At 40.6% G+C, this 119,488-nt stretch overlaps 6 protein-coding genes across 6 annotated transcripts; 3 read left to right on the top strand and 3 right to left on the bottom strand.

Moving 5' to 3' along the window:
* Positions 1 to 2,839: 2,839 nt before the first annotated feature.
* On the bottom strand, positions 2,840 to 36,613 carry LOC139469924 (sodium-coupled monocarboxylate transporter 1-like). Its single transcript, XM_071252282.1, has 15 exons — positions 36,142 to 36,613; positions 34,862 to 34,927; positions 34,110 to 34,161; positions 33,767 to 33,834; positions 32,955 to 33,109; positions 32,711 to 32,851; positions 23,456 to 23,588; positions 15,581 to 15,669; positions 13,620 to 13,732; positions 12,934 to 13,001; positions 12,089 to 12,175; positions 10,915 to 11,132; positions 4,977 to 5,077; positions 4,133 to 4,251; positions 2,840 to 3,368 (listed from the first exon to the last, which is right to left on the bottom strand). Exons 1-15 carry the CDS (start codon positions 36,505 to 36,507, stop codon positions 3,174 to 3,176), a joined length of 1,971 nt encoding a protein of 656 aa, XP_071108383.1. The 5' UTR covers positions 36,508 to 36,613; the 3' UTR covers positions 2,840 to 3,173.
* Positions 24,392 to 25,267, top strand: LOC139468864 (uncharacterized). The gene has a single exon (XM_071250999.1). The coding sequence runs from the start codon at positions 24,410 to 24,412 to the stop codon at positions 25,265 to 25,267; it is 858 nt and encodes a 285-aa protein (XP_071107100.1). The 5' UTR covers positions 24,392 to 24,409.
* Positions 25,184 to 26,918, top strand: LOC139468856 (uncharacterized). Its single transcript, XM_071250990.1, has 2 exons — positions 25,184 to 25,528; positions 26,374 to 26,918. Exons 1-2 carry the CDS (start codon positions 25,462 to 25,464, stop codon positions 26,916 to 26,918), a joined length of 612 nt encoding a protein of 203 aa, XP_071107091.1. The 5' UTR covers positions 25,184 to 25,461.
* A 6,492-nt stretch (positions 36,614 to 43,105) lies between the features above and the next one.
* On the bottom strand, positions 43,106 to 52,405 carry LOC139469920 (sodium-dependent multivitamin transporter-like). Its single transcript, XM_071252278.1, has 14 exons — positions 52,027 to 52,405; positions 51,358 to 51,423; positions 51,059 to 51,110; positions 49,589 to 49,656; positions 48,926 to 49,080; positions 48,537 to 48,677; positions 48,075 to 48,207; positions 46,933 to 47,021; positions 46,465 to 46,580; positions 46,259 to 46,326; positions 45,704 to 45,790; positions 44,323 to 44,522; positions 43,872 to 43,972; positions 43,106 to 43,185 (listed from the first exon to the last, which is right to left on the bottom strand). Exons 1-14 carry the CDS (start codon positions 52,390 to 52,392, stop codon positions 43,106 to 43,108), a joined length of 1,722 nt encoding a protein of 573 aa, XP_071108379.1. The 5' UTR covers positions 52,393 to 52,405.
* Positions 52,406 to 57,151: 4,746 nt separating this feature from the next.
* LOC139469922 (sodium-coupled monocarboxylate transporter 2-like) lies at positions 57,152 to 83,753 on the top strand. Its single transcript, XM_071252280.1, has 16 exons — positions 57,152 to 57,517; positions 60,037 to 60,102; positions 60,556 to 60,607; positions 60,954 to 61,021; positions 63,007 to 63,161; positions 63,252 to 63,392; positions 64,265 to 64,397; positions 66,474 to 66,562; positions 68,030 to 68,145; positions 73,408 to 73,475; positions 74,408 to 74,494; positions 77,632 to 77,840; positions 78,882 to 78,982; positions 79,287 to 79,405; positions 82,362 to 82,425; positions 83,709 to 83,753. The coding sequence occupies exons 1-16, from the start codon at positions 57,152 to 57,154 to the stop codon at positions 83,735 to 83,737; spliced, it is 1,863 nt and encodes a 620-aa protein (XP_071108381.1). The 3' UTR covers positions 83,738 to 83,753.
* Positions 83,754 to 87,592: 3,839 nt separating this feature from the next.
* Positions 87,593 to 118,270, bottom strand: LOC139469921 (sodium-coupled monocarboxylate transporter 1-like). Its single transcript, XM_071252279.1, has 16 exons — positions 117,905 to 118,270; positions 114,412 to 114,477; positions 112,146 to 112,197; positions 111,789 to 111,856; positions 110,224 to 110,378; positions 109,985 to 110,125; positions 109,184 to 109,316; positions 107,840 to 107,928; positions 105,543 to 105,658; positions 103,864 to 103,931; positions 99,177 to 99,263; positions 98,480 to 98,694; positions 97,061 to 97,076; positions 89,181 to 89,268; positions 88,712 to 88,830; positions 87,593 to 87,778 (listed from the first exon to the last, which is right to left on the bottom strand). The coding sequence occupies exons 1-16, from the start codon at positions 118,268 to 118,270 to the stop codon at positions 87,593 to 87,595; spliced, it is 1,965 nt and encodes a 654-aa protein (XP_071108380.1).
* Between the last annotated feature and the right edge of the window lie 1,218 nt (positions 118,271 to 119,488).

The following is a 119,488-nucleotide window of genomic DNA, read 5'->3' as shown; positions in this document are numbered from 1 at the left end:
ATAACCGACTATCGGTAGTAGTTGACTCTGGCAGGTGAGAACGGACGATAACCCTGCCTTCACGTAACGACATTGCACTTGGACATCCGCTTCTTATGTGATCCTGCGCAGTGTATGTCTGTGTATTAGGTGCAATAAGACTGTAGGTCGTAGTTTAGTGAACCTGTAGAATCACTCACCACTCGGGTTGTCGTTCTATCATTTTAAATCATGACATATGGTCGACTCAAATAACTGACGGACGTTTATTGCCACGTTATGCTACCGTGGATACCTTCATCACGCAACAGTCCATGTTTCACATTACAAGCGTCCATGTTCTTAACACGTGTTCAGAAAGACACGTTTCGCCAATTTGTTCCAATCCAAGTTCGAATCCAATAATGATGCATGGAATGTTCTGTAATCACTGTGCGTCATTCTTGTTCAAATACATCAGTTTCATTGGATAACGGTCCCGTGAAGATCCGGGGTAGAATAGGTCTTCAGCAACCCATGCTTGCCGTTAAAGGCGACGATGCTTGTCGTAAGAGGCGACTAACGGGATCGGGTGGTCGGGCTCGCTGACTTGGTTGATGCATGTCATCGTATCCCAATTGCGTGGATCGATGCTCATGTTATCAATCACTGGGATGTCTGGTCCAGACTCGATTATTTACACAGACCGCCGTCATACAGCTGGAATATTGCTGAGTGCGGCGTTATACAGCAAACAAAACAAACATTGGATAACAATGGAGATCGGAAGGTGCAACATGAGATGTGCTGTTGTGGAGCACACTATTGAGATCAGTTGTTTGTATGGTAGAAGGCCGACAGCATGTGTGTTTCTTGTTTAAAGCCGTACTCAGCAATAGTCCAATGGCTGCGGCCTGCAAATAATCGAGTCTGGACCATACAATCCAGTCATTGATATTATGAGCCACGATCTTCGCCGCCGGACACTTTGACACGCCAATTACTAGGTCCCCGGACCTTATTTCCTGATCGAATAAGCCGCCACTTACGACGAGCAAAGCTTGCCATTCCTAACCTGGAATCCCCACGAATGACTATATGAGATATGAGTACATACATTGTTCTCTGTATTGTAATGTGACCTGTTAAATTTGTTTGTCTGTTTAACGCCACGCTCAGAAATATTCCAGCTATATGATTTCAACCTTTAAATAATGGGGCCTTTACACAGGATGGCGACCTTCGTGCCTCCCGTGTGCGACCATAAAAATGGCCAGGCCGTCGTTGGAGGCTCAAAGGAGGCAGAATGTTTGCCTAGGTCGATCCAAGGTGGTTCACAGAAGGTTCAGTCATCGTGACTGGTCGCCGTGAATTTTTGAACAGTCAAAACAGTCGCACAAAGGTCGCCGAGGAGTTTGGTTGCTCAAAGGTGGCTCAAAGGTGGCAGAAGGGAGGCACAAGCATTGCCGTTGTTGCAGAATGAAGGCATAGTGGTCGCCAGGTAATAGATGCGTTCTGCTGCAATATTTTTCTGTCAATCTGGGCGATGCTTCTGCCTCCCTTGTGCCTCCTTTGGGCGACCAACAGCGTGCATTGAACGGTCACTGTGGCGACAGCCGTGCCTCAATTCGGCGACCACGGCAACGCTTGAGACACCATGGCAATGCCTCTGCCTCTTTTCCGCCTTCTTTGAGCTACCTGTAGTGCCCCCTCAGTCTGCCTATGAATGGAAGGCTTGTTCCTGCAGTGTTTCATTGTGATTGCAGACGCTGAACAACTCGAGCAGTTACTGCTGGAGCAGTTACATAGAAACATGATTTTCTAGGTTTGGGCGACCATCGAGCGTCCTGGCCAGTTTTTGATCGCTCAAATGTGGCACAAAGGTCGCAGCCCTGTGTAAAGGGGGCTTAATCGAGTTTGGGCCCGAAAAAAACAGTGATTCATATGATGAGTATCCCATCACAACGTCCCATGTTGGTGTCGTACGATGACACAACTTCAACCAAGTCACTGAGTCTGACAACACGAACTATCTGGTCGCCTCTTACGACAAATACAGCTTGCATCGGGACCTACTCTAACCCGGGACCCCACCGGTATGTGATACATATTATGAGCGTCCCATTAAAACGTCCCATCGAACGACAGGTAGGCTGCTTGGAACCTTCTCTAACCGGGATCCCACTGGTATGTGCTCGGGGGAAACACATGAATCAATCTTATTATTATGCATACTGTTTTAGCAACTGACATTACATTTTTTGACATAACGAAACCTAAGCTGGGGAATCTAATTATTAGACAAGGCGATATATATGCATTTTGAGAATAGTCTTACATTTTATAAGACTTTATCAATTGACAACACAAGTTTAATTCTTCAGTGCCTTTACTTTTGTAAGTAGCCATTATATAGAAAATCCAAAAGCGAGTAACATGCACAATATATAAAATGTATTACCCAAATAAAAGAAAACGATAAAATAAACTTTACATGTGTTACGGGAGTACAAAAATATTACTTAAAACAAACTGAGTACATGATAAAATAAGATAAAACATACTTTTGAGCAAGTGACCATATTCCAAGAGCTTTAAAAATAATCTAAAAGAAACTACATGCAGAACATGACTCAACAATAACTTATGATGGCAATGCGCTAATATCTCAGCAAAGAGAGTACAGCATTTAAGAAGTGCGTTTTAAATGTGATTGTCTAATAGGGTTCTACTTCATTGTCATGACTGTAGATATGTTTTAACATTATATATAAATTAAAATCACATAATAAAAGCAACAAAGACATTTCCACAATCTCCATTGTTCGATTCCGACTAAATCATTAGCATGTGTTCATGATTCACTATCACACATCATAAATGTGCAAATGTAACAATCCGGCAGTTTGTAGTAAGCCTATCGAAATTAGCTTTGTTCAGTTTTGTACCAAGTAATTGTAAAGATGGTCCTTCTACAAGCAATGTAGTTTAAGTGACTGATGCATGTACAATACGTTTATATGATCAGCTCGACAATAAGGCTGTTTAGTTTCAGTATGTACAGACGTTTGTCACTGCCAAGCTGAGTTCAAGCTGCCATAGCAAATAAAAACATTCACAAATGAATTCATTTGGTAAATCGCTTTACAAGGACCATAATATTATGTTTTACAATAAAGATGAAATTGGGATTTAAAAACAATTCAAGACAACTCCTACAAATGTGTAACAAATACTTCCGGATCCGATGTTTTCTCGCTTATCGGGACAAATCCTTGATTGATGGCGCCACCGTTCACCTCAACTGCTTCCACGTCAGTGGGCGACTTCGTCTCAACGTCGTATTCATTAACGGGTTGAATCTTCTCTGGTAATTTGTCAGCTTCTTTATAAACCTCTTTCCTGTACTTCTGAAAGTTGAATGAAAGGGTTAACTTTGATAGCCAATGTAAAGCTTGCTGTACAAGGGAAAGCGTACAGGAAGACCACTCGTCTGTGAAGAGAAGCGTCCCTTTGATTGGCCAGATTCACCCTGATAATCATTCTACGATGGGGGTAACTTAGGACGGCTCTATTACCACGGAAAAGATCATGGCAGAAGGCTCTGATCAAGTGAGATGGGATTATTAGCTGAGACAAAATAGTTTATTCAGCCAAACGGGAAGCAAAACATCTTTTTAAGAACACAAGGCATGTCAAGTGAACGAATGTTTCTGTAAATACATTTTGAGGACAACTTAAATTTTTCCAGGATTTTTGTAACGGCCATGATCTGCAGCATACTTCGTATAATGTTGACTTTGGCATATAAGTATGGACGACAAGTAAATCCAGCCACTCCCTGGTATTGTCAGTAGGGTTAATGTGGGATGATACTCCACCTACAGCCGTATAGAATCTATACCACGGTCTCTTGAACACATGTAAAACTATCAAAGGGTATCTCTCGTCAAGGGAGGACGTCAAACACTGCACTTTTCTCCTACCACTCACCACGCGTAGACTTGTAAGGGCGAGACCTGTTCTACAACGAGAAGTGTGTCAGTGTCAGTGTTTGTCACTGGGTGAAAGGTGTTATTAACTCCTCACGTCCACGAAATTGACCTGCTCATACACACCTGAATAAATGACTGACTGCAGGGTGGCATTAGGTTACACGTATGCTGTGACCTACCCCTTTATGGTTGACCCCGCATCTGAGAGGTCTGAGTATCTTTTCTGGCATACAAGGGAAGAGGCGGTCAAACAGAGGGCAGAGTAGACGAGGGTCAATACTCCCCGGACGTCTCGGACCTTAAACATGACAAAAATGACAATAAGTTTGATGAATTCTATTTACTAAATTCTCGTATGCATCATGAAAAAAACAGAAGGAAATCACCGAGAGATTTTATATAGGTTCTTTAAATTCATCTAATTTTAGTTAAGATATAGACGTCTCTTGAAATCATTAATCACAGCAAATATCGACATTGGTTATTTTAACAAAAATATACTGAATTGTTTTTTTATGAAATTGAAAATTAAAAGAATCTTTGTTGAAATATGATTTTGTCTATTAAATAATCACTCATTACTGCAACAGTTTGTAAAAGGTAATCTGTGACTGGGTAATTGTGTGTAACAATAAAATTGGTTCAATGAAGATTGGAGTAAGAAATGAATATGAAACCAATTGACCCCTATCATGTTTTAAATGTTGTAAATTGCGCCAAAGAAAAGCAAATGTATTGTTTTTCAATGATAAGGTTATAAGATACCCATCAGCAGTTGTGTATTATGCATGTTTAGGATTCATTTTTTTTTTTAGAAATCAGATAATATTTATAAATATAAACATGTCGAAGTATTCTTTGAGAGCTGACTAAGCGCCAGTAAAGTATTTTTACATATAAAATACCGGTAACTTAAGATATTTTCAACTGAAAATCAAACACATTATAGAATTAACTAGGTATAACTAGATTCTTTGGCTCCTCAGTAAATCTTATGGATGATTTATAGCATTAGTAGCAGACCAGTGATGAGGCTGACGACCATTCCCACGATGACGAGCACTGCCATCGCCGTCGGCGTGTAGTAGAGATAGGATAGCTTGTACATAGGTATGAACGGGTCGCTGAAATGTAGGAGTACATGTACATCGGTATGAAGACAGATCGCTTGAAAGTAGAAATACATAGGCATTAACGGATTGCTGGAAAATAAGAATACATCGGTATGAACAGATCGCTAGAAAGTAGGTGAGTGAGTGAGTATGATTTTACGCCGCTTTTAACAATATTCCAGCAATATCACGGCGGGGGACACCAGAAATGGGCTTAACACATTGTACCCAAGTCGGGAATCGAACCCGGGTCTTCGGCGTGACGAGCGAACGCATTAACCACTAGGCTACCCGACCGCACCAGAAAGTAGGATTACATGTCCTGATATATGGTGTAGACTACATGGTATCATCAACTACCTCGTTTACAATTATGTAGCCATTTTGAGGTCATTTCTAGGTCAGAATCGAAGCACATGCCACTCATCTGTAGATTTCAGTATCGTGATCAGCCACCGCCGGATGAGTGTATGTGTGAAGCACGTGCAAATTGTGACAGCTACCGTTATGTTTGGGATGATAACAAAGAGTCGATTGTTAGTGATAATCTTCTCACGGCAAGCTTGCTAGCTATCTTTGACCAATGTATAGATCTTATCAATTCTAGTCAAATTGTGTCATACACGAATCTCTTGTGTAATGCAGCACAATGCATTAAAGGAATATTAGCAAAGATGTTTGTTTTAAAAGTTATGCAGTTATTAACGTTCAACGTTTATATTTCCATTCTCAATACAAGATTACATTTTTGGAGTGAGGCATATGATAAACTAGTGGAATCACAGGCAGGTTTTCTTAGAGGCTACTCTACAAAAGATGACATGTTCATTATTCAATCAGTGATTCAGCGTTATATATACAAGAAAAATATATACTCTCTTTGTGGACATCTCTGAAGCGTTTGATTCTATAGAAGGACTAAGTTATGGATGGTTTTAAATGATAATGGGATTCCTTCAAAGATGTATAACACCGTTAAATCTATCTATAAATGTTTGTATTCTCGTATTGAATATGACCAACACTTTTCCGACAGTTTTGAATGTTACCATGGTGCTCGGCAGGGATACATCTTGAGTCCGATTTTATTTAATATGTTCATAAATGATTTAGCAAAGGAAATCGCATCTTTTCTCAAGGAATCCAATTCCACCCATACCTGATAAACCTTTTTCTGTTGTTTGCGGACAACATTACTCTTATTGCTGACACTGGTCTCCAAAAGCGTATTAACTTTCTTAGGTGAGGTGAGGTGAGGTGAGGTGAGGTGAGGTGAGGTGAGGTGAGGTGAGGTGAGGTGAGGTTGGGTTTACCGTCGCCTCCATGATTATTGCACTTATATAGCGACGTACATGCACGCGTGTGTGTGTGTGTGTGTGTGTGTGTGTGTGTGTGTGTGTGTGTGTGTGTGTGTTTGGCTGCTTGTGCTTGTCCGGACTGATACCAATTTATAGTGCTAGTTCACTGAGATACTGTCGCAATTTCACATGCATATGAACACCTCACTCAGACACAGTATACTGACTCCGAGCCGACCAGTCCTTGTTTTAGCCTCTCAATGCCGAGCGTCAGACAGGATGACAACAAGTACCATTTTTTAACATCTTTTGGTATGACGCGACCGGCGATCGTATTCCGGACCTTCCGCTCCCCGGGCGGACGCTCTACCACAAGACCACGGAGGCGGTCAACTTTCCTAGGAGTGATTGTAGTACGTATTCACTCAATTATTGTTGGCTCAAAGAAGCAGCATTATGTTCTTTTAAAATCAACCTTCACTGTGGAATATTATTTATCAGTTGTACAATCGACTCAGCTTTGTGCAGAGATTTCTATTGGATATGGAAAGGATTTTGTCGCTCAGAGACCAGCGGTTTTGTAAGGCATGTATAATGGGCTATGTGGAGGAAGAATATATTTACTTGTTAATTTGTAACGCATATATGGGCGGTCGGGTAGCCTTGTGGTTAAAGCGTTCGCTCGTCACCCCGAAGATCCGAGTTCGACTCCCGACATGGGTAAAATGTGTTAAGCCCATTTCTGGAGTCCCCTGCCGTGATATTGCTGGAAAATTGCTAAATGCGGCGTAAAACCATACTCACTCAATTATGCAACGCAAATGCTAGCCTTCGCCTGCAGTATATTCAAGGAAGGTTTGATGTCTATCCCGCCTTATCTAAATTTTAACATTTTAATGTCAAACCGAGAATACTCTTTAATTAGAGATACAGCCATGTTGTTACACCCTGTGATGAATCGCTGTTTGGTCATGCTGTCTTCTGTCGACCCTAAATTGTTGGCCTACACAACTACTAAATAAAAATTAGAATAGATATATACCATATTTCGTATGAACGGACCGCTGGAAAGTAAGACTTAACACATCGGTATGAATGGATCGCCGGAAAGGAGGAATTAGTTGAATATACGGACCGCTGGAAAGTAGGAATACATCGGTATAGACGGGTCGCTGAGAGGTAGAGATAGATCGGTAGGAACCGATCATTGGAGAGTAGGAATACATCGATACGAACAGGTCGCTAGAAAGAAGCAATACATGTACATCGGTATGAACGGATAGCTGAAAAGTAGGAATACATCGGTATAGACGGGTCGCTGAGAGGTAGAGATAGATCGGTAGGAACCGATCATTGGAGAGTAGGAATACCTCGATACGAACAGGTCGCTAGAAAGAAGCAATACATGTACATAGGTATGAACGGATTGCTGAAAAGTAGGTATACATCGGTAGGATTACATGGATTACATGGACATCAGTATGAACGAATCGCTAGAAAGTAGAAATACATGTATATCGGTATGAGTGGATCGCTAGAAAGTAGAAATACATGTATATCGTTATGAGTGGATCGCTAGAAAGTAGAAACACATGTATATCGTTATGAGTGGATTGCTGGAAAGTAAAAACACATGTATATCGTTATGAATGGATCGCTAGAAAGTAGAAACACATGTATATCGTTATGAGTGGATCGCTAGAAAGTAGAAAAACATGTATATCGTTATGAGTGGATCGCTAGAAAGTAGAAACACATGTATATCGTTATGAGTGGATCGCTAGAAAGTAGAAACACATGTATATCGTTATGAGTGGATCGCTAGAAAGTAGAAACACATGTATATCGTTATGAGTGGATCGCTGGAAAGTAGAAACACATGTATATCGTTATGAGTGGATTGCTAGAAAGTAGAAACACATGTATATCGTTATGAGTGGATTGCTGGAAAGTAGAAACACATGTATATCGTTATGAGTGGATCGCTAGAAAGTAGAAACACATGTATATCGTTATGAGTGGATTGCTAGAAAGTAGAAACACATGTATATCGTTATGAACGGATTGCTAGAAAGTAGAAACACGTGTATATCGTTATGAGTGGATCGCTAGAAAGTAGAAACACATGTATATCGTTATGCACGGATTGCTGGAAAGTAGAAACACATGTATATCGTTATGAACGGATTGCTGGAAAGTAGAATCACATGTATATCGTTATGAACGGATTGCTGGAAAGTGGAAACACATGTACATCGTTATGAACGGATTGCTGGAAAGTGGAAACACATGTATATCGTTATGAACGGATTGCTGGAAAGTAGGGCCATCTAGGTTATAACGGGTCGCCAGAAAGTAGAAATATATATATATATATATATATATATATATACACTGGTATGAACAGTGAGTGGGTGAGTATGGTTTTAAGCCATTTTAACAATTTCTAGCAATATCACGGCGAAGGACACCAGAAATGGGCTTCACACATTGTACCCATGTCGGGAATCGCATATATCGGTTTGAACGGATCGCTGCAAAGTAGGAATACACCAATATGAACGGATCGCTGCAAAGTAGGAATACATCAATATGAACGGATCGCTGCAAAGTAGGAATACATCAATATGAACGGATCGCTGGAAAGTAGGAATACATCAATATGAACGAATCGCTAGAAAGTAGGAATACATCAATATGAACGAATCGCTGCAAAGTAGGAATACATCAATATGAACGAATCGCTGCAAAGTAGGAATACATCAATATGAACGGATCGCTGGAAAGTAGAAACACATGTATATCGTTATGAGTGGATTGCTGGAAAGTAGAAACACATGTATATCGTTATGAGTGGATTGCTAGAAAGTAGAAACACATGTATATCGGTATGAGTGGATTGCTGGAAAGTAGAAACACATGTATATCGTTATGAGTGGATTGCTGGAAAGTAGAAACACATGTATATCGTTATGAGTGGATCGCTAGAAAGTAGAAACACATGTATATCGTTATGAGTGGATCGCTAGAAAGTAGAAACACATGTATATCGTTATGAGTGGATTGCTGGAAAGTAGAAACACATGTATATCGTTATGAGTGGATCGCTAGAAAGTAGAAACACATGTATATCGTTATGAGTGGATTGCTGGAAAGTAGAAACACATGTATATCGTTATGAGTGGATCGCTAGAAAGTAGAAACACATGTATATCGTTATGAGTGGATTACTGGAAAGTAGAAACACATGTATATCGTTATGAGTGGATCGCTAGAAAGTAGAAACACATGTATATCGTTATGAGTGGATTGCTAGAAAGTAGAAACACATGTATATCGTTATGAGTGGATTGCTAGAAAGTAGAAACACATGTATATCGTTATGAGTGGATTGCTGGAAAGTAGAAACACATGTATATCGTTATGAACGGATTGCTGGAAAGTAGAAACACATGTATATCGTTATGAACGGATTGCTGGAAAGTAGAAACACATGTATATCGTTATGAACGAATTGCTGGAAAGTAGAATCACATGTATATCGTTATGAACGAATTGCTGGAAAGTAGAAACACATGTATATCGTTATGAACGGATTGCTGGAAAGTGGAAACACATGTACATCGTTATGAACGGATTGCTGGAAAGTAGGGCCATCTCGGTTATAACGGGTCGCCAGAAAGTAGAAATATATATATATCTATACACTGGTATGAACAGTGAGTGGGTGAGTATGGTTTTAAGCCATTTTAACAATTTCTAGCAATATAACGGCGAAGGACACCAGAAATGGGCTTCACACATTGTACCCACGTCGGGAATCGCATATATCGGTTTGAACGGATCGCTGCAAAGTAGGAATACACCAATATGAACGGATCGCTGCAAAGTAGGAATACATCAATATGAACGGATCGCTGCAAAGTAGGAATACACCAATATGAACGGATCGCTGCAAAGTAGGAATACATCAATATGAACGGATCGCGGCAAAGTAGGAATACATCAATATGAACGGATCGCTGCAAAGTAGGAATACATCAATATGAACGGATCGCTGCAAAGTAGGAATACATCAATATGAACGGATCGCGGCAAAGTAGGAATACATCAATATGAACGGATCGCTGGAAAGTAGAATACATCAATATGAACGGATCGCTGGAAAGTAGGAATATATCAATATGAACTGATCGCTGGAAAGTGGGAATACATCTGTAATATGAACGGATCGCTGGAAAGTAGCCAAGGAATAAATCGGTGTGAACGACGTTGGAATACATGTACATCGACATGAACGGATCGCTGGAAAGTAAGAATGTATGTACATTGGTATGAACAGACAGCTGGAAGGAATACATAGGTAGGAAGGTTCCATTCCCTTCTGTTCTATGTACATGTGAAATTGTGAGTTTCGGTGTTGGCTTCCATGAGTACATTTACTAGTGTATCATCGTTTTCGACATTTATACATGCTTCAGCGAATCCGTGCACAATAAGGGGCGCAACTGTGTCAAACGAATTTCAGAGCCTCGCGGAAACTTTTTATACCTTGACGCTGCAACCGTTGTCATTTCGGTGGAGCCGGTAGAAGGTGTGGTTGTAGTCCCTAGCGTTGTTGTGATAGTCATCGCCGTCGTTGTGACGGACCAGTTGCAGCCGTGTGTGAAGACAGGGGAAAGTATGGCAGTGGAAACCTTGTTGGCGAACGCACCGAATCCGATCCAGCACATGAAGGTCAAGGAGGTCAGAGCGCCAACAAACGCTCCCTACAATGTGTGAATATACAATAATTTCATACATTAGTTTTCATTTGCATATATATTTACATGCCCAGATTTGATACTTTCTGTACTAACTTTGGATACACTTTGTATTCCTATCAAACTTTAAATTGCATATATGAAATGAGAAACCTGTTACAACACTACTAAGATATTATCATTACCCCAACCCTTTACAATAGATAATGCTTAACACATACTCCTAGGAAAACTGTAAAATGGGAACGTTTTTATATGTCATAAACTGATATAAAAATACAATTTATAACGATAATTGTGTTACAAATGAATAAGAAGTCATAAATACAAATTTTACACCATTCAGCATGTAAATGTAAATCGTCAACGCCAGAAAATAAGCTCTCTAATATTTCTATTTCTAAATGCACTATCCTATTATACCTTTACATAAGGCCAGACACTCTGTACAAGTCTTTACATCTTTACTCTTTGTACTCCGCGCAATCGCCCCCCCACCCCCCTTTCTGTGTGGGTCTGACGTCTTCCTTTTGTGCTCAGTTGCTTTCAAAGTCGACAGGTTTCGGTCGATATTATTTCATAGCAATAACTAGAGGTGTCATGTATTGTGATCGGTAGCATAATCACCCCAGGCAATGAAGATATGAAGTTTTTGTGCCTGAGTTGCGATTTCACTTTAGAAACAGCGATACAAGTCGAGCGGTGCTGTACGGAATGTCTGGCCTTATGTAAAGGTATAATAGGATAGTGCATTTCTGACACTCGTGATAGCAATAGAAATATTTAATCAACGACACCGTTGTACAAAATGTATATCAGAGATCTTTGTTTCGTGTGGATCGATGCTCATGATGTCAATCACTGGATTGTCTGATCCAGACACGATTATTTACGGACCGCCGTCATATAGCTGAAATATTGCTGAGTGCGGCGATAAACAACAAACAAACAAACAAACTTACCCATGCGTTTGCCCAGGGGAAGAACATGCCGAGAATAAACAACCCAAACAACGGACCATTGATGATGCTGTACACAGTGTAAGATGCCTGTCGAAAGACAAGTATTTGGTGAGCAGTTGGGTTTGTGTATATAATATGCTTCAACGATTATTTCGTTACCACCTGATATTCATTTCAAAACTGTTTGGACCTGCATGAGTGCCTAGCGACACATCAACAATCGTGCAGCCATTTGAGACAATCTGATAACACATCCAAACCGCTTTAACGTAAATGTATGTTACAGATTATGTATGCGAACAGTTTACTTTAAGTACGTTCAGCTTCTATGTTTCCAAGTTGATGGTTTCGTCTCCACGAGCTACGTTCGTAACCATCGTTACCAGTTCCAGAAGAGTTTTGTTTGGACATTAATACAGAATAAAGGAATGGACGTTTTACACCTCAGTTAGCAATAAAACACAGTCAGATGTATCATGATGGCCGATGATTGGTCATAGACGAAGTCGGCGAACAGTGCCACACGTTAGAACCACCTTGTACTATGATCCCCGTAGGTACCGGGTAGAATAGTACCTCATGGCTGTCAATCAGTCAGTCTCGATTATCTACAGCCCGCTTTGATAAAGATAGATTATTTATGTCGACGGCCTTAAACAACAGTTCATATCAGTTATAAAGACAACATTGTACTGCAGATCTGCCTTTGATCAGCTGTGCCCCTGAATCGCTCGGGATCTTTCAGGGCATATTTAGCAGAGGCATCTGGGTTATAACAAATACTTCCTTAAACTAACACACTCTGCATGCAGTTAAAAATGGCAGTCTGTAATTCGTGAACATACCTGCAGCACAGACCCAAGTTGAGAGACGAGGGCGGCGAGGCCAATAGCAACACCCCCGAATATGACAACTGTAAAAATAAATAAGTAAATATTAGACACTGTACATGAGAAACCACGTGTTACTTCACACACTTTCCTAAATCACAAGCATAATAGTACTAGCCGAATCTGAATATTTTTGGTAAAAGATCAGTGACTGTGTAATGTGACTGAATAATGTCTTACACCACTATTAAAACTATTTCAACCACGTCATCACGGGGGACACCAGAAATGGACATCGAACAGTGTACCAGAGTCTTTGGTGTGACGTACTAACGCTAACGATGATTCCGTCAGATATACTTTTAATTCCTCAAATAGTTGTTTCTGAAACGTAGGTGGAAGGGCGTGTTGTCCTTTTGTAGCCGTCGTCCGCCAATTGTCCATCCATCGATCGTTGTGTTTTTCTATACATGTACCTATTACTTTCATCAAGGAGGGCACCTCCGAAGTGTCCCAATGTTGCTCCTGTCCGGATTCTTCATGAGGAGCTTTCTAAGCACTGATTGTGAAACCGGCTCGCCATGTGTACATACGATATGAGTATTGCTCAGATACATTTTGATGTTCATATGCATGAATATGATCAGATGACCTTTACGCCATACGTCAAACAACCAAAAATATGGATTTTTCCTACTTACCTGTAACCTTCGAAAGAATGGTCATGGACCTATCAGAAAGGTAGGGAAAGCATGGCTTGATGAAGTCGCAGGGAATGATGGCTCCCAGGGCGTTCAAGGAGGAGGATATGGTGCTGAGGAGGGAGAGAGGAAGATTTGACGGCACGTGTAGGAAATGTAGTGATTGAACGAGGATAATTGAGTGTAGTGAAATTTCAAATCACATCTGATGAATCGTGTTCATTGAGAGATTAAAATGCCGATGTGACACTACTCAACCATTCAGAGAATATCACTGATAAACAAAGAGATGGAAATGCTATTTTTGAATAATAAGTAATCGATGGTAAACACAAGTTAGTTGTGCCAGTCACAAACAGCAATACACTAGCCTACACAAATAGCTCTAGTGACGCCCCCCCCCCCCCCCCCCCCCCCACACACACACACAGACACCTTCTCTTCGCTCGATACATATAAGTTATTTAAGTTATTTAGGGTAGCAATTTAGGGAAAGTCTTGAGCGGACATTTTGGATGTTCAGACTGACCAATTTTACCAAAAAACATATTTCAAAATGTCTAATGAAACAGATACTTTATATCAAACAATCTAAACGCAGGAACAAATAACTGTTAATATCAAGTAACACTTCACTACTGATTGGTAACGGTGATTATCTTGCTAAACAATTGTTTGTGAGTTTGGTAAAAGGCCGATTTGAACCGTACGGTATTCATACCAGGGCCACCTGACGTGATGCCTTAATTGATGCTGATCTTAGACGTTTTTCGTATAATGGGTAGGTTTCTCGGCAGGATAAAGCCAACGGATGAAAACGATATCCGTTTGGGTCATATGCGGATAGAGATGCAAATATCAAAGGTCAAGTAGGGACTACTTTCAGTGTTTATAAACAAACATGGCGTCGCCCTTGTCATTCGGCGATCGAGTCAGTATTAACCATCGGGAATCTGGAGAAACTACAGGGATAGTTGCTATCATTATCAAAAGAACAGTCTAATATACTGAAAATCAGTGTCTTGCTGTGACGTTGCTAAGGCATTTTATAAGTTATGGCAACTTTGAAGATATAAATTTCGAACCAATTTTGCGAGGGCACTAGGCCTAGCCAAGCGGGATCAGTAGCCATATCTGAGCTTGTAGAACTCTGTGGCTTGAAACCTTTTCCACAAATTTAAATAGTTGGATTTGGCCGAAATATGTTTGAATTGTTACCTTGTTTCGTTTCGTCGCTGTGTGTACATCTGACTGCACTTCTTAACGTTATGACAGGGCAGGCCGACTGTCAACAACGTCTGACCGTGGCCGTGACGTCTCATAGACTAGGGTTAGAGTAGCTTCCCTTTGACAAAGTGCAGTTACTCAAGCGGAAAGAACGATGGATTACCGCGAAAGGCAACTAAAAACAATTGTTGTTTTGCGTATATGTTGCTTCGCCACTGTATAAGAAACAGATTTCAGTTGAAACTGTATTGGCTACTGTCACTGTCCGACTGACACATCACTTACCCTGTGACGTAATAAATATTAATGCGCGCATTCCAGGAAAACGATTTTCAAGCACAGAATAAAAGGATGACATTATAGGATAAAGAGGTTATCACGCTTGTCTGTTTGGGAATGGTAAATATCCTGTATTAGGAATAACCATTATGTATTTAGCACGCCAAGGCTCGCTAAATACAATGTTTATTCCTGATGCAGGATATTTACCATCCACAAACACACTCGCGTGATAACCTCTATTTACCTGTTTGGTGAAATCCACTAGCGCGCTATTGTGCTAACTTAACTTGTGCGAATCTGATTCCACGATCATGGGTTTCTGGCAGGCCTGAGGGACGCACGACAGTGATTGGACCACCCATGATTATATCCCATGAATACTTCGGTGTAGCCTATACAGGCGAAAATGACATTAATTATGAATTGTGAAATGTCAGAATACGATAAATTACCTCAAACTTCCGCTGAAGATGCACGACACAAACACTCCAGGTATTCCGGGAATATGGCCCAAGATGTCCATTACATACAAGGGCAGGAGCTGAATATACAAATTATACAATTAAGCAGGAAATGTTATTTTAGCAATTATCAATTTAATTTTAACATTTTACTATTTAATGTTCCTGTGACACTGCTGATTTCAATGATACATACCCTGTGTGTATTGCACATAATACACACACATCCTTCCAATTCAGGACATATCAATAGAAAGTGTTGTGTTGTGAACATACAAGCGGAACATTGAACATTCTATTTTGGTCTGTCTTGACGATAAAAGCTGCTTCAAAGTATTGCTGTTCGTACGAATAAGCCCATTGACGTGACTGAATAAACAGCCTTAACTGAATGACCAGCTAGCGTTATATGCTGAATCATAATCGTCGTAAAAACCAATAAGCCAAGCCTCACATCTAAATGTGTATATGACCGTGGCGTAAACTTGACTCTCACTAGGTTCTTGATATTTTATTACTAGTTTAACCTATGCTGTACAGCGCGATTGGAAGTATCCAAAAGAACACGGTTACGCCTCAAACATAAAGCATAGAATAATTTTATCGTTGAAGTTTTCAATGCTGGAACTATTTCCTAAACTGTCTTCGTATGTTTCGACTGAGGACGTTTGAACCCGTGAAGATCTGGGGCAGAACGAGTCTTCCACAACCCATGCTTGTCGTTAAAGGCGACTATGCTTGTCGTAACAGGCGTCTAACGGGATCGGGTGGTCGGGCTCGCTGACTTGGTTAATGCATGTCATCGTATCCCAATTGCGTGGATCAATGCTCACGATATCTATCACTTGATTGTCTGGTCCAGAGTCGATTATTTACAGAACGCTGTCATATAGCTGGAATGCGGCGTTAAACAACAAACAAACAAACGTTTGCTCTATTTGCTCTACACAATAAAAGGACGGAGGTGACATATATAGGTTTTAAATGTAACTGAATCTCGTTTAACCCGAGTTGTTGATACTGTAATGTAATATGGAAGTAGCCATTCTTACGCCGTTGAGGATCTTCATCGTTATTTACCACATGAACACGAAAGTGTATGTGACGTCACTATGTTTATCCCTGTGACAAGTCATGCATGTCGGCCATGTTTTGCGACTTCATTATTCAACTGTGACGGTCTCCGCATCGCAGGATATGTAACGAGACTCCATATACTACTCTCTGGTGATGTTGAGACCAACCCAGGGCCTGTTACTATGGAAGATTTGAACAATGTAAAGACTGAGATCAAATCAGATATCCTCGCAGAACTACGGGATTTCCGACAGTCTCTGTTTACCGAGATGAGTGTAATTAAATCACAACTAACCGACCTTAGCAGCAAGTGTTCATCACTTGAGAACTCACTTTCAGAAGTGCGCTCAGAGGTAGAAAGGGTTGGACTTGAACAGGAGACTATCTACAGTGATATAGATGCACTCTATCAGAAAGTTGAACAACTTGAAGAAAAGGTATCTAGTCAAGACTCTGATATCGACAGGTTAGAGGCCTTCAGTCGTCGGGACAACGTAGTATTTTATGGCGTGCCTGAAGAAGCTGATGAGACCTTCGAAATGTGCAAGGATAAAGTTATTACTATGCTCAATGAGCATGTGAAGACAAAGGATTGGCAACGCCCCGATATTATACGGGCGCATCGGATAGGGGTCAAACAGCCGCAACCCAATAAACCCCGCCCTCTCATTGCTAAGTTTTCTCTGACGGAGGAGAAGATTATAGTACTGAAGCACAGACATACCTTGAGGGGCGTTGCTATAGGCGTTGCTAACGACCTAACCAAGCACCAGAGACAGACTGTAGCTGATCTGAGGGACAAAGGCCTAGATGCCTACTACAAAAATGGTAGACTGGTCACAAAACCTGGTACCCAGGACAACACATCCAGACACGAATCGACACGGAAATATGTACATGCTAAACCAACCACTACTGTTCCTGCTTCCCGGAATGCCCAACCTCTAAGAGCTGTCCACTCCGCCCCCAACAGCAATTCCGAGCACAGTGCTACCGTGGACAGTAGCTAGGGATACGGCCCGGCCCCTACCATCACTTCTGAATTATCATGTGCAGAACATTCCATTTCCATATCAAACCTCAAAATAGTTACATGGAATATTGAATGTTTTCTTTCCAAAATAGACGATCTAGACTTTTTAGATTACATAAAAGGCTTCGAAATTATATGTCTAGTTGAAACATTTATTGACTATGCATTATCCATACCTCAGCTGTCAGCTTATGACACATATATTGCAAAAGCTCATAGGCTAGCTAAGGCTGGTAGACTGTCAGGCGGTGTAACGTTGTTGGTTAAGACCCGTATAGACCTGCACTGCCAACAGATTGAATTAGATATACACAATGTCGTATGCATTAAATTTGATAATTTCTCAACTCTTGGCAAAAACCTGTTATTATTCGGAATGTATGTTCCACCCATCGGCTCAACATTCTACGTTGCAGCTGAAAAGGCAACCGCCATTGAATTGGTTGACCAGTGGTTGATTGAGCATAGTGACTTAGACTGTGAGGTCATCATCTGTGGGGACCTGAATGCCCGTGTAGGCGGGGGAAACAACCCACCAGAGACACTAATTAAACCTGGCCTCAACAATGCAGCATTCCCCGATGAACCACCCGTTCCAGTAGAAAAGAGACAGTCATGTGATAGTTTTGTAAACGCTTTTGGTCGTAAGCTACTGGAACTGTGTTTCACTCATGATTTATATATCTTCAACCGCAGGACAACTGGAGACAAAGAGGGTAGTTTCACTTACATAGCAGATCAAGGATGTAGTGTAATTGATTATTTTATAGGTTCAGTTAATGTTCACAATTGTTGTCAATCCATGTTTGTGGATACAAGAGTTGAGTCAAAACATATGCCTGTATGTCTACATTTGGACATATTTCTCCCTAAAGTATCTACAAGTGATGATTATCTTTCCACCAAAACACACAAATATAAATGGAACCCTCGTAAGCGTGATGTGTTTATAGGAAGTATAACAAATCTATGTCCATCCTTCAACGAGCTCATCGATCTTTTAACTTTTGATTTCAATCTTGCCCTCGAAAAATTTGTTAATGTTGTTCTTTGTGCCGCTGACTGTATGAAGGTACCTTGTGTTAAAAGTTCACCCCGAAATACGGGTTTTTATAATAGTGAATGCAGACGAGCAAAACTGGAAGCAAGGCGATACATGAGGAAATTCAAAGAGAAGAAATCTAACGAAAATAAGTTAATCTTTTGTAAAATGAGAAACAAGTATAAACATGTTTGCAGAACAGCAAAATCAAACTATCAATTTATGACACGAACAAAACTAAAGCTATCTCTATCTGATTCAACCACATTTTGGAAAGAGTTACGGAGTATATCAGGTCTTAGGGCAACAAAGAATAACATAAGTAAAGAGTGCTGGTTTGATCATTTTACAAACGTTTTTCAGTGTACAGATGTATTACATGCTGAAGTCGAATGTCAATGTGATGAAGATTTTATACTTGATGAGATTGACCAGTGTATTTTGGAGTCGCCGATTACCGACTCAGAAATCCACAAGGCTATAAATCGTTTAAAGAATGGCAAATCCCCTGGTGTTGATGACGTGGCCATTGAAATGTTAAAATGTTGTGAAAATGTAATAACTCCTTTCCTACGAAATTTGTTCAATAAGTTATTTGATTCTGGATTATTCCCTCAGAACTGGACGAAAGCTATTATCCTTCCACTACATAAGAAAGGTAACAAAAATAATCCGGATAACTTTAGAGGGATATCTCTATTGTGTACAATTAGTAAGGTTTACACAAGTGTCTTAAACTCTAGACTTACAAACTGGGCTAATATAAGAAGTAAATTACCTGAGACACAAGCAGGCTTTAGACAGGGATATTCTCCTGCTGACCACATATTCACGTTGAATGCAATTGTTAACAAATGTTTATCGAAAAGAAAAGGGAAATTATACGTTGCTTTTGTGGATTTTAAAAAAGCCTTTGATTCAGTAAATCATCTTAAACTATGGGAGTGTCTGCACGATGCAGGCTTGGGTGGAAAGATGATGAGAGCACTTAAGGGAATCTATGCCTCCGTGAAAGCGTGTGTGAGATGTAATGATAACATTTATACAGAATATTTTGATTGTCCTAACGGAGTTAAACAAGGCTGTATATTAAGCCCTCTATTATTTTCCTTTTTCATCAATGAACTGTCAAATGATGTTTCATCACATGGGAAACACGGCGTACAATTATTTCCTGACTTGTTTGAAATATTATTATTATTGTTTGCCGACGATGTTATTCTTGTCTCTGACACAGTAACTGGTTTACAGAACCAACTTAATATTCTTGATAACTTTGCAGATTCACATGGATTAACGGTTAATTTAGATAAAACGAGTGTTGTTGTATTTAGACGAGGAGGGCGGTTATCTGTTCATGAGAAATGGTTCTATAAAGGCAAACGTATTTCAACCGCCAACTCCTATAGATATCTTGGGTTTGTATTCTCATATACATCAAAGATGAACCAATGTGTTTCAGATCTAGCATCAAGGGGTAAACGAGCTTTAATGGAAATATTTCGCAATTTACGGAAGATTGGTTTTGTTGACACTTCAGTTTTCTTTAAAATATTTGATACTCAGATTCAACCTATTCTTTTATATGGTGCGGAAATATGGGGTGTAGACAGATTTGAAAAAATAGAACAAGTGCATATTATTGCTTGTAAGAAGTTTCTTAACGTTGGTTTGCAAACCCCAAATGCTATTGTGTATGGGGAATGCGGTCGGTACCCACTACATGTAAATGCTATGTGTCGTTCTGTAAAGTATTGGCTAAAACTGATTGAAATGGACGAAGATAGGATACCAAGAAAATCTTATAATATGCTTGTATATAACGACAAGTGTGGTCGTCATAACTATGCTTCTTCTATTCGTTCCATATTATTTTCTCACGGATTCGGAGTAGTTTGGCTCAGTCAAGCTGTTGGCGACAAACCATCATTCATGAATAGTTTTAAAAACGTTTTGATAAATATGTTTTACCAATCATGGAATAGTACTATCAAGGCTAGTTCTAGGTACATTCTGTATAAAGAATTTAAAAGTCTCCTGGAACCAGAAAAATACCTTTCCATTATTACTGAAATAAAATATCGAAATGTTTTGATAAGGCTTAGAGCCGGGCTACTAAGACTTAAGGTAAACGAAGGTAGATGGGCTGATATTGACTTACGTTTACGACTCTGCCCCATATGTGAAACAAGTATAGAGAATGAATATCATTTTACTTTAGAATGTGAATATTACAACGATATTAGACATCTGTATTTACCAACAACATTTTGCAATAATCCAAATATGCATAAATTTAAAACGCTACTGTCATCTTCGTGTAAACAATTACTTGGAAAACTATGTAAATACCTGTATTACAGCTATGAAAGAAGACGTAATTATGAAAAGCCTGTAAACCTGTAAATTTGTACCTGACATTACCTTTTTTCATGTACCACACTATTTCAAATGTATGTATTGTATATGGGCCAGTGGCCTTGGTACAAATAAAGACTTCTTCTTCAGATGCAAATAAGGATTTGACACATTACTAGTATGTCGAGGTTAAGAGATGAAATATTACCACTGAGTAAAGAACTGACCCATCACTAGTGTGTCGACAAATAGAGTTGATATATTACCAATCTATGGAGACATAAAGTTGACATATTATCAGAGACAAAGATTTAACACATTACTGGTGTGTCGTTGTAAAGAGCTGACATATCACATGTGTAACGAGACAAAGAGATGATATATTATCAGTGTGTCGAGATAAAGAGTTGACATATTACCAGTGTGTCGAAATAAAAAGTTGACATATTATCAGTGTGTCGAGATAAAGAGTTGACATATTATCAGTGTGTCGAGATAAAGAGTTGACATATTACCAGTGTGTCGAGATAAAGAGTTGACATATTATCAGTGTGTCGAGATAAAGAGTTGACATATTATCAGTGTGTCGAGATAAAGAGTTGACATATTATCAGTGTGTCGAGATAAAGAGTTGACATATTACCAGTGTGTCGAGATAAATAGTTGACATATTACCAGTGTGTCGAGATAAATAGTTGACATATTACCAGTGTGTCGAGGTAAATAGTTGACATATTACCAGTAGGCCGAGATAAACAGTTGACATTATTATCAGAGGCAAAGAATGTACACATTACTAGTGTGTGGATGTGTCGAGTTGACACATTACTAGTGCGTCGAGAACTAAAGCTGACATATCACTACTGTGCCGAGGTAAAGAGCTGACATATCAAATGTGTAACGAGATAAAGAGTTGACATATTACCAGTGCGTCGAGATAAAGAGTTGACATATTACCAGTGTGTCGAGAACTTTAGTTGACATATCACTACTGTGCCGAGGTAAAGAGCTGACATATCAAATGTGTAACGAGATAAAGAGTTGACATATTACTAGTGTGTCGAGAACTTTAGTTGACATATCACTACTGTGCCGAGATAAAGAGTTGACATATTATCAGTGTGTCGAGATAAAGAGTTGACATATTATCAGTGTGTCGAGATAAAGAGTTGACATATTATCAGTGTGTCGAGATAAAGAGTTGACATATTACCAGTGTGTCGAGATAAATAGTTGACATATTACCAGTGTGTCGAGGTAAATAGTTGACATATTACCAGTGTGTCGAGAACTTTAGTTGACATATCACTACTGTGCCGAGTTAAAGAGCTGACATATCAAATGTGTAACGAGATAAAGAGTGGACATATTACCAGTGTGTTGAGATAAAGAGGTGACATATTATCAGTGTGTCGAGATAAAGAGTTAACATATTACCAGTAGGCCGAGATAAACAGTTGACATTATTATCAGAGGCAAAGAATGTACACATTACTAGTGTGTGGATGTGTCGAGTTGACACATTACTAGTGCGTCGAGAACTAAAGCTGACATATCACTACTGTGCCGAGTTAAAGAGCTGACATATCAAATGTGTAACGAGATAAAGAGTTGACATATTACCAGTGGGTCGAGATAAAGAGTTGACATATTACCAGTGTGTCGAGAACTTTAGTTGACATATCACTACTGTGCCGAGGTAAAGAGCTGACATATCAAATGTGTAACGAGATAAAGAGTTGACATATTACTAGTGTGTCGATAACTTTAGTTGACATATCACTACTGTGCCGAGATAAAGAGTTGACATATTACCAGTGTGTCGAGATAAAGAGTTGACATATCACTACTGTGCCGAAATAAAAAGTTGACCTGCTACCAGTGTGTCGAGAGAAAAAGTTGACATGTTACTGGTGTGTTACAAGGAGCTGACATACCACCAGTGTGTGGAGATAGAAAGCTGACCTATCACTGGCGTGTCAAGATATAGCGTTCACAAAGTACCAGTGTGTCGAGGTAAAGAGCAGACATATTGCCAGTGTGTATAGATAAAGCGTTTACATATTATCATTGAGTTGCGATAAAGAGTTGATTTGCTACCAGTATGTCGAGATAAAAAATGGACATATTACCAGAGTGTGAAGATACAATGCTGAAACTTTACCAGTGTGTCGAGATAAAGAGTTGACAAATTAACACTGAACTAAAATAGGCACTAAATGATGACATGTTACCAGTGTGTCTGGGTAACGTTTTTCTGGTTGAGCTTAGAAGTAAACCTAAAACAGGACGTATGAACCGCGAAGTTGGAAAAAAAGTACATATATTCCTTATTGTTTGATTCCATTAACCCTACCTGATCTGTTCTGCTGATTAGGTTGTTGAACTTGATGGGGTGGCAGTCGGCATAGAAGGCGTACATGACGATGCCGATCATACAGCAAAGGCTGACTATGAATATGAGTCCAGGCAGGTTTACAAGGAGTGTCCTTAAAAATCAAGAAACATTATTATAAACACGGAGGCCCATAAACGGAAAGGGGGCAGGGGTTGCCCAGTCGTCTAAGGTGCCCCGATTTGCTGTGCAGAGTTGCGTCCCTTGGTACGCCAGAAACCTACGATTGTGGCTTCGAATTCCGGTTCACCTGTGCTCGTGGGTTCAGCGAAGTGGTAAACGTCTGAGGCCTGCATCCCTTCGGGCTTTCCTCCCACATAAAGCTGACACGCCTCGATATAAAAGGAATACTGCGGCATTAAACCCAACAAACTCATAAACGGAAAACGAAAAATGTCGATTTTCTTTAAGTAAGTAAATAAATAGATAAAACAACTAAATATTAACTTTATAGCAATACATTATTATTAAATTATTATAATACGATTGCATTTTATCATCCCAAACTGGCTCCCACAGGAGATATCGCTTGGGTGAGATCAAGCGATATCTACAATGTAGATATTGCTGCAATGAAATTGCATCACAATGCTTTGCAGACCTGTGTGACGTCATTCACTAATGGCGCTGTGAGCAGTACTCTTTACACTTAAGACATTGCTTATTACTGTCTACAAACTGAAAAAAGTTGGAAGAATGGTGGATAATAAATAAAATCTCACCCTCGTGTCTTTTGATATCAAATATATCAACACTCGTTGAAAAGTGGAAAAAAAGCCTCGGTATTTTTCCACTTTTATCAACTCGTGCTGATATAAACTCACACGCAAAAGAAACGCAAGACGAGTATGAAGTATTTACATTTAGTACTAACTACTAAATGACTTTAACGCCAGATTTGATGAAGCTACCCAGATGGTGCAACAACTGGGAAAGGGAGCATTACTAGCAAAATTCGACATTCAGTCGGCCTTTAGAATTATACCAGTCCACCCATCCGATTTCGAGCTGCTAGGCATCAGATTCGAAGGTGAGTTCTATTTCGATAAATGCTTACCATTTGGCTGCTCCATATCTTGCGCCATATTTGAAACGTTTAGTACCTTCTTGCAATGGTGCATGCAATCGCATCTTCCAACGTGTCCGGTCATGCATTACCTGGATGACTTCCTAACGGGGGGCACAGCAGGCACCAGCCACTGCTCAGACAACCTCAACGGATGCGTGAATACACTTGAACAGCTTGGGGTTCCTATTGCGCACGACAAGACGGTGGGCCCCACAACCAAACTGACATTCCTAGGGCTGGAAATCGACACCATTGCAATGCAGATCAGAATCCCAGAGCCCAAGATCAAGGAGGCAACAAGGGAAATCCAAGACATCCTGTCAACAGGTAACATCAAGGTCACAAAAAGGGCCCTTCAGTCCCTCATAGGCAAGCTTAACTTTATGTGCAGGGCTATACCAATGGCAAGGGCATTCAGCCGCAGGCTAATCGATCTGCTTAGCAAAGGTAAGCAACCATTTCACCACATTAGGATTACCAGCTGGGTCAAGGAAGACCTACAAATGTGGTTAACATTTCTTACGAGTTATAACGGCATTTCAGTGTTTCAGGACCAACTATGGGTGGACAGCGATTTCCTCCAGCTGTTTTCAGACGCAGCGGGTGGCGCCGGCCGTCGTAACAATAATCAACAAGCAGTCAACCAAGGCCCCCAGAGTGATGAGCCTACTCCGTCGCCTAATCCTGCAGTGTCTCCGATATAATATTATGTTTAAGGCAAAGTATGTATGTTCCACTGCTAACACTATTGCCGATGCTCTCTCGAGGTTTCAGCTCAAACGCTTCCGAGAGGCAGCACCAGCCGCGGACCAGAACCCCACACCTATCCCGTGCAACATATGGCTGATCTGAGGCAGGAAGCCGGCAGACTCCTACAACAATCTCTGTCTACTAATACATGGGCCACTTACCAAACAGGCATCAATGCCTTGCACCAGTTCCGGTCCGCACACCAGCTACAAGAGGTGTGGCCAGTCCCGCTGGATCAGGTCGTAAACTTTATTGCTTATCTGTCAGTCACTCACCACTCCCCTAACACAGTCAAGACTTACATTGCAGCGCTGTCTTCACACCACAAATTCCACGGGCTCACCGACTATACAAACCATTTCCTGGTAGGCAAGATTGTAACCGGCTTACACAAATCAGCGGGCCGACCAGACACCAGAAAACCGATCACTGCAGATCTGCTGCAGGTAGTAACCAACAATCTGCCTCACGTATGCTCATCAGCATATGAAGCCAGGCTGTTCAAGGCAGTCTACTGCACAGCCTTCTTCGGTTTCTTTAGGGTTAGCGAACTCGTCCAAACTGGACCCTCAAAAACAGGTTGCGCCATCCAGAATTTAAGCTTCTCGGGCAACCCCCAGCAGCTTTCAATCCATTTACCACACTCAAAGTCTGATCAGTACAGGATGGGGACAACAGTTACAATGTCACCTATACCAGGTAATCCGCTATGTCCGGTAGTCGCCATCAAGCACTACCTGGAGGCGCGCCCCTCCGGCCCACAACAAGCATTCGTCCACTTTGACCATTCCCCCGTTACAAGGTACCAATTCCAGGCACTCCTAAAAAAGGCCTTAGCACACAGCAACATAAACACGGCCTGCTATTCTGCGCACTCCTTCCGCATTGGGGCAGCCACATCAGCAGCCATGAACGGGGTGCCTGAACACCTCATACAACAATACGGCAGGTGGAAATCAGATTGCTACAATGCTTACATACGCCTACCAACAAATTCAATGTTTCACAAATAAATCAAATAGTCTTTCATGGTACTTACTACACTTCTTATTGTTTACAGTTTGGATGGTGGGATCCAGCTACATGGCCAGGACACGGCAGTACTTGCTCCTGAAGGGCACCAGCCCGAACCAACCGAGGATGCTATGGCTGGCACGAGGGGGGATGAGGTGGAAGGAGCTGGACACCATTCTGGATGCACAGGTCAAGGCGACACGGCGCAGCCCCAGAGCCCTCATCATTCACCTGGGCTCCAACGACCTGTGCTCGGTCAAAGGCAGCCAACTCTACCTTGACATGGTGGCATCAATCCTTCGGATACAACTCCAGCTTCCTGACACCAAGATCATCGTATCCTCAATGCTGCCCAGGCGCTACTGGCACGATGCCAGGGATCCACGAAAGATCGAGGGGATGCGGAAGAATATCAACCGCCGACTGACCAACCGAGTCAAAGAGCTCGGCGGTACAACAGTGCCACATCCCCAGATCCTGGCATCTGACAAGACATGGTACGCCTGGGAGGGCGTCCACCTCAGTGACAAAGGACTGTGTGTGTTTACGGACAATTTATTGCATGCCCTGGCGCTCGTTTTGCGCCCGTAAGGATATTATCTCCACAGGTTAGTGTTTCCTTTCAGTGCATAAGCAAGCCGGGCAACAATGCTATCTCCGCGTATCGCGTGGCCGTGGGTGTGGGGTAGCACTCTGGTGCTTTGTGGCGGGGTTCTTGTGGGCTACACTGCTAGTAACAAATTAACTTGCTTCCAAATTAATACTCGTGCTTAAGGCTACCTGCTTTTCAGCGGGAACCTTTCCGGGGTTACCTGCTTCTCAGTGGGAACCTTGTCTTTCCCGACTTTTCAGCCGGGGAATCGTAGAATAACATACGTTGGGGCAAACAGTTGCCACGTATATGGGCCCGGCGGCGGAAGTCGTCTTGTCAAGCGGTAGCTGACAGTTGGGTCCGCGGCGGGAGCCGCACAATGGTTTTGCTAATGGGGCCGGGCAGTGTGATCTGCTTTGGCCGGCTACCTGGGGCCGGGCAGCGGCAGTCTGACTTAGGCCAGCAGCGTGGAGCTGCTTTTGGCAACGTGGGAGTTGCCAAGCAATGGTAGCGTTTAAATATGCTACCGTGGGGGCCGGACAGCGGTAGCAGTCTCAGGCCAGCAGCGCTAGCTGCAATTGCCGTCGGCCACGCGCGTGGCCATGGCAACGGTAGCATTTTTGGTATATACAATTAGCAGCTAAGTAGCCCACTAGTACCTGCACACCCTCGGCCATTTAACCCAATCTCATCTTCTGTTTTATTACAGGCACGGGCACCAACGGCTCGGTGGCCCGTGCCTCTCCTTGGCATATCGCGGGATAATTACATTTAGTACTAACTACTAAATGACTTTATCGCGCGTATCCAAACCATGGGCTAATTACGTCTGTAACCCAATCACCCCTCGTAACTCAATCACCCCGGGCCACCACTCGGCACCGTGCCCGGGGAATAATCCCGCGCAAGCATCATCCCGCCCTTTGTTAGTCCGTCATTCGCGAGCAGCCCTTCCCCAAGTACACACGTGTGTCACTATATCTAATCGCTTTCCCACCCACCCACCCACCCACACACCCACCCACCCAGCTTGCCACTCCTTTCTCTTTCCTTTTCAGCCTGACGTGTCCTCTTCACCTGGAATGCTAATCACTTCTTTTCTTCAGCGTTTATTCTATTACAGGTACCAGCAGAGCGGATTGTATATATGTAAATAAACCTGTACATATGTAAAATAGGTTTTCAGAGCGCTTGTATATATGTACATACTTCTAAACGATTCTGATATATGTAAATAAACATGACTTCTTAATAGCTGTATATCTGTACATATGCAATACCTGTCTCAACAATAAACTATGTCGAGGTGTGCGGGGTTCTTGTGGGCTACACTGCTAGTAACAAATTAACTTGCTTCCAAATTAATACTCGTGCTTAAGGCTACCTGCTTTTCAGCGGGAACCTTTCCGGGGTTACCTGCTTCTCAGTGGGAACCTTGTCTTTCCCGACTTTTCAGCCGGGGAATCGTAGAATAACATACGTTGGGGCAAACAGTTGCCACGTATATGGGCCCGGCGGCGGAAGTCGTCTTGTCAAGCGGTAGCTGACAGTTGGGTCCGCGGCGGGAGCCGCACAATGGTTTTGCTAATGGGGCCGGGCAGTGTGATCTGCTTTGGCCGGCTACCTGGGGCCGGGCAGCGGCAGTCTGACTTAGGCCAGCAGCGTGGAGCTGCTTTTGGCAACGTGGGAGTTGCCAAGCAATGGTAGCGTTTAAATATGCTACCGTGGGGGCCGGACAGCGGTAGCAGTCTCAGGCAAGCAGCGCTAGCTGCAATCGCCGTCGGCCACGCGCGTGGCCATGGCAACGGTAGCATTTTTGGTATATACAATTAGCAGCTAAGTAGCCCACTAGTACCTGCACACCCTCGGCCATTTAACCCAATCTCATCTTCTGTTTTATTACAGGCACGGGCACCAACGGCTCGGTGGCCCGTGCCTCTCCTTGGCATATCGCGGGATAAACATGTTATTTTTTTCAACAGTAAAGACAAGAAATACTAATTGGGAAAGATTGACAAAAATTTGACTGAAGACAGTTTAATGGATTAAAAGGCAGATGGCATAATTGTTTTTTTTTCAAATATTAAGGGCTTACACAGTTTCGGGTCAATACCTAAAATGTCAGTCAATACCTGGTGTGACCACCATTAGCATTGATCACTGCCACACATCTCCTGTTCATTGAGTGGATCAGATGATTTGTGAAAGCCCTAGGGATCCCTCTGCACACACCCAGTGCAGCTGTGCGTAGTTCATCGGCAGTTGTAGGGACTGGGCGCACATTGTGCAGACGCCTTTGAACCTCATCCCACAAGTGTTCGATGGGGGTCAGATCAGGGCTGAGGGCTGGCCACGGTAGAACACGGATAATGTGTTGTTGCAGAAAGGCCATGGTAGGCTAAGCTCTGGCAACATGGGGACGAGCGTTGTCCTGCTGGAAAATGTGTTGTTGATGTTGTGCAAAAAATGGAACAACGTGGGGTCTGATCACTTGGTCGATATATCGCTGAGCAGTGACGCCGTGTCCCCGACCTTGACCAACAATCAGAAAGCACATGGGTCCAAGTCTTGCATTTAGTCCAATCCCTGCCCATATCATGACGCTAGGTCCACCCCATGGATCCCTTTCCACAACGTTTCTGTCGGCGAAACGATCATCTCGGCCAAATTCTGATTCTTCCGTCTGCATGGGAGACAAAAAAGCGACTTTCATCAGAGAAGATGACACGCATCCACTCACGATGACGCCAATTGTGATGACCCTGTGCCTACTGAAGTCGTGCTTGTCGATGCCGTGGTTGGAGAACAGGACGAAGTGCTGGTCGGCGACATCTGAGGTTGTTGGAATGGAGACGTCGGATCACAGTGTCCCGGCTAATGTGTCGATTATATGTTCCTATGGTCTGTCGAGCACTTTCACTTGCAGTTAGGAACAAATGTCGCTGGTGTTGACGGGTAATCTGCCGATCTTGTCGAGGTGTGGTGACCCTAGGACGACCGCTCCGAGGAAGGTCATCTGTGGTCTGTGTAGCATTGTATCGATGCAGGAGACGGTAAATTGTGGTTATGTTAACGTTGAAATGACGGGCAACATCTTGGACAGACCCTAAAGCTACCAAACGTCCGATAGCCTGGTTTCTCTGAATTTGAGTTAGGCGTGGCATTGTTGACAAGGAGTGTTAGGTCCAAGATTTAGGCCACAGTTTTATACCCACTACAGTTCGTGACAGCTCGTGCATTTTCGATTTCGCGAGAAATGGGTGCATGATACCCACATATTCATTGAAATGGTGCGTTTTGGCGATTCATTTTTTATGTTGCGTTTTTACTCGGGGCTTCCAAAATGCAATCAAAAATATTGATAACAACATCAGGCTTCCCTACATGCTAAAACTCGTATCAATTTATGGTTCCGTGTTTGCTTTCTATTTGCTTAAAACCACTTGCGTTTCTTTTGTGGGTGAGTATATTTGATATCAAAAGACACTCAGTTGAGATTCTCTATTCAACAGGGAATAATTTTTTGATTTGAAGTTTACACGATATACGGCTTTTCCATTGGACGAGAGGTCGGTCACATGACCGCGAAATTGACGTTCATAAGTGTATGAACGACACAATTTGACGTTCATACGTTTTTCACGAGATCTTCTTCTTGAAATTACGTAAACACTGAGGGACTTCTTCCACATTCCTGGGGAAACCCCTGGGAATACCCTAGCACGAACACATACATAAGTGTTCTTTCTGATCATTTAGAACCTTTATTCTTGGTCTCAGCGTTTCAGTATACATTGAGAAATGTCAGAGAGCGTGACTGTATGATTGTTCACGAATATCCTTGCTACGGCCTCTCCTAATGAACAAACGAAGAAATGCACATCTAAACTATCGTGGTATCGACTCGATCCGTGTCTTTGGCTGACACTGACCGTCTCCAGCAATCTGTGAATTTACCTTAGTGTCTGTTTGACGCATCTTTATTCACCTTTCAATTATCGGCCAGTTGATCAATGATGAGTAACACATGTAACCGCCACAGGTTCATTAACAACTTTGGAAATCTCTCCCGTCACGTTTATCGTGTCGGCCATTTTGACGTCTTGTACTTGATGTAAATGTATTACGACGCGCTGTCATTGTGACTGACTTACTGAGGTAGTTCTTTACAGAACTTTCTCATCTAATGAGGATATGATTTGAACACATGTGCTGCGTAAAATGTTTCTGAAGAGCAAGTTGTGCATCCATACGCTCATGTCACCTCTCTTTTTAAGGAACTATTTTACTCCGCGAAATAGCTGGTTGTTGTATGTCTGTCAGTGTAAACATGAAGTCACACGTAATAAATAAAATTGTCTTTAGACCTTGGCCTACATCCTTTGAGGTAAGAAATTGTGATAGAAAAATTATAAGAATTGACTTTCACTTTGTGTGAATTCATTGTAGTATGAACCTTCATAGAGTGAAGGCCAACATTGTATGCAAGCTCCGACGTTCATACAGTTTGGCCCTCATTCTATGAAGGTTCATACTCCAATGAACTCACACAAAGTGAAAGTCAATTCTTAATTAAATTAGTTATCTGATTGTAGTTGATATATTTTATGGTTTGGGAAAGGGGCTTGTCTCTTTTACACACATCCACAGGTCGTTTTAACACAATGCATACATTGCATTTCTGAAGCGCAATCCATCGATATAAATTGCTCAGTATTCATGTATACATTTTCAAAAAGTTATGCAGATAATATAACTTTATCAACCTCGTAAAATGAAAATTAAGTCAATGTTTACTCACTAAAAATAATACATCTATTATTGTCAAGCCTATAATTTGTTCATTGGAACAATGTTCATATCATTACGTGGGTATTATTGTTACTTGATCTTTCGTAGTGAAGCCCAGAGTGAAAAACAACTATCCACAGTACTCTTTGACAAGAGGGATGACTTCAGCTGTACAACAGTCAACGTTCCCTTTATGTCGAACATATTCTAGCAGCTGAAGCCCTTAGGAATAACATTACACAACTTTTGAAGTGTGTTTTGTTTGTTGTTTAACGCCGCACTCAGCAGTATTCCAGCTATATGACGTCAGACTGTAAATAATCAAGTCTAGGCCAGAAAATCCAGTGACTGACATCGTGAGCATCGATCTACGCAATTGGGATACTATGTCATGCATCAACAAAGTCAGCGAGCCTGACTACCCGATCCCGTTAGTCGCCTCTTACGACAAGCGTAGTCGCCTTTTACGGCAAGCATGGGTTGCTGAAGACCCCGGATGTTCTTGAAGTACAGTCGCTCATGATCTTTCTACAAAACATTCAAAGAATGTCATACGACTATAGCTTAAGTCGTTTGATCAGGGTTACAACAATCAAAGCCTTGTGATTAGTAAAGCTGTAAAAACCTTTCATGGTAGACATGTGGAGGACATTTTCAAATTTGACGCATCAGTGATAAAAATTATGTCCGATGCAAGTCGCTATTTTGACCCGACTTCACATTTGTTTTCGGTCATCAATTGCCTTGCCTTTGCATGTGTAACGGATGCCACTGGTGGGTCAGGATGCGCCAATCTTTTCGCGAAAACCGGGTATCATCACTATTTGATAGTGATTCTTAAAAACACTCTTATGATATAGTCGGAATGATACTCTGATTTTGTCGAGATTGCTTATGGTTATAGAATGCCAGATGCCTTCTTTGTTATCTTTTCAATTTCGACAGAATATATACACGTAGGAACATTGAACTAGTACTTTGTACGTTGCGTCATACTCACAGTCTGGCTTTAAACATAGATGGACAGGATAGGGCTCTCTGGACCTGAGCCTGGTTAACTCCATACAGTGACATCCAGAAGAAGGACCCGCCCACAACAACCGACCAGAAAGAGTGGCGGGTAGTGGGGTCAAAGCTGAAGCTACAACAAAGTAAATACATGGGATGTTGTGGATCGGGGTATAATTATCTACACAGTCAGTTATGATAATTTGATGACTGATCGTCCAATCAATCATACGTACTCGTGGAAGTAAATCCTTGATCTATTCGCGGCGATGTCCCAGGCGTTCTGGAAGCCACCCATGACGATGGAACCCTGGATCAGAACAGCCAACAACCCCGCTAATATGACAAAAGCCTGGAAAGTGTCTGTCCACAACACAGCCTTCATTCCCCCCTGAAACACAGAGATGAATGATGAAATACATGTCACAGAGACACAGCAGGCATTAAGGAATGTCGTTTTGTCGTTACCATACCGGAGCTTGTGGTAAACGTCACGGACATTGTCTTTCCTCCCACAAGAACAACTGTGTGAATGAGCATATGTTTACACCGCTTCAAGCAATCTGTTGATGGTTCTGTACTGCTTGACAGAAATGAGTGTCAACCTAGCGAAGTGCCATATCAAATCGGCTCATGCTCCGTTTTTCTAGGGAAGACTCTGAACAACAGGCATCGTGGCCTCACTTCGCCTGATTTGTGGCCCGTTTGCTGCACACATGCCATCACAATGTCACGGGATACCAAAAATGAGCTTCACAATTCGTCCCCAAGTGGTCCCAATCAGGGCTTTCAGCATTGTAAGTAAACGCTTTGACCAAAAGACTACCCTACCGAGATCTATATTAAGCTAAAATGATGTGATACAAATTGCCCAACTATACAGACCCATTTCATTCATGGGAATTCTAACGGTGTATTATATAGGGTCCTGCGGGCTGCCTAAGGATCGCTGGTCATAGTGATAGGCAGACTGACTACATGTTATAGACCACACTAATATAGAGCTGTCAATAGCTTCACAGTACAACGCAAACAAAACACGACTTACCAGAGCGGTATACAGCGTCACAATGATTCCAACAGCCACCAGAGATCCCCATAGATCAAGTCCAGTCACTTAAAGAAAATCAACATCTACATGTATGCTGAAACGGATCAATGTGTGATTATATTCAGCCACAAGGAGAGGTAAATAATTCGTATATTATTAGTAAATGTTGTTCTGTAGGTATGTTTTAATTAGTTTATTTAATTTTATTTTTTTATTTCCACAATAAAAAAATGATCAGAAATTAACCAAGAAATTATAAATACATTTTTCATTTTTCAAATTTACATATTAATCTAAAATAACGTTACTAGACCTTTTGTAGTCAAATGGTAAAACATACCCGCATTCAGAGCCAGCGATGGAGCATAAAGGACGAACGACATATACGCACTCTGTAAATAGTCACATTGAAATAATATTGCACTGAATCTTGAAGTAAAACGGAAATAGCAATACAGTGTGTACTCCGAACTACACTTACATATTACATATTATTATGAATTCCAACACTCATCTAAACTCATAACTTGCAGTGTTTCTGCTGGTGCAGTACCGCAAGAATTGTAGACATCAGAATTATTTGCTGCATTGCCTCTACAATAGCTCCATAATTCCTGCATCGATCCACACAAATGAGACATCTTCACAGACATCTTTTATTATCCAGTGTGTTGTATTTGTACGAGGCGACTAACGGGATCAGGCGTTCAGGCTCGCTGACTTGGTTGATGCATGTCATCGTATCCCAATTGCTTGGATCGATGATCATGATGTCAATCACTGGAATGTCTGGTTCAGACTCTATTATTTACAGACCGCCGTCATATAGCTGGAACATTGCTGAGTGCAGCGTTAAACAACAAACAGCCAATCAACTATCCTAGTCTGCTATCTACCGAAGACCCAATCGACAACATGCGAGACGAACATGCTTAGTTAATGATAATAGAGATGAGCTGGTGGCGTCACTTCTGAAACGAAGGTATTCGGGCGAAAGGGTTAAGGGTATATATCAGAACAGAATGGAGGTACGATGCACTGGGTAATCGTGGAACCTTGTTGTAGTGTGTGTTGAATTGTCTGTGGACTTACAGTTTGCAAAATGTAGAGCAGGGAGGCGAGAACACGGACAGGCATGCTGAAACGCAGCTGTAGATACTGAAAACACAATAATAATAATTCGTCAATTCCTCAACCAGCGTATAGTTTTGCCGACGACGTCAGCAAATAACGAGTCCTTTTAATGATTTTATACGATTTTGATCATGGTATTCAACGTATCATCTATTAGGTATTGACAAATTTGATATAAATCTACAATTATAGCTAAAATGGATAGAATTATCATAAAAACGCCCGCATGTTATCAGAAATGAGCGGGCCACTGTAACTTGATAATGCCCTCATATTACTTGACGACGGGCCATTATCACGCCCGTTGTTAGGTGACGTCATAGGATAGGGATAGGTGACGTAACGTTCAATAGTGACGTCATCTGGTTTATTCTATGACGTTTCCATATTTGTAAAAGTGGGTCAGTGACATTCGTGTTGATTGCAGTAAATGTTGCAAAATCGACATTGTTGTTTCTTTTTATTTGATAACAAATTCCATCCATTTTAGCTATAATAACGGTAACGCTATTTTTCAGGGCATTATCATTTGCAGAAGCCCTCGGTCTTTTCAACTGCCCTCCTTCGTTGGGCTGTTAATGGAAGACCTCGGGCTTCTGCAAATGATAATGCCCTGAAAAATAGCGTTACCCTTATATTAACGTCAAAAATTAGGTATCACTGAAAACGTCTCAGCGACAAGTTTATAAGAAACGAAAAACCGCTTGTAAATATATGAGTCAAGTAAGATGATAGCGCAAAACAGGTTTCCTGTCATGGCAAGCAAATAATGCATTCGGTAATGTAACACGGGTATCTGACTATGTTAACTGAATACGATTTTGTAAGGACGCCATGGTCTGGTATTTCAATACAATGCGATCTGTAATCATATCTGGGCGCAGCTTAAAGTTAGGACTTCTAATAATAGATAACGTGTTTCACATTTCAACCAAATGTTTACATAAGCTAGTATGAATAATCAGGAGCATGTCTTTGTTGCACAGATATAAAAATGTATATGCAGGTTTGTTTATAAAGCCTTCTTCAAGGTCTGATAGTTTCTATATTTATCTGCCCAAAAATCAACGGGCACATAAAATACTGACACACAGGACGCTTCTGTGTACCTTTCTCGTCGTCAGTTACGGGCATAACATTGCCTATGCCTGATGGAGAAAACAAGATTCTCCTTTAGCTGACATAAAAAAACCATAAATAGCCTATGCCTGTAATGGATTATTGGACAGTAAACTCACCTGAAATACGCTTGTCACATTCAGATTATAGAAGAATGGAATGAATACAACCGAAGCAATGACCATTGCAAAAACAAATGCAAGGCATAACCACCAAAACATTGTCGTGAAGTTGTACATCTCAGCCGGCGTCCCCAGCAACGTTAATGCAGAGAGAAATGTCACCAGCAGCGACATCGCCACGGGGAGGACGTACATATCTTTACCGCCCAAAAGGTACTCCTTAGAATTGACTTTGTTTCTATCTTTGATGGCATAGAAAAGTCCGATCCCGGCCGATATTGCCAATGTGAGACTGAAAAGGACATAGTCGGGGATAGTAAAGGTCTTCTTCTGTCCAGTGTTGATGCTGTAGTCCTCGGACATGATGGAAGGTCAGTATCCTCAAGTGACACAACACTCACTGAGAAACAGTTTATGCTTCGTAGCGCGCTATCTCTGTCACCCTCGCGCACAGAAATACCGGCCTGTGTGAACCCTTCCCGGTCACGGCGATTGCTTGTGTATAGGAAATATACTTGTGTGAGTGACAGTGTACACAGTAGAAGGCTGTAGCCGTTCTCGTTGAGGTAAAAGTGTTTGATGTATTCAAACACACGTTTTATTGGATGTGGTGGAGAGTATGGTTTCTTACTTCTGATTACATGACCATTTATAGAACGTCCACGAGGGGGCAATGTACAAAGCTGTAGGAAATTCCAGTCATGGAGTTTTGTTAAGGACAGACACGAGATATCGCCCAACGGTATCTAGGTTCCGATTCAAAAATGCAAAATTGTCCTGTTCCGAATGACATTTACAGATATGGAATCCACCCTCCTTTGAAACATCTCAACTGAGACATTCTTAATTCAACAAAGGTGACTAGCCATAGCTTGGAGTTAACACGCTTCAGGTAACTTGTCACTCAAAACTTGCCATCAAAGGGAATACATCTCAGGTTCCATATCTAATAATACCGGCGACCAAAGTGTGTAGGCAGGTGTCAACACGAACGAGAACTATGCTTCAACCGTTCAAATTAAACTTCTGATTAATATGATAATAAACTGCAGCGTGGTGAGATGGCAAAACATGTATCAATGGCAAAATGCATCCAATAACACCCAATACACCAACACATAAAACTGACAACTTTGAGCTGATTGTTTTCTTTAAATACGATGTACCGTGACATCATAAAGTGGTATGTGGGTAGATTTAATACTAATCTATAGATGTAAACACATTTGAAGATACATATGTGTGTTTATAGAAGATTTTGACCGCCCGGACCCATTCGGACCCAACACAAGCCAAACACTTCTGATAGAGAGAATGTAGAGGGAAAAGGGCTTCACTTTTGAGCACCGTGTTTGCTACTGCAATGAGACACTAAAGTGTTATATAGGTAGATATAATACTAGTCTATAGATGTAAAGTATGTGTTGTAATTTTAGAAGCGCTTTGACAGTTATTAGCACGTGTCAGCCCTATGACATTCGCGAATATCCACTTGCAGAAAACATCATGTGTTGGTTTAACATGAATTAGTAAAGGTTAATTAGGGATGCCAATCACGTTAATTAATGAAAGAAGAGTAGTCAAAACACTGACATTTCGAATTCCTGCCCAAGACATCACACCCCTGCACGCTAAGGTCGGTGAGAAACCTTCTCATCAAAGAAAAGACAGTCAAGACACTGACTTTTCGGTATGGACTCTCGGTATGTATACGTAGCTATAATTATCAGTTTATTACATTGCTGAAATACGCTACAGTCGGAAAGCGCACGTTAAATCTCCTATATCAGTCAGTCAGTCATTGCTGTAGATGCATTATGATTCAAACTCAATTAAATGAGCAAAACTATACGTTTCTGGACAATTGAGATCTGCCTAGATATGCACGTTTCGTTTTATTATTCTGCAATCCATTTTAAGTATTACCCGCTGGCCCGGCCCGGCCCGACATTTCTTGGCCCGACTTTTAGGCAATATGGTGCCTGAATACAAACTGCACTCATCATTTTCTCACCTTTATGCACAGGCCAACAGGCTTTCGTAGTCATTATGACATCACAGACACACACCCGCACACCTTAACGTCAGCTCACTCATCCACATATACTCAAAATGACTGAACACGAATGAACACATGCATGTCTTCATACATACAAATATCTTTAAAAATACACACATACAAAGTATCAAAACATTGATATCTTGTTCAGATCCCTCCCCCTTCTTCCCCTCCTTCCCCTACCCTTTGGTTATTGGAGAACAAAATTAAATATACCCAATAAAGGATGTGGGCTTCACACATTGTATGGTTAAGACGCCGTGCAGAGTTGTGTCCCCTAGGTGTACCCGCCACGTTTGATCGTAGTTTGGGTATGTTTCAAAAGTATGCCAGCACAAAAGCTGTGAACGTCGAAAGGTCCGCATCCCTTTGGTCAGGAAATACATAAACATTAATTCTTTCAGAAAAGTGATCTCCAAACGAGAAATCTGTATATATGTTGATATAACCAGCCAATATGCCTTTATTCTCCTTACAACTTGGTCATGTTGTGCCAAACGTGTCACCAATAATAAATGAAAAAACACCCAATGAAATGTCAATAACATCAAAATATCATACATATACACATACACCACCATAGCAATGAAAATGTTAACAAAATATTGAAAAGCACATAAAAATGTATGTATAATTCAAATATCCAACGCCATCCTGCATGACATACTTCGTTCGGGACCAATTAGGATGTACATGCATTCCGTTTTCACGCGTACCTCCATTATTTCCACAGAATGTCAGAGCAGATATGTTGACCATTTGCAATATTTGTACAACGAAAGGGGTACATGGAGCACAAACATGAATTATAACTTAATAACGATAATAACGACAGGTAAAAAACATTTTACCGATGAATCCGTAACATTTTATATACCCAAGAACAAACCGGATAAGTCTAAAATATTAATTATATGTAATATTACAAAAATGTTCCTGATCCATGCTGTTTGTCGAAGTCAACATAATTGTGCGATGGACAAAATGTCAGATTGGTATAAATTTCGTTCAGGCACGGACCACTCATTTGAACACAATTTATGGTTCAAGAAAATATGGTTTGTGAATATTATAGGTCCGTTTTAGTTACTTTTAACTTTAGCCATGGATTGGATATGTTTTACCTTCTCCGGGGTATCGACCAGTAGACCAACTATTTGGTTCGTGAGGGTTTTCTGTAAGTGAACTGTCCGAAAGATCTCGAAATGTATGGCTACATTGTACTCGTACCTACATGTACCATGGGAAGTATCTATTTATTCGCACATTATGCAATATTTAGGAAAACATGCATGTTTTTAAATAATCTCAGGGAGGACATTTTACATCACAATACAAATGCAGGATGAACATATGGTTTCTTTTATATAGGGCATCTGCTGCTGATGGGAGTCAATGTCAATGTTTGTAAGGTATCATCTCAAACCTTGAGAGAAACGTCACATGCATGTGAATGGTCAATAAGAAAAGGATAATAGCTTTTCTGCTGAAGTAAACTGTGATACAAAAACGATCATGTATGACATCCATCTTTTCTGTGACAAGTTTGCTAGTTTGATAACGTGAACATACACGACGCTGTGGTGAACGAAAAACAAACAAATACACCAAAATTTAAAAAAGCCCATTCACCAATACAACAAACGTAGTTTTGTTTTTTACTGTAAAATGAAAATCATGTGAAATAAATGAAAAAAAAGAAGTGAAATCATCTTGTTGATATGAAACTATGTTTCTTGTCTTACAAATCTCGAATCAGTGATATTGTAGCCTGTAAAACATCTGAATGAATGGCGTGGATTTGTGAATGAATGAGATGAGAAAAAATAGTCCCGTTGTCCAATGAAAGTGGATCTTGGTTCAACTGGCCAATCAGCTTCGAGGATCACTAATTGGACACTATGCAAATATAAAAAAGATTTTACACTGCATATTTGATCCCATATGGGTAATAAACAAAATAGTAAATAACTCATAATAGCCATCAACATGCAAATACTCACTTTTTTTTAAAACAAGCCATGTAATACAAGTCAGGTAACTAAGCGTATCGATATATCTACTTAATGGAGTCAATGGTAATACACTAAAGTACGGTTATAACGAACTCAAAGGGACTACTAATTTTAGTTCGTTATAACCGTAGTTCCTTATAAGAATATATACAGCATAACCACAGCAAATAGTCGGGACTAAAACAGTTAGTTCGTTATAAGCGTGTTCGTTATAACCGTAGTTTACTGTATTATATAGCGAGAGTTGGGGAATCAGCTGCTTAGCGGTGGTACCACTGTATTTTCAGTATACACAAAAACACACACAACAACACATGACCTGGCTGAATAAACAATCAGTTTATTAGACAGCCACAGAATCATATATATAATCAGTCAAAAATAGAAATGTTTACAATCTGTTATAGAAGCGCATTTATGGGAAGAACAAGATAATTAAACAAGATCAATACTACAGTAGTCACGATACATATTCCAAGGTACACAACGTAATACAATAGTTTACAAATAATAGGATATAGTACATCCGACCCCTCAACTAATACCAGTACATTGCCCGAGTGGGCATTCACACAAGATACACACTAGTTCAGCCACTGTACATATTCCCAAGGTAAACAACGTAATAATGTTGTCCATATTTATCCTACTACAGAAAATTCTCATTTACTGATTAAACTCACGATAAAATTGTTATTGTGAACCTTAGTGGCGCTATCTCGATGGAATGTAAAAAAATGACAGAAGCATTGATGATAAAGGTGTTTATGAGTGAAGTTTGGTAAGAAAAATAGCTTCCCAGTTGCTAGTGTGCCACGAATGTATACGAATTACGTGTGATTAATGGTAGATAATAAACAGCTGTAGAAACAAATAAAGGTAATGACGCCTTACATTTATTTGCCAAACTCTTTTCCGACCAGCACGTCGAGAAAAACTGGTATGTCCGATGTGCGTTATCGATATTACCCTTGACAGGTTGATTATTTTTTAACATGGTCCGTTAGTTTGTAATATTCCATTAGTTCACAATTTCTCACTATACCCAATCCTTAATACATCTATGTCGCATATAACGTGTTAAAATATTTATCGATTTTTGTCCATTGTCCTCATGTTAATAGTAGTTTATCATTAGGAATATGAAGTTCAATTGATTTTCACCTGCATTTTTATCATAAGTTCGTGTCCGTTTCCAATTGTTTTGTAGGTTCCGTTTCTGTTTCAAAGCCGAGGTTTATAAAAGCAGTGGCCCTGGGAGTCCTGATGTCAGTATTCCCCTTCACCAGTATGTGCCCCGAGGGTGGGGAGTACTCGAGGGTGTGAGGGGTGCTGACTATGGGCGTCCTGTGTGGTGGTTGTTTCTGTAGGATAACACATAATAGTACATTACTTTTATGGTAAGGTTTTCGATACAATTAGTTTCAGTAATGCTCAGTCAGCATATTAGTTTTTGTTCATGCAAACTAACAGGTTTATGCCAGTGGTTCCATTGTTTTCAATTGTCTGCGAAGTGGCAACGTGTCGTCATAGCTACACATTGTCGCAACTGAGAAAAGATGACATCATTCATTGTTCGTGACTTCGTTTCAGCAATAGATTGACTGAGCTGAAGTCTCCACTAGTGATCGGGAGACACACATTTTTCAAAACCAATTCAAATAAGTGTCGAAACTTACAACATTAATTCACTCGGACACAGATACTCCGTAATTCACCACAGCCCGTATGTTATAGGGCATTTTGATTTTCTTTGTATTTCAAAACTGGAAGGATTACGCATTTGCTGAATATGAATCAGGGTGAGAGTTCTTAATAAAAAGGTTTTCCGAGTTTTGTTTTGAATTGAAGTTTTTTGAAAGAATCATAATGCTCGGTATCTGCATATACATGAAAGGCAAATACTACCACGAACCAGACAAGGCGACAAGGGCGCAAGTGACAATGCCACACTCTCGGTAGCGATAAAGAAATCACTATTCGAGTCTTTGGGCAATATGCTTGCATACAAACCCATAACGTTAGGGTTGTGACGAGTGAAGATTGACGTAGTTAGCGTTATATGAAAGACAAGCTTTCGGAAACAATATTAAAACGTAATAATGAGTAAACGCATTATTAAAAAAAAACGCTTTCACAGTCACATAGGTGGATATCATTATGTTTGTGTACTGTTTAAAAATGTAGCAATATTCCAGCTACATGACGGCGGCCTCCAAATAATCGAGTCACATCCAGACAAACCAGTGATTGGTATTATGAACAACATGTCACGCCTTCAGGGTACGGTGACACGCAATCGACCACGTCACTGAGCCTGGCCACCGTTGCATCTTACAACATCTTAATGGGGTCTCCCCAGTCCCGGAATCTCTACTGACAAGTCATAATGTAGTTATGCTAATTGGAAATCTAATGACAAACAGAGACATTAGTTTAAATACAGACTTTACCACAGCACAATAAACTTACACGTCTATGGTTGACTCCACACCTGAGAGGTCGGAGTATCATCTCTGGCATGCAGAAGAAGAGCCGGTCAAACAGAGGACAGACTAGACGAGGGTCCATGGTCTGAGGATCTCTGCGGCCTATAACATGTCAATCAGTATCTTACACAGAAGAAGAGCCGGTCAAACAGAGGACAGACTAGACGAGGGTCCATGGTCTGAGGATCTCTGCGGCCTATAACATGTCAATCAGTATCTTACACAGAAGAAGAGCCGGTCAAACAGAGGACAGACTAGACGAGGGTCCATGGTCTGAGGATCTCTGCGGCCTATAACATGTCAATCAGTATCTTACACAGAAGAAGAGCCGGTCAAACAGAGGACAGACTAGACGAGGGTCCATGGTCTGAGGATCTCTGCGGCCAATAACATGTCAATCAGTATCTTACACAGAAGAAGAGCCGGTCAAACAGAGGACAGACTAGACGAGGGTCCATGGTCTGAGGATCTCTGCGGCCTATAACATGTCAATCAGTATCTTACAAATGTTAAACATTTCTTTATATATTATACACCATTACAATGTGATGGTTTTAACACTGTTCTCCAAATAATGCGTTTAGTTTTTATATCATTACCATCCGAGTATCATAATTTATTTTACGACGTATTCCGGCTTACCATAGCGTGAGAAAACGGCAATACCAGACGTGGTACCCGTTTGGGAATCATTTGACTGAGTGAGTGATAGTTTTAGCAATATAATCATGGCGGGGGACACCAGAAATGATCTTCGCACATTGTACTCATGTGAGTAATCGAACCTCTGGTTTGGGTGTGATGAGTGAACACGTTAACCACCGAGCTAATCATAAATCTTCATAATTGTTTTTACGCCGTATTTTAGCTGTATTGTGTCGGGGGAAGACAGAAATAGGCTTCATACATTGAACCCATTTAGGAACCATACCAGTGAGTAAGTGGGTCGGTGAGTGAGTGAATGAGGGTTCATCACTGAAGTGGGGCGGTCGGGTAGCCTGGTGGTTAAAGCGATCGCTCGTCATGCCGAAGACCCGGGCTCGATTCCCGACATGGGTACAATGTGTGAAGCCTAGTTCTGGTGTCCCCCAACGTGAAATTGCGGGAATATTGCTAAAAGCGGCGTAAAACCATACTCACTCATCATTGAAGAACACAACTCACCCGTGATGAGACTGACGATCATACCGACGATGATCACCACGGCCATTGCTGCCGGAGTATAGTACAGGTAGGACAATTTGTACATCGGGAGAAATGGGTCCCTGGAAATACATAATCGATATTGTTGGTGCTAGAGTTTGATGTACAGATATTTGCGGATTTGTGTCTTGTGATAAAGGCTCAACAGAAGTATGATTGGGGATGTGTTTTTTTGTGGAAATATCAGAAAAAAAAGAAATTGTTCGTTTGACATTTTGGGTGTCCTGCGAAAAATGAGGTGTTTGTGTGTGTGAATCTGATGTTACTGTTTCCGTGACCCTATGTACTTCTTAAATTGCCAGCATAGTTTTTTTCAAGGTTTCCTTAAATGAAGTGAGTGAATGACATGTGCAAGAAAAGTGGAAGAAACAATGAAGCCACTCATAGGCTGTTTGACCCCTTGACATCTCACCTGGATCCCTTTGGTTCAACGGAACTGGTAAAAGGCGTAACAGTACTTGGCGTTAACGACGTCATTGTCGTAGTGACGTTCCAGTTGCATCCGTCAGTTGACGTAGGAAGCGATGTACTTGTACGCACAGCGTTGACAAAGGCACCAAAGCCAATCCAGCACATGAATGCTAAAGAGGTGAGGCAACCGACGACAGCTCCCTTAAATAAACACATCCAGGTATGCTTTAATTGCGATAACATGTGTTTGTTGTTAAACGTTGCACTGAGTCATATGATGACGATGGCTTATAATTATTCGAGTTTGGACCATAAACACAGTGAGTCATATAATGAGCGTCCCATTACAATATCCCATGTCGTAAGATGACATATCTTAACCAAGTCACTGAGTCTGACAACCCGATATACATGTACCTAGTTGCCTCCAACGACAAGCATAGGCTGCTGGATACCTACTCCAACACGGAACACCACCGGTATGTGTTCGGGGGATACACATGGATCCATCCTATTATTATGCATACTGTTTTAGAAAGTTGCATTGTAATTTTGACATAACAAAAACTAAACTGAAAGAACTAATTTGTTAGACCAGGCGTTAAATATGCATTTTGAAAATAGTAAACATTTTATAATGGCTTTATCACATGAACAATTCTAATTCTTCCTTGCCTTTTCCTATTTAAATAACTATTATTATTAATAACCATCGCTTAACGAAGGCACTAACGCTATTCAAACACGTGAATGCTAACGAGTTAGGGCATCCAGGTATGCTTGAAGTACGATAACACGTGTTTGTTGTTTAACGTTGCACAGTGTCATATTCAAGCTTTATGACGGTGGCTTATAAATATTCGAGTCTCGGTCAGACAATCCAGTGAGTGATATTATGAGCAGCCACGCTGATGACACGTCATAAACCGAGTCACCGAGCCTGACCACTCGATCCATTAAGTCGTCTTTGACGACCAGCATGCATGTTCGTACCTGTGGATCTACTCAAACCCGAAAAAATTAGATAAGAAATACGATCAATCTTTCAAAAAATTAAGATCAATCATCAACTCGATAATAAGCAAGCTGTTTTGCTAATATAGCATAAGGGGCGGTCGGGTAGCCTAGTGGTTAAAGCGGTCGCTCGTCACGCAGAAGACCCGGGCTCGATCCCCGACATGGGTACAATGTGTGAAGCCCATTTGTGGTATCCCCCGCCGTGATATTGCTGGAATATTGCTAAAAGCGGCGTAAAACCAAACTCACTCATTCACTAATATAGCATAAACAGTAATAACGAGCTGTTAAAAAGTGACACCCCTAGGCCTCTTCAAGTTTTATATTAATGCTATGTAGAAGAAAATACAAAAATAATTTCCTACCCGAGCGTTCGCCCATGGAAAGAACATTCCCAGCACAAACAGCCCGAACGTTGGGCCGTTTAGAATACTGTACACAGTGTACGATGCCTGAAAACAAGAGGCATTCTATGGTTAATTTTTTTTATGTTTTTATATAATGCTTATAAAAAATCCTTTTCCTGCCAAGTTAATTTTACAACTAAGTGGATAGAAATGAAATAGAACATACGTGTATAAAGCGTCAACAAGTCTCGATTACACGCCGAAACAGATTCCATTCCGAAAAAGGCAAAATAGGGATGAAAATTACATGAATGGCTCACACCAATGAAGACATCTACAGAGTTCTGCTTCATAAATACTGACATACATGACGCCTGTAACATAATGAGGTCTGGTCCACACAAACCACTTGTAGTTGTATAGACAAGAGCTCCTATCAGGGTTGGTCTCAGCTTTATGTAAACCGTCTAAAATGACCGCGCCGAGCAGTCATCGTCACCGCTCAATGTACAACGTGATTCATACTATCTATCTCCTATGTATATATACATTTGACGACGAAGGCATATTTACCTGCAGTACACTGCCAAGCTGAGACACCACGAAAGCAAGGGCAATTGCCAAACAACCGCAAATAATAACTGAAAATATAAATAAATTTCCTTTCTTCAATCGTACTACACATATCATTGTGAAGAATTAATGTGTGTAATGTACATTTTATTTGTAATTTCTATGACGCCGTTTTCATTTGTGAAATCTTGGAGATACCTACTTACCTATAACCCTGGAGAGAATGGCCATGCCTTTATCTGGGAGGTTCTTACAACAGAATGGCTTGATGAGATCGTGAGGGATCACTGCACCGAGTGCGTTCAGACCGGAAGACAGGGAACTGGATTAAAGCAGAGACGATGAATAAGATTAAAGGTAAATAATTAATTGTTAACTCATGTAAAAGGGTGATACAAAATTATCTGCGACGTTGGATGGGAGTCAGGTGTTTGGCTCGAACTCAAGCATTCAATATATCAATCGAGTAAGTGAGTGTCCGTTGAAGGAATAAAACTGTACCCAATAATAGAAAGTATACGAATTTTGATGCAATGATCGGAAGAAATTGTATCTGAATTTTTTTTTTTTAGCATTTTAGGATGTGGTACTAGTTTTTTTTAAATCTGTAAATCATTGAGTATAAGTTATGTTTGAGTGGCTAAATGAGAAGGGTCATAGAACGGGATACCCACCTGAGACTTCCACTGAAAATACAAGACATGAATATTCCAGGAATTCCATGGAGGTGACCCAGGATGTCCATCACAAAGAGAGGCACCAACTGTAAGAGATGGAAACAATATTAGAAGAACACAATATGTATTGTCATCGTGGACGAATCTAAATGAACTAACATTTGCATAAAGTTATGAATGTGATGTGATGCCAGTCATAAATATATGAATGTACCAGTACTTTTCCTTATACTGTTAATATACATAGTTTGAAGCTCAAGAAAGCTGCTTTTTTAGTGGCTAATGTCGACTTCCTGTTAGTCATTTCATTGGTCGGTCAAAGTTCGCGAAAGGTCGTTCTGATGACGTGACCTGCAATGGGATAGTCTCAGCAGTAGTGTGAACTTGTATCTGATTTTAATGAGATTGAGGTACCGGTAATATAAGCATGTGATTAATTCTGTTTTATTCATTTAAAAGCAATGACTGTTAATTGTTGAGCAAGTTTATCTCTGCAGCCATAATATATCGGGACAGAAAAACGAGAAGCCTAAGAAATAATCTACATACAGTATGTAGATTATTTCTTAGGCATCTCGTTTCTCTGTCCCGACATATTATGGCTGCAGATTATTTCTTAGGCTTCTCGTTTCTCTGTCCCGATATATTATGGCTGCAGATTATTTCTTAGGCTTCTCGTTTCTCTGTCCCGATATATTATGGCTGCAGAGATATACTTGCTCAACAATAAACAATATATATTGCATATATATGTGTATGTATGTATGTACTGTATGTAGATTATTTCTTAGGCTTCTCGTTTCTCTGTCCCGATATATTATGGCTGCAGAGATAAACTTGGTCAACAATAAACAATATATATTGCATATATATGTGTATGTATGTATGTACTGTATGTAGATTATTTCTTAGGCTTCTCGTTTCTCTGTCCCGATATATTATGGCTGCAGAGATAAACTTGGTCAACAATAAACAATATATATTGCATATATATGTGTATGTATGTATGTATGTACTGTATGTAGATTATTTCTTAGGCTTCTCGTTTCTCTGTCCCGATGCCCATCCCCATTCCGATATCTTTTTAATTGTGTCCTTGAATCCTATCTATAATTTAATATCATACATGTAGAGCCTACCTGATCTGTCTTGGTAACTAGCTTTTCAAAGTTGATAGGGTGGCAGTCGCTGTAGAAGGCAAACATGACGATGCCGATCATGCAACAAAGGCTGATAATAGCGATGAAACCAAACAGATTCAGGATCATTGCACTGCGTGGCAGAATAGGGTACACTTTAGGTACTGTATAATAATAATGTCATGGAAATTCATCTATGAACAGAAAACTACACTGACTGTCAAACCATTCATTGCCTGTGTGCGCTAGTTGATGTATTGTGCAAAAATAGTTGAATAGTTGACAATAACCAGCACTGCATAAATTCCCAGAATATGTTCATGTGTGGTGCCTCCATAGAAATACATGATATATGGACAAATGGTCTCTTGTTCGAAGGACTTAATTATGCCTCTGTTATGCTCAAAAGAAGTAAAACGACAACTTTATGACTCCCCCATGGTCGCCCTGCATTTTCCGTACATTTGTGACTTGGAAACACTTGGACATGATATGGCTCTCTGGACTTGGGCTTGATTACATCCATACAGCGACATCCAGAAGAAAGCTCCGCCTATCACAACCGACCAGAACGAGTGTCGAGTAGTCGGATCGAAGCTGAAACTAGAATGTGAAATAGAACATGAATTGCCATGCAATGTTATAACTATCCCAGTTTATCTGAGCTTAGCCTATTTCGTTATTATGACGCTTGGTGTCGAAGCATCACGTCCGTGCTCATGGGTTAAACAGGTGTCACACGTCTACGACCTTTGCAATTTGGGCTTCATGTCCACACTGAAGAAGGGTCTTTATTTGGGTGAAATACATCTATAGCTCACACTCAATCACTCAAAACTAAAGAAACCAACTCATGAAAGTTAATCCTGGCGCGGCTACCGGCGATGTTCCAGGCGTTCTGGAAGCCGCCCATGACGATGGAACCCTGGATGAGCACTGCCAACAGCCCGGCTAACATGACCAGTGCCTGGATGGTGTCTGTCCACAGCACGGCTTTCATACCACCCTGAATAATGGAGGGAACGTTTATTTAATGAATGTATTGTTTACAGTTGCTATTTGTTGTATTAATATTAAGTACAGTGTACGTATAGCTATTCTTATGTTGATACCTGGTTGATACATGCATTGTATAAGGACTTTATTTGCACTTCCAGACAGATAAAAAAGGGCCGTATTATTGTCACTTTAATAATAAACCAATGCTCCTTAAACGCCAATAAACCTAGGTGTTCATCTATCTAGTCTAGTATACAGATGCGTTGTTTACGTGTTTTTGTACCAGTATAGTGCATGGTTACACGCCACAGTATGATACAAATACGTGTTTACAGAGTAGTATACAGAGACATCGTTTACTTACCAGTGTAATATACATAGGCGTTGTTTACATGTTTACCTATCCAGTGCAGTATGCAGGTGCGTTGTCTACCTACCAGTGTAGAATGCAGAGACGATGTTTACGTGTTTATTACCAGTGCAGTATACAGGACGTTGTTTACGTGTTTACTTACCAATGTAGTATACAGAGTAACAACCCCACCAACTGCGCCAACCGATCCCCACAAAGAAAACCCAGTTACTGAAAATAGAGACGTTAAATATTAGGTATAACCCAGTCAGTTAGCATTCCTTTTGAAAAAAAACTAAGCTACAAAACAACAAATTCTGATAGTAATTCCTTTACTGATAACTAATAGGGATTAGAGTAGGAAAAGACCTCAAATACCTAGGGATAAACGTCTCAACAGGGGATGATCACCTGATAGATGACTAGTCTGGTTATTCAAATGTACGTTAAACTGGTCCCCGCCTCTTTATTGGTAGTTCCCCCGCAATTTTATGGAATACCCTTGGGCTCCGTACAATGGTAGAATGGTTCCAAAGCCATAGAAATGTAAAAGGAAAATGATTCTGTTGACTGTAGAAAAAAACAAACTGTAAACGTTTACAAAGTGATAACGAATAAAAACACACCAAACACTCGGGATTCCTTTGACATATAAGACAGAGGCTTGCTCAGACATGTATATACGAATGTGAGGATTGAGTATTTATCCCAGAAGTGGTAACCACTATCGAATGAGCATCACGTCATCACATGATTGTCAGTTTCTAATACTAAGGACGTGACTGTGTGTTTAGCAAACGCGTTGTCAAATGCCACAGCCGGCATATTGTAGCTGTGTCCCTGTAATGCTTATAGTCTTGCCCAGCTGCAAGGCCAATCGGATTTGAATGCACCAGCTACAACCCACGCCTTCGAGATACAATGACACGAAATGTGCAAGCAAGCAAACAAACAAAAGTTTTTGAGTCGGCTCTTGCGACAGGTACGAGGAACAGGGGAACTATTTTGACCCGGAATCCCACAGAGGTAGAACATTCAAAACAGTCAAATAGGATGTACAAGTACTATTGAACATTCTTAAAAGTCCCCTGGAGTTTCCTAAGAAGTCATTGCTTGGAGGTTACAGTTTGGTTTATAATTAAAATCTCTAGTGACCTATGTTCACCGACTTGTTTACATCGCATAATGTGTTTGCATAGATTCATCGGTATATGTGTCAACTTCAAAGCTTTACTAACCTTCCCTAAACAAATCGCAACAAACATACCAGTGACCAGGTACGTTGTTACAACCCCCTAACCCAATATAATTATAACATTAACAATAACATTTACTTAACATTAACCTTCATTAACGGTTCTTAAAAAAATATACCGTTACTTGGATTCGAACCTTCACACACCGCTGGACATGGCATGACAGTCGTGTTCCAACATATTGATACTACCGACATATAACTTCGCCCTGCGCACTGTCGACCAGTGCACACAGCTCGAGATCGCATTCAATTATATAACTTTATACCGTAGTCAGGGGACTGTTTCGGTTCAGTAGTTAGAAAGAAAACACTTTTAACTCCTTTGATGCCGGTTTGTATACTGTTACATCAACTGTGTGTATGCTGCAAACGTACCTTGATTCAGTGCGAGAGAAGGTGCATACAAAACAAAGGACATGTATACAATCTGAAACGAAACGCAACCGTTATAATGCGTATTTCATTAACACTGTGTTCCTAATTACAGTTAAAATATGTATTGCACATCTTGATAAGCATAAATGACATGTTAATTCAGTTTATGACCATTTCATGAAATGTTGAATAAACTATAAAAAGACGGTTTATTAACGTTTACTGGTCCATTGAAATTATGTATCAATCTATTTTTCTTTAATGATGTCAGACAATAATATTTTACGCAGTTTACATACTGTCTGAACGATGAAAGTGATGGAGGCGATAACGCGGACTGGTTTGCTGAATCGCAGCTCTAAATACTACAATTGAAGAAAACATACATGTGAGTGCACAATGAAATAAATATGATGGAAAGTAGCATTTGAGGCAAGAAAGAAACTATTCTGTCAACATATATGTTATCTTCCAAATGACGAATTATGCTTGCGATTATTAAAAATGGTTGTCATGTGTCTAAACGTGAACCATTAAACACATAGTTACCATTGTATAAATGTGTTTAGAAATCTATGATATTGACCATTGAGGCAAGGCATTTGGTGAGCATGTGAGTTGACGGAATACAATATCACGCAATATTATGCCAAAAGACGAATCTCTTTGCACCTGAACATCAAAAGTAAAAACGATACCTGGGAACATGGCGAATAATACAGATTGATATATGAAAACAGGTTATTTATAACTACCACCAGTTTGTTAAAAGTCGTTTGTGTAATCTAACATAGTATTGAATAAATGTTTGCGTTTTACAATAACGAATTTCACAGAGACTTCATGCCTTTCAGCGCACAGACTTGCATTCAAACAGATTATGTATATATGACTGTGGTACAAAAAACATTCATGCATTCACGATGTTTAATACGTGTCATACAGCAGATTCTTTCATTGAGACTTACCTCAAACATGCTTGTCAGGTTAAGCTTGTAAAAGAATGGAATGAAAATCTGGGACGAAATTGCGATGGCAATAATGAAAGCCAAACATATCCACCAAAACATAGTAGCATAGATGTACATCTCAGCCGGTGCCCCCAACAACGTCAACGCAGACATAAACGTTGCCGTTAAAGACATCGCTACAGGTAGTATGTACATTTTTCTGCCTCCCATGAGGTATTCATCGGAGGAAGATCTGTTTCTGTCCCTGATGGCGTAGAAGAGTCCAATCCCTGCCGATGTGACCAAAGTAAGTCCGAAGACGACAAAGTCAGGGACTGAAAATGTCTTTTTCTTCCCAGTGTAGATACTGTAGTCTCCAGACATTGCGAGCAACTGTTTCTCAGTCTATTTGTCGCGAATGATATATGAAGTAAAAATATATACAATATAGAGACTGTATTAGTAAGATCTACTTGACTGAATGTGTCACAATACACTGTATTTGTAAGAACTAGACGTGTACGAGTGGCTGAATGCTCATCCTACAAAAGGCGGTAGTCGCCGTCAGTAGGCTTAGGGCTTGAATACTCTAAGAAAAAGTTAGACCCATCTTGTGTTGTATATGAATTGACACAAGCAAGTAGTGTATTTAAAGTCGTGGCCATACACCGTATTCTGTACACGATTTTCTATCCACTAGACTGTATGACAAGTAAGGATGACTTCAAATTTAACCTTTCCTTTATGATGACCAATATTTCAACAGCTCAGTAAAGGTTTAATGGTACGTAGACATGTAGAGGACTTTCACAAACTTGACGCACATTTGAAATAATACTGATACAAAGGCTCATTGACTCTGCTGTCGACCTGACGAAACAAAACGTACCGGCGCATAAGGATATTGAGTTGTTTCCATAATTAGGAAACATGATTGTTGAAAGACCTTTCGTTGATTTGCTTTATATTGTTCTGTTAAAACGGTTTGTGGTCTCTGTGTGTTACCACAGCATTCTTTTTGTAATATTTTGTTTCATTTGACTTGTCTATGATCTTGAAGATGGACACTTTAGGTCACCTGCCCTGAAAGACAATGTGAGCTTCTGTCGTCACAAGACGTGCATAGTCATCGTCCATATAGATGGCTTTGTGTGTGGATGTATGCTACTATGAGGGGCTTTGTTCAAGGCATGAACAATGGAAATTATATATGGCCACCAAACAGCCATCTTTGATTTGGAAAACAATATTCATTTAAAAGTGTTCTCCAAGATCTAAAAGTTGGTGGGTGTTTGTTATAGACATCTTGATCGGAAATCACGCATGGCTGCCTTTTGTCAGCTTAGATTTATAAAGACTCATTCACAATCTATTTAAAACATTTTTTGTAACAACAAAATATAACTAAAACCATTTATAGATACATGAAACCCAAAATTTATTATTTGGGGCATAATTACAAACAATAAAATGCATCAATTATATCAGAAATATACAACGAACAAGTTGATGTGTTACACACAGGCATTAAACAGGTAAATAGATATAGACATTCTTCGTTTAGCTTTCGTAACAAAACTTGAAACAATTGAATGCTCAGTGAAAGATATAGCTAATGGTTCAAGGATACATTGCATGTAGCTCATAACCTATCTACTTATTCCTATTCTTTGCCATGGAGAAGATGGGGCTTCAATAGAAGGCAAAAGCCTCAATAGATACATGGGCAGTAGGTTTTCTATTTAGTTACGAAGGTTGGTTGGTTGGTTTGTTGTTTAACGCCGCACTCAACAATATTCAAGCCATGTGACGGCGGTCTGTAAATAATCGACTCTGGACCAGACAATCCTGTGATTGACATCATGATCATCGTTCCACGCAATTGGGATACCATGACATGCATCAACCAAGTCAGCGAGCCTGACCACCCGATCCCGTAAGTCGCCTTTTACGACAAGCATAAACGCCTTTAACGACAAGCATGGGTTGCTGAAGACCTTTTCTAACCCGGATCTTCACTGGTCTCCGTTCAGTAAATATGCATGTTCATTGATTGATCTTCGTATATTATTATTGGCTGACAATAAAAATAACAACATCGGTTTTATTATGGATGTATACTAACAGTGTCTTGAATGCATGACTTGTAATTATGATATGAAGTATTTTGGTGTTAGTTGTAAACAGTTATTTTCTATATTGTGCATACTTTGTTAGTGACCGTTTAAATTCTTGTTGTATTTGTATGAATATATAGGAAACGTGTGAAAAAAACTAAACCCATCTGTGACAAGATGACAAACATGTGACAGTCGTTCATATTTGATCACGAGAAGGTCATGTATGTTAACGCTGTCAACGCAGCCAAACCTGTCACAGGAAAAGGGATATCATATACCTATTTTTTTTTTCATTTTTATCAAATCATAATATACATCGGTACAAAAAATATAGTCATTACTTTATTACCTACTGAAAACATGCATCTGGCGTATTCCTCAAGGAACGTCTTAAGATTACCGAAGGTTTAAGATGATACGTTACAAACGTTGTCATGCCTCACTCCGATCAACTGCGGAAATCCTCTACAAAATTGTAAAGAAACCATGTGTTCACCCTACGTGTGTATTTAAAGCAAAATGAATGTGTATGTCTGTACTCACTGAGATCATTCAAACACGTGCGTGTTGTTATACTGAATACTGTGAAAATCAAATAATGCTTCCCTATTTGTCGAGATGTATCGGACAGTTCACCGACACAGAACTCCGAGGGGTCTCAAGAACGATACAGTTGGTCTACTGGTGGATACACTGGTGATGGTATAACCATAAACTATCGTATACCCTCGGCCGAGTAAACACGTATTTACCACTTTCGTTCATACATTCACGTCTGATATAGGTGATTGAAACGGACATATAATATTCACAAAACATATTCACTTGAGCCATAAATAGTTTACAAATGCACAGGGGAAAAGAGACGGCGTTGCCTTAACGAAATCTTTTAGAAATCAATTACATTTTGTCCACCGGACTGTGATAATGAATTTCAAAAAGAGGGTGGATTAGGAACATTATGATATTACATTTAGTTATTATTTTGTTCTTGGATCTATAAAACGTCACGGGTACCTCGGTAATATGTTCTACATGTCATGAGTTATTAAGAGAGAATTAATAGTTATACGTAAAAGCCTTATATCGCGTGGAGGTTAAGTTAGATTTATTTGTAGCCGGTGTTGTCTTCCTCAACTGAAACAAGTCTTATACCAAAGTATGCATATGACGTTTGACGTTTCATATTTCAGTATTTTCGCCCGATTTGAATGTGGCTGACAATATACTGTGCAGATGGTTGATCAGTTTCGTTTTGATACTGTCTGTGTTGAACACGATATGTAATACTCAAGTCTATCACATAAGGGATCTACATAACAGTTTGATCCGTTATGCCTTGTGATCAGTTTCAGGCAAGTAAAAAGCTGTCTAGTGAAACAGTGCATGTCATCGAACCGCAGTGGTCAGGGATATTTCCTTTCTGGTCCTATGTAGTCTGATGTTGATAATAGAGTAAAATCCATCTGGCCAGAAGGGGTACACTGGCCGCTGGAGATGATGACCGATAGTCTCGAAATCTCCCATTCGATGTCGCTAAGTGTACAGGCCGCGGTATATTAACCAACTGATTTTGTATAGGGCATCGATACTTGGGGTTGACTGCCTACCCGTTGGTTAGTGTTCCCACAAAAGTTATCTAAGTGCAGCTAGCTCCATGTTACTATTCACGGTGTAATTTGGAACTTAGGGGCAACAACGAAGTAAACCGAATCATGGAAATTTCCTTCAGTTGGTATGACTCTCTTATGCCTGAGGTTAGGGTAAAATTGCAGATTTCAAGGAACATAAAACAAGTGAGAGAACAGAATCAGAGTATAATATTTCGAACCGAACTCGTTCAGTTAGAATCTGTGATTCAGTTTTAGTACGCGTACGAGTTTGGTGAAACTTTACACCAGGTACGACAGTGAAGGTGAATCGTACCCACTGTCGTAGGATTCTGGCACTCCTAGTCGACGCAATTTCTAAATAAGGCAAGGCTATAATACCAATGTATTATTACGTCGTACAAATATCGCAAATAGTCAACAGGTCTGCTCCGACATTCTACACCAACAATGGGAATAAAGGGATGTAAGACTGAAAGAAAAATGTATGTACTTCATCAATATTGATTCCGATAGAAGTAATTGGTGGAGTATATTATGGGAGATTTTTATGATGTTACTGACATTTACCATCTTTTGTTCGCATTTTCAAATGTTTTGGGGTGTATTTTTAAATCTATTATATTTTGATGTTACTGACAGTTCATGAGGTGCTTTTTCCTCGAATATTGAAATTAATTGTTTTGAAGGTGTGTTTTTTTATATCTATGGTATATCTGGTATTGGGAACACATGTGACACAGCTCGAAACTCCTGTGAGGAGATTATGTATGTAGGTTTTGCGAGTTACTGTATCGGTGTTTACTTCGAGCGCACCTTTTGAGTGGTACTATTCCTGAAGTGAATTTACTTTGTGCGTAGGTTTACCGTGGAATGGTAAGTATGTTCGATTTGTGCACAGGTTGTGAGTGGCAAGGAACTGAAGTGTGTTCACTTTGTGCGTAGGGTAAACTCTCCTCAGAGGTTTTAAAGGAACATGGACGTGTTAACTGTAAATGCCATTCGGAACAGGATAATGTGTAGTTTCTAATCGGAATCTGAATAATTGTTGGGTGATATCTCACAAAGCTTCTCAACAAATATCCATGTTTGAAATTGCCTACAGCTTTGTGCATTGAACCCACATTCATGTTCTTTAAATAGTCATGTGATATACATGTGTAGTAGAAAACCAAAGGCTCTCCCACTTCCACTGAAATGTGCACCTTCACCTCAATGAGAACGGTGACCGTCTTCGACTGTGTACTCATAGAAATATATCTCCTATTCACAAGAACTCATCGTGACCGGGAAAGACTCACAAAGGTAGAGTTCACAACCGACTGTACTATACGGGAGAGGGTGAGCGTAAACTGTTTCTCCGTGCGTATTTTGTCACTCCAGGACCAGCGTGGACAACACTGACCTTCAATCATGTCTGAGGACTACAGCATCAACACTGGACAGAAGAAGACATTTGCTATCCTCGACTATGTGCTTTTGAGTCTCACCTTGGGAGTATCGGCTGGAATCGGACTTTTCTATGCCATCAAAGATAAAAACAATGTTAATTCTAAAAATTACCTTTTGGGCGGTAAAGATATGTACGTGTTTCCCGTGGCGATGTCGATGCTGGTGACATTTCTCTCTGCATTGACGTTGCTGGGGACGCCGGCTGAGATGTACAACTTCACGACGATGTATTGGTGGTCATGCCTTGCATTTGTTTTTGCAATGGTCATTGCCTCAGTTGTATTCATTCCATTCTTTTATAATCTGAACGTGACAAGTGTATTTCAGGTGAGTTAACTGCCCAATAATTCATTGAACATACGACATAATGGTAGTACAGATAGAGGTTATTTATTGTTTATATTAGATTAAAGATAAATTAGTTTTTTTTCCATCAAGCATGCATCATAGCGTGGGCCCAGACTGAATTGAGCCTTTTTTAAATTCACAAAAGGAGAGCACGACGTCTATATAAAGTCATCATTATCTTACATATTTTGTGTTATCAACAAGCAACATTCCTGATGCAAATTCAAGTTGCCACAGAGTATATTTTGTTCGTGTTGTTTTCCAAGTTGAAACGCGAAGGATAACACAGACATCGGTGTGTACAAAACAAAATTGTGAAATCAGTAAATACACATACACTAATATTGAATAATTAACAGTTCATATTGAAACACATATCATGTATTATTAGATACAACGTATTAATGAGAATATGGGAATTATCATAAGAAGGCCCTTTTTTCATACCAAGAGTCTGCAATGCATTTAAAAGTTGCTTTCGTGTCACAACATTCACTCAAGTTTTTCTCAATCGCCTTTAAACATAATTCCTATTGGTCAGTTCGACCCCGCTTATAATAAAAAAAATATTTCGAGATTTCGTTGGAATGTGAGATATTCAGCCAGACGTTTTGGAATGAAAGACGAATCGGGTTTGTTTCATTAAAATTCGCGCACAGGTATACCTGTATACTGCACACCTAGTGTCACTTAATTGCCCAGTGTAATTAATGGAGCGTATATGAAACGCAAAATCCACTTAAAAGCGTAGGCCGTTAATATTTTACTTCAATACACCAGACCAAAGATGCGATATATTTTAATAACGCCACAAATTAGTTGAAATAAGTTAAAATGGGTTACATCACGTGTCACGATGCTTGTAGACAAACGTTGATGTATTTGCCAAAGGAAAATATGAGTTTTGAGCAAAGGAAAATATTCTCGCCCATGGGCCTGCCAATGGTCCACACGTTCACTGGGCACGGCTGGCCCAGTAATCTAAGGCGCCGCGATTCGCTATGCAGAGTTGCGTCCCTTGGGCACACCCATACCTATGATTGTGGGTTCGAATCCCGGTTCTCCCCGATTATGTTTCAAGGTTTGTCAGCACCAGACCCGTGCTCGTAAGTTTCACCGAAGTGGTAAATGTCTGAGACCTGCATCACTTCGGGCTTCCCTCCCACATTAAGCTGACACGCCGCATTATAATTGTAATAATGTTACAAGCGGCGTTAAACACGCACTCACCCACTCTTCCATTCCAGAATTAAAAAGGAACGTATTGCACTATACAATCATTAAAAAGGCATCAAATGGGTCAAATATGTGGCAGCAACAATATATAACAAAGTAAATGTACTCGGTATAGGTACAGCCAGCCTTCTGGGAACTAGTACCTCGCAAAGTATCACGAATCAAGAAGTGAATCGATTTGCTTGTTTGTGTGCTGTTTACCACCGGATTCAGCAATAGTCCATCTATATGACGGCGGTCTGTAAATAATCGAGTCTTGACTAGACAATCCAGCATCGATCCACGCAATTGGGATACGATGACATGCATCAATCAAGTCAGCGAGCCTGACCAGCCGATCCCGTTAGTCGCCTATTACGACAAGCATAGTCGCCTGTTACGACCTATTCTACCCCGGATCTTCACGGGCTACTGCAACCAGGTCACATATGCTTGTCGTAAGAGGCGACTGTGTTCATGCATGTCATCGTGTCACAAAATTGCGTAGATCGATGCTCGTGATGTCAATCACTGGACTGTCTGGTCCAGATTCGATTATTTACAGACCGCCAACAAACCAACCAATGTATCAAAATAATCTATAAACTAACCAATCCATAAAAAATACGTGACCATTAACCTGAACATAAACTCAAAAGTACACATAACGACTCTGTCCTGATGTAGGGTACTACATTGATGTCCATTACAGTAAGGTAGGTTGATCTCATTTTATGCGCAGAGTAAGGTATGTTGATCTCATTTTATACATACAGTAAGGTAGGTTGGTCTAATTTTATACGTACAGTATGGTACGTTGATCTCATTTTATACGTACAGTATAAGTTACTTTGATCTCCTGTTATACTTACAGTAAGGTACGTTGATCTCCTGTTATACGTACAGTAAGGTACTTTGATTTCATTTGATACGTACAGTAAGGTACCTTGATCTCATTTTATACGTACATTAAGGTACTTTGATCTCCTTTTATGCGCACAGTAAGATACTTTTGCGCTTACAGTGACGTAAATCGACTGACAGATCTCGGTACTTTAAAAAAACCACTTCTCCTCTTTGTATAACTAGTTGATGGTCTGATCATACATCTTCAGTTACAATATCGTCATAGAACCATTGCACATGAACAACATGATTGAAATTTAGATATTAACAACACATACCCTACAGAAATATGTTGGTTCATGTCATAACACAGATACGCAAGAGAGTACACTCTGGTTTGGGAATCATAACGAATGATTTTTTTCTGTTCTCTTCAGTATCTAGAGCTGCGTTTCAGCAAGCCTGTCCGTGTTCTCGCCTCCCTGATCTACATTGTGCAAACTGTAAGTCCACAGTCCATTTAAGCCACACTACAACTAGGTTGGTTGGTTGGTTTGTTGTTTAACGCTGCACTCAGCAATATTCCAGCTATAAGACGGCGGTCTGTAAATAATCGAGTCTGGACCAGACAATGTATACCTGGACCTATTCGCCACCATACCTTCATTTCGGAAGTGACGTCACCAGCTCCAATATTTCACTATTAACTAAGCACAGAATTCCTCTACGATTTCTACGATTTCGATATATAAGACACTTGATAACGTGATGCTGCAAATGATTCTTATGTCTTCGACATAACATTTTTCTTGGTTGATAGCACTGATCAGTGTTGGAATATATAATAATATATGATGTATATATATATGTCGTATGGAGTATACAATGTTTAAATCTTTCTGTTTCCTTCCTACTGGAGTCAGTGCAATATTGTTTCAATGTGTCTGCATTTACAGAGTGTGTATATGTCGTTCGTCCTCTACGCCCCATCACTGGCTCTAAATGCGGGTATGTTTTTCCTTTTGACTGCGAAAGGTCTCGTAAAGTCGTTTAAGGTTAAAATAAGAAATAACCGAACCAAATTAATTAAAAATAAAACTCAATTAATAACGTGGTTAAAAGAGAGCTTTGTTTCGTCAATTACTGAATCTATTGATGGTTGTTGAAAGTAAGAGCATTCACAAAATTAAATAAACCAATTGAAACACTTCACTACTGAACAACATTCGCTAGTAATATACGAACTAATTACCCATGCTTGTTCCCGTGCCATGTGGATTAATTTAATCATACATTGCAGCGTGAGTTGACCCGTTTGAACATATGTGTTGACGCTGTGTTGATTTTCTTTAAGTTACTGGACTGGATCTATGGGGATCTGTGGTGGCTGTTGGAATCATTGTGACGCTATATACAGCTCTGGTAAGTCGTGTTTTGTTTGCGTTGTTAACATATTGACAGCCCTATAATATAGTGATGCATGAGATGTAATTTGTCTGCCTTTTCACATTGACCAGCAATGCATGGCCCTATAGGATATACTATTAGAACCATTACAACTCACCGTGAATGAGTGACTTTGGTCTTTCAGTTTTATCACATCATGTCAGCTTAATGTAGGAGTTATGATCTTGGAGATGGACGCTTTAGCTCACCTAGCCGGAAAAACAATGTAACCTTTTGTCGGCACAAGACGTCCATCGTCATCGTCCACAACCAGTCTTCTCCGAAAATGCTTGATGGCTTCAGCTGAAATTGTGTGTGGATGTTTGTTACTGTAAGGGGCTTTTGTTCAAGTCATCAACATTGGAAATTAAATATGGTCGCCAGATAGCCATCTTTAATTTGGAAAACTAGATTAAAAAAATTTCTCCAAGCGTGAGTGAGTGAGTGAGTGAGTTTGGTTTTTACGCCGCTTTTAGCAATATTCCAGCAATATCACGGCGGGGGACACCAGAAATGGGCTTCACACATTGTACCCGGGTCGGGAATCGAACCCGGGTCTTCGGCGTGACGAGCTAACGCTTTAACCATTAGGCTACCCGACCGCCCTCTTCTCCAAGACCCAGAGATCTGAAATTTGGTGGGTGAAATGGGCATCATATGCAGTTCCAAGTTTGTTATAGACATCTTGATCGGAAAATTAAAAAAATTCCATTCCATTCAAACATCTCATTTGTAGGTAAGGATAAGATTTATGGATGAACAACTTCTTTATTACAATTAAGAGCGTCGTTTTGGTGTAGGTTCTAACACCGTTATCGAAAAAGTGATATACAGAGTATGGTTGACAAGTATATATACAGGTAGGAGGCAATGTTTACCCAGTAGATGTACTTATTCTGGATTGGAGAAGCCTATTTTTGTTCACAAAAGGGGGCAGTTAAGACATTACCGGCGAAGTCAGTAACATAAACAAAAGTGTAAAGACAGTAATATAGACAACAGGATGTAATAAAAAAGTTGTTCATCCATAAATCTTATCCTTACTTAATCCAAATTCTAAATGCCTATCAAAGTATCAAAGTTATTTCATTTGTAACAACAACATTTTACCATTTATTGATATATGAAACACAATTTATTGTTTGATAATTATTTTATACCATTAGAACCATTACAATTCACCGTGAATGAGTGACTTTGATCTTTCAGTTATATCACATCATGTCAGCTTAATGTGGGATGAAGAGCGTCTGGTAGTTAGAGCGAAGGCCCTGGTTCGATTCGCCTGCAGCTGATTTCTGGTATTGTTGTGATGTGTACAGCAACCAGGCCACACATCACAAATCACGCCGCACTCAGCAATATTCCAGCTATATGACGGCGGTCTGTAAATAATCGAGTCTGGACCAGACAATCCAGTGGTTAATATCATGAGCATCGATCCACGATGATACATGTGATGGCACACATTTTACAGTGAAAATGCAGGTTACCACGTGAAAACTTTTCTTGATTACCCAGTGCAGCATATCTTCATTCTGTTGTGATGTATACCTGGACCTATTCGCCATATTGTACTTCGAGCGTCTGGTAGTTAGAGCGAAGGCCCTGGTTCGATTCCCCTCATGGGTACAATGTGTGAAGCTGATTTCTGGTATTGTTGTGGCATGTGTACAGCAACCAGGCCATAAATCAGGCGAAGTCAGGCACGTTGGTCGTGGAGAGTGGTTGGGTGGGCAGAATGTTTCCTGAGAGTTTCTAGGGCTTCTAGGTGCGCCTCAAACTGAAACACATGCTACACATGGTGGATTGATTTGGAACATTATTAATATGCACATAAATATTATATTAATCGGAAAGACCAAATTTATGTATTTATTTATGGTACCGACAAAACGATATTCCTTAACGCAAGCTGCGGCTCTGTCACATCTACTTCATCATTCATCTCTGTGTTTCAGGGGGGAATGAAGGCTGTGTTGTGGACAGACACCTTCCAGGCTTTTGTCATGTTAGCGGGGTTGTTGGCTGTTCTCATCCAGGGTTCCATCGTCATGGGTGGCTTCAAGAACGCCTGGGACATCGCCGGGAATAGATCAAGAATTTACTTCAATGAGTACGTATGGTTGATGGAACGACATCATAACCAGTTGTTTGGATAGTTACACCGAGCTCCTCCACATCTCGTGTAATGTCTTTGTTTCAGCTTCAGCTTTGACCCCACTACCCGCCACTCTTTCTGGTCGCTTGTTGTGGGCGGGTCCTTTCTCTGGATATCACTGTATGGAGTTAACCAGGCTCAAGTCCAAAGAACCTTGTCTTGTCCGTCTGTATTTAAAGCCAAGCTGTGAGTATGATGTAATACTCAATGTACATGTTAAAAGCCCATTGTGGGATTCCGACTATATCATAAGTATATTCAACAGTGACGACACCAGGTTTTCCCAAATGGTGAGCGTATCCTGTCCCATCGCTGGCACTTAGGCAAGTCAATTATTCACCTGATAAGAAACACACGGGGACATATTGTACAAATCAAAATAAGGAATTACCCTGAACATGGTTACTGATGTTTCAAATTTGGAAATGCCAATAAAAGCTTTACTAAGACCATGAATGGGGTAATTCTGATGAAACAACTTTTGATCAGTAGGCGTATTTGATCAACTGTCGTATGGCGCGCTTTGGTATGTTCGTAGAAACAGCATGCTCGAGTGTACTTCAAAAGTTGTAAAATGTAGACACCAAATGCTGGAGCTGCTGGAATATTGCTCGACACAAAGGGAAAATCTGGTGGATATTTGTTTGTCACTCTGAACTTCATTTACGAGATATCAAGCAAAGATAACACCCACGTTATGACCATGAATCCATTGAAAGAATACGTTAAAATGTGTAAAGTTAAAAGCTTGAAAATAATACATGTATTATTCAACATTGACGAGTCAGTTAAACTTAAAATATCTGCATGATTATGATGTTAAAAGCGATGAACTGTTCTTCAGAATGCAATATATACAATTTATTAGATCGACTTGTGGGTGTATGTAAAATCAACAAGACCCTTTTTTTAAAATCATAGAAAATATCTGCTGATAGCAGAGATCTAATGTAATCCCTTCTAAAATGCAATAACAAAGAGATCTGTGGATATATGCCATATGTCTCTTTGAATGTAAATCATCGATTAGTGATCGTTATGTTTCCTTGCTTTCTAAGGATATTATTTGTAAACCTGCCTGGCCTCATCCTCATAGTCAGCCTATGCTGCATGATTGGCATCGTCATGTACGCCTTCTACGCCGACTGCCACCCCATCAAGTTCAACAACCTTATCAGCAAGTCAGATCAGGTAGGGCAAGTTTGGAGTTCAACAGATAGAACAATCAAACAAGAAGGAACATAACCCGAAACACCCTTACCCAGTCACACTGGTAAATGTCTTCCTTTAGCCTCTGCTGTAGCTCATTGGTAATTTGTCAACACTTTATCTCCTCGCACTGGTAATATGCAAGATCTTTATCTCGACACATTGGTAATTTAATATGCCAGATCTTTATCTCCACACGCTGGTAATTCAATATGCCAGATCTATATCTCAACACACTGGTAATTCAATATGCCAGATTTTTTCTCAACACACTGGTAATATATTATGCCAGATCTTTATCTCGACACATTGGTAATTTCATATGCCAGATCTATATCTCCACACACTGGTAATTTAATATGCCAGATCTTTATCTCCACACGCTGGTAATTTGATATGCCAGATCTTTATCTCGACACACTGGTAATTTATTATGCCAGATCTTTATCTCCACACACTGGTAATTTATTATGCCAGATCTTTATCTCCACACGCTGGTAATTTTATATGCCAGATCTTTATCTCGACACACTGGTAATTCAATATGCCAGATCTATATCTCCACACACTGGTAATTTATTATGCCAGATCTTTTCTTAACACACTGGTAATTTATTATGCCAGATCTTTATCTCGACACGCTGGTAGATTATTATGCCAGATCTTTATCTCGACACACTGGTAATTTAATATGCCAGATCTTTATCTCGACACGCTGGTAATTCAATATGCCAGATCTTTATCTCCACACACTGGTAATTTCTTGTGCCAGATCTTTATCTCAACACACTGGTAGTATAATATGCCAGATCTTTATCTCCACACGCTGGTAATTTAATATGCCAGATCTTTATTTCCACACGCTGGTAATTTATTATGCCAGATCAATATCTCCACACGCTGGTAATTTAATATGCCAGATCTTTATCTCAACACACTGGTAGTATAATATGCCAGATCTTTATCTCCACACGCTGGTAATTTAATATGCCAGATCTTTATTTCCACACGCTGGTAATTTATTATGCCAGATCAATATCTCCACACGCTGGTAATTTAATATGCCAGATCTTTATCTCAACACACAGGTAATTCAATGTACCAGATCTTTATCTCGACTACCTGGTTACACTATATCTCGACAGACAGGCTTGTGATATGTCAAGCATGCATCTCCAAACATCGGTAATATGTCAACTATTCATATCCACGCACTGATAATATGTCAACTCTTAACCTCGATATACTAGTAATATATCCGATTTGTTTAATTCTATAAAATTACTACCACCACGTTTCACTTTCATTGCCACAGTTCGAGGTTAACGACAGTCAGTTGAACTTAAAACCTCCAACCTCCAAGTGCAAGTGTCCTTACTTGAATGCATGGGAAGGCAGTTAGAAGCTAGTTCAACAAACATTGAAACATTCAACGATAACGTTGTTTGATATCTTATACAAACGTCTCAACGACGTTCAAGGTGCCACAATGCTCTTTTGGATAGTTTCAGTCACTAAGTGCGACGCAAATGAAACTGTTCATCAAATATCCATAATCCAGTTACAGTCACGTCAATGCTACAGACACATTTACATTTAGATGTGATTATGATTCAGAGTTGGACGTGAGTCGCAGGCATATTTCACTCGCTGGGTTATTCAGTTTGGCTGGTTATTCATACGATCAACACTATTTTGAACCAACGCTATAGGGAAAAATAGATAGATTTATGAGAATGTACGCTCACGATAGAAGACTTTCCTTAGAGATGTCATGTATTGAAATATATAAGGTCAACACGAGACTATAATCGTTTATCTCATTTATCTGACTAAACTCATTCCACTGGGAGTAAAGGGGGAATTATATGAATGGATAAATGCAAGTCAGTTGTGAGAAAGGCTGAGTATATATTTATAACGCAAAGAAAACACACACAGAGTTATTATTTTTTAAATAAGCAGTGTCACAAGAACATTAAATTACAAAATGTTTAAATCAAAATGATACATTTAACATAATACGTTCTGGCTTAATTGTATAATTTGTATATTCAGCTCCTGCCCTTATATGTAATGGACATCTTGGGCCATATTCCCGGAATACCTGGAGTGTTTGTGTCGTGCATCTTCAGCGGAAGTTTGAGGTGATTATTTTTTATATTTTTAAAAAGTATTATTATAATTATTTCACCATGGATACACTTGCATTTTAATGTGTCTCATAACCCTAATAAGGCTGGATGTACAAGTTTTTGTATTGAACGCATATTATGTTAAACGTTTTTACCATGACGGCTTGTGCTTGTGTAACAGACACAAACATTTCTGTCTTTAATCATGGGTGGTAGAATCACTGTCGTGCGTCCCTCAGGCCTGCCAGAAACTCATGATCGTGGAATCACAGATTCGCACAAGTTAAGTTAGCACATAAAAATAGACAAACTTGACTCCGCGCTGTCATCAAGTATCTCCAACTGAAAGTGCTCTAGCAGACCTCCATGTGGAAATAATTTCAACTTCAGAGAATGATGTTGAGGAGTGGGTAGCGATGTTCAAGAGGGAAGAAAGTGATTAAATCAGCAACCAATTCCATCCATCATAGTTAGGTTCAGAACTTTTCAGCCACCCCTCCTACATGATAGGATTGCACTTTCAGGAGAATTATCGCGATCGTCAGTCGGGCCAACTGCATGTGCCTTGCCTCTGCACATAGGGCACCTCTCGGCTGACACAAAGCACCCTAATGTTAACTCTAAGAAAAATCAAAGTCAGGCTGTCAAAACTACTGCACACATTCACACTGTCGTGCTTCAGTGGCCAACTCGTCATCCTATAACTTCATTTACTTGGAGCTGAGCCGCACATGACCCTATGCCTCTAGCCAGGATCACATTTGTATGTACTGAGGGGACGAGAAGGTGAGGAGAGGTGAATTTGGGTTTAACGTCGCGTCCAAGATTATTGCACTTATATAGAGACGTGCATGCACGTGTGTGTGTGTGTGTGTGTGTGTGTGTGTGCGTGTGTGTATGGCTGCTTGTACTTGTCCAGACTGATGCCGATTTATAGTGCAAGCTCACTGAGATACCATGCCGCAGTTTAATAGAATATCACACTCAGACACAGTATACTGAGTCCGATCCGACCAGTGCTGGTTTTAGCCCCTTAATGCCGAGCGCAAGACAGGGTAACAACAAGTACTATGTTTTAACGTCTTTCGAACCCCTGACGTTCCGCTCTCAGGGGGTACGCTCTACCACTAGACCACGGAGGCGGTCGGGAAGAGAAGGTGGAGTAGGAGCAAATTGTGTAGATTGATGACTTGTATTGTCGTTTGTAACTAAGAACTGATGACTGTTGTTTACCATCGAGTGCATTATATTCAAAAATAGCATCTTCTTGTTTATGTTGTATTTCTAAAGAACGCCACACACGTGATCAATGATATTCTCCCAATGAGTGAGAAGTGACGCATCGGCTTAATGTCAATCTCACAATGGACAAGATTAATCAGATGTGATTTGAAACTTCAATATACATGTACACAATTGTCCTCGTTCAATCATTACATTACTTCTTGTGCCATCATATCTTCCTTTTTCCCTCCTCAGCACCATATCCTCCTCCATGAACGCACTGGGAGCCATCATTCCCTGCGACCTCATCAAGCCATACTGCTGCCCCAACCTTTCTGATAGGTCCATGACCATTCTTTCGAAGGTCATAGGTAAGTAGACACGAACACATTTCTATGGAACCGGAACAAGTAGTCTAACACTGAAATTCATATATTGTCTTGTTTGACGTACGCTCTGAAGGCCATCATAATCATCATCATCATCATCATCATCATCATCATCATCATGTAATTTACGGGCAAATAGAATCAACATAGCAACTTTGCAGATTTTAATACTTTTGGGGATACTTAATCACCAAAAATGCTTGACAAAAATTCAGTTTAAACAAAATAACCGAAAATAGGCGAAATTGCCCCCCAAACGAAAAATTCCGTCGCTGAGGGGATTCCCTAACTGGTGTTAAAACGGGTTCCGTTTTTTTACGCGCTGCGCAATTTCAACGATCATAATGATCGGGCCGACGCCTAGTTTGCCTGCTTCTTCCTCGGAATGTTTTAATGTATTACGTCTTTTTTCTGTCTGCTCATCCATTTGAGTACCGTGTCCATAACTTATGTCACCTTAGTAACAGCACTCAAGATGCCTTCAGTTGCTTAATCAGCGGATTAATACCTGACAGCCATTTATTGTGTTGAACGGGGCCGGGGGTAGCTGGTGTTTCATTACCCAACCGGGATGTTAGTAATAAAACGCTAACAAATGTTATATTTGTGATTTGGGATAAAACTCTCGTTAATTGTTATTTTCATTATTTCCATTGTCAAGATCAAGGGTCATGCGAACAGGGTCAATTGTGAACTGACAAGAGAGTAACGTCACATCAAACATTATGGCGTCATGACGTCCGAACTTGTATGTTTTTTATAAGACGGTGACTGGCCAGATGTATATTTTAACCAATGATGATTTATCCTGATCCCAGTTTGTATTTAGACCGCCTCCGTGGTCTAGATGTAGAGCGTCCACCCGGAGAGTGGAAGGTCCGGGGTTCGATCCCCGGCCGCGTCATACCAAATGACGTTAAAAGATTATACTTGTTGTTACCCTGTCTGCGGCATGGTATCTCAGTGTGCTAGCACTAAACAAATCGGCATCATTCCGGACTAGTACAGGCAGCCACACACACACGTGCATACACGTCGTTATATAAGCGCAATAATCTTGAACGCGACGTTAAAGCCCATTTCACCTCACCTCACCAGTTCGTATCATTTAAACTGCATGAGCAGCGTTTTCTTTCAATGATAGTCACCCAAGTGCATACTCTTCGCTCAACTAGCTGAATCTCGGCGTTCTAAAGGTTACCTCTGCGAGTCCGGAGACGCTAATGTGTTTTAAAGCCGTTATCATTATGCTCATAATCTGCCTTTGCTTCAATATACGTTCAAAACGGTTTTCGAACGCGTGGACAGAGGTCATTCACCGTGACCCAGTTTCGTAAATCACAATCAGTGCTTAGAAAGTTCCGTATGAAGTGTCTGGGCAAGCACAGCATTCGGACACTTCGAGGGTGCTTAAAATACGCCGGCCGACGGACGGGCAATGGACGGACGACCAAAGGACAACGCGTCATTGAACCTGTGTTTCAGAGGGGCCATACCCATTCTATACAGAATCATAAGTATCGCTGACCTAGTCATCATCATTAGTGGCCAAAGCGTTAGCACATCACACTAAGTCCCCACAATACTACACTGTTGGAAATCGACTTCTGGTATTGGATTGATATGGTCGAAATAGTATCTAATATTTACTTATATCCCAGGCAGATGTTGGTGCTCTACCGGATACTTCTGCATTTGACAACACAAGTCTTTGGGTCCACAACATTTATTCTGATATCATGCAGCTCCATCATTATCATGAATTTAGTCTCCAGTTAGAATCTCCTAGGCCTAGGTCGGTCAACCTCTATGCTGTTAACAGCTACCAGGGTCAACACTCGACTCACTCAAAGCATTGTCCATTTTTTTCCAAATAGGCGAATCTCGATCAAAAGCCTCGTGCCCAATTGGCGACACATGTATGGTCAGCTTGCGGTCTCTCGAACCTCATGTCACGCTTCCGTGGCCAACCGGCCTTTGTCTAACTCTAATTACATGCAGGTGACCCATACATGATCTCGCCATTGAAATTAACAATATAAATTGTGGTATATGGCTATAAACCCAGAAAAAGAAACGATTGTTCATTTCCGAAATCCCCAAATCAAACTTCAAATTCAACTGTGGTGATATCAACAAAGACGTCACCGACTGCTGCCAACACCTCGACTACAGTTTAATGGCGAAAGCAGCAACAAAATCAGCTGGCAGAGCCCTGGGCCCTTTAATTAGCAAATTCAAGTTACTTGGCGGAATGCCTTTTAAGGTGTTTACTAAACTTTATGATACAATGATGTGGTCGATAGTTGTATACAGTGCTGATCTGATGCCATATTTAAAGACTTCATACTCAGCTGGGAAAGAGATATTAGTAGAGACGTTCCAACCCGTGGTTCTGGAGGCAATAAACTTAGAACCTACAGACAATTCAAGTCGAATTATCAAACGGAACACTACCTACAAGTCCCTTTGAAGATATCAGATGTGGGGTGGCGCCTATTCGAATAGAGACGGGTCGCTACGAGGGTATGCCGAGCGATCAGAGATCTTGCTTCAACTATGCAATGAGATGCATGTCCTTCTGTTATGTCCAGTATACGAAGAAGAATGACGAGATATCCTAACCAAATGTCAACAAAACTTTCAGGGTCTCAATATTTCAAGAGAAGTTACACTATGTTGTAACTGACAAGGCCAAAACCTACCAAAGTATCTTATTAAAGCGTCGTTGTATAAATAGTTTTATCCTTTTTATTGTGTATTTTAATGCATGTTTACTGTTTATACATTGTCTTAACTATACGTATAAGTCTTTCATAAACTGCTGGGCGATTGGGTATGGTTTTATTTTTTTATGTACTTTATACAATGTTCTATCAACTGTACCATGAGTGAGACTTAAATAAACAACTCTGTCTGTCTATATGCTAAGTATTTTGATGTATGCTAATGATATCGCTCTTGTTGCACCAGACGAGCATTCATTAAAACGAATGTTAGATTGTGTGGCAAACGGGTGTTTACTTGTAAACATTTAGAAAACTAAGGTTGTTCATTACCGTCCATGTTCCGTTAAAAGATCCGACTTTATCTTTTTTATTGGTTGTGAAGAGGTAGAAACTGCTCATGCTTACAAATATTTGGGATTTGGTTACATGAAAATCTTGACTTGAATTTTACTGCTAAAGAAATTGGTAAATCTGGTGTCTTGATTTGTAAATTTAAATCAGTTGGTGGTTTGGCTTATCACGTTTATAAAACTCTGTATGAAAACTTAGCCAGTGGATCTGCAATTTGGGAGCCAAGGAATATAAGTTACCTGCATTAATGCTGTCCTGAACCGAACATGTAGATTCTTCTTATCTGTCAGTAAAAGACCCCCAAATTGGATGTCCGTGGTGTAATGGACTCGATGTCAACAGTAACTAAACAAAGAATTGAGATTTTACGCTTTTGGTGCAGATTGTATGCTGCAGATTAGTCAAGAATAATAAGTGTCGTATGTAAATGGTCTGTTAACTTTCGTAAATCTTGGAATAATAATATTTACCCCTGCTCAATAGTTTGCAGTTACAAATTTCCGATTTGTATACTATCTCATGTTTAGATTTCAACCTTGCCAAGCACTTATATAGTTACGATTGGCTGAATGATCTCGGGAATGACAGAGGTCTAGATAAGGGCAACAAGTTGCGTACAAATAGACTGTTCAAAGACACCTTGACTGTTGAAACAAATGTTTCTGCTAATATGAGCAGATCTCAACGCAATGTAATAAGTTGAGCTGCGGCACTCTGCCATTAGAAATAGGTCAGGTGAAATTGGGTTTAACGTCGCGTCCAAGATTATTCCACTTATATAGCGACGTTCATGCACGTGTGTGTGTGGCTGCTTGTACTAGTCCGGACTGATGCCGATTTATAGTGCTAGCACACTGAGATACCATGCCGCAGTTTAACATGGATACCCCACTCAGACACAGTATACTGACTCCGAGCCGACCAGTCCTTGTTTTAGCCCCTTAATGCCGAGCGCCAGACAGGGTAACAACAAGTACCATCTTTTAACGTCTTTTGGTATGACGCGGCCGGGTACACCTTCCGCTCTACCACTAGACCACGGAGGCGGTCGCCATTAGAAATAGAATTAGGTAGATTTACCCGCCCTAAAAAAACATTTCAGGACAGAATTTGTACACTGTAATATTAATGCCGTTGAAGATGAGATACATTTTCGTGCCGGGTGTAATCTCGTTTCAGAATTAAGGTATGATGTATGACAATTAGCATCCAGCTTAAACCCAACAAATATGCAGATGTCCCCTGCCGACCTGACCGTATTCTTAATGCGGAATGATAAGCTTGTTACACCCCTAGCCGCCTTAGTACAGATAAAACAGATAGGTTTTGTTAAATCATTAATGTAAACATTTAGTGTTCTGATCACGGGATAACTATTACACCTTTATTTCTCATACAAGTACAGTGTATGATATTTCACATAGTGTGTGATGGTATATATAGTCTTAAAAAACAACCGCAAAGCCAGATTTGTGTGAGGTAGGAAAATACATTCATACGAGGAACCGTACAAGGTATTGAGCCAAAATGTTGTGGAGAGAACACATGGTGATTGTAGTCATCTCAGTTATCGGTACATAGGAAAAGTCCTAGGTGAAGGTCAGCTACCATCAATAACGCGTATGTCCCCCGTAGGAATCGATAGTGGACTGACATCTCCTGCCCATGGAAGAGTCGAGTATGCGAATCACATCCTGGGAATTGGGAGCCCACTCGGCCTGCAACGCAAAAACCAACTTCTGCAACGTCTGGGGTGTGGTTGGCGTTGGCGTAGCCGTCTGTCAAATTCATCCCAAATGTGCTCTATCAGGTTCAAAACCGGAGAATTTTCTTCTTCTTCATTACTCTGTCCAGTTCTTCTTCGTGACCCTTTCTTCTTCTTCTTTATGAAGCTCTTTTTCTTCATGTCTCTGCCCTGTTCTTCTTCATGACGCACTTCTTCTTCGTAACTCTCTTCTTTATGACTCTGTCTTCTTCTTCTTCATGACTCTCGTCTTCTTCTTTTTCATGACCCTGTCCTGTTGGAAATAAGTCAAGCTGTTGTTATCTCATAGATATATTTAACTTTATTAACTCAGGGAATACATAAAACATGTACAAAACTTCGTTATAAAACCTACATCCCGCCAAACTGCCTATGATAAATGTACATGTATTTTTCTAGTTGTCATATTCGGGGTTGTTGCTATTGGCCTTGCAGTCCTCGTGTCTCAACTTGGGTCTGTGATGCAGGTATGTTCATTAATTGCATCTGCATATCAACGATATTCCGAATGCTTCAGTGTAACGAAGGATTTGTTATAAACCATTTGCCTCTTCTTATTATGCCCAGAAAGATCCCGGAAGATTCAGGGGCAGAACAGATTCCCAGTACATCATGCTTGTCTTTAGAACTGATACCTTGTTTAACATCGTCGACATCAATGTTCTACCTTTGTCACAGTCTGAACCCGGCAAACCAGTATCTTGTTTTGGAACTACCAAAGTGTTGCACTAACGTGGTTTAGGTTCCTGGAGAAAGGAAACATCAATATCGATGTTTGTTGTTTAACGCCGCACTCAGCACTTTTCCAGCTATATGACTTCAGTCTGTAAATAATTGAGTGTGGACCAGACAATCCAGTGATTGACAACATAAGCATCGATCCACGCAATTAGGTCAGCGAGCCTGACCACCCGATCGGGTTAGTCGCCTCCTACGGAAAGCATAGTCACCTTTTAACGACAAGCATGGGTTGCTGAAGACCTATTCTTCCCCGAATCTTCACGGGTACAATATCGAAACATAGAAGATTGAACTTCATATAGAACGCTGTTCGCGTACAATAACAGCTGTAACATTCATTTAAACCCGTTACGTACAATTATACAAATTAGTAAATAACAAGAATATGTCATCATTAGAATTGAATCATTCAGTAATAAACAGTAAAATTATTTTATGAATATCATAATATAAAGCGTTAACTACGTTAGAGTGGTTTGGATGTTTTATTAGACTGCCGCAAATTGCTGTAAGATTGTTGATGTGGCGTGAGGCAATTATTATTCAGGTCCAAGCGGTTTGAAATCAAAATCAGACAGTAACAAAATATTCTTTAAAACACAATAAATACAAAAAAAATAATATCCGCCAGACAATTTCAGTTCTTGTCTTTCGACAGGCCTGCTTCAGCGTGTACAGCATCCTCAATGGCCCGTTGTTTGGGTTGTTTGTGCTGGGCATGTTCTTTCCATGGGCAAACGCATGGGTAAGTATTCCCAGCGACTGACACCATGTTGATGACCTGTACGTAAAGTGCAAGTCTCATGGGTATATACACCTCGGCAGATTTGGATTAATGCAAATATGGTATTCAAAACATCGAAAGCGGCGCGTTAATAAGGCGTATTTGCACTTTTGTCCTGTCTATCAATATCAAATGCTGAAACGAAAATGCAGCGGAGGCAGAGCCTTATATGCAGCCCTCAATATATAGGTTTCACTTGGAACAAATTGCAACATAATTTATTTCACCACAATACATTTCTACAAGGTTCCAAGAACAACATACTAAAAGTCCCAAGCGATCCTTGTTTGGGAAATATGTCATATTTTGCAAATCCAATATGGCCACCAATTACCAATATATCTTCCGTATTTCAGATGAGGTTCTGTCTTTCGATGAAAAAAGTATGTGTTGCATTGCGAAATAGCCATATTGTGTTTCTAAAAAGATATTCACAATTACTGAACGTTTTCGACTATTGATAAATCTACAAAAATCCAAGATGGCCGCCAATTTCGAGATGGCTGACAAGTTTCCTTCATATGAGTTTAGACTGTGGAATATTTTAACTCTAAACAGTGTGCTAGGACTTATATGCATAATTATTACTTGGTACACTAACTCACTGAAGTATGGTTTACACTTTTTGATAAGAAACTCCGTGATCAGAGCCCCCTGGTGGCCAAACATTCTAAGATGGTCGCCAAGAGATTGCTTGACTTGTCCGGGATAAAAGTACGTGAATCTGTACTTTACTAAGGAAGAGTTATCCCAAATATAACATTTGTTACATTTGACCACTTTCTAAATGCCATTGTGTATTCATAGCTTTCGGCCATGGGAGCCGTGCTAATTTACACTTGTCCTAGGGGTACACAAAGTACGTGATCTAGACTACCAGTGGTCGGACTTTCATTTTTGTGGAAGCCTCAGTGGCCGAGTGAGTTAGATCGCTGACTTTGTGTGCTGGCGATTAGGTGCCTCACTCTGGCAGTGTGGATTCGAATCCCGGACGGGACTAAACCCCCCAAAAAGTATGAAAATCTGTACTTTACTAAGAAAGTCTGATCCCAAATATAACAACTGTTACATGATTCTTACGATGTTAAAATCATATTCTACCATGACATTGATGAATGCTTGATTCTGATTGGTTAAAAAGAGGTTTCCCTTTTGCTACGGAAATATATTAAGCCCTTTCACAAAAAAACGTGCGTATGAATACATAGATAGCGTACATATTGATTCATAGAAAATGGCTGCCGACCGATCACCCCATATGAACCGTAAAACGTTTCTATATTTCTTCTAATACACGCTGGGTCTCTAATACCAGCCAGGTCTAACGCACGTCGAGTCAAGGGCTCTCGCGAAATTAACAGACGGCACAGCGTCAAATAGAGGAAATACGGTAGTTTGATATCGGATGTTTTGGGCGTTGGGTAGGCCGCAACCCTGACTGCTTCGATGATGACATTAAAAGTCTTAACGAAGGCATATCTTTTGCATGCAGATGAAATGTTTATGAAACTGTTAGGGAAATGTTCTATGGTGACCAGAATCGGAACAATTTAAGCTATTTTCTCATTCAACAACCGACAATGAAAGTAAAATTATTATATAACATTATAATAATTGTTTGAAAAAACTTTATTCATGACAACATGTTGTTTACAAACCTTTTTGTGATAGACATTCGTTGCCATCTCCATCAACCACCATCGTAAGGATTTGGCAGAAGAGGATTTTAAAGTCCATAACTCAGAAAACACTTGTCCATTCGAAAATCCACGAAAACAATGTACAGTCATAAATTAAAGTCAGACCTGATGAAATCAATTTCAGAACACGCACAATTAAGAAAATCATACACGACCAACTATGTCTAGGCCACGAATGTCTCATTCCATTCACGCTCTGGCTTGGAATCCATGAAATCTTGAAATTGACAGGTCACGCCATGCAGATACTGAGATAGGCCCTACCTCGTGTCAAATTGTCCGGCTCGTCGGCAGGCTAAAAGGCCGCTGTTGAGTCATACTCAGTTCCATTGGTAATCATATTGTACCAGCAGGCTCGATCATTCCCAGTAAATCTACAGGTTAATGTTGAAACACATCATAGACCAGGGTTGTCACCTTGTTTGGTTTAACTAGCAACGGAGAATGTAAACACAAGATTGACAGCCATTGACAGCTGCGAGGTGTGAGTAACCGTGATGTAGGTCAAGTTCTGCCACATCCAACTTCGGGGTGGAGAGGCATTTATTTTGATGTTATTATTGTTTACAGGGAGTAATTGCTAACTAACTAATAACACTGACACATGTTAAATATATAATAGAATGTTAATTCAAAAAGTTTGTAGAAGTATGTTCGTTTAGCATTTTAAAACCTTTTTTCTACAACCTGTCACCCCTATAACAGAAATGATGGCATGTCGGAATGATCCAATATTGCGTACCTGTGCACCTGTGTTGTTACGCCTCGCAAGAGAGCGCCGTTTCCAAGCGTTGTTGCCGTCATGGTAGAATGGAGATAAACCTACTGTGTTTTGAAATTTGATGTAGTTCCACTGTAGAGTAGATACCTCTTTATTATAATCTGGAACCTCGCGCTAAAGCTTTTCCTCGGTCATCGTTTTCTAAATTATGGTGGGCACAAAATGATGTTAGAAATATCTATTACTATTTTTCATGGATACTTTCACTAGAACGTGCAGTGTTATCAACTGTAGATTCGGTGTCATGTGGAAAAGTAATCGGTTCAAACTGGGTCTTTTCATCATATAGCCAAAGGCGTTGTGATACCGCTGCCTCTTGACAGGACCAAACACATACAAAATAGAAACAAGATCTTCTTCAAAGCAGCAAACAGTTCACGTCGTTAAGACATTCATTTTTTCACATGGAGAATAGTACACAATTCCTATTCAATAATGATTTTGTAATAAAACTGTCGGTAAAATCGATTTATTTTTTATATTAGTTTGTGAGGTGTGACATATAACGTTCTTTAAAAAGACTATGTTATCAAAAGTTCGTGAAGAATGTACTAAGTATATGTATTTATATAAAAACGCTTGGGCAAATACAAAAGTGGTTGGTTCATACATTGTAGGGAGCTTTAGTGGGCGCTCTGACCTCCCTGACCTTCATGTGCTGGATCGGATTTGGTGCATTCGCCAACAAGGTTTCAACTGCCAAACCTTCCCCTGTCTTCACTCACGGCTGCAACTGGTCCGTCACAACTACTACCACTTCAACACTGGGGACTACAACCACACCCTTTACGGGCTCCACCGAAATGTCAACGGTTGAAGCGTCAAGGTGAGTGAGTGAGTGTGGTTTTACGCCGCTTTTAGCAATATTCCAGCAATATCACGGCGGGGGACACCAGAAATGGGCTTCACACAGTGTACCCATGTCGGGAATCGAACCCGGGTCTTCGGCGAGACGAGCTAACGCTTTAACCACTAGGCTACCCGACCGCCCCTGAAGCGTCAAGGTATACAAAGTAGAATAGGTTTGTATCGTTATTTCTCTTTCCCTGATGAGAATGTAGGAATCGGGTGATCTAAGGCTCCGCCTTTCGTTTAGCTCTACCCAGATTCGCTAGTCATATGTTTGAGAAATAGTGATCCACATATATAACTGTAAACTGTCCCAAACGGTAAATTTAATTATTCACCCTCAACACCCAAACTTGCTCACTCATGTGCAAATGGAAAGGAGAGAATGGTACACTTACATGTACATCGGGCACGTGAAGATCCGGAGTAGAATAGGTCTTAAACAACCCATGCATGCTGTAAAAGGCGAGTATGTTTGTCGTAAGATGCGACTAACGGGATCGGGTGGCCCGGCTCGCTGACATGGTTGGTGCATGTCATCGTATCTTAGTTGCGTGGATCGTTGCTTATGATGTAACTCACTGGATCGTCTAGTCCAGACTCGATTATGTACAGACCGCCGTCATATAGCTGGAATATTGCTGAGAGCGGCGTTAAACAATAAACAAACCGCCGAAAAGGCGGTAAAATCTACACACAATAAATGAATGAATGTCCCACTGGCATGTTAGCCAATTTCGTATAGAGAAATACGCGTTACCAAGCTGGCCTGACGAGGGTGTACAATTTTGTTTGTTTGTTTGTTGTTTAACGCCGCACTCAGCAATATTTCAGCTATATAACAGTGGTCTGTAAATAATCGAGTCTGGACCAGACAATCCAGTGATTGGTGTCATGAGCATCGATCCAGAACAATTGGGATACGATGACATGCATCAACCAAGTCAGCCATCCGTTCATGCTAATGTTTTCCCACTTTCCAATGGTCCCTGCATACCGACCTATTCCTACTTTCCAGCGACCCGTTCATACCGATGTACAAGCTATCCTATCTCTACTACACGCCGATGGCGATGGCAGTGCTCGTCATCGTGGGAATGTTCTTCAGCTTCATCACTGGTCTGCTACCAAAGCTATTATTTATCAAAATTATTTTTGCTTAACATGTCGATATTTGCCGTGAGTAATGTATTGAATCTTTATCACAACTAAAATAAGGTGCCAGATTTTAAGAAATAAGCCACAACAAACGCATTCTTCACAAATGTATTGACGGGCAATTACTAATGAATAATTATGCAGAATGTAACTGAACCTATATAATAGCTCTCAATGTTTTTCTTCTAATTTTTGTCACAGTGAATACGAGAACTTTAGTGAATAGAATTCATCAAACTTTTAGTCACATTTTTCCATGTTTAAGGTTTGAGACGTCCGGAGAGCATTGACCCTCGTCTAGTCTGCCCTCTGTTTGACCGCCTCTTCCCCTGTTTGCCAGAGATGATACTCAGGCCTCTCAGATGCGGGGTCAACTATAAAGGGGTAGGTCACAGCATGCATGTAACTGTATAACACCCTACAGATAGTCAGTCATTTAGGTGTTTAACGTCCAATGATAATTTCGTGGACGCGAGGACCTACAACAGTGACGACTACTCGAGTTGGGTTTGGTTTAACGCCGCTTTTAACAGTATTCCAGTTATATCAGCTTAATGTGGGAGGAAAGCCCGAAGTGATGCACGTCTCAGACGTTTACCACTTTGGTGAAACCCACGAGCACGGGTATGGTGCTGACAAACCTAGAAACATAATTGGGGAGAACCGGGATTCTGGCGTGCCCAAGGGACGCAACTCTGCACAGCGAATCGCGGCTCCTCAGACGACTGAGCCACCCGTGCCCCCATTCGACCCTTGAAGATCCGGGGTAGAAAAGGTCTTCAGCAACCCACGCTTGCTGTAAAAGGCGACTATACTTGTCGTAAGAGGCGACTAACGGGATCGGGTGGATCAGGCTCGCTGACTTGGTTGATACATGTCATGGTATCCCAATTGTGTGGATCGATGCTCATGATGTCAATCACTGGATTGTCTTGTCCAGACTCGATTATTTACTGACGCCGTCAGGGGGAATAAAGCTGAGTGCGGCGTTAAACAACAAACAAACAATCAAACAAAGACAACTACTCGTGTTCACACTGACACATTTACCATTGTAGAACAGAATCTCGTCCAGAATCGCCCATGCGTGGTAAATCGTAGGCGAGTCTCTTGAACAGAGCAGTGCGTCATCTCGTTCCTCTACGAGAGAAAACCTGTGCAGTTTTTAACCTGTTTTGTTCAAGACACCCCTGTACTGTTGAAGGTACCGTAAAATCCCACATAAACCCAACTGACAATACCGAGGAGCGACTGGATTTAATGCAATTTTGATGTTGTTGTCTCTGTAGTATTTCAACAGAAATAAAATAGTTCAGCTACAAATTTCCGCCCACTGGACCAAACCCTTTTCCCGTGCTCTGATCCATGATAATAGCGCCATCCTGTGTCTCCATGGGTCACAAAGTAGATGTAAATCATGGATTGGTTGGTTGGTTGGTTTGTTCTCTTAAGCCGCACTCCAGCTGTATGACGGCGGTTCAATTCAAGGAAAACAGATGGTAGAGAACTACTACTTTCAAATGTAAGGCCAGCTTTACGTAAGCCTTTGCAAACCTTACCTGTATACAGTAACTACCTTATATTTATCAAACAGTCGCTATCGATGAATATTTTTCCAGTTTTGTTGAAGACACGCGGAGACGTATTTATGAAATGTGATAGGGACGATTGCAGTTGTTATAACAATTGTTTTAACTTGCACAACACACGAAACGAGCTTGTATGTCACCAATCTCATCAAAATCAGATCTTAATTCTCACTATCTCACTATCACTGAGGACATCCCATTACGAGTCACTTCAGAATGACCTTTCCTCCGACCAATCAAAGCGTCGCTTACTAGATCATGAAAGTGACACTCGGAATGTGTTTTCTAATCATGCAAACTCGAAAACGTTAACACGTTGTATTCCGAACGACAGTTACGACACGTACGACTTATTCCGTCATAATTATCGTCTATCTTTCGTCTAATATTTGAACGGAGGAGGCGTTGCACAGTACGTCTCAATACAATCTCAATCACATATTAGACCTTCCGGAATGTTCGTGTGTTCAGTTTTCAAACTTTTAATCGAGAACTGCGTCAACATATTTTTCAAGTGTAGTCTGAAATGGAAGTCGCCAGGTTGAATCGAGTGCCGTAAAACTAGAGAAAGCTGCTTTCTAATTGGCTGATGTCGACTTCTTGTTAGTCATTTCAGTGGTCAGTCAAAGTTCGCGAAACGTTCTGACGTGACCCGTAATGGGATGTCCTCAGATCTTTGTTTAGCGGCAGCGAGAACTTAGATCTGATTTTAATGAGATTGGTATGTCACAGAGACACTCTGACAGCGTACTGCGTACACATCCCGAATACTGGTAGCTGGACACAGTACATCCTATTCCGTTACTGCCATATTGCGTTTACAGTAAAAATAAAGTTACTTTCTTCTTCCGCTCTCTGGTCATGGTTTGAAAAGTTGATATGATACTATCGTCATGTCACATACAGTAAACTACGTTTATAACGAATACGCTTAGAAAGAAATGACCGATGTAACAAACCTATGTTTCAGTACCGGCCATTTGTTGTATATATGCTTATAACGAACTACGGTTTTTACGAATTAAAATTAGTAGTCCCTTTGAGTTCGTTATAACCGTAGTTTACTGTAGCTGTTTCCACGTGCAGTTTGGAAAAATTGGTTGGTGGGTTTGTTGTTTTACGCCGCTCTCAGCAATATTCCAGCTATATGACGGCGGTCTGTATATAATCGAATCCAGTGATTAATATCATGAGCATCGATCTACGCAATTGGGATAGATGACATGCATCAACCAAGTCAGCGAGCCTGACCACCCGATCCCGTTAGTCGCCTCTTACGACATGCATAGTCGCCTTTCACAGCAGGCGTGGGCTGCTGAAGACCTATTCTACCTGGAATATTGCTGAGTGCGGCGTTAAACAACAAACAAGCAAACAAATAAATCTTTATGAGAGATCTCAACCATATCAGAAGAAGTCAACTTTTTGTCCTAACGCCGACGGTATTTCCTTAGACTTTACAAGCCGTTTGATCTATCTTGTTTGTCGTGTTTCTTCACTGTTACTCCCCTGACATTTTTGCACGCTCTGAGCATGAAATATGTATGTATATATTCACGTTAGAAATGGAATATTCTTTATGTTGTTATAATTAGTTATTTTATCAGTTGAAACAGCGTCGCCAGCTGCAGGTCGTCGTTTTGTTCTATGATATCGGACTGTGACATGATCACTTTTTTCATGGAATCCACCCGCTCCAGCAATGGACATGTGTCGTTTCATATTTGGATTATTTTCGATTTTAATTTCAGATGCGTGGAAATCTCAATGACACTTCCACCACCAAACAAGGGCAAGTAACTCTATTAAGTAAAGGTAGGTGAAGCTGAAATTATTCATGTCGTACAATTATTCCAAGCCAAAAAAAACATACATTTGCGTTTGCTCACAGTTTTCAGTCTCGTTTCACTTGGGCCCAGCTGTTATCTAAAATGTAACATATATCAGTGTTTATAACAGTGTCAGGGTCGGATTGTTATCTTGTTTGTTCGTTGTTTTAACGCCGCACTGAGCAATATTCCAGCTATATGACGGCGGTCTGTAAATAATCGAGTCTGGACCAGACACTCCAGTAATTGACAACATGAGCAGACTATACCAGACCCATGAAGATCCGGGTTAGAATAGGTTTTCAGAAACCCATGCATGCCTTTAAAGGCGACAATGCTTGTCGTAAGAGGCGACTAGCGGGATCGGGTGGTCAGGCTCGCTGACTTGTTTGATGCAAGTCATCGTATCCCAATTGCGTGGATCGATGCTCATGATGTCAATCACTGGATTGTCAGGTCCAGACTCGATTATTTACAGACCGTCATATAGCTGGAGTTCGACGTTAAACCAACCATCATAACAACCAACCAACCTTAGTTCCGATTTTGTAGTTTTAAGTATCAGGTCCATGTCACGAACTGGGGCGGTCAGGTAGCCTTGTGGTTAAAACGTTCGCTCGTCACGCCGAAGTCCCGGATTTGATTCCAGACATGAGTACAACGTGTGAAGCCCATTTCTAGTGTCCTGGATATTCCTGGAATATTGCTGAAAAGGGCGTAAAATCAAACTCACTCACTCACTCTACAGACGAACTTAACGATTATAGGTGAAGGGGAGTACCGACATATCAGCCTATGTGCCGTGTCTAACTGAATAGGACCAGTAGCTAGTCTCTCCGGTTGAGTACGTTCATATGTTTGTATTTGCTCCTTATACCGTCCCGGTTTGCTTTAATATGAGGGGGCACGGGTGGCCCAGGTGGCCCAGTCGTCTAAGGCGCCGCGATTCGCTGTGCAGAGTTGCTTCCCTTGGGCACGCCAGAAACCTTTGATTGTGGGTTCGAATCCCAGTTCGCCCCGATTATGTTTCTAGGTTTGTCAGCACCAGACCCGTGCTCATGGGTTTCACCGTAGTGGTAAACGTCTGAAACCTGCATCATTTCGGGCTTTCCTCTCACATTAAGCTGACAAGCCGTGATGTAACTGGAATACTGTTAAAAGCGTCGTTAAGTCCAACTCACTCACTCACGTTTACTTCTTTGATAGAATGCCTACGCTCACTCACTTTAATATGACCCTATTAATATCAAAGTTAAACTTTCACTGAAGTTCCAGAAGAACGGGAAACAGATATATAAAAAGCTGACGAATCACCAGAGAAGATCCAGCCTATCGATTACTATGGTGTCGACGTAGAAGTAGGTGACGTGAAAGGTGGCGCCATTAATCCAGGATTTGACCCGATAGGCGAGGAGACCTCAGAACCGGAAGAATTTGTTACACGTAGATTTTTGAAATCACAATTTCATCTTTATCATAAAAATTAATATTTCTGTACTTGTAATGCCATTACCCAAATCATTTCATTCTGTTTTTGTAATTGTCTTCCTGCTAGCTTCTTCTCAGTGACAAACGTCTGTACATATTAACATTATACAGCCTTCGTGAAGAGCTGGTGTCAGTCGCATAAACTCCATTGCTTGTAGAATCATAATCTTTACCATTAGTTGGATCAAAAACAATCTCTTACAATCCAGGACACAGCTGATTTCAACATGCTGACAGATTTATGTATTTAAACTTACAACCGTCGTGTTGTCTTCAGTTTAATGTTCATAGTTAGAGACAAGTATGTGTATCATGAAACTGAAACTCTCTTGTTATTTAACAATGATTCAATGCTTCTGATTATAAAATATTTATTCTAACATGAATTTGGAATTTACTCGATTCTGATTGGTCAATCAGAGGCTATCAAATCACAATAAACCCCCTCTGAATAAAACAGCTGGTTTGACGGCCGCATCGCCGCGGAAGCTAATATTCATAGAATACGAGGTACGATTTTCAGTCATTATCGGTAGGCATATTTAAATAATTATATCAGTCATGGTAGAATGGAGATAAACATACTGTGTTTTCAATGTAGAGCTAGGTCACGCTGTGCGTTTGGGTCCAAATTCAATTTGGCGCGGTTAAGTCAACAGCTAGCTCTACATTGAAAACACGTACAGTGTGTTTATCTTTAATTAAATAAGGATATACACAACCGTAATGACAAGGAATAGAGCCCTATTAGACGACATATCAAGAGTGCACGTTTACATACATTTTTTGAATGATGATCAGATGTCAGGACATTGCCAACATGTTTGACAATATTGTTGAATCAAGTTCACCATATATACTCACCGACAAAAGAAACGCGAATACCATTTATGTTTGTTAATATATGAAGAATTACTCATATTCAAGATATATCAGATGAGTTCGACGCACAAACGAACATCCTGGTATGTTTCGTGAACCGACGCTCATGAACGCAAAACACGTGACGTCATAGATCGATGACTCAAGAAGCACCATTTGTCTCGTGGAAATCACGTGCGACATATGGTGATCAGAATAAAGACACCTTAATGATTGTAAGTTTTGTCATTAAGTGGTACACATTGGAAACATCTCTTCTTTACGTAGGGCGGTCGGGTAGCCTAGTGGTTAAAGCGTTCGCTCGTCACGCCAAAGATCCGGGTTCGATTCCCGGCATGGGTACAATGTGTGAAGCCCATTTCTGGTGTCCCCCGCCGTGATATTGCTGGAATATTGCTAAAAGCGGCGTAAAACCACACTCACTCACTCTTCTTTACGTAGATATTTGTCTATGTTTCTATGGTTCGCGTTTCTATTGGCTGTGAGTATATTTTCGTTCAGATTATTTTTAACAACTTTTATGTACATGAAAAATTGTTCGAAAGTAGTTTTTGTTTATTTTAGTTTTCAAATATCATGAACATTGTACCTATCTTGTTTTGAATAATAGCTTTCTGTAGTCCCGTTGTAATAATTAGTTTAAAGTATATATTATCGTTATGTTTTTCGCTAATACAATACATATATTCTGCATGTTACTCGTATAGGATTATTATACCCCTTACCTACAGTTACATCAAGGAATTCCGTCCGTCATTCATTGTGCGACCTATAACTTGAAGACTACTGTATGTAGATTCTTTACAAACTTGGTGAACTCTTTTCATAGTTAAAGGAGAGGTGCAGTGCTAAGTTTGATTTCAATATTTGGATTTTCTGAAAAGAATACATCATTTCTTCATTTCCTGACTTAGAATGCTTTTACTGAAACATTTGTGCAAACCTATAACTGTAAAACTACCTAATGCATTCTTTTTTTTAAAATTAGAGATCAGTTTCCATGGTAATAGAAGAGGTTACAGTGCAAAGTTTAATTTTGATATGTGTATTTTCTGAACAAGAAATATGATTTTTTTATGTTTTGAACTTGAATAGTTTTTAACTTTAACATTTGTGCAACCTTTTACTTAAAAATTACTTCATGGATTCTTTTCCGATTGGGGGTACAGTTTATATACCAATATGACAGGTGCAGTTCATAGTTTAATTTTGATAAGTAGATTTTCTGAGAAAATATTGATTTTTTCATGTTGCATGTTTGAGACCTGCTCATTTTTTGTTTTGTTTTCTATGTAATGGTAATTTACGTAAATAAAGGCACAGAACAATCAAATTGTGTTGTCAATTGATTAGCACTTTCAAAAATGTAACACTATTCTCAAAATCAAGTCTCACAATTAATTTTTCTAATTACAATACGACGGATGAATATGTTTCTTCCGAGCACGCACCAGTGGAATTCTGGTTGGTTGGTTGTTTAATCAACTCAGCATTTATCCAGCTATATGATATCGGTCTGTAAATAATCGAATCTGGACCAGACAATCCAGTGATTGACATCATGAGCATCAATCTACACATGTTGGCTGGTTGGTTGGTTTGTTGTTTAAAGCCGCACTCAGCAATATTCCAGCTATATGACGGCGGTCTGTAAATCCAGTGATTGACAACATGAGCATCGATACACGCAATTCGGATCGATGACATGCATCAACCAAGTCGGGGAGCCTGACCACCCGATCCCGTCATATAGCTGAATATTGCCTTATGTGGCGTTAAACAACAAACAAACAGCATATGAATTGGAATTTCGACTCAGATTTGCAAAATCCAAAAAGGGAGTTTGGCCAAGAGGTTTGAACTTTAGCTAAAGGTACATCGTTATAGTTAATAACTGTTATTTAGCCAAGGCCCTTCAACTGACTTACCCATCCGAACTAGAAATAAAAGAGACAAACGAAACCACCTCATCTGTTTGATATTTAATATCTATGCATAAAGATTCAGAGTGGCTCTTCACAAGACTGCATGACAAGATTGGTTGGTTTGTCGTTTAATGCCGCACTCAGCAATATTCCAGCTATATGACGGCGGTCTGAAAATAATCGAGTCTGGACCAGACAATCCAGTGATTGACATCATGAGCATCAATCCACGCAATTGGGATTGATGACGTGCATCAACAAAGTCACCGAGCCTGACCACCCGATCACGTTAGTTGCCTTTCACGGCAATCATGGGTTGCTGAAGACTGACAAGAGGAATGGCTTCAACTTTCCAAATGTCAACTGCCCCTTTGCGTTCAACAATATGCTCCAGCCTTTGATGTCCACATTGCATAAATGTTGAGATACAATCAAGCATGCTCTTTCCACGAAGATATCAAAGAAACTTTTGCTCAAAAGTTGTTTGATCAAGGTTAAAACACATGCAATCCCTCAACAAAGTTTTCAAAACGTTTAAGGTATACATGTGGGGGACGCATGAGTATAAACACAAATGATGTCCAATATAATTCCATCAGCAACCAATGCTTGCAGTAAAAGGCGACTATGCATGTCGTATGAGACGACTAACGGGATCGGGTGGTCAGGCTCGCTGACTTGGTTGATGCATGTCATCGATCCGAATTTCGTGGATCGATGCTCATGTTGTCAATCACTGGATTTACAGATCGCCGTCATAAAGCTGGAATATTGCTGAGTGCGCCTTTAACCAAAAAAACAAACAAACGAAATTGTGATTTCAAACAGCTCTCTTCTTGTTTTTATTCCAGACACCTCTTACAAATGTGTAACTAATTCTTCCGGTTTCGAGGTTTCCTCGCCTATCGGGTCAAAACATCGATCGATGGCGCCACCTTTCACGTCACCTGCTTCTACGTCTGCGGGCGACTCAACGACGTAGTGATCGGACTGGATCTTCTCCGGTAACTCGTCAGGTTCTTCAAGATCCTGTTTCCTGTACTTCTGAAGATGAAATATAAGGGTTAACGTTGATAACCTATGTGAATGTTGCTGTACAATGGAAAGAGTACAGAGAGACAAGTCGTTTGTGCAAAGTAGCAAAGTCCCTCATAAGATCCACCCTGACTTATCTTGGTTGGTTGGTTGGTTTGTTGTCCCGTTCGTCCCCTTTTACGGCCAGCATGGGTTGCTGAAGACCTATTCTACCCCGGATCGTCGCTGATTTATGTCTCCAGGTTTAACCAAAGTGGTAAACGTCATTCAGAGTGCATCCCTCCAACAATATGCCTACTTAACTACTACGCAAGGTGGCATTATATCTCAATAACTGTAAACACGTACGTCCAGAATGGTATTCTTAGCAAACAGACCCGTGAACATCAAGGGTAAAAAAGGTCTTCAGCAACCCATGCTTGCCGTAAAAGGCGACTATGCGTGTCGTAAGAGGCGTCTAACGGGATAGTTGGGTCAGGCTCGCTGACTTGGTTGATGCATGTCATCGTATCCCAATTGAGTGTGGATCGGCGCTGATGATGTCAATCACTGGATTTTCTGGTCCAGATTTGATTATTTACAGACCGCCGTCATATAGCTTGAGTATTGCCGAGTGCGGCGTTAAACAACAATTAAACGAACGAAACGAAACACAACCAAAGCTGCTGTTTCTGCAGCCTGTGTTCAACATGTGACTTGCGGTTGAAGTTGAAGGATGTCGCCGTCAGACAAGACAATGCACTTGTGCATTGTACTCGTGCATGCAAATGTGCATCAGAAGACCAGTGTCTCAACCCTAACAATGCTGATAGAAGTGAAAGTGATGTGGAATAGACACGGAATGTTGTCACTGACTTCCTGGTAAATTTCTGTGAAAAAGGCCTGAGGCCATAAACATGTGTACATTTGATGAGATTACGTTACATGTATGCTGTGACCTACCCCTTTATGTTTGACCCCGCATCTGAGAGGTCTGAGTATCATCTCTGGCATACAAGGGAAGAGGCGGTCAAACAGAGGGCAGACAAGACGAGGGTCAATACTCTCTGGCCGTTGCAAACCTTAAACATGACAAAAAAAAGACAAAAGGTTTGATGAATTATATTTACCAAAATGACTTATTAAAATGATTTGTTGGGAAAACATTGAGAGCTATAAGATAGGTGTGGTTACTTTCTGCATACTTATTCATTAATAAAGTTTGTCAATGCATTTGTGACAAAAAAAATTAAAAAGTTGATGAATTCTATTTACCAAAATGACTTACTAAAATGATGCATTCATTTTGGCTTATTTCTTAAAATCTGGCATCTAATATCATTTTAGTTATGTTTTCAATATATTAATGACAGCAAATATCGACATGTTTAGCATATATGATAACTGGTTAATAATAGATTCAGTAGCTGACCAGTGATGAGGCTAACGAACAATCCCACGATGACGAGCACTGCCATCGCCGTCGGCGTGTAGTAGAGATAGGATAGCTTGTACATACACTACTGCCTAAAAGTTCATTCCCCTAACACGCGTTGAGAACGCGTGTAACACGCATGTGACACGGGTGCTCAACGGGTTGCACACGGGGTGAGCACCCGTTGCACACGGGTGTGCAACGGGTGTGCATCGCGTGTGCAACCCGTTGCACACGCGTGTGCCACGCGTGTAACACGGGACTGGGTTCCAGTTGAAGTTGACAAAATTATCAAATGAATAGTGAGATAAAACAAAACAGTGAGATGTGAAATTTGAGTTAATGAGCGGCCATTGAGCTGTGCTCGCCAGACCGTAAATACAAGGTCGGCCCGTCTTAATTAGTGTTCGGTTACTGGACTTTTATGGCATGAACCATTCCACTAGGGTTCCGTCTAGCCATTGTGGCTAGCCGACAGTAGAACAGTAGTGAATTTAGATGCGAGTTTATTGCTAGGGGAACCCCCGTGTTGACACGATTGTCGCGGGTTGGTAAATGTTCGCCATTAATAAAATGATTGTTTGTGGATTGCGAACATATTCATTTGCCCACACGAGTCATTCCATTTGATTGCAAATATAACGTTTTTCGTTCGCCAAATTTATGCTTTAGACAGTACAATTATGATATAGCCGTCACCACTACTAATGTCTCATTATTTCACGTAGGAATATGTCCCATTTCCCCACACCCCACTTTCTGTTTTGTATTTTGAAAGAATAAATAAAAGAAGGTTTTGTGTGGGACACTTTTATACTAATTATAAGAGGATGTTGTAAATGAATATGAACAGCCATGCTGTCTGACTGTTGATAGAATTTGAGATCTTCACAATCACCGGGTGTGACCATGTAGACAGAATCTCGTTAGGGTTTGTGATTTTTACATTTGCCCAATGACCATAGTGAGTATTGCTGGGGATACCAAACGTAACAGTTTATTATTAGAGGTTGTGAGTACCTGTACCGCGTAGATAGGATATATTTAGGATTTTAATCCTTCTTTGAGAGGCATTTAGAAGTTGGAGTACTACGTTAGGATAAGATTGATGGGTGACTTTAATCCTTTCTTTCTCTGTGGGTAATCCTTTCACGTTGATTGGAGGAAGTCACTCAACCACGTCATGACAGGTCGTCAGTTTACTCACTAACTACTGTGAGCGTTTTTGGCATAACATCTTTTCTTGTATAAACATAGAAACGATGCTCACTCACTATTAATCTTCTGCAGTTTGCTGGCAAAGTGGGGATAAACCTCAGTGTCAAAGACGATCAAATTTAGTTCGAATCCTTGTTTATATGTGACATCTCCCAAATGGGGACATGTTCATAAATTTGGCAAGTAATGATGAATTTTAATATTAATATCATTATAGTTTATGAAATTTAATAAAACTTTAATAAAATTGTGCTTCACTCTCAAGAAAAATATATTGCCTGTTAGTAAATTTATATGTCACGTTTCATCGGCATTTTTCAGTGATATTGGGACTACATGAAACATGGCTGGTTTTACATTTCTGATACAGGTGCTTGACTGACTGAGTAGTTCATGATCCATTAGATATGTTTAAATCAGTCAAGTTTGCAACAGTAGATGAATACGTTGATACATTTGGACCGCAGTTACCGATTAACAACTTAACACATAGAGACAGGGAGGAGATATATAACCAAACCTATGGTCATGTTGAGACAGTTGACAGTTAGAACGTTGGATTAAATGACAGTAACTAATTTGAACATTCCCCAGTAATATCATAAAATACATCATAACTCATAACAGTCCGAGAAACAGCTTCCAGCCATATACTAGTATTGAAGGGACAATCGCTTTTGACAGTTTAAAAATAAACTCACCTTAAGGTGCTTGGCAAGTCAAAACTGATCTCCCTGAATATGTTTTTTTTGGTTTGACAGCAACTATGCTTGTGGATTTCAGAGATAGACATGATTTGTTAGCTAGATGTTATTACAATAAGCGAAAATGTCTTAAAAGTCCACAGTTTGTTTAATAGTACAAAAAGTATGTTATAGATCTATCAACGTTTTCTTTTATTGAACATAATATTTGCACTATATTGCTGTTAGCCGTAAATGATCTAGCCTCTCCATGTACGTAACTTACATATATTTATGTATGACCAGAACAGCAAATAAAGTTCTGGTAGATAGGTACCTCGGAGATTTAACGTTCGCTTTCCGACTTAAGCCCATCTCGCACACGGGGAAGCACTTATACTATTAGGGTAAAAAAGCGTAATGATTAAATAAAGAAGTGCACCCCCCCAAAAAAATATAAGTTTACAGCCTATTCTAATAAAGTTAAAGGGGTTGGGGTTTGGCTAGGTGGGAGTGGGAGATAAAAGAATATTCAATAATATGGAAAAGTTTGGGCCTGGCGGGGGGGGGGGGGGGGGGGGGGGGGCAAGCGTGGGAAGGCACGGCGTCGGTTGGCGAGCATGTGTGGCTAGAAGTCTAGCGGACGGTATCCTTCTAGTAGTCTCTTGGTCAGCCTCTCATCCCGGTATTGGCGACGAAGTGGTTTGAGGTCGGTACGCCACTACTCTGGAAGAAGTGGTACAAGTCTGTGTAGTTTGTGATGTCGTACTCGATGTCCTGTCCCCTCGTCTTGTGCACCATGACGAAAGGGCATAGAGATGTTCCTTTGGGGTGTTGATCTGGTCAACCTTGAGATCCGGGTGGGCCTTGTAGTGGTTGATCGGAATGTCTGACTTTTCCACTGGTAATTAAAGTTCTTTGGTATGACCTCTTTTATCCCTGCTGAAGTTATCCTAATGTTCAATTTCAGTCTGCCTCACCAAGCGTAAGAAAGCATTGTACATGTTCTGATAAACGACAGTGATGCAATTAAACAAATGAATATTTGCTGTGGGCAAATATCTATTTTCTATATATATATTTGTGGATATGAAGCATTCTAGTTAATTGTGCATACACTGGGCAGACAGAATTGTGTTTATTTCCAGGCCATCCTGATCGTCGTTTACTACTATAAGGTGTATATTTTGAGGCAAGATCACAGGCGCCGCACAGCATTTATTAGATAACAGACGGGGTCGTCCGTTTCGCTTTAAACAACCACCCCACCCTGTCTGTAGGAGTTATATAATAGGTGCGCAAATAACTGTGTCAAGTCCACTGCCGGGCTGATGCGGTGTCAGTGTCAGCGATGAACATGAATGCTCAAATTATAGACCTGTAGCACTCACAAGTTGCTCAGCCAAAATATTTGAAAATTGTATATTCAATTCTTCGATAACAGCAAATATAACTTTAGAAATAGATTTAACATACAAACAATCAAATGTAGAACACAGACCTATGCTTAATAATAATTTCTTCTGGATATGATCAACCTGCGGAACCCTCTATCCGATGAAGTAACTAATGCTCGCTCATTAAAAGAAATCAAATCATTAATTAATCGTTCTGATACAATTACTAATAATTTTGACTTCAAATATTTTCATAGATCATGCCAAATTGTCCACTGTCGCCTTAGGCTCGGATGCAGTGACTTAAACGCTGATAAGTTTAGACGACATGTATCAGACATACCAGACTGCACTTGTGGATATCACCTTGAAGATGAAATTCACTTTTTCTATAACTGTCAAAAAATACGATAATATCAGAAACACTGTGTATTTCTACACACATGGGTATGGTCTAAAAATGATATTACGTGGCAGTAGTTAAGCAGTTCTACAAACATGGCTCTTCTTAAATCAGTTCACGACATCATTGTCAAAAACAAAAGGTTTGAGTAGCTTAATTTTATGCATGTAGTAAAGGAAAACTGCATTACCTTATTTCACAGACACCACTTGCTTCAGTGTATTGGCTTCGTGTATTTCATTTGTGCATTTTGTATGTTTATGTTCACCACTCTCTTATATATATCCAGCTGTTGTTAAGTTGTTACCTGGAGAGGTATTACATAAGCAAGTTTTGCTTGTTTACCGATCCAGATTTCTTTTGAAATAAAAATACGTTTAAGCCAACACAGCTAACCCTAAAACACATGATTGTAAACTATTCAAAAAGGGGCACTAATCTCTGGCTTCTTTTCGGGTGTCGGACTCAAACTCAAACTCATTTATTCTTAGAATAACATGACATACAATTATCTACAATTTACAATGTACAATTTAACAAAAATAATAAAAATAGGATACGTGGATTCTAATACAATTTACCAATTGTATTGTACACATTGTTAAGGAATTTAGATAGGCCTTTTAGATTTCTTACACTGTTAGTGGTCATAATTTTCTTAAATGTTTGGAAACTTAAGATATTGCTTATTTAAGAGTTCATATCACCGTTGGTAAATAGCTTCACATTTGAATAAATAATGCAATTCATCTCCCACAGCGATAGATTCACAGAGTGGACACTGGCTGTCTTCCCTGTGAATGTTCAGCCATCGACCTGTTTCAACTGGTAATCCTTGGTTAGAAAGTTCTGACTTTAATTTTGAGAGCAGTAGATATTTCGCAAATGAAGGTTGATTCTTCAGGTAATACGACCTTTGGATTTCCGCTTGGGCTTTCTAGCTGCCGTGAGTCAATTTGCTCGTTAACGCAACCGTGCGTGACAAGAGACTGGGCTACCAGTCTGCAAGGACAGCTAAATAAGCTTACGTATATTTGAAAACTGATTGGTTACCCGTGATCTATGAAGATTTCAACAAAGGGCGCATGATAATTAATTTCTTCAGCCTAAACAAACAGACAAATAACGGCGAAAGCTCATCGGATGTCGTTATTTGGAAATACCCCTGATGGTTACAGTTTAATAATAAAAAAGTATCCCTGAGTGAAAGCATTTGCGGATTTCGGATTGCGTGGATGATACAATTACTACTCCCTTGTTGTCATCCACATTTTCTGGTATAACCCTACACTTGTGTATTTGTCGTAATTCACTTGCTGCTCAGTTAATGAATTTATAACATGTATACTTAGTTGTAGCACCACTCAGATTACCTGATAAAGGTTCAAATTTGGTCTTTCTTGTACCTGGGGTAATTATTCAATCTAAATCCAGGTTTGAAGTGAGGTGGAATGTGAGTTATGTGATATGCACGTGGCGGCCCAGCAAGAGATGTATGGTCAGTGGCTTTACTTTTTTTGTAAATCAACGGATCATTCCCAGACATCAAAGGATCAACAGGAAATACGTTGATTGATTAATTACTGTTATCTTGCACAGTGGATATGTCAAAAGTAAGTGTTTACATGTGAAGGTAGGTTTACTAAACCTAGGCAATACACTCATATCATGGCGGGAAGTACAGATGTAAAAACAACATACTTTGTTCAAAGGGTAACCGATAATACACTGACTGGTTGTTCATTGTTATCTAACTCAATGTATGTTTTTAAGAACCGAGGACATTATAAAAATAGTTGTCACGTTGGCTTTCTCAGCTAACTTGGCACCTATGTGAAACAATTGAAACAAACTAAGTGATCAGTTAAGAAACGAACACGGGTTATAATATTCGATACATTTAAACATTTGGAACGTTTAAAAACGATATATTTAAATATTTTAATATATTTCATATATATTCCAAATATTGTTTCCAAATAATTATTATTAAAGTATTTGATTCTCACATAGACATTTGACATCGAATAAGTATTTTTGTACAGCTGCAGACGCACTGGATATTGTTCCTTTATGTTGATATTCCCGGATACATTATAACTTTGGTAGGTGGTAATAATTATATTTGCATTTTGTTTTCTTTCATTCGCTGCAGCTTTGAACAGAATCATTCTTGTTCCTTTCCGTTTGGTTGGGAAGTTTTTCGATGCGCGATAGACGTTGTTTTCACAAGTATTTTCTTTTGTAAGCGTGTATATGTTACAGTCAATGTGTAAAATATGATTCACTCAGGCAATTTATTAAAAATCTAAATATTTCAGTCATTTTACAAATTGACTGAATAATCCATTCATTTATTTAACCGACTGACTAAAAATGATAAAGACGATCAAAAGAGCTTAAACACATCACAATATATTAATTATGCTAAGAAAAGAAGCCAAACAATACAGAACTGTACTTGGTGATGATATTAAACAGAAACAAATATTTGGAATTCGTTATCATATTATAAAGATGGACATATTTTTCAGTTAATTTGTAAAATAAACTGAATATTTAGGCGTTTAATAAATTTCCATAGTGAAATATGTTTACATTTTGAATGTAAACATATACACAGGGTAAAATAAGCAATATTCAGATGAAATATTTACTTTGTGTTGCAAGTCAAAATAGTGTACACAAAGATCGCACAATTACCAAGCAAGTGACCTACCAAAACTGCATCACCATTACCGATGCTCCCCACAAATATACCTACATTTCCAAAACTGTATTTTATTTTTGTTGATCAATGTGACCATACGTCCTTCTACTTTCAATAAAAATGCGCTTACGAATGGCGAGCACAGGTCGCGAACAAGTCTAGATTTCTGCTATATCATCCGGGTACTCACTGGGAAAATACAGTAATGCACAGGTAACAACTACTCCCGCGGAATTGCTTTAGATCAGTGCTCCTTTGTACGTTGAAAAACTATATATTGTGAATGCCAAAATGATGTATCAAGGATCAAGTAGAAGATACATTGACCGTAGCGCTGGGAGTTTATTCAACAGACACGTGAAAATAACACTGCTGTATCGTACTATTTATTTTAGATGACGCAGTCAAAGCTCACTTCTCCTGACGGCCATTATCGAACGGCCAGCTAAAACACAACCCCGCGCTTACGTCTACAGGTCTCTTCCTGTAGTACGGTAATTAGTATTCTCTCCCTCAAGTGTATCCTCAATGATATAACCCACCCTCATTAATTACATGCTGCTCTTTTCCAGCCTCACGGCTATGGAGCTGAGATAAAGAGTCCAAGTCATCATAAAGTAATTAGGGTCCAATAAAAACAATGCGCCGCCAAACCTCATACATATTATCACTGAAAGTCGTACTACAGACGGTTAATGTCAAATCACAATAAAAGCATTTCAATTGCAATAACATGTTCCAGGACCATGTATTCTTTTAACACCATCGGATTTAGAAGCAATGGTCGTATAAAACAAAACACATCTATTTGATCACAAAAGTATTCATGTTATTCCCACAAAATCACACAAAGAAAGGAGACATTAGCAAATACATGTGTATTATCATTTTTCGTCAGGATAACAAAATTTTCTCTCCTTGTTACCACCTCCAGGTTCAGCTTAAGACGGGTCCTCCTTTGGTCAAAAGTTTGTTCCCCCTCTAATGAGTGTGTCACGCGTTGCACACGAGTGGCGGACGGGGTGCACACCCGTGTGCAACGCGTTGCACACGGGTATCACACGCGTGACCAACCCGATGCACACTGGTTGCGTAACGCGTTGCCCATGCGTGTAAGGGGAATGAACTTCTAGGCAGTAGTGTAGGTATGAACGGGTCGCTGAAATGTAGGAGTACATGTACATCGGTATGAAGACAGATCGCTTGAAAGTAGAAATACATAGGCATTAACGGATTGCTGGAAAATAGGAATACATCGGTATAAACGATCACAGACAAATAGGAACATATCAGTAAGATCGAATCTCTGGTAAGTATTCATCGGAATATATGTAGGAATATATGTACGTCAGTGTGAACGGATCGCTTGTGTGTAGGAATATATGTACGTCAGTGTGAACGGATCGCTTGTGTGTAGGAATATATGTACGTCAGTGTGAATGGATCGCAGGAACATAGAAACATACCGGAATGAACGGATCACTGGACAGTAGGAATTTGTAAACGAAACGCAACAGAAAATTTATGTTTTTGACAACTTCGATCATATTGATGTTTGAAAATTAAAGTCGGGTGGGGTGTGAGCACAAAGGTTTTATAGAGTGGTTGGTTTGGTTGGTTGGTTGTTTTACGCCGCACTCAGCAATATTCCAGCTATATGACTGCGGTCTGTAAATAATCGAGTCTGGACCTGACAATCGAGTGATTGACATCATGAGCATCGATCTACGCAATTGGGATCGATGACATGCATCAACCAAGTCACCGAGCCTGAGCACCCGAACCCGTGAGTCGCCTTTTACGACAAGCATATTGAGTGAGGGATTGAGAGTGAATTGCAGTCACTTACGTTAGGTACGGTTTTGCGCCACATTAAGCAATATCCCAACCTTATCACAGCGGGAGACACTAAGACAGGGGTTCGCATACTACAATCATGCGATGTGCGGAAACAATCATCGCTCTCCAAGGGGATAAGAGAACGATTGAACCACAAGGCCACCCCAACACTCAACTGAGTTGGGGTAGGCGGTAAAAGCATTGATCTGATACAAACTACACACAATGAATGAATTGCTTATTATAGCGTCACACTGATGTATACATCTAGAAGTACACGTGGCCATCCTGGGCCGGTACGGGTGTAAGTGTACCTTTCTCTTTTCTGCCCATGCTTGCAATAAAAGGCGACTAAGCTTGTCGTAGGAGGCGACTAACGAAATCGGGTGGTCGCGCTCCCTGACTTGGTTGATGCATGTAATCGATCCCAAGGGGGCACGGGTGGCCCAGTCGTCTAAGGCGCCGCGATTCGCTGTGCAGAGTTGCGTCCCTTGGGCACGCCAGAAACCTATGATTGTGGGTTCGAATCCCGGTTCTCCCCGATTATGTTTCTAGGTTTGTCAGCACCATACCCGTGCTCGTGGGTTTCACCAAAGTGGTAAACGTCTGAAACCTGCATCACTTCGGGCTTTCCTCCCACATTAAGCTGACACGCCGTGATATAACTGTAATACTGTTAAAACCCAGCTCACTCACTCAATTGCGTGGATCGATGCTCATGATGTCCAGCACTGGATTGTCTGGTCCACTCGATTATTCACAGACCGTCGTCTTATAAACTTGAGTATTGCTGAGTGCGGCGTTAAAATATATACAAATAGTTTGCATGTGAGTGAGCAAGTTTGGGTGTTGGGGTGAATGAATAAATGTACTTCGTAGCACCGTTTTGGACAGTATACCAGGTATATATGTGGACCACTATTTCACGGGCAAATGACCATCGAGTCCGGGTACACCTGAACGAATTGGGAGCCTCAGACCACCCGATTCCTACATGACAATCAGAGAAAGATATGTTAATGATTAAACCGATTCTCTTTGTATACCTTGACGCTGCAACCGTTGTCATCACGGTGGAGCCTGTAAAAGATGTGGTTGTAGTCCCTAGTGTTGTGGTGGAAGTCATCGCTGTCGTTGTGACGGACCAGTTGCAGCCAGCAGTGAAGACAGGGGAAGAATTGTCAGTGGAAACCTCGGCGAATGCACCGAATCCGACCCAGCACATGAAGACCAGGGATGTCAGAGCACCAACAAACGCTCCCTGAAAAGTGCGACATATAGCTATAACTGTCCTCTTTTTAATTTGCACAAGCGTTTTTACATGAATACGTACATTTGATACTTTATATATTATATTTTGAACCCATGAAGATATGAAGATCCGGGTTAGAATAGGTCTTCAGCAACCTATGCTTGTCGTAAAAGGCGACTATGCTTGTTTGAAGAAGTGACCAGCGGGATCGGGTGGTCAGACTCACTGACTTGGTTGATGCATGCCATCGTATCCTAATTGCGTGGATCGATGCTCATGATGTCAATCACTGGATAGTCTGGTCCAGTCTCGATTAGTTACAGACCACCCTCATATAGCTGGACTAGGGCACGCGTATAAAAAATCGTTTGGCGTTGATGTTTTTAATTTGAAAGGCCCCATTTGAACAGATAACGTTTCCCCAAAACATCCGATCTATAATATGTTAAGGACAAGTCATCCATATTATGTCATCCTGTGGAAATACTTACCCATGCGTTTGCCCAGGGGAAGAACATGCCCAGAACAAACAACCCAAACAACGGTCCATTGAGGATGCTGTAGATAGTGTAGGAGGTCTGGAATATGGACAAGTATATGATTTTAGGTAGCTGTTGGATTTTTGTATTTAATGACATTTAACGATAGTTTCGTTACTACCTGAAATCTGTTTCAAAATTATTTGGACCCGAGTGAGTAATAATTGCCTCACGCCCCATAAAAAAATCTTGCAGCCATTTGCGACAGTCTAATAACACAGCCAAACAGCTTTAAAGTAGATAACGCTTCATATTATACGTAAAATATTTTTACTGTGTCCTACTCTGTACTATATAGTTAATAATTCAGTTTGAATAAAAAAGAAAGATATTTAGTGAGTGGAGGGTGCTACCGGTAAGGCAGGACATGCTTATCCTTTTCGCAAAAACCTGTTGTCATTAACTTTAACCAACATTCCGCAAACGACCGCTGCCAAAGTGATAGAGTGTCAAAGCGCAAAAGTTTTCGGTTCCAATACAGAAGCTATGCTACAAGTACACCCTCATTTTAAACCCATTCAATGCTTTATATTCCAATAGATAGGAGGGCCTGAGGTGTAATTGTTTTGCGAACAGGGTATTGTCGTGGTTTCAGCTTCTATGTTAACTTTCCAAATTGATGTTTCTATTTTCAGAAACATGGACTACCTTTGTGCAACATTGGTAGTTCCTAATCATGAACCATTGTAATTGCTAGTTCCAGAAGAGGTTTGTTTGGACAATAATATAGATTAAAGGGCAGTTTAGAAATGATTTTCATATTGTGGTGGTTTACTGCGGTATACTGCGGTATAAACGCTTTGAACCGTGCGAGTTAAAACCGTGTAAACGCCGGAGTTTCTCTGGAAGCAAGCGTTGATAAAAACACTTCTCAGTATCTCTTCTCCGCTACTGTCACATTCGTCACCACTCGCCCCTTTCCGTAACTTGCAAGAAGACTCGCCCCTCCCCTCCCTCCTCCAATGTTGCGTGCGAAAATACGACAAATCAATCAGAATGCGCGTATGACTTCAAGTTCTTCGTCAAAGAATCCCGCGGGAATATTTTTTTAATTTTACATAAGACTTGCATCTAAAAATATACCCAATACATAGATTAGTTAAATGTGTTCAATCATACTAAACTGAAGTACAAAAGAAAGTACACACCCCACTATTCTGACAGTAAAAGAAGACAGGGCAAACTTTATTGTGATTGTAATGTTTAAAGTCATTGTTGAGTCATTTTCAAACATGTTTAGAATGGATTTAAAGATTTGTGGCCACATAAAACTTTTCAGTTGACAATAACGTCCATAGGCGGTCACTCATCAAAAATCACACTTGTAGAAATGATGACAGTCCCAGGTATGAAGGCCATGCGAGTGGTCTCAGTACCTCGTATGACCCCCATTTGAGTTAATGCAAGCCAGGGCACGCCTTCTCATGGAAAAGGTCAACCGTCGGATGACGTCATTAGGGATCCGCTGCCACTCTTCTCGCAGAGCCTGTTCCAGCTGTGGTATGGTGGTTGGTGGCTGTGCACGTCGTCGCAACTGTCTACCGAGATGGTCCCACAGGTGTTCAATGGGTGACAAGTCCGGAGAGCGTGACGGCCAAGGCAAAAGCTGAATGTTCTGACGGTTCAGGAAGTCCATAGTGAGTCTAGCGGTGTGTGGTCGGCGTTATCTTGCTGAAAAAGAAACCCCTGCCTTTGCCTCTGCATGAAGGGGATCACCACCGGCTGTAACACTTGGTCCCTGTACCTCTGGGCTGTCAGGGTCTGGTGGAGAATGACCAAATCCGTCTTCTGTTCGCCGCAAATGCCTCTCCAAACCATAACGCTGCCTCCGCCAAAAGGATGAACTTGTTGGACACATGCTCCAGCCAGTCGCTCGCCTCTACGTCGGTAGACTCTCACTCTACCGTCAGCATGGTAGAGGTTGAATCGACTTTCATCGGTAAAGAGGACTCGTGACCAGTCACGACGTTGCCAGCGTCTGACTCTTCTTGCCCAGCGAAGACGGCTGATACGGTGTTGAGCGGTCAAGGTCATCCCACGGAATGGTCGATAAGCCCGGATACCGGCAGCTCGTAGTCGTCTCATGACTGTGTTCCTGCTGATGTGGTGACCTAACGCTGTCGACGCTGTTGATGCCATGGTGAGGAACCTGTTGCGCAGGTGTAATGTGCGTATGTACCAGTCTTCTGCAGGGGTCGTCACTCTCGGTCTTCCTCTTCTTGGGCGGTCGGATGTCTGGCCAGTCTGGTTGACACGACGAAGGAGTCTGATAATGGTTTGCCTGGTGCAGCCAAGGGTCCTTGCGATGTGACTGTTCGACGCCCTCACTTGGGACATTCCCACGGCTCTCTCTCGCTCCGCTGCTGTTCAACGTGGCATTTGTCTTGTGTTTTTTTCGTTGAATGTGTAATGAACGATAGAATCCACTGCCTTTTATACTGTTTCTACGCATATTGCACGTGCAAATGGAGAAAATTGCCATTTTCACAAAGTGTGCTTTTGTTGCCTATCATAATGTCAAGGTTACGTTTCTGCGATATGCTCTCAATGGTTTTGTTCATTACATTACGATAGCGCCAAAAATGTAACAACTTTTTCAACCATATGCGTAATATATATTTTAGGGGTGTGTACTTTCTTTTGTACTTCAGTTTATATAATTCCACAAGTCCAAATGTGCTTTAAATTGTATCTAAAATATATAATATATATGGGGAAATATATGTGAACCATTACGCATCGAGTTGACAATTGTTTTAGGTATGTCCGTTTGTGCTAAGACGGAACCCGGTCGCAAAAATGGACATTAGAGGGGCACGAGTCGCTGTTCGGCTTGTCCCGGAATGACACGAGTTGGTCACGAATGCAATTGTCGGCCATGTTTCTCGCGCTGTGGCGACAGTAGGTGTTGTTGTAGCTCGGCGAAATGCGGAATTTAACGGATATGGTCGAATGTGTCATGTGAGTTACTTCATTAATCTAAAATATCAACTTGGTCTCGTCGCTAAATGGCTGAAATAATGCCGATGCGACGTTAAATTTTAAGTCACTCACACTCATTTTTATAACACCGGAAATGACTCACTTTTTCACCCGACCTTCTTCTCAAAGAAATTACCAAATATGTACAATGTTTAAGTATGACATCACAACCGGTGATCGACTTTTCTGAAATTGCGTGTCAACTGTTTGCGGGATGTTACGAGAGGACTTTCGTTGATTTACGAATCGTACATACGTAAGTAATCAGAAACAATCTACGTATTGTTATTTGTTTTTTGTGTTTTCATTGTAACCAAAAGAAATACTTAAAAAATGACGATAAATACCGTTGTCGTTCTACGTGATTTTTCTTCAGTCATCAGTAAGGACGGAAAAAAATGATTATTATTGACGTTTATTATCATTTGATTCTAAAATCTTTGAGGAATAAAGGGATATATGTATTGCAGCTGAGTTTGAAATATACGTGATGTTATAATAACCGGCAAACGTGAAACGGGATTTTTGTAAACGCTGTCCAATATTGCGGAAAGTTCACTTCGGCGTTCGTGTTTGCGTCTTTTCCAAAACACTCTCAGCGATTCTAGGGTCATCGATGACGTTTCAGAATGATCTGTAAAGAGTTGGTAAAACAAAGACAGATTCCCGTGATCACTAATATGCTTTTTTCAAAAATTCAATATTTGAATATGTAAATAAGTTAACATGAAATGTTAACATATTGTCCTATATTGCCAAACCTCAAGATCGTGGCTAGAAGGTGAGACAACAGAGAAATGTTTAACTCGGGGATTCCCAATGAAAAGTAGAGCCGGTAAAACAAATCGTGTAAACGTCAAAAGGTGAAGTGTATACTTTGTAAAGTGTGTTATGAAAATGAACATGTCATGTGAGCAGCAAATAAACCAATCACATCACCGGAAATCCCTTAAACGTCAAAATAAGACTATATAATGTTTTACGCTTCTGTTATTACACTGCCAGGTGTGAGTGGTCATAAACAAAGTTGGCGCACAGTGACGCACATTAGAACCATCCGGGGTAGAGTAGGTCTTCGGCAACCCATGCTTGCCGTAAAAGGCGACTATGCTTGTCGTAAGAGGCGACTAACGGGATCGTGTGGTCAGGCTCGCTGACTCTGTTGATGCATGTCATCGTATCCCAATTGCGTGGATCGATGTTCATATGTCAATCTCTGGATCGTCTGGTCAGACTCGATTATTTACAGACCGCCGTCATATAGCTGGAATATTGCTGAGTGCGACGTTAAACAACAAACCATGTTAGTCGGGTGTTCCGATCCCCGTAGGTACCCGGTTTTCATGCTTTGTGACATGGCCTTGACACGGCTGTCGGTCGTTTCTCATGCTTTCAGACACTGGTTTGCCGGGTCCAGCATCGTTTACTTACAGGCGGCTGTGCTAAACATAGATTATTTATGACGACGGTGCTATACAACATTCAGACAGTTCATGTCAATCTAAGGACAAGTGTGTACCGAGGATCAGCTGTGCCCCTGAATCTTCAGGGGTCTTTGATATAGATAGGCAGAGGCATCTGGTTAACAACACATACTTCGTTACAGTAAAACAGTCGTTTGCAGTTAAAATTGGCAGTCTGTAATCTGTGAACATACCTGCATCACAGACCCAAGTTGAGACACCAGGACGGCCAGGCCAACAGCAACACCCCCGAATATGAAGACTACAAAAATACATAGGCAAATATTAGATACTGCACATGACAAACCAAGAAATATTTAACGCACTTTCCTAAATCACAAGCATGACAGTACTTGGCGATTCTGAATATGCTTGGTAAAAGAGTGTAAATGACTGAGTATTTCTTTATGCCGCATTTAGAAATAGGTTTCGAAAAGCGTAATCGTGTAGGGAGACTCGGTAAGAAATGCTTATGATTATTGTACTTTGGCCGTCCGTGCTGAACTTCATGTGGAGCTTTCTAGGTTTGTCAGCACCATACCCGTGCTCGTGGGTTTCGCCGAAGTGGTAAACGCCTGAGACCTGCATCACTTCGGGCTTTCCTCCCACATTAAGCTGACACGCCATGATATAAATGGAATACTGTTAAAAGCGGCGTTAAACCCAACTCACTCATTCACTTATGCGGAGCTTTCTAACAGCTGAAAGTAATTTACGAAACTTGGTCAAGGTATATGGCCCCTGTCCAGGCGTTTGAAACCGTTTACAACATATGGATAACGGCTTTTAAATTACAATAGTGCGGTTAATTTTGTCCAGATTCGAAGAGATAACCTTTTGGACAGTTTGAGTCGGTCTTCGTATAAGTAGCTGTAGCGTCAAGGTTCAGGCAGTGCAACAAAACGCTGTTCATGCAGTTAACTTGAATACGAACTGGGATCGTGATATGTTGTTAATTACTCTTTAAACAATACAGCTATGTGATTGGCTAGTCACTGTCTTGTAACAACCAATACAAGTCTGGAGGTCATGACGTCAAGATGTTTGATGTGACGTCACTTTCTTGTCGCACTTCGACTTACCATGGTGAAAGTCTGATGGCGTTTTGTAACTTGTGAACTCGTGATCGTACATTCGTTACATGTATAAATTCAGCTTGTAAAATCACGTACTCAGCACTAGTGACCCATGTAACTCATAGTCTTGTCCTGTCGAGGGGCGAGGTTATCGGTGAGAGGGATGTGGTTTAACACTATAGTATATCAGTACACAGTATATCATTCTCGAGCGAGGAAAGACAGCGCCGGTCGAAGACGTTTATCATGTTGGAGATCATATTCAGAGGTTATCCTCATAATATTTCAAGTAGAAAAGTGAGTGAGTGAGTTGGGTTTAACGTCGCTTTTAACAGTATTCCGGTTATATCACGGCGTGTTAGCTTAATGTGGGAGGAAAGCCCGAAGTGATGCAGGTCTCAGACGTTTACCACTTCGGTGAAACCCACGAGCACGGGTATGGTGCTGACAAACCTAGAAACATAATCGGGGCGAACCGGGATTCGAACCCACAATCATAGGTGCCTGGCGTGCACATGGGACGGCGCCATACGATATAAGTATACTAAACATAAAAAGTTATGGATCATGAATATTTGTGGGGATATTTTGTAGTGAAGACAGCACGATTTCTTAAAACAAATTGTTTTCATGATGGTTTCGCTCAGTAGGCTTTACATACAAAATTATGTTCAAATACATGATTTTGACAAGATGACATTATGACCTTCAGATTATACGTCAAAGAAACGAAAATATGAATTTCAGTGTTAAATTACTAATTCCGGTTCCATGGAAATGTGTTGGTGTCTACTAACCTATGGTCTTCGAAAGAATGGTCATGGCCCTATCAGAAAGGTTGGGACAGCAGTATGGCTTGATGAAGTCGCAGGGGATAACAGCTCCCAAGGCGTTCAAGGAGGAGGATATGGTGCTGAGGAGGGAGAGAGGAAGTTATGAATTTGATAGTAAAAAAACCCAACATTTTGGATGTTGGTTAATCAATGGAAATCAATATCTTTACGTGTATGCAACGGATATACTGTGTCTGAGGTCATGGGTTTAGGCAGGGAGTCTATACACGTCTTGTATATACCCTCTGGGTTTATTCAATATATCTGTTTGAAAAATCCCAGTGCAGCCCATAAAAAAATGGGTAATCAACGAGTTAATATTACCATCGCAGGCCAGCAGAATAGACCATTAGAGGATGGCCAGTTGGTCATTGAAGCATTGCATTATGGGTGTGTGCGTCAGTTTAGAAAGTCTGATATTGATTTGGCTAGGTTGAAAAAACTTGGATGCTTTGTGTCAGTCGAAAGCTGACCAACGTACAGAGGCTAGGTACATATAGCTGGCTTGACTAACGCCTGCGATATGACAATGCACTGAAATGTTTTTAGCCTACCTGGGCTGGACTGTGTTGATGGATTCAATAGCTAATTATCTAATCTTCCTGATTGTGATCATCGTCCTCTACCCACATCTTAGATGGGACAAAGGAAGGAACATCATTCCTTAAAAGTGACACCATGACTACATTGATGGCTTTTGGGGACACATCATGACGGCTTGATGTCCATTTTTGTCCATTTTCATCAACAGAGAATACCTAGACACTTTGATGCCGGCAGAAATATTCTGTCTGGCTGTTTATTTGATTCAAATGCTGTCCGTAGGCATGGACAGTATTGTACTTAATGCATTCACAATAAAGGGCGTACTTAACAGCATTCACAGTTATCCTCAAAACTTTTCAGCCACCCCTCGTATGTGCACATCTGTGTAATGCACATGCAATAAAGTATATGAGGGCCTACATACATCCAAGTGTTAGCCCAGGATAGATGTATTGATGTGTTGCATATTCCGTTATACTTCCGAACACAATAACATGTACTGGTTTTGACAATGCGATGCGTTGTATATCAGTGATCTTCTTTTTGTTTCCTGGTTAAGCCTAGCGTCTCACAGTGAGTGAGTATGGTTTTACGCCGCTATTAGCAATATTTCAGCAATATCACGGCGGGGGACACCAGAAATGGGCTTCACACATAGTGCCCATGTCGGAAATCGAACCCTGGTCTTCGGCGTGACGAGCGAAAGCTTAAACCACCAGGCTACCCGACTGACAATGCGTCTCACAGGCGTAAAGATACTGATATGCCACAACAGAACGGCCATATCACACATCCTGACATAACAACAGACAAACCAGTGAACAACGGGATACGGTGAAAAGAAATCTTCAAGGTTAATCGATCTCCATTTTTGGCGGCGATTATTGGAGTTATTTTGCCCCTTTCTATCATTATAAGCTACTAGGGGGGCACGGGTGGCCCAGTCGTCTAAGGCGCCGCGATTCGCTGTGCAGAGTTGCGTCCCTTGGACACGCCAGAAACCGATGATTGTGGGTTCGATTGTGGGTTTCTAGGTTTGTCAGCACCATACCCGTGCTCGTGGGTTTCACCGAAATGGTAAACGTCTGAGATCTGCATCACTTCGGGCTTTCCTCCCACATTAAGCTGACACGCTGTGATATAACTGGAATACTGATAAAAGCGACGTCAAACCAAACTCACTCACGCACTCACTATTAGCTCCTACTGTATATCATGTATCTATGATACTATGATACTATGGCACTAAGCTACTTTGCTCGACAGATCAGTAGCGTTAATAAATAAGACTAACTCCCGGTTATAAAACAAAATACAAATGGCGTTATGAAACAATTACTGTTTTTACAAAAATGTACACACATTCTCGCAAATTATGAATTAGTTCGTTGCAGTGGATATTTTGTTCCAGACGAATCTGTATTTATACCATGGTGTGTCAGCGTGAAGGGATACAGGTTGTAGAAGTGGACCACTTTGGTGAAACCCACGAGCACGGCATGGTGCGAACAAACAAAAACAACCTAGCCAGGGTGAGTATGTACTACGAACCCTAGACCACAGGTTTCTTGCATGCATAAGGGACGCAACTCTGTACAGCGAATTGAAGCGCCTTTGGCGATTGGGCCATCTGTGATTATATTTTGAAATACTTTGGTTGATGGCTACAATGCCATTGATTAAGAATCGTGAAAAGTCGAACTGCAACGAATTACCTCAAACTTCCGCTGAAGAGAGACGACACAAACACTCCAGGTATTCCGGGAATATGGCCCAAGATGTCCATTACATACAATGGCAGGAGCTGAATATGCAAATCATACAATTAAAAAAGAAAAATATTATCTTTGAAGTTTTCATTTTAATTAGGCATTTGCTAATTTTATGTTTTTGGGTAATATTTCAATAATATACAATTTGTGTGTTTTCTGGGCATTATACATATACAGCTTTTAATCGCTGACTTTCAATGATCTGTTCACCGCCATTTTGCTTTTTACGATCAATGGAATATATCTCGGCAGATAAACGAGACTTTCACTGGCGTATATATGGAAAGTCTTCTATCGCGAGCGTACAATCTCATACAATATGCCAACACTCTATATTTGTCCACATTGATGGATAGCACTGCTCAAACAAATACTGCTGGTCGTGTGAATGACTTCATTGACGTGACTGAACAACAAGGCAGCAAAATATGCATGCAGTTCACGTCCTACTCTGAATCATAATCACATCTTAAAGTAAATGTGGCTGTGGCATTGACATTACTGTCACCAGGTTATGGATATTGTATTAACACTTTAATCTGCGTCGGACTAAGTGACTGAAACTATCCAAAAGAGCACTGTTGAACCTGGATCTTCTTTCAGCCGTTTGCATAAAACATCGAATAACGTTAATGTAGAACGTTTCAATGCTTGTTGACTTAGCTTCTAACTGTCTTCACATGTCTATCTCATTGAGGGCTTTTGCTCTATTTGTAAACACGATAATAGGACGGGTGTCACGTACGTGGGTATTAAATGCAACTGAATCTCGTCAATCTTGAGCTGTGGCGACCATAGTGAAGCTTGTAGGTAGCAAAACAGATTTGACATATTACTAATGTGTCTCGATTAAGAGTTGAATCTTATGTCGAGATAAAGGCGTTGAGTTGACATTTTATCGGTGTGTTGAGAGATAATGTTGACCTGTTACCCGTATGTCGAGATAAAATGTTGATACGCCAGTGTGTGGAGATAAAGAGTTGACATTATACCAGTGTGCTGAGATAAAGAGCTGACATATTACCAGTGTGTCGAGAGTTAGTGTTGACCTGTTACCCGTGTGTCGAGATAAAATGTTGATACGTCAGTGTGTGGAGATAAAGAGTTGGCATGTTACCACTGTGTGGAGATAAAGAGTTGACATGTTACATGTTGACATGACATGTTAGCGAGATAGAAAACTGTTGATAGTAAACATGGTTCTGGACATGGTTCGCGTCGTTTGAAATAAGTTCATTATCCCTGTTTGTTTAATTCTACTTCTGTTGAATTCTACTCATATCCTACCTGATCTGTTTTGCTGATTAGGTTGTTGAACTTGATGGGGTGGCAGTCGGCGTAGAAGGCGTACATGACGATGCCGATCATGCAGCAGAGGCTGACTATGAGGATGAGGCCTGGTAAGGTCACAGCGAATGCCCTTAGAAATAAAAAAAAACCATGATTATAAACAATAAGGTTCAAAAGGGGACGAGACATATTGCATACATCCACAGGTCACTATGATTGCATTTTAGCGGAAATTATAGAAGATCTCTAGATCTACTCTTAGCAAAGATTTCGTATGATTATGGAATAGTTTTGCTACTTTTACATAAATCCACAAGTCGCTTTAACAAATTGCATGCATTGGATTTCTGAAGAATAAATCTCTGAGATTTCATGTATTCATCCTGTAACATGTTTGTTGAATGCAGGTCTTTGGTCAAGGTTTACAACAATCAAGCCATTAGTAAAACTTGGCATGAGGAGCACATTTCCAAATTTGACGCATCAATGACACAAATATGTCCGATGCATTTCACTGTTTTGACTTGTACAAATGCGTTCCTACAATGTGTTTTTTTTTTCAGGTGAACGATTAACTTGCACGTATTTGTGACGGGTGCATTCGGTTGGGCGGGATACGCTCTTCTTTTCGCGAACAACGGGTATAATCACTTTTTGACAGTGAATTATAAACACATGATACAGTCGGAATCTTATGATCATGGGAAGGTTTTATCGCTTTTATTTATTAAATGACGTTAGGTTCCTTCTATTTTGGCACGCTGTTAATTGCGACATTGTATGTTGCGTCATACTCACAGTTTGGCTTTAAATACAGATGGACAAGACAAGGATTTCTGAACCTGAGCCTGGTTAACTCCATACAGTGACAACCAGAAGAAGGACCCGCCCACAACAACCGACCAGAAAGAGTGGCGGGTGGTGGGGTCAAAGCTGAAACTGCAACAAAGACAATACAAATGGAGTGGTGGAGCTCGAGTAATTATCTAAACAATTTGTCATGATTTTTTGGATCCAATCCAATCATTCAAACGTACTCGTGGAAGTAAATCCTTGATCCATTCCCGGCGATGTCCCAGGCGTTCTTGAAGCCACCCATGACGATGGAACCCTGGATGAGGACAGCGAACAACCCCGCAAAAATGACAGACGCCTGGAAGGTGTTTGCCCACAACACAGCCTTCATTCCCCCCTGAAACACATAGAAGGCTGATGGAATAGATGTTACAGAGCTGCAGTAGACTTTGGGGAATCTCGTTTTCTCAGGGCCACAACGATGCTCGTGGTAAACATCATCAATTTGGTCGTTCCTCCCACACGAATACGTTTGTGAGTGATTATGCTTTCACACAGCTTTTAGCAATATTCCAGCTTCATACAAATAAAATAATATTAATAGTGATATCAATACTGTGTTAAGTACGTCCCTCTGATGTATGCTCAAAACGCTACATTATTATTATTATTATTATTATTATTATTATTATTATTATTATTATTCGGTCAACGGATCAGGGTAAGCTGCCTTAAGAAGAGTGAGAAGATTAACAGTCACATTACTCAATCTAATCCAATTACGAGGCAAACAAAGGCATAGTTGGAAGACACCGCATGTAGCTCGTGTTTCCGTTTAGTGTAGGACCAAAGCCCCAGAAAGTCTCAAGACATCCGCTGCCGAACACGGTATCCGATCCACATACGACCAACGTTTCTTAACCACGCATGATTTGTGACCTGTTGGCTGTACAATGCCACTACAACATTGCGGCGTCAGATACTAGAAATGAGCTTCACACATTGTATCGAATCTGAGGCGTCGGCATTATGAGTGAACTCTTTAACCACTACACTACCCCACCGCCCTTCCTCCCACGTTAAGCTGACATGATGTGTTATAACCCGATCTCATTACAAGCAGATCTTTGTTCTTGCTACAGCTAAAGAGAGTCTAAGGACATCCCATGACGGGTCACGTAAGAACGACCTTTCGCGAACTTTGACCGACCAATCAAATTACTATTAAGAAGACGTCGACATTAGCCAACCAGAAAACAGCTATCTAAACCTTTACGGCACTAGTTTCTAACTGAGTAATTCCATTTTGGACTATGCTTTGCAAAATATCGATTCGAAATTTGAAAACTTGAACAAAAGAAAATTCTTGAATGTTTAATAGATGGCCGATATTGTATGGCAGTACCTTCCACGGGATATGGAAAGTTTATTATAGATCTTTATCCCACTGAAGCGAGACATGATTTTGACGGAACACGTCGTAACCCCATGTTAACGTTTCGATGTTGCATGATTTAAAAACACACTCCAACTGTTACTTTCTTGCTCTGGTAACAGGCGTTCTCATTGGTCAGATGATATGGCCTGAGATCTTTGTTTAGAGGTACCTAGAACCAAGATCTGAGTTAAATAAGATTGTGGTATAAATGTAAGACCCAAGTCACGGTGAATTGTAATGGGTCTAATGGTATATCATGTCGGGCATCGCAGGCTGCTTGGAGATTGATGGTCATCGTGATACAATCTCATGCACCACTACAGTATAGAGCTGTCAATAGTTTAACAATGCAAACAAAACACGACTTACCAGAGCTGTATACACCGTCACAATCATTCCAACAGCCACCAGAGATCCCCATAAATCAAATCCAGTCACTAAAAGAAAACCAACACAGCGTCTACATATATGCTTAAACGTGTCAACCCAGGCTACAATATATAATTAAATTATCCATAAGTAGGGGTGATTAATTCGTATATTATTAGCGAATTCTGTTCTTAAGAAGTGTTCCAATTAGTTTCTTTATTTTTTAAAATTGTTTTTACATTTAACATTTACCAATAGCATCAGTAAGTAAAGAGTAGAGGCCATATTCTAATCACGAAAATATATTATAATTAAATAACGCTAGGAGACCTTTTGAAGTCAAATCGTAAAACATACCCGCATTCAGAGCCAGCGATGGAGCATAAAGGACGAACGACATGTACGCACACTGTAAATACAGTCACATGGAAATGATATTGCACTGAATCCTGACGGAAGAACACAAAATATAATTACATTGTATACACTTATTATTATATAGTCCCCCCAACCCCCAAAAAAGAAAAAGAAAGAAAGAAAGAAACGCACAGGTGAAAATATCTACATTCGTCGTCTTTATGTGAAATACTATTTTTGAACCGAAGCAAATATCTGTGCATGTCAAACTTCGCATGATGAAAATCATTGTGACTATTGTCAAATCTGACCGACATAATTGTATCACAAAAGATCACACAGCGTGATATGGCAGCGTTAACGTCAGTGCCTGTTGTGAGCTCCATTGGCCTGTATCACTGTTCTGCAACGCCTACCCATTAACTGAATGAGTCGCTGAATTCGATCATGTGGTGTTCGTGTCCAGTCGTCTTGCAATGCCTGGTTCAGTTGCGAAAGCGTTTGAGGCGGCGGTTGACGTTGTCGGACACGGCGATCGAGTTCATGCCACGATATTCAATTCACTCCAGTCGGGAGATCGTGATGGCCATGTAAGCACAGTAATTTCCTGATTCTGTACCGAATCCATACTGACGTGCAACATGTAGCCGGGCGTTGTTCTTCTGTAGAAATCTCTCGTTGAGGGTCAGTATCGGGAAGCAGGAGACGTTGGAGAATTTCATTCTCGGTAACACAATTCTGCCAAAATGCTTTGTATGTACACCTGGTTGGTTCTACGGGTGTAGGCTATTGCTGCCCACATCAAGACACTGTCACTTCCGAATCTATCCATGGCCACTTCGACAACATCTCGACGTTGCAGTGAAAAACAATATTCATCACTGAACAAAACCCCACGCCAGTGTCTCAGATTCCATGCCTAACGTTCACACTCCACCGAACACGTACATGTCGGTTCTGATGTCGTAAATTAGCACCGCAATATGGTCTTCGGGCGAGAAGTCACAAGCTCACGAAGACGATTACGTATTGTTTGCGCCTACACCATACGTAGAGCAGGCATATTGGAGGTGGTGTCTGTCGCTGTAACGGTCCGATGACTTAGATGGAAGACCGTTGGTATCTGTCCCAAAGGCGTGAAATTGTGCTGTGGTGGACGTAAAATTAACCGGCAACTGACGTCTGAGAGTCCCCAGCCTCTCTACAACCGATGGCGTTATTTCGAGTCGCAGGGTCCAGTCGTCCCATATCGAAAATTACTCATAGTTCAAGGAACTGTAGTCAGTTGACCGAAAGCATTCCACTCTTTTACACTTTTTCCCCCCCAGAAACCACGTGCGAAGTGCAAGCAGATTTTGTTCCACGCTTATTTCTTGGGATTTTTTAAAAATCCGTTTTAAATATCAATAAATTACCAAACGATTTGTTTGGGCGGTGAAATCCAATAAGAAAACACTGTTAAGTAACATTTTGTGAAATAAATAACTTTATCCAACATTTTAGGCGAAATATGCAGATTTTTTATAAGGAAAATCACCTGTGCGTTTCTTTCTTGTGTGAGTGTATAGATGTTGTAATCAACTATTTTAAAGTAGTGATGTTATACAATATCTATCATGTTAAGTCATAGACATAAGAATCATTTGCTGTATCGCATAGTTTCACAATGCCAACAACAATCCTCACCGTCGAGACATCGTCACATGTTGAGACATCGTCACAGAAAATCTCTGAATGTCCAGTGTATTGTATTTCTACTCTATTCTGCTAGCTGCAGCAAACCCATTCGTCAACATGCGAGAGGGGTTCTGTGCCAAGTAAATGAGGTGTGAGGTGAAATTGGGTTTAATGTCGCGTCCAAGATTATTGCACTTATATAGCGTGGATGCTTGTACTCGTCCGGACTGATGCCGATTTATAGTGCTAGCTCACTAAGATACCATGCCGGAGTTTAACATGAATACCCAACTCAGACACAGTATACTGACTCCTAGCTGACCAGTTCTTGTTTTAGCCCCTTAATGCCCAGCGCCAGACAGGGTAACATCAAGTACCATTTTTAAACGTCTTTAGGTATGACGCGGCCGAACCCCGGGCCTTCCGCTCTCCGGGCTGACGCTCTACCACTAGACCACGGAGGAGGTCGTCAAGTTATTGATACGAGAGTTGGAGCTAGTGTAGTCACTTCCGAAGTGTGCCAACACATATATTATTGCTACATCCCGTCACCAGGTTGTAGTGTGTGTTGAATGGACTGTGGACTTACAGTTTGCAAAATGTAGATCAGGGAGGCGAGAACACGGACAGGCTTGCTGAAACGCAGCTCTAGGTACTGAAGAGAACAGAAAGAAATCGTGATAATTATTCAGTGTTATGACATAAAATCTCATCACCATACCTTTAGAATTACATGTTGTAAATAATTATACATTTTATCATATAATGGGTAGGTTTCTCGGCAGGATAAAGCCAACGGATAAAAACGATATCCGTTGGGGTCATATGCGGATAGAGATGCAAATATCAAAGGTCAAGTAGGACTACTTTCACTGTTTGTAAACAAACATGGCGTCGAGTCAGAATTAACCATCGGGAATCTGGATAAACTACAGGGATAATTGCTATCATTATCAAAAGAAGAGTCTAATATACTGAGAATCAGTGTCTAACTGTGACGTAGCTAAGGCATTTTATAAGTTTTGGCAACTTTGGGGATATAAATTTTGGAACAATTTTGCGAGGGCACGAGGCCTAGCCAAGCGGGATCAGTGCTGGTAGACCTCTGCGGCTTAAAACCTTCTCCACATATTAAAAAAGTTGGATTGGGCCGAACTATGTTTGAATTGTTACCTTGTTTCGTTTTGTCGCTGTGTGTACATCTGACTACACTTCTTAACGTAATGACAGGACAGACCGACTGTCAACAACGTCTGACCGTGGCCGTGACGTCTCATAGACTAGGGTTAGAGTAGCTTCCCTTCGACAAAGGGCAGTTACTCTAGCGGATCGACCGATGTATTGCCGCGAAAGGCAATTATAAACAACTGTTGTTTTGCGTATATGTTGCTTCGCCACTGTATAAGAAACAGATTTTAATTGGAACTATATTGGCTACTGTCACTGTCCGACTGACACATCACTTACCCTGTGACGTAATAAATATTAATGCGCGCATTCCAGGAAAACTCACAATGTTTCGGTAATGTTTGTGAGAGAGGGAAAGCGATTTTGAAGCACAGAATTAAAGAATGACATTATATGATAAAGAGGTTATCACGCTTGTGTGTTTGGGGATGGTAAATATCCTGTATTAGGAATAAACACTACGTATTTAGCTCGCCAAGGCTCGCTAAATACAATGTTTATTCCTAATGCAGGATATTTACCATCCCCAAACACACTCGCGTGATAACCTCTATGTATTAAAATTATATTAATCATGTGTTATTGAAAAATTCATTTTGGTTGCCATGGTAATGTTAAAAAGTACGATAATGTAACTGAAGATGTAGGATCAGACCATCAACTAGTTACACATAGAAGCTAATTCATTTATTAAAGTACCCAGAATCTGTCAGTCGACTTAGACTACAACACGTATAAAAGATCCACGTACCTCACAGTATGCGTTAAAGTAGATCAACGTACCTTACTGTATGTTCAAAAGGAAAACCTTTCTGTGTGTATAAAGGCACATCAACGTATCTTACTGTATGTATAAAGGCAGATCATCGTACCTTACTGTATGTATAAAGGCAGATCAACGTATCTTACTGTATGTATAAAGGCAGATCAACGTATCTTACTGTATGTATAAAGGCACATCAACGTATCTTACTGTATGTATAAAGGCACATCAACGTATCATACTGTATGTATAAAGGCACATCAACGTATCTTACTGTATGTATAAAGGCACATCAACGTATCTTACTGTATGTATAAAGGCAGATCCTCGTACCTTACTGTATGCATAAAGGCAGATCAACGTACGTTATTGTATGTATAAAGGCACATCAACGTATCTTACTGTATGTATAAAGGCAGATCAGCGCACCTTACTGTGTGTATAAAGGCAGATCAACGTACCTTACTGTATGTATAAAGGCACATCAAGGTATCTTAAGGTATTCATGATTTGGTTTGTTGTTTAACGCCGCACTCAGCAATATTCCAGCTATATGACGGGGGTCTGTGATCTTCTAAATAATGCCTATCAAACAAGGTCTGTAAAGAATCGAATCTGGACCAGACAATCCAGTGATTGAAAATAGATCAACGTACCTTACTGTATGTATAAAGGCAAATCAACGAACCTTACTGTATGTATAAAGGCAGATCAATGTACCTTACTGTAAGTATAAAAGTAGATCAACGTACCTTTTTGTATGTATAAAGGCAGATCAATGTACCTTACTGTAAGTATAGAAGTAGATCAAAGTACCTTACTGTATGTATAAAAGTAGATCAACGTTCCTTACTGTATGTATAATCTTGATAAAATGATATGCATCAACCAAGTCAGCGAACCTGACCACCCGATCCCGTTAGTCGCTGTAGATCAATTCTAACCCGAATCTTTCACCGGTGTGGTTTGTGCAACATAACAATTACATTGGGAGTAAAAGAGAAAATAGTGGTGAAAATTATGTGAATGGAAAAGTAAGTAAGTCTCTTTCAACCCTCGAACCGTAGTTTGGTTATTCGTATGCTTGGATGGTCAGTTTGGCCGATCGCGACGACGTCAACAATTTAGAGTTTCTATAATATATCATATCTTTTGCTACGATTTTAATGATAGTTAGCATTCAACTTAGAATCGAATTGTTATGAAAATAGTAAATGCAAATCCACAAGATTTCAGTGAGAAAACGTCAAATCTTAAAACTTCTTGGCAAAACTTATATGAAAGGATAATCCGACCGTAAATATACGTACGCCAACTAAGATGGATGCGCAACATTATACAGGTTTACTTTCAAGGCAACAAGTTTTTATAAACATTTACTGCGTGCAGATGATTCTATAGAGAGACAGATACGATTATCTTTGTGCTGTGGAGCATATCCAAATATACGATGGAAACTTAATTATGCATTTGGTAATTCAACGCAGGAGTGACCCGTGAAGATCCGGGGTAGAATAGGTCTTCAGCAACCCATGCTTGCCGTAAAAGGTGACTATGCATGTCGTAAAAGGCGACTAACGGGATCGGGTGGTCAGGCTCGCTGACTTTGTTGAAACATGTCATCGATCGCAATTGCGTGGATCGATGCTCATGATATTAATCACTGGTTTGTCTGGTCCAGTCTCGATTATTTACAGGCCGCCGTCATATAGCTGGAATATTGCTGAGTGCGGCGTTAAACAACAAATCAACCAAATCCTTGTTGATAAAATAACCAAGGTGAGATATATATGACAGTATGAGGACGTCGTTGTATGAGGGCCCAAGCTATAGTGTACCAGGTAAATTCAAGACCCTGTGTAAATCACGAACAAATTGTGGATCAAGTGACATCGTTTGGGAAGGATACGCTCATCTTTTCTTGCACATATATCAGATTTATATACAAGTTGTCTATAAAGTATACTTCAAGGTCTGATCGATTCTATATTTACTTTACCGCTTGTTTCTTGATCCGTTACGGGAATAACAGTCATGATGCTTGGGAAACGCAGTTTCTTTTTAAGCTGACATACAAATTACCTGCTACCGTTACGTCGTATGTTTAAAGATCATCTGACAGTAAACTCACCTGAAATACGCTTGTCACGTCCAGATCATAGAAGAATGGAATAAATACTACTGAGGCAATGACCATTGCAAAAACAAATGCAAGGCATAACCACCAAAACATAGTCGTGTAGTTGTACATCTCAGCCGGCGTCCCCAGCAACGTCAATGCAGAGAGAAACGTCACCAGCAGCGATATGGACACGGGGAGGACAGACATATCTTTACCGCCTGAAAGGTACTCCTTTGAATTCACATTGTTTCTATCTTTGATGGCATAGAAAAGTCCGATCCCAGCTGAAACTGCCAGGGTGAGACTGAAAAGGACATAGTCGGGGATAGTAAAGGTCTTCTTCTGTCCAGTGTAGATGCTGTAGTCCTCAGACATGCTGGAAAGTCAATGTCCTGGAGTGACACAACACACACGGAGAAACAGTTTACAGTATAGTCAGCTGTTTCTCCCTTTGTGAGTCTTCCCGGGCCGCGGCGGGTTGTTGTGTATGGGACATATGCATGTCAATGACAGAGAGGACAGCCGAATACTGTCACCGGTCTCTTTGAGGTAAAGGAGTGAGTGAGTGAGTTGGGTTTAACGCCGCTTTTAACAGTGTTCCAGTTATATCACGGCGTGTCAGCTTAATGTGGGAGGAAAGCCCAAAGTGATGCAAGTCTGAGACGTTTACAACTTCGGTGAAACCCACGAGCACGCGTATGGTGCTGACAAACCTAGAAACATAATCGGGGCGAACCGGGATTCGAACCCACAATCATAGGTTTCTGGCGTGCCCAAGGGACGCAACTCTGCACAGCGAATCGCGGCGCCTTAGAAGACTGGGCCACCTGTGCCCCTTTGAGGTAAAGGTTTTGATTTATGCATAAATACTCTTTAAAAAAGTAGGGGGTACCCTGAGATAACTAACAATTTCCAAATTGTTTGACATATTAGTTTCTCGTAATGGTTGTATGATAATAATGAACGCCTTGGGAACACTTTATAGTCGGTACTGAAGTATGACAGTAGATGTTAACGAACTTAAAGGACGATTGGGGTGGGATGGAACATTTTCAAATTTGACGTCTTGGATCAGTAGTGCGTAATTCCGCCACTATTTGTCAAACATTCATTCACTCGACGAGGCATGTTCTGTATGAGTGTTCCAATGGCGAAGTAATGGTTTCTGACCGACTCCTCTTGCAGCGCCTGGCCAAGTTCAGTCGGCGGCCTATGACGTTGACTCACACGTGTCCTATCATTTACCAGATGTGTTCAATTGGTCAGGGCTGGTCAGGGTATTCTATGGATGTTGTTGTGTTTGAGGGGAGCACGGGCGTATTCGTCGTGAAAGATAAGACGTCGACCTCCACAACACGTAGCATACTTTAGAGATGAGCTGCGTGTAATCACAGACTATGAAACATCGAACGTATTGGCCACTGCACGTTGTCTTCTGCAAGTTTCCGGCATGTCAATAGTCCATAGACGCTCCGCGCGTTGCAGACGTCACATGGCTAACTCCCACACAAACAATGAATGAAATCAATAAATCATAACTGTCAGATAAGCAGAATCAATGATTAAAACTGACCTTCCTTGAAGTCGTCAATA

Source organism: Haliotis cracherodii, unplaced genomic scaffold (assembly GCF_022045235.1).
Source record: "Haliotis cracherodii isolate W230 unplaced genomic scaffold, xgHalCrac1.p SCAF_2, whole genome shotgun sequence".
Classification (NCBI taxonomy): Eukaryota; Metazoa; Mollusca; class Gastropoda; order Lepetellida; family Haliotidae; genus Haliotis; species Haliotis cracherodii.
The sequence above is the reverse complement of the archived record's forward strand: the minus strand, read 5'-3'. Positions and strand labels throughout refer to the sequence as shown.

Coding starts and splice junctions, on each gene's coding strand:
- LOC139468864 (XM_071250999.1), top strand. CDS start 24,410: ATGGTGCAACAACTGGGAAAGGGAGCATTACTAGCAAAATTCGACATT.
- LOC139468856 (XM_071250990.1), top strand. CDS start 25,462: ATGGGCCACTTACCAAACAGGCATCAATGCCTTGCACCAGTTCCGGTC. Junction 25,529..26,373: donor CCGCACACCAGCTACAAGAG/GTGTGGCCAGTC, acceptor TATTGTTTACAG/TTTGGATGGTGGGATCCAGC.
- LOC139469924 (XM_071252282.1), bottom strand. CDS start 36,507: ATGTCCGAGGACTACAGCATCAACACTGGACAGAAGAAGACCTTTACT. Junction 4,252..4,976: donor GGTCGTCAGCCTCATCACTG/GTCTGCTACTAA, acceptor GTCATGTTTAAG/GTCCGAGACGTCCGGGGAGT. Junction 3,369..4,132: donor GCGGGGTCAACCATAAAGGG/GTAGGTCACAGC, acceptor TTCAACTTTCAG/AAGTACAGGAAAGAGGTTTA.
- LOC139469920 (XM_071252278.1), bottom strand. CDS start 52,392: ATGTCTGGAGACTACAGTATCTACACTGGGAAGAAAAAGACATTTTCA. Junction 49,657..51,058: donor TTCTCTCGCACTGAATCAAG/GTACGTTTGCAG, acceptor CTCTATTTTCAG/TAACTGGGTTTTCTTTGTGG. Junction 45,791..46,258: donor AGCTTGGCAGTGTACTGCAG/GTAAATATGCCT, acceptor TCTTGTTTTCAG/GCATCGTACACTGTGTACAG.
- LOC139469922 (XM_071252280.1), top strand. CDS start 57,152: ATGTCTGAGGACTACAGCATCAACACTGGACAGAAGAAGACATTTGCT. Junction 63,393..64,264: donor TCTGTATTTAAAGCCAAGCT/GTGAGTATGATG, acceptor TTGCTTTCTAAG/GATATTATTTGTAAACCTGC. Junction 66,563..68,029: donor ATCTTCAGCGGAAGTTTGAG/GTGATTATTTTT, acceptor TTCCCTCCTCAG/CACCATATCCTCCTCCATGA.
- LOC139469921 (XM_071252279.1), bottom strand. CDS start 118,270: ATGTCTGAGGACTACAGCATCTACACTGGACAGAAGAAGACCTTTACT. Junction 110,379..111,788: donor TGACGGTGTATACAGCTCTG/GTAAGTCGTGTT, acceptor TATGTGTTTCAG/GGGGGAATGAAGGCTGTGTT. Junction 99,264..103,863: donor AACTTGGGTCTGTGATGCAG/GTATGTTCACAG, acceptor TCCATATTCCAG/ACCTCCTACACTATCTACAG.